The sequence below is a fragment of the Hyperoodon ampullatus genome, assembly GCF_949752795.1.
Source record: "Hyperoodon ampullatus genome assembly, chromosome: 13".
Classification (NCBI taxonomy): Eukaryota; Metazoa; Chordata; class Mammalia; order Artiodactyla; family Ziphiidae; genus Hyperoodon; species Hyperoodon ampullatus.
Window position 1 is genome coordinate 70677094 of NC_136926.1, and position 144179 is coordinate 70821272.

At 38.8% G+C, this 144179-nt stretch overlaps 2 protein-coding genes across 2 annotated transcripts; one reads left to right on the forward strand and one right to left on the reverse strand.

Annotated features, from left to right (window-relative positions):
• Positions 1–16045: 16045 nt before the first annotated feature.
• Positions 16046–36232, forward strand: RAB27B (RAB27B, member RAS oncogene family; the record flags this gene model as incomplete). Its single annotated transcript, XM_079718041.1, has 6 exons — positions 16046–16071; positions 25426–25597; positions 27477–27562; positions 32183–32286; positions 34820–34943; positions 36043–36232. 6 exons carry the CDS (start codon positions 16046–16048, stop codon positions 36230–36232), a joined length of 702 nt encoding a protein of 233 aa, XP_079574167.1.
• Positions 36233–48246: 12014 nt separating this feature from the next.
• On the reverse strand, positions 48247–98322 carry CCDC68 (coiled-coil domain containing 68). The gene is made up of 11 exons (XM_079717491.1): positions 98281–98322; positions 81201–81329; positions 79983–80069; positions 78278–78418; positions 76929–77054; positions 75252–75380; positions 69425–69507; positions 61478–61583; positions 60079–60162; positions 50770–50846; positions 48247–48346 (listed from the first exon to the last, which is right to left on the reverse strand). The coding sequence occupies exons 2-11, from the start codon at positions 81315–81317 to the stop codon at positions 48289–48291; spliced, it is 1008 nt and encodes a 335-aa protein (XP_079573617.1). The 5' UTR covers positions 81318–81329; positions 98281–98322; the 3' UTR covers positions 48247–48288.
• Between the last annotated feature and the right edge of the window lie 45857 nt (positions 98323–144179).

Below are 144179 nucleotides of genomic sequence, written 5' to 3' on the forward strand. Positions count from 1 at the left end.
TTTTTCTCTCTTTTTTTTGCACAAAATTAGCATACTATTTAGCTTTGCCAAATGAAATACATGACATCCAGTTAAATGTGCAATATTTGAGACACGCTTACACTAAAAAATTAACTGGTGTTGTATCTGAAATTCAAATTTAACAGTGTCCTGAATTTTATTTGCTAACTCTGGCATCCCTAAATCACTATTCACATTGTTTGGCATCTTGTTTGTCTACTTTTGTTTTTTTATTTTTTTCATGTTAGAATCATCTGGAATGGTTTTAAAACTTCCTGTATCCAAGTCATACACTTCAGACCAATTTCGTCAGAATCTCTAATGGTTGTACTTGGGCAACAGAATTTCTTTCAGTGATTGTCTTTAATTGAGTAATAATTTACACCCAAAAAAATGCACCCATTTTAAGTGTACAGTTCAATGAGCGTTGACAAATACACACACCTGTTTTTACTTAACAATATATTTTGGCAATCACCCAAAAATGATTTCTTAAAGTGTAAATGCTTTAGAGCAAGCATTGTATTTTATGCTACTTTTCTTCCTTAGCACTTGAGCATTCATACGTGTTTCAGATAAATGCAGGTTGATTAGCCACAAAGTCCTTTATTGCAATCATTATTTAGGTTTAATACACAAAATGAGAAATGTTATTAATGAGTGTTTGCAACGCTAATTACAAAGACACACAGAAATTGCAAAGAAATAGTTTCCCCGCAGTGCTTTATACAAAGAGATCAACTCCACCTGCTTGCTGTCTCCCCATTGGCTAAGTGGTGAGACAGGGGCTTTACGTATACTGTATGACGACGCCCCCCGCCCCGCCCCCACCCTTACACTGGCGGGGTCTGAGACCCAGGTTAAATAAAATAGAAGCCAGGTCGCTAGTAATTAGAGGAGCTGGGATTTGAGCCATGTCTGACCTCAAAGTCTTGCTCAGGTCACATCCCAATCTGGCCTAATTTTGAGATTCCAGCTCTCTTAACACTCTTCAAAAACTCCTATTTTTAATTTGGAAAAAGATCTAGAGCAGCAGTTTCTGTTTCTCAGTGGATGACTGTCTCAGCTAAAATACCTTCTTGAGAGAACCAGCCGGAGAGAAACCAAACAGGAAAAATTCCTTCAGGCTCAAGGCTCTTTCACGGCTATTAAATCCTTTAAGGTCGTTCTGGATTTTGTGCTTTTTGGTTCACCTGCCTTGTATCACCTGAGCGTGATGGACTTGTGAAAAAAGAGTTGAACAGACATAATGACAAGTTGTGAATTAGGGGGAAAGGAAGCAGTGTCTTTTGCTAATGAACCTTATCTTTCTGATCAAATTGGGTCTATGTCATATCCATGTCTGGATGTGTGACTAAATGAAGGAATTGAATTAAAACACTGGCAGTGTATATCTTGTCCTGCACATGGTGAGTGAGTTCTATTCCTGGCTTAGCTGCTTTCATCTGTCTCCATATTTACGGCACTTTTTTGTGGGAGGGGGGGAATGAATCTATTTATTTCAAAGGTTATAATAGTGTTGTGAGACGGAGGAGTTAAAAGATGAGGAAAACACGCCAAATAAGACTCATATGGAACTGATTATACAATGAACAGTTAGGTCATATCACACCACCAGTCTCTTCATTGGAGATTGATGGTGGGAAATTCCATCACAGTACAGATATTGGCACTTAATTTTCTTCATTTATTCCTTCATTTTTTAAAAATTATTTATTTTTGGCTGCATTGGGTCTTCGTTGCTGTGCGTGGGCTTTCTCTAGTTGCAGCGGGGGCGGGGGGGCGTCTCCTCTTCGTTGCGGTGCACGGGGTTCTCCTTGCGGTGGCTTCTCTTGTTGTGAAGCACGGGCTGTAGAGCACAGGCTCAGTCGTTGTGGCACACAGGCTTAGTTGCTCTGCAGGATGTGGGATCTTCCCGGAGCAGGGATCAAACCCGTGTCCCCTGCATTGGCAGGTGGATTCTTAACCACTGGGCCACCAAGCAAGTCCCCATTCTTTCCATTTTAATTGAAGCAAATCTTGCACACTATAATGTGAAGAGATCATGAATATACACAGATTAATGACTATTTCAATACATAAAAATGTAACCAATGTCCAAATCAAGATAGAAAAATCCTAATTCCCCAGAAGGTCCCCTCATGTATACTGTACAACCACCACTGCCTCCACCACTGCCCCACTCTCATTTCCTTCTTACTCCCCTCTCTTGTACAACCGTTCTGATCTCCATCGCTACAGATGAGTGTTGCCTGGTCTTCACCTTCACATAACGTAAACGATAGGAGGGTTCTGTGACAGGCCCCCTCTCCTCATGTGCCTTCATGAAGATTCACCCATTTTGTTGCCTGTAACAGTAGGTTTTTCTCCTCCCTAGTGTTTTAGTTTCCATTACATGAATAAACTACAATGTCTATATGTACTTCAATATCGGTGGACTTTTGTTATTTCCAGTTTGGATACAGTTTATTTGTGGGCTAGCACAAGGGCTTCTGTATTAACTCTTGTTCATTATCTCTTGAGGGGATGTAAATACTTACATCAGGAGGAGAGGAGGAGAAACTTTAAATACAGTTCTGAATTTCTGAAGACACGCAAAAAACACACAGGACAATACAGACACTTTCGAAAGTCTCTTGCATGTAGCTGATGTCCAGTAAATGTTTGCTGAACTGTCTTGACGTTCTTTCTTAAAACTGAAGGCATACTATGTTCTGGGTATTTTGATAATGTGGAGACAACAGTGGGGTGGAATCTGAAAGCATAGTTATGGAATCAGAGACCATAAAGCTGCAATGGGATCTTAAATTCTTTTAATTTTGACAACTTCAATTCACCTAGAAGCATCTTTAGAAGTTCAACTAAACTTGAAATCTTAACATTCAGCAAAGAGTAGATGAGAAAGAACTCTTTAAGGCCCAGTGAATTTCAGAGAAAACTTGATGCTTGGCAGTCTGTAGCAAGTGTGGATTTGCTTAAAAAAAAAAAAAAAAAGACATCCATGAAACCACAGTTTGAGTTATTCCAGTAGTTTGGAATTGGGTCTCAGCCCAGAATCCAAAGGATAATGCTGTGACAGCATCAAAAGAAATTGTAAGTAGTTTTCTCTAAAGACTATGAAAGAAGAAAAAAAAATGGAAACCAGATCAACTTCTTAATTTTTATTAATTCTCGTAGTGTTTTATTTTTTAATTTTATTATTTTTAAAAAGTTTTTATTTATTTATTTTGGCTGTGTGGGGTCTTCGTTGCTGTGCGTGGGCTTTCTCTAGTTGTTACTCTTTGTTGAGGTGCGCAGACTTCTCATGGCGGTGGCTTCTCTTGCTGAAAAGCACCGCTTCTAGGCACGTGGGCTTCAGTAGTTGCAGTATGTGTGCTCAGTAGTTGTAGCGCACGGGCTTAGTTGCTCTGCAGCATGTGGGATCTTCCCAGACCAGGGATCGAACCCGTGTCCCCTGCATTGGCAGGCGGATTCTCAACCACTGCGCCACCAGAGAAGCCCCTCTCTTAGTGTTTTATTAATTTTATGAAGTGGCCTGAAGTCTCCTGACTCTTTTTCAGAAGTATCACAATGGGTGCTTTGCCATACAGTGGGTTCTCTTCATGTGTATTACTGTTAGTGCACCTTCTTTTCGTTGAGGGACTAGCCTTTATAAGCTCAGAATGATATATAGCTCTTGCTGGAAGTTTATAAAATCTCTTTTGTACAGGCCAGGCCTATCATTATCTCACATCTAACATTTTCACCTCTCTTTCTTCAGGCCACTTACATTTGAATGTTTGGTAGCCTTTTGCCTGTGGCTTCTTTTGCTTCTGGAATCACATAATACACGTACGTCTTTATAAATTCTAGCTGTGAACGATTTGGTGTTTCCCTTTGACTCCTCTCCATTTTACTGCATCTTTTGTCAACACACAGCTTTAGACTTAGTATATTAGTAAAAGTTCAGATTATTATAGAGTTAATTAAATGCCACCAGTAAAGGGCAGAGTGGTTTTCCCAAGTTAATTATTTACAATAGCTTTTAGAATCTGAAGAGCTCAACAAATGTGGGCTGAGACCATTTACAGTACAGATATTTAGGATGTATTATGACATCTTTACGGCCAACTAGGAGCAAAATTCCAAGTGGGGAGTGATGGGGCCTTGGCTTTGTCCCCTGTCCCCCATCCTTTTTAGTGTCCCTCCATCTGCCCGTGGACCTTATTCTACTAAGTTTCTTCTCTACATTCCCATTCAGGAATTTCATTAATACAAATATGTCCTGTTCTGATCTTGTCCACCTTTTCATTATCCATTCAACAAAGTCCGTTACATCTCTTTTTACCAGGTACACTGCTAATGAAAACTTGCATTGGTGACAGTGGGAGGTAATGAGTTTAATGAGTTAACTTAGTCAACACTAAGAAGGGAGCTAGTTAATATATTACTTCCTTGGTGACTTCCTGCCCTAATACAGTTAACATTACTTCTTTTACTAGACTCATTATGAATGTCTGTTTCACCCTGATTTCATGAGGATTTCAGTCACTGTGGCTGGGCAGATGCTGGGGTCCAGGACAGTCTCAGTATACCTCAGAAAACAAGAACAAAAACAAAACTGTCCACAGAGGCCACTTGTAGAGAACAACTATGGGAAAAAGATATGGGAACGCACAAGATACAGTTTGCATTTGCATCGCACAAGGGAAGATCAACCGTAAACCTTATTTTAAAAATATGTGGAGGTTGAAAAATAAAACAGATAAATTAAGGAAAAAGTTTCCTAATCGTCCATAAGATGTCTATAATACAGGTTCTGAGGGTTTCAACGTAGCTGAAATTTGTCCACAGGCAGACCTGCCTCCAGAGTCTAGTCCCTTACTGAGCAATTAATTTATTCTCTTTCCAAGAATCAAGTCCAAAGTCAAAACGGTGGCTCAGTAGCAAACTTCATTCTTCAGTTTACATATAATATGAGTTATTTGCATGCTATGGTGATAATGTTTTCTTGAATTTTCCTGAAATACTAGCCATTTTTATACATTTAAAACATGGTCTTGGGCTTCCCTGGTGGTGCAGTGGTTGAGAGTCCGCCTGGCAATGCAGGGGACACGGGTTCGTGCCCCGGTCCGGGAGGATCCCACATGCCACAGAGCGGCTGGGCCTGTGAGCCATGGCCACTGAGCCTGCGCTCCACAACGGGAGAGGCCACAACAGTGAGAGACCCGCGTACCGCAAAAAAAAAAAAAAAAAAAAAAAAAGCATGGCCTTGCTTTTACTTGAAGTACAGACTACTTTTATCATATATCCTCAAACTTGGATATCCAAGGTAGTGTGTTGCTCCATTAAGAACCTTGCATATGGCATGGTAGAAATGAGGGCTTGAGCCAATGATTCTCTTGCATGAGATCCTGTGATATTGTGATTTGTAAGAAATGTATATATTTGGTCATTCAGATGATCAAAATATATTTCTCATATATATTTGATGTTCATCCACAGTTCCTGGCCCACAACTCCCCGAACCCTTGAAATTTCCTAAGTGATAAGAACAGTGGGACATCTTTTATTTTAATATTTGGTCTCTTGTCCTCAGTTCCTGTGCTTCAGAGCCATAAGGGCAAAATGGGTGTCTTGTTATTCATAACAAACTCCTTTCCACCACAACTGAGTTTATGTGAATGAGGTGACTTTTGGAAAGCACCTAAGGATGGTGCTGGTTACCAAGGGGACCAACCATGAATAGGGGGTTACAACTTTCAGTCTCTCCCTTGATTTGGGGGGAGGGGGTAGGGGCTGGAGGTGAATCAATCACCAATGGCCAATGCGTTAGTCATTCATGTCCAAGGAATGAAACCTCCTTAAAAACCCAAAAGGAGGAGGTTTGGAGAGCTTCCAGGATAGGGAATCGTAATGGGCCCACATGCCACCATGCCTGGCCCCAAGCTCCATGAAGACAGAAGCTCCTTTGTTCAGGACCTCACCATATGTATCTCTTAGTCTGGTTGTTGATTTTGTATCCTTTAATATTCTTTGTAATAAATCACTAATCTAGTGAATAAGTGGGTTTCTTGAGTTCTTTGAGCTACTCTAACAAGTTAACTGAACTCCAAGAGGGGACTGTGGGAACCTCTGATTTACAGCCAGTTGGTCAGAAGTTCAGGTAACAACCTAGGTGTGGGATTGGCATCCTGAGTAGGAGGGGGTCGCTGGAACCTCCGATTCGTAGCTGGTTGGTCAGAAGCAAAGGGCTTGTGACTGGCCTCTGAAGTGGAGGGCAGCCTTGTGGGACTCAGCCCTTTACCTGTGGAATCTGATGGGTAGATAGTGTCAGAATTGAGTTGAGTTGAGTTGATTTCTCAGACACCTGCTCATGTCTGAGAATTGCTTGTTGGTGTGGGGAAGGCTTCACGCACATAGACACACACGTTGGAATTAGGTCCAGGAACCCAAAGGAGATTCCCTCTTCCGTAATCTACCCTTGGAGCACTTAAATCAGACCTTTCTCAGCACCTCATCAAAATCCCCCATCACTTATTTTTTCTGGACATGGCTTTGAGAATCAAGGAAGCAGAGGTAGGTATTAAGCCTTTTACCCTCTTAAAAATAGGTATTAATAGAGTTGGAAACTATACATTCACCCATCAGAGTCTTTAGTTCTGTAGCTTTATACTCAACTTGTAAGTTTTAGATTGGTTTCTTCTTAAGATACAAGGTAACTTTGTTGGTAAAGATACATTTTCTTATACAGAGTATTCAGGTTTTTTAGTGCCCAACCTGAAGCTCTCCAAGACCAGCCGTCTTTATAACAGAGCTACACTAAATTAGATCTAACAGGGCATATATTAGTGCATCCAGCAAACATTTGTTGATGCCTATTTTTAGCTAGACCTCAAAGTGCACAAGGCCTGTAAGAATTACCCCACCCCACCCCCACCGCAAGAGCTTGGATTCTAGAGGGGAAAGTGAGTGATAATCAACAGGAAGACAGATATCTGTGGGGCAGAAGCGCTCTTCAACAAATTAAAATGGGATGATGCCATGGAAGGTGAATGGGAGCCTTCTACATTTGGGGGCCCTGCAAGATCTCTCTGACAAAGAAACATTTAAACTGAGAATTGAATGATAGTAAGGAGACAGCTTGTGAAAACCAGCAGGGGGAACAGCCAGTGCAAAGGTCCTAAGACAGGATGAAACTTGGCTCCTTCAAGGAAAAGAGAATCGGTAGAGAAGAGTCAGAGGCAGGTCACGCCGCGCTTTGTAAGGCAGAAGAAGGACTTTGGATTTTTCGATTCAGTTTGATGCAATGCCATTGGCAAATATTAAACAGAACAGTGACATGGCCTGTATTACATGTTTAAAAGATAACTCTGCCTGTTATGTAGAGGATGGATGGGGGCAGGGCAGAACTGGAGGCATGGACACAAGTTTGGAGGCTCTTATTAGTTTCAGAGATCATACAGTTTGTTCAGACTAATATCCTTCTGAGAGTGAAAGGGGAGACTATTAATAGAATAGCGGGGAAAAACTGGGCCCTGCTGAGCCTACCAGGACCTGTGGTTGCTGTAGCTCTTACAGTTGTCCTGGGAGGGTGAGAGTAGCAGAACCTGTTAAGTAACTTCATTTGATCCCCACAGAAAACTCTCTGTGCCCAGCACACAGTAGGTGCCCAAGAAATGTCTGTTGAGTGAGTGAGTAATTGACCGAATCTGGGAGAGATTAGTACCCTTTTCTTAAAAATGTTGCTGTGCTACAAGTATATTGTGAAGTCTAATTTTGATTATAAAAACCACACTCTTTTTTTCAATTTTTTTACATAATACCTCACTGTTGCTGCTCTTTAAATATTTCTAAACCGTCTCACACATACTTCCATTTTCTTCCTTCATCTCCTCCTCTCTCCTGGGTTTAGTGTCCTACATACAGAGGTTCTGTAAATGTATTTGCTGCAGTAGTTTTATCAAAGGCAGGAATCCGAGAGGCATGGACAGTCTAAGCATCCCCAGGCAACTTTTTGATCTTTTCTTTGAAGCATCCTGTGCCATTTTTAATGCCCAATCTCAGAAGGCCCCCACCTGGGCAGTCTGTCGGGGCTGGTTTACCAAGGCTGATGGTCCGTGGTGCCCTAACCTTCCACTCGCTCCTTTGACAGGGGACCCCGTCCTCCGTCCTATTCTGCTCCTCCAGGAAATTAGTGCCACCTTTTTCCCAGATAAAGAAACCTAGGAATCATGTCCATAAGACCACCTCCCACTCTTTACAGGTAGAGATACTTTTGCACGCTGTATAACTTGCACCAAATTCTCAACATGAAATATTATCTTGCTCTCGTACTTTGATTTATGGACATAGAAAAAATTCAAACTGCCTTATTTTATAAAATTTGTATTACAAATTGTATATGTTTCTGGCTTACTCCATTAATATTCAAAGCAGGCATGTCTTCTGACAAGGTCAAGTTAAATAGAAGACTGACTTTAGAGGGTGTATACACAGTTATAATGATTCCGTGCTTGATGTGCCTGCATGCATGCATGTGTGTGTGTGTGTGTGTGTATGCATGCTTGAGCATCTGTGTGCATATGTGTTCATTACAACCCTGCCAATCCTTTATAATCAATACCTCATGTAACCCAGTCAGTGCTGTCATGCTGGAGAAAAAATATTCCAGCTTGTATTCTTATACTCATTCCTCATATTTTATCCTACGTGTTTGAGATAGACTATATCATTTGCTGACATTTCTGATTATTCAATGATGACACCTTACCTCTAGCTGGATTTATAAAACTAGTTTCTGTTTCAGATCCTAGGGAAATTCAGCTCCTTCAGATGACGTTGGAAGATTTCAAGGTGTATACTATCATAGTCCCACCCTTTGCTTAATTAGGGGAAAGACAAGGAACTTAGTATTAACCTCTGTTCGTCATTATGTAACTATGAACTAGAAGGTTAGCCACTGAGTAACATTATCCGAGTAGAGAGCAGAGCCAACTTTATCCTAAAATATAAACCCCCAAATGGTCACCCACGGTGGTGTGTATATTCACCTTAATATATTCAACAGAAATATTTAGAAAGAACAAATGTGGCACTTCTCTCTTTTGCTATTCTATGTAACCAGAAGTGATACTCCTGAAATTTAATATGCAAGCGTTTAACTTTCATAATTTTGCCTCTTATTGTAATAATGGAATCTACCAAAATGGGCACAGATTTCAGCAGAAAAACCTTTAGTTTAACTGTAACAGAAGCCCCCGCTTGCAGTTAAAGCTACTGGAACCGTAAGAAACAAGACAGTGAAAGCAAGATATTTGAATTTTCCTTTTTAAAAACTTGATGGAAATGATACAGGAAGAACATCCTTTGATGTTGCAGAAATTGACTGATTGCCAAGGATTTCTTCAAGACACAGACCTTCTATAAACTAGAAAGTGTCAGATATAGCAAATGTAGTCTTCCTGTCAGATAGCTTACTGTGATGTTTTTCCACTAACATGCTAACATTTATCTTTCAGTATTTTGACTTACTGTAGTAGATTATGACATTTGTCCTTTTGGCCAAAAATACCGGAAAGTAGAATGTAAATCTTTAATGGAAAATATAATCATGTTTTTCCCTGGGCAGGAGTGGATATCAGGAAGGTGATTTTGCAGAAATGACATACAACATAAGCCAGTCTGTGTCCTCCCAGCCTCCCATGAGCTTTCCTCTCATTTTAGGTCAAATCTGGAAAATACAGACCAAGCTAATTTCATAAGAGCTGTTTTATCACAAATGCTAGGTTATTAAAAGTCCAACTCTCCGCCCTTATTTCTTTGCTAAAACCGTGATCCTTTTACTGTGAGAACAGTTACTATGGCTAGGAGCTACGGAGAGAGTAAGTTTCCACACGAAAATCCCTTTTTCGGTTTAAGGAAAAGTTAACCAAAGGTATAATGCAAAGTTCTGAGGAGCAACCTTTTCATAAGCGTCGTTTCAGCAAACCACTCACACTTTTGAACATTTCATACCTTTTCTCAGCCCCAAATTGTTATTAACCAAAAAATGTTCACCTACTGTAACGTTAAAGAATATTGTAGAAAGGAGAAGCACACGGCCTTGTTAGGACTCTGTTGTCAGAACCTTAGCGGGCTCTGAGCAAGGCACTAAATAAGCTGCCTTCTGCTCTATTCTGATTAGTCTTTAAAATGCACCAAACAGCAGGAAAAGGAGGGCATTGCTATAAATGTCTTTGTGCCCATGATGACTTTTCTTTTCACACCAGTAACAGCTGGGGGTGAAAGTTATCCAATTCAAAATTATAAATATTTGATATTGGAAAATGCTAAGTGAGTTTAAGACATGGTTAGTTGATTAGGTTACCGCCAAGAAGTAAACAATAGACTCATTAAAGTTGTAATTAGTCACTGTTGACATATTGTATTTTTAATCAGAGCTCCATCAGGGGATAAAGTGGCTGAAATAATCTAGTGCTTTGTTAAAGAGAAGTAAGACCGGCTTTTAAAAATGCAGCCATGCCTTTTCCTTGGGATTTCTACACCACCTTTGTTCTGAGAAATTTGGTGACTTCATGTTAGGCTATAAAGTGACCCATGTTAGTTGATTAATCGTTTTGTGTTTTGTTACATTGTGTCATCAATCAAAACATTTTTTAAGGTTCTCTGCTTCTTGGCAAGTCCAGAGTGAAGGGGAATTCATGGTGACTGAATGCATCAAGCCAGGTATTTTTACCTACTTACAGCTGCAGATAAAGACCCTAAGAATAAGGGGTTAAATAATTTGCCCGTGGCCACATGGTTGGCAAATAGCTAAAACTGAACTTGTAAACAAGGGCTATGGACTCCAACGCTTACCGTTATACCTCTTACAGTCAACACTTGATTCTGCACATCCCACCACATCAGCCAAGGCCCCCAGAAAGCTGCTTCTGCTTCCATCTGAGCCACGTTTCCTGTAGCCAAGGCTCCACGCTGCACATGCTGCTTCCAGGACCAGTGCGTGTTCTCCTCATCCCAATCACTCTCTCTCCCCTTTCCCCGTCAGACTCCAGCTCTCATCCCACCTCCTCTATGAAGCCCACCTGATTAATTCCGGCCCCACCTGCATATCCCTCTTAATGAGTTTTTCTCTCTCCTCCGAACACCTATCAGACTTCGAGCCCTAGATTTTCTGATGTAGACCTCATCTCAAATAACTTATCAGAGGAAAGGACTGAACATTTGTTCATTTTTCTCCCCAACCACATAAGTGTTAAGAACCACATGGAATAGCTTTTTAAAAATTTTCTGTTCAGCCTCCGATCACATCTATTGCAGAAATAAAATTCCGATTTAGAAATTTCAATTAACATACGCATCTACATAATGTGTAAAGAGCCCTTGTGAGACAAATAAGCACTTTCTTTGGACTACCTCCATTCTTTGTATATACAATCTCTCTTTTCCCCACATTTATTAAGCTAATAAAATGCATCTTGTTAAATATTGGCTCAAATAATGACCAGCCAACATTCTTTTACTAAAGAGGCCTTGGACTTTTTATCTGTCTTATTCTTGGAATTGTATGGCTCTGGGAGTTATCTAGAATTATGTTTAAGTGAGAAAATTGTAATAATATGGCCCTCATCTTATTTTCATAGATATTTGCCTGTGGACTCCTAGATGCTATCTAATTTGGCTTCCTCACATGTCAGAGAGGCAGACGTTGTGGGCAGATATTTTGATTAGTACGTCCTTTCTCAGATATTGAAGAAAAGCAGTAAAAGTGTGGCATGACTTTCTCAAAGCAGCAGCCAGCTGGAAAATGAACCCAATCTGCAAGATTATTAGGCCAAAGTCGGAAAACTTAGTAAAACATCTTATTCAACAAACATCTCTTTAACTTAAAATCATGTCTTTTGTAATGTGAAGACATGGTTTAAGAGTAGAGGGTTCAATTTACATATATACACTTAATGTCCTTTCATATATCACATAACTCTACAGAGAAAAGAGATGGATTGACCGCTAACATAGAGGATGACATGTCCTTGTCGTGATAAGGGAAAGGAACACTCCTGTGACTGGTGCTGGTTGGCCCATTGAGGAGAGGCCTATAGTGGGAAAGGACCATCTTTCCAACAAGCCACTATCTTAGGGAAAGAGACGTCTTTATGAACGTGGTCCACTCTGCTCTTCTATTAGCTATAGGATGGGGCTGAGGTTACTTCCAGATTAGAAATCACTCATTGGCAGTGAGGAGTCTCTGGACTAGGAGGTAGGGCAGTGGTTCTCAAAGGTGGCTGCATATTGGAACCATCTGGAGAGCATCAAAAACTACTAACACTTTTGTCTCACCATCAGGTTTCAGATTTACTTGGTTTGGGATGTGGCCTAGGCATCAGGGAATTTTAAATGCAGCCAAGTTTGAGAACCACTAAGTTGGAAAAACCTATTTTCTGGTCTTGCTGATAGATTTCAGGAAGGCATTGGCCTCTTTGGGTATACTTACTAATCTGATTTATTGCCTCACAAGATTTTCCAGCCTGGAAGAGATATATCAATAATATGTCAAAGATTCTTTCAATATAAGGCTTTGCAGAATTTTAGGGATTTACTTTTTTTTTCTTGCTCCTGGCTGAAGTTCTGGAGAAAAGAACCTAGGAAAGCATTTAAAAAAAAGTACGACTCTCTTAAAAAAACTAAGTCATGCAGTCCATTTATGAAGCCAAATAGAAAAGCTTTCCAGGTCAAATGTTAAATCTTGCAAAAAATTCTTGAAGCTTAATTTATTTAATCCAAATATTTATGTAACATCTCAGTGATATAGTGTATGTGTTTAGAGCAAGTAAAGTATTGATTTGGGGCTACTAATTTGTAGGGAAGCAAAATTTAGGATATGTGAGAGAACAAAAGTATGTAGCTGGGAAAGCATATTAAGAGCATTGTCATAATGGGTTTCAGCAAAAGAAGGAATCCACTATCTGTATGCTGAGCTTTGCTGATGACAATCAGCAAGAGGAAATTGCTCTAAACTGTAACAGGATCAAATTAGATAAACTGACTCCTTTCCTGACCATTGAGTTTTTCTATACTAGAATCAGTTGCTGAAAGGGGTTACAGAGTCTCAGGAATATACTTCCTTGAGTATATGCTACAGGCCCTTTCCCTTACGTTGTAAGAGGGTATTGTTTGAATACACAAGACACTTACTAGGAAGTGGCTCCATTGTAAACAAGTATTAATTAACACCTAGCTAGAGGAGCTAGGCCCAATCAATTATTTTTAATATAAAATATAGTATTCTTACACTGTTGGGTTTTTTAAATAGTAGCTTTATTGAGATATAATACATATACCATAAAATCCACCCTTTTAAAAGGTATAATTCGGGGCTTCCCTGGTGGAGCAGTGGTTGCGAGTCCGCCTGCCGATGCAGGGGACACGGGTTTGTGCCCCGGTCTGGGAAGATCCCACATGCCGCAGAGCGGCTGGGCCTGTGAGCCATGGCCGCTGAGCCTGCGCGTCCGGAGCCTGTGCTCCGCAACGGGAGAGGCCACAGCAGTGAGAGGCCCGCGTACCGCAAAAAAAATAAAAATAAAAAATAAAATAAAATGTATAATTCAGTGGGGTTTGATATATTCACAAAGTTGTGTCACCATTAATATCTAAATCCAGAACATTTTCATCATTTCTTCGAAGAAACCTCATGCCCATTAGCAGTCACTCCCCATTCTTCCTCTCTGCACCCCCTGGCACATGCTAATTTACATTCTGTCTCTACAGGTTTGCCTATTCTGGACACTTCATATAAATAAAATTATAAAATATGTAGCCTTTCGCTCCTGGCTTCTTTCACTTAGAATAATGTTTTCAAGGTCCATCTGTGTTGTAGCATGTATTTGTACTTCACTCCTCTTTATAGCTGAGTAATACTCCATTGTATGGATACATTCATCCACAGATGGACATTTGGGTTGTTTTCAGTTTTTTGTGTGGATGAATGTTTTCATTTCTTTTGGATATAGAGCTAGGAGTAGAATTGTTGGGTCTTAGGATCACTGTACATTTAACTATTTGAGAAAGTGCTAACCTGTTTTTCAATGTGGCTGTACCATTTCACATCCCCACCAGTAATATGGGAGGGCTCCATTTCTCCACACCTCCACTAGCACTTGATGGTGTCCCTATTTTTATTATAGCCACCTAGTGCTTAGGAAGTGGTATTTCATTGTGGTTTTGCCTTGTACTTTTCTAATGATTGATGCTACCTTAGCATCTTTTCACATGCTTATTGGCCATGTGTATAAAATCTTTGGAGAAATATATCTATTCAGATCCTCTGTCCATTTTTCTAAATTGGGTTATTAGTCTTTTTATTATTGAGTTGTAAGAATTCTTTATATAGTTTGGATTCAAGTCTCAAATATGACTTGCAATTATTTTCACCCCAACTGGGGGTTGTATTTTCACTTGTCTCATGGTGTCTTTTGAAGAAAAAGGTTTGAAATTGTGATGAAATCCATTTATCTATTTTTTGTTACTGGTACTTTTGGTGTTATACCTAATCACTGTCCAATTTAAGGTTATGAATATGTACTCCTATGTTTTGTTCTAGGAGTTTCATAGTTTTAGCTCTTACATTTAGGTCTATGATCCATTTTCTGTTAATTTTTATATATGGTATAAGGCAGCAGTCCAAATTCGTTCTATCGAATGTGGCTGTCTAGTTGCCACAGCACCATTTGTTGAAAAAACTATTCCTTCCCCGTTGAATTGTCTTGGTTCCCTTATCACAAATGACCATAAATGCATAAGTTTATTTCTAGACTCTCAATTTTATTCCATTGATCTATATGGCTACTCTGAGGCCAGTGCCACACTGTATTGATTACTATAACTTTGTAGTTAGTTTTGAAATTGAGAAGTATGAATCTTCCAACTTTGTTCTTCTTTGATCAAAATTATTTTGGCTATTCTATGAATTTTAGGGTCGGCTTGTATTTTCTGCCAAAAGGCAGCTAGATTTTGATAGAGATTGAGTTGAATCTGTGTGTTATTGGGTTATGTTAAAGATTAAATGTGTTAATCCTTAGTACTTAGTCCTTAGAATAAGTGCCTGATATATAAGAAGGCAATATAACTTGTTAGATATCACTATGTTATCATTTGAATTGTCTCAAGTAATCCTTTCTGTTTGATACTTTTGTATTTTATACTGCAATTTTCTTCTGTGTGGCATTTTTCTCTTCATAGTCACAAATTGCTTTCCTTGGTAAAAATTATTATATTTATATGAAAATTATGTTAATTGGTAAAATCTATTAGAATTGCCTGAGTGTAATTCTTACCTATCTGGAGAAGCAGTCATAAAATCCTACATTGTAACATTGTAGAGAAGCATCTGTGAAGTTTCTCATTACTATTTCTGAATTTCATGAAGTCTTAAACTTAAGAATAATATCTACAAATGCTCTTATTCCAATCCATAAAATAATTATTTTCCCATTGGCTTAATACTCTGTAAATTGGGCTAGAAGCCAACTTCTGCCTATGTTTTCCTCTAGGAGTTTTATAGTGTCTGGTCCCACATTTAGGTCTTTAATCAATTTTGAGCTTATTTTTGTGTATGGTGTTAAAGAATAATCTAATTTCTTTTTTTTTTTTTTTTTACATGTAGCTGTCCAGTTTTCCCAGGACCATTTGTTGAAGAGACTGTCTTTCCACCATTGTGTAGTCTTACCTCCTTTGTCATAGATTAATTGACCATAGGTGTGTGGGTTTATTTCTGGGCTTTCTATCCTGTGCCATTGATCTATATTTCTATTTCTGTGCCAGTAACATACTGTTTTGTTGAATATAGCTTTGTAGCATAGTCTGAAGTCAGGGAGCCTGATTCCTCCAGCTCCGTTTTTCTTTCTCAAGATTGCTTTGGCTAGAAGCCAACTTATTCCTTTAAATCACCAATGTGAGCTGAAGGCTAATGTGTACATTTAAAGTGAAGTTCGTCTTTGATTCACTTGCTCATTGATTACAGACATGTCAGCATCCACTGGGCTTCTTTTGGAGATTTTGGTGGGAAATGCCAAAACCATGTCTTAGAGTTGAGTAAGTTAACGTTAAAGCTAAAAACTATTTTGCGGTGGATATAGAAATACCATAGGACAGTGCACTGAAAGACCCTCTCAGCTGTTTATCAGGATATCTAAGCAATGCTTAATGTAGTAATTATGTGGCTCTCTTTCAAAACTAGAATTTATGAGTTTGAAGTAAGTTATACAGGAGATCTGATATGAAATAGGTATCCTTTCCATGCCACTATTTTGGTTATAACAATGTCCATTTAATTTTCTAAACCTTAAAAAATAAAGTGAGTGAGATTCTCAAGATTCTAGAATTTGGTATCAGTGAGGGTTTTATCAAAAAAGCAGAATCACTGTAAGTGATACAGAACATGTGATTTATTAATCAGATTGGATTTTTCACAATTGTGGGAGCTGACTTGGCAGTCTACGTAAGCCTATTGCTTTTCTGTGTTGTGTTGTACCTGAAGTCATCCGAACCAGGGTCAGGAGAGAAAGATGGACATAAAGTCAGAGCAAGGTCAAACAGGAAAATCTATGAGGACAAACTGGAATCCAGGAGGATGCCTGGAACTTGCCTGCATCTCATCACCTCTAACCTCAATGGTGCAGATGACCTGCCAGAATGTGTACCTTCTCTATGGAGCTGCACACACACCCAGCCTAGGATTCCGAGAAGCCAAACAAGGAGATCTTGTCAGAGCTAGAGAAACTGAATGCCCAGTTCTTTCCTGTGCCAACAAGGTGAAGTGACAGATCAGTGACAAATTATGTGAGCTTCAAGGCCTGTGCCCTCAGTATGACCCTGGACACACTTTGGGACTGCACACATTTAAGTTTCTAAGAAGACTGTGAAGTTTTCTTTTTTAAGAGGTATTTCAGTTTATCAGCATTTACAAATATAAGTACAAGCCTTGAGAGGTTTCTCTGAATCTGAAACAGCAACTTTGTAAAGTACTATTTTGTTCCTGTTGATAATTGACTCATCTGAAGCCAAAAGCCTGAATTGCTTTAACTACCCTGAGATTTGAGTCATGTCTGCTAAACAGTGTTTTTAAGCACACATCAGTTAGGGGTTTGCTTTCTCTCCAGGGGTACATGTGAGCTTCAGAGATAATGCTAGACCATTGCTCTCATGTCCTTTTCAGAATGATTCCATAGAACATCTGTCAATATCATGCTGCAACTGGGGACAAAATAGCTTTGTGTTTTGCTGCCTCCTGCTGAGTCATAATGATCCAATGTTAGGGAAACACATGAAAAGCATTGATTCTGAATGGATCTATATTAGTGAACCAAATGATTTAGAAGCTCTTTCAATTCAGGTAAAAATTTCTCAGATCAGGGAGCAGCCTTATCCTGACCCTGATTGTGAGAATTATTGGCAAGCTGCAGTGTTCTCAGTAAGAATACTCATCGAGCAAATTTGGGTTTTAGCAATTTCAAGTCCAGAATTTCAAGGTCTGCTAGATCTTGACCCCAGAGTATATGCCCCTTATGAATACAGAAAAACTGGAATAAAATTGGAGAAGTGTAAGAACTCACGGACAAGGAAAGTGTGGATATGATTTGAGTTTAGAAGGTAAAGAGTAGGGGTAGAGAGGACATTCTAAGGGAAAAATTAATGATAGTAAAGAATAGGATTACTGGACTATGGGCTATAATATGAAAATTAAAATAAACTCTTGAGATAATAAGACTGGTACTTTCATTGATTTTCTAAAGCCTTCCACAAATAAGTACAATAAAATTATACAGAATTAGAAATGTCAGGTGGAAAAATAAGTATCAAAACAGGGGATTTAAAAAATCATATGAGAGTAGTTTGTACAACTCTATAAAGTACATTTGAATTTCTAGATGAGATGATTAATGTCCTACAAAATTACAACTTTGCAAAACTGATCCTATTGGAGACAGGATTAAAGGGACCAATTACCAGAGAAGAAATAGAGAGCAATTTAATCCCCCCCAACAACACACACATATCACCTGGGCAAGATGGTTTCATATAGAAATTCTTTCGAACATTTAAAAATCAGATAACTTCCATAATACTTAAACTACTCTAGCGTACAGAAAAAGAAGGAAACTTTTCGTATCCATTCAATTAAGTGATTATAATGTAAAGCTCAAAACCAAAGATTGTTGCAAAAGCAAGACAAATCTTACTTATTAATACTGATGAAAAAATTAAATAAAATGTAAGTAACATAACCAATGGCACATTAAAAGATACTACATCATGAACAGGTGAAATTTATTTCAGAAATATAAAGGTGTTGCTATATAAGGAAATCTATTCATAAAATTAAGCTAAGGAGAAAAACCAGGAGATCATCTCAATAGAAGAAAAAAGAGTAATTGACAAATTTAATATCCACTCATGTTAAAAGCAGCCAGCATCTTCCTTAATGGAAAAACACTAGAGAATTTCCAACTAAAATCAGAAACAAGGCTGTCCACTGTCTCTACTACTCTTTAATTTTATACTAGAGGCATCAGCCATTGAAAGTAGACAAGAAAAAACAAGTAGAAGCATAAAAATTTGAAAGGAAGAAATAAAGTATACCTATTAATCAAGGATATAATTGTACATCTGGAAAATTCAAAATAATGAATTGAAAAATCACTAAAAAAATAAGAAAATTTGGCAAAGCACTGAGTAATAAAACCAATATACAGAAGTCAATAATCTTCACATAAACAACAAAACAATAATAGGCCAAAGTTGACAGATGAACCCCAAGTTACAAAAGCAAATAAAGAAAATCATATACTTAGTTGTGAACTTAACAAAAATATCCAAAATCTGTATGAGGAAACCATAAATTAATCCTGGAAGTCACAATAGATGACTTGAACACATGGAAGACATATGATTTTGGATTAGAAGACTCAATATTGTAAAGATGTTAAGAAAAGAACAATGAGGAGGGGATAACTTTTTCAGATATTAAACATTGTATACTTAACTAGTGCTGCATGAAGAGACAGTTAGACCAGGGGAACAGAAGAGAAGAATCCAGGAATAGACACAACCGTGTATGAAATTTTACTATATGATAGCGGTAGTATCTTAAATCAGTGATGAAAAGATGAATTTGTATGTAAGTTGTATTTGGACAGCTATCATGAGATAAGTTTGGATCAATTTTTCATAATATATTTATGGTAAATTCCAGGTGAGTTAGATTTTTAAATATAAGTTGAAACCATGTAAGTAGCAGAACAACACATAAGTGAATTACTTTATTATCTGGCATGGGAAAACCTTGTGATTCAGAATTTGATTTCTCCTCCCCCAGACATCAACAATAACAATAAAAGTCTTTGGGTGGCATAAATATCACAAGCAAAGAGACAAATGGGAAAACGTATTTGCAACTTAAATAACAAGGTTTTAATGTCCCTAATACACAAAGAACTTCTAAAAATAGGAGAGATAAACCATTTTTAAAAACTGAACAAGAGATATGAGCCTTCCAGTCACACAAAAAAGGAATACAAATAACCCTTAAACATATGAAAATATGCTTGACCTTGATCATGGTAAAGGAAACACAGGCTAAAACAGTATTAAGATATGGCTTCAGACCTATCAAATAGAAAGCCAGATGTTTGACAATCTTCTCTATAGGTAAGCACAATGTAAATGGTAAGTTGAGAAATCTTCAGAGATATATATTGAATTATTCATGAAAAAATGTTATGATGCCTGGTATTTGCTTCAAAATAATCTGGTAAAGGGAGAGTTTTGGATACATGAAACAAAGTTGCCCATGTATTGGTAATTTAGAAGCTAGGCCATCAGTATATGGGTGTACACTACTATTCCCTCAAATTTTGTATATGTTTGAAAGTGCTCATAATAAAAAGGAAAAGGAAAAAGGGGAAAATTCATACAGTTTCAAAGGATACCACAAAATTAAGCTAAAGAGAAATTTTTACCTTATAGAAAAAAGAATTTTAGAGAAATAAAATTATACGTTGGCTTAGAAGTTCACTTAATATGTGAGAATAATGATACATCAATGGAGAAAAACCAATTTAAAGCTGACTTGTGTTGGAATTTTTACCCTTTATTTTCGGGGTGAGTAAGCTCAATGAATTCTTGGTCTATCTCTATTATATTATATCCCTTGACCATAAATTGAAACAAAATGAACACATTTAAAAATAGATTTGATTGCTCCAGTAGACACATTGACCACTGTCAACAAATAAAAGTTCAGTTAAGTTGATGTTGATTTCTATTTGCAGTTTAGTTTGAATGTTCCATATAGGCTCACATCCATTAATTCTAAATAGCATTTAGGAAGTATCGAAATAAAAATTATCTTTGATAAACTTTGCTAACTGAACAAAATGCTATGGAATACACTGAAGAGAATTTTTTTTTTTTTAATTTACACCCTCCCCCCCCACTTCCCTCCTTCCAGAAAATGCCTTCTGTTCTGATGCACAGGCTACAGGCCCCTAGAGTACTTCAGCCGTCCATGATTTAACTGTAACCTCCTGGACATGAATGTGGTGGTAGGAAGCCGTATTTCAAGGTCAGTTAATGAGAACCACCTTTAGGCTATCGTTCAGATAATGAAGTGCTTGCTGTGAGAATCCCAGACCTCAAATGCTCTTACTGGAGCCCAACACAAGCCAATCAAATAAAGATAAATGAGGAAATATTAAACATCTGTCCATTTTATGCTTGATGGTTTTATTTTATTGAAACCATCTACACTGAATGCAAAGTAATATCAGTGATATTTTATTTGTCTACTATTTTAAGCTTTCTGAAGTACCTTAAGAATGGTTTTATGAATTTAATAAGTTCAAGTCACAAGGTCATAACTTGTCATGGCATCCTTAAGATTGTTACTTGGAGAACTAGCAAAATTTGCATGGGTTAGTCCCTCTGTGTAGTAGTCATCCACACATATCTGTAGCATTTGTTAAGCTCCCTACTAGACAAATCGGAGTGTATCCTCAGAGCCATGCAAAATGTCATGCAAAACAGAAGGTGCCAATGAGTGTTAGATGGACAAATGGATGCTTTCATAGGGGATCCCAGTTCTCTGAGCTCTGACCTATTCAACTGACAAGTTTATATGCTCTCTGCCAGCACAAATCTCACTTGCAAAAATTATAGTCCCTCTGTACTTTCTCTTTTCCCAGGTTATTTGAAATTGCTCTTCTGAAGATATAAATATTCTGCTTTGAGGAAGTTTTTACACTCTTGTGCAACTTAAAATAGAAAAATGAGCTCAGGAAGCCAGACCTGGAAAGTACCAAGGTCATTATTTAATCTAAACATTCACTTTGCAGATGAGGAAGGAAGGAGAATCCAAGCTCTGAACTTGGAGAGACACCACTTCCACCAACTGCCCAAAGACAAATTTCATTAATTATGACATTTGCATGGCTCTGAGAATCTTAAATATTAAATGTACACTAACACATATGTATTGAGCTCCTCCTATATGCCAACCACTATACTGGGCTCTGTGGATCCAGCAGTGGACAAGGAAATTAAATTCCTGAGCTAATGGAATTTATGTTGAACAAGAATGAAACAAAGCAGGGTAAAAAAAAAAAAAAAAAGAGAGGGACAGTATGGGCAACCTCATTTGAGATATTCTAACTATGAAAATCATGTTCCCAGAGAAATTCCCTTCCCTCATAGAATGAATATATTTCTACTTTCTACCTATCTAACCCAGTTTCCATTTCAAATCATAATGAACACCAGTCTTGGGGTTTCCTCTATTAGAAATGTCACCCCATAAATTAGGTAACTTCCCTGCACGTGATTTCTCATCTGTAAACTAAGGGCTAGGCCACATGATTACTTAGATTTCCTTCTACCTTTAAGATTCTTCATTAAACAGAGCCTCCTGGGCGTTGTGAATTCTTTTCCCTACTCTTTCCAGCCTCTTACCTTCCCACGAAAGGCTCTGAGGTCGATGCTGCGGTTTCTGTATCTAAAAGACCTTCTGGCTCTTGTGGTATAGTTTGTGACACAGTGATAATGGCAGAGAGTCAGACACATTTCCTGAAACATGGCAATCCTCTGGCTTTTTCTTCCCTTTTAGATTCATAGAACCAAGAACTAACAATCCCATCAATCATTGCGTGGGAATAAACAATACTGCTAAACTTGTCAGCTTTTTGATCCTTACCAGATCTTTTTTTTTAGCCCAGTTCTTGGAAAACAGCCTTTTTTACCAAGGCTTTTATTTTTCTTTGTGGTGGTGTATTTGCTGTGCCAAGGATAGACTATTGAGGTCACGTGATTTTAGGACTCAGAAAATCACATAGTAATAAAAGAGGAATGAAGCTAACTACAAAAGAAATTTCTTTAAAAATTACAAACTAAAAGCAAAAGAATTGTATATATAAAATAATTCATTTTTAAAAGAAACTTGGAGGCAAACTATCTCATACCCAGCTTAATATGTCAATTTCTTTAAATAGTCTATTGAAGACACTAAATAAATGGTTTCCACAGTGCCAAGCTTGCATTCATTTCAGGTGGAATTTATGTTCAATGCCACAAAATCTCCACCATCTTTCAGTTAAAGAAAAGACCCTGTGTGGGCTGCAGTAGAATTGATCCGTGTTAGCCAGGATTGTTGACTCCGGATTAGAGCCTGATTGGGAGGCAACCCCAGGAGGTTTGTGTACTGTGGATTGGCTACAGGTCAGAAATACATGGTAGGGCATGTAGTTGGCAAGTAGTGATAGTCTCATTCTGTAAGTGACAATTAATCTCCCATGCGATGGTCCTGAATCTCCTCTTGTACCTAATTCCTCCCTATGCTGTAAGGTTAAATGCAAGTTCATCTTCCTCTACAAAACCTGCTCTGACCATTGCAGTCCATGAAGATTATTGTTTTGTTTGAACTAAAAGCACAACTCTTTGACTCATTTATCAACTAATCATGTTCCATCTTGTAAAATTATGTTGTATTTTCTTTCATCCTTATTCAACTTTTAAGTGTATGCATGCCTTGACAGAAACTAGATTATGGATTACATTTTTGGAATTTTCATCTTGGGGCCTGATACTGTATATTGGAGGTATTTAACTAGATTTGCTCAAGACTTAGCCTTTTGTGACACTGTCACCAAAAATATTGCAAAAAGCATAGTTAACTGTAAGCAAAGTTTTTAAATGTGCTGATGTATCTTCTAGATTCTATTCTTTTCATTTTTCCAGAAAACCACAATATCCTCCAACTTTATCATGTAGTTAGGTAACCAGTAGCTTCAGTTTCTTCCCTCTGATTATCAAGGATTGTGTCCAGGGAAGAATTTTGCTTTAATTACTTAACTATCTTAGAATATTTAAATTTCATCTGTTTTGTTCACAAGAGAATTAACAGTTTTATCTGATTTTACTGGTGAAATGACAGACTTTATCACCCTTCAGAGGAGTTTCACATGAGCAAGTTTGGAAGGGAAAGAGAGATTAAGGTAGAGTGATGGTGGTGATGATAGACCTTAGATGGGGGAAACCTTACAACTTTGACAGCAATCTCCTCTAGCAACCCATTTGGCTCAAAGACTAGGAACAGCAACATCTTCAACCAAAAAGTCCTGGTAAGGTATTTGGCACCAACCCAAACGCAGAACTACTCACTGCCAGGGGGTTGATCAATGCAGACGTTTTCTAAGAAGAATTTCACATCAGTAGTGGAGATATCTGTATCCCTGCATTAAGGAAGGCTGGTTGTTGATGGTTGCTATGCACCTCTTCCTGAGCAATGGTTATACTTTGTATAGATCTTAAAAAAGAAAAAGAGTACATTCACAGTCAGCAAACATCTACCCTGAGAGTCTTACTCAGTGAAGAAAGGATGTTATAAGAGAGGAAAGCTTTCGTGCAAAAATATATATTGGCAGCTCTCAAAACACCTGACCTCAAAAACCATTCATTAATTAAAGAAATATACATCCATCAACCATAATACATTTAGGAGGATTTAGCATCAATAGGGTTCAAATTTTAGAAAATTCTAATGTAGAAACATTGTAAATCTTCCAAATGATGTAATAATACTGGCTGGCTAACTACCTAATCATCATCTTCATCATTATTTATCCAAAGACATGGAACCTTTTAGTTTAGACCCTGTACCAAAATGACAATGTAAAAAATAAAGTTTTGTTTAAGTTGATGAATATGTGCATCATTTTCTTACATGTAGAAAAATGATTAGAATTATGTAGCAGTTTTCAGATATGTCCATGGGGCAGCCTGTTGCTGACATTTAATTTTGATCACCGCAGAACTCCTGAAGAGTACAATGTTTTCCGGATTGTAGAGGTGAGGAAATATTCCTCCTTCTCCCTAATAGGAGAGACATATTTCTATTCTAGGGATGTCTTCATAAGCCTTCCCTTATCCATCGGTATAACCCACAAATCAGAAAGTTGTACCAAAAGGCAAATCATTTTGCTAACCTCAAGGGTGGAAAGTACATCAAGTATTTAGTGGGTGATGGTGTAATTCAAAGGTATGTGGTGGTAGTTTTCATGTCATCACTGTTTTTGGCATTAGCCCTTGGCATCACCCAGAAGAATTTAAAACCAACAAGAAATTAAAACCAAGGCAGGAGAGGTTAGGGCAGTGGGTGAAATGGCAAGAGATGTTCCTTCAGGAGAAATATTAGAAGAATTACCATAGTTATGCCTCTGAATAGCTCTTCCCTTTTTTCAAGGCCAAGAAAATATTCGGCAGATTTGCCAAATACAGCATATTTGCTGTTGGAGAACAGAGGGTTCACTATTTCAGAACGTAAGATTTTAAAACATTGCTTTTGAAATGATTTCAAATCAGTGTTTTTAAAGGTTGTCATTTCAGCTGTGAAATTTTTTAAATTAAAAAGGAATACTTTGTATGCATATAATAGAAAGCTCATCCTGCAGGATTACATGCAGAATATTATTCCCCTGGGTTTTTCTCTTCCATTACTCATATATAATTTCAGTCTCCCTCTAGCACACCTGCAATCATCTTGGACAGTTTTTTCTATTCCCTGTGACTCTTTTTCCTAGCACCACACTCCTGATTCCAACAGACACTGGCTTTAAAAAAAAAAGCTATAACTCTTTAAGTTCTACTATTGCTGTGGCCATGGTGGGTATCACATAGCTTTTTGTTCCATATTACCTGACATGATATAAAAAGATAGGTACTAAGTGAAATCATAGAAGAGTCCTTACTTCTGAAGCTGCTCTGAACTAGTTAACTCACTGAGTCACAGAATAGAGGCATTCCAATTTTTTACCCTTGAAAGCTAAATTTACATTGCTTTGCAGGAAGGCAAAGGAAAACCAATTTTAATTATAAGTACTTATTTTTCCTCCTACACAGGCCCACCAAGACCATCACTATGACCGATGGGGACTATGATTATCTGATCAAACTCCTGGCCCTTGGAGATTCGGGGGTGGGGAAGACGACATTTCTTTATCGCTACACAGACAATAAATTCAATCCCAAGTTCATCACAACAGTAGGGATAGACTTTCGGGAAAAACGTGTGGTGAGTTTTTAACCAAACTGTTAACTGGTTGCTGATCCTACTATATAAGATAAGGATTAAGAAGCTATGTTTATTGCATTGCAAGGTGACTGTCTTTTATCACATGAAATTCATAACCTGTCACTTTAATCCAATTTAAATATTATTTTTTACTGTCTCAATTATAAATAACATTTTGCTTAGAAAAAAATTGAGTGGCACTATCACTTGTCTCCAGAAGTACACAGGGCAACTAAAATCATTTATGGGTTTGTACAGTGTGTTTTCTATGAATTCTTAAGGAAACTTTCAAAACATGAATTAGTATCTAAAATCATTAACTCTTGATCTGAGTTCCTCAATAAAAACAAGTGTTCAGGGCTTCCCTGGTGGTGCAGTGGTTGAGAATCTGCCTGCTAATGCAGGGGACACAGGTTCGAGTCCTGGTCTGGGAAGATCCCACATGCCGTGGAGCGACCGGGCCCGTGAGCCACAACTACTGAGCCTGTGCGTCTGGAGGCTGTGCTCCGCAACGGGAGAGGCCGTGACAGTGAGAGGCCCACGCACCGCAATGAAGAGTGGCCTCCACTTGCCACAACTAGAGAAAGCCCTTGCACAGAAACAAAGACCCAACACAGCCAAAAAAAATAAATTAATTAATAATAATAATTTTAAAAAAGTGTTCATTTCCCTATGCTTATAAAAAAAGTTAAAAGAATGATTGGCAAATAGCTGGACCATGAGCTTTGTGAGTTCTTGCTGCATTTTTATTTATGTGTAGACTCCACCATCAATCACTAGCTTCTTATGAGCAGAATGTGAGACCAATCCACGCTATTTTTCAAGATAAGGGATTTTAAGTGAGAATCACAACCACTTCCTTCTCCTATGCTAGACGCTAATGACAGGAATAAGGCTATTGTGACATGTGAGACGTGTAACATAGGCACAGAAGCTTAGCCAGATTTACTGCCACCCAAGGTATTCTTGATTGCCAAGAGGGCAGTGGCTTCCAGTTGATATCACAAATCCAAAAAAAAAAACAAAGAAAATGATGTTGAGAAGTTAAATCATGGTTCCTTATAATGTCCTGTACCTTATCTGAAAGTCCAGTAGTATAGTCTTAGCAAACTTGCTCCCAACCCTTCCAGGGTTTTTCTGTGCCTTCTCCCCTCCCAATTCCCCGCCCCCACCCCCAATCTAGGTATAAATCTTTGCAAAGTTTTTCCTTTAAAACATCTTCACTAAGCCATAAGTAAAAGAACTGGATAAATATTAAAATTGCTATGCTTTGTTTAAATAAGAAGTCAAAAGGAATTTAAACTTTTCTAAAAAGAGCCTTTGAAGAGACAACTAGTAAGGAAATACTTGAAATATCCTGTGTAAACTTATTGAGAAATTCCATGTGTTTTTCATTTTGAAAGTCCAGTTCACAGTAGAGGATATTCAGGTATTTGTAAAGCATTTTACTGTTTTAAAAATGCCTTCACATCTGCTATTTCATTTAAGTTTGCAGTAATTCTGTAAAGTAGGAGGAAATGATGGGTCTCAATTTGCTAAAGGAAAATAAGATTCTGTGAAGTTAAATGAAGAGTCTATATTTGAACCTAGAACTTGGGTCCTAAATCTAATGTTTGCTGCCTCCATGAGGAAATGACAGAAGGTGTCTAATTTAAGTTTGCAGGATGCCTAAATTGTTTTGAAAACCATACTTATACTTGACATTTAAAAGTGAGAGTATATGTGATACTTCTGGGGAAGAAAAACAGAGCAAATATTTATTTTGCACTATGAACTTTGATTATAGTAATGAAGAAAAAATATGCTGAGTGAATGCAGAGAATTTGAATGCTGACAAAATCCAAAGCAGTATCAACTGATGACATTTGTATTTTTTCAGGTTTATAACACACAGGGACCAAATGGGTCAACAGGGAAAGCATTTAAGGTGCATCTTCAGCTTTGGGACACAGCAGGACAAGAGCGGTAACAGTGAATTACTTTGTTTCTAGCTACAAATATCTTAGGAAAACTTATTTTAATGTGAATGCTGTATGTGGTATGTGGACTTGTAAGGATATGCAACTCTCCTTCTGGTTTCAAAATAAACATTTGTATCAAAAAATAAAAATAAATTATTTGTAGTTAATCGACCATAACTAGCACTGTGTATTTGGTACAGATTTCAAAAATCAGATTTTCAGAAATCTCTGTGAAAATTCTTATGCATTGTCTTTGTACTTTGTAATAGGGAAAAAAAAAAAAACTTCTCCAGAATTTAATTAAATTGAGGTGGGAAATTGACATTGTTACAAGTACTACTTGAAGAGGAAGTTGAAGAAAAGGGTGTTAATAGCTTTCTCATCTCTTCCTGCCCTTACACACAGACTCTTATCCTCTGCCGTTTGACTGGCTTTACTCTGAGATTTTGGTCTCACCATCAACCTCCAGCTGGAATGTTTTACTCCCTTTCCACCTTCCCTGAGCCTCTCCTTTCACCAGGCCTGGCTCACATTACACCTGCTTGGCGGGGCTCTTCTGAACACCCCAAGTGAAACAAACTCCCTCTTTTCTTGAACTCCTACATCTATTCTTCCATCCCTTAAATTACTCAATTAATTATATACCACCTTGCAGTAAGGTGAATCTTTTATTTTTATCTCTAACTGCTGGTCTTTGATTCACTTGTGACCTTCTCACCCCAACACAATTGTGAGCTTTATAAGGACAGAGGCCATACTTGGTTTTTCAGCCTCGTCTCTGGTACAACGTCCAAGTCAAGAGACACTCAGTAGACAGTAGTGTGGATTGTTTAGAGCTGGAGGTGCTATGCCATTATTTGATGAAAATATATTTCTTTGAGATTCAAACTTCCGGAGTGCAAAAGACCCCAAGCTAGTGAAGCTTTTCAATATTAGATTAAACAAAAATTGGCAATAGATTGTCAGAGAAGATATTTAGAAGGCACATACCTCCCAATTCTACATCACATGTCTTACAATGTTTATGCTGGTAAACACTTCAGTCTTTGAAATGAATCCAAAACATTCTCACTTTCAGTGAGTGTAAACGCTAGGAGAGGTGCTGGGCCCTCTCTGTGAGCTTTTTTGACTGTGAATTCCATTTACACACATCCTTCAACACGGCTGGTTCTTCTGAAGTCATTCCTTACAAGAATCTCTGTTCATATGTCAGTTTTGTTGTCACAAAGATGTATGTTTTATAGACCGATTTAATTCATTTTTGAAGAAGGAATATGAGAAAATGTGGTTCCCATATGTCTTCGCACACGATATGTCAGCCTAGCATGATGGCAGGCTTCTCTCATCTGCCCCCTTAAGACAGCTGCTCCAGGAGTGAAATAGGAAATACTAAGGACAGTCTTAGTACATTAAAGTTATTCATTCCTTGAGAATTTTGCATTCTGTATACAAAAGATGCAGCTAAGCAGCAGGATAAACAATGCCTCACACCTCAACCCTACACCTGAGGATGGCTGGCAGTATAACCCATGTAAGATCATGATTATTGATAAAAGTCACATTATGGGAAGGAGGAAAAAAATCATACCACTTATGTAAACCTAAAGGATGCAGGGCACAGACTTAGTTCTCAGTGAGGGAGAAAGAGCTATAATGTGCCCTGGGATCTGTTTTCTCATGGGGTCCTAGCTTTCCCCACCCTGGGGACACAATGAGGTTGGTGGGTGAAGCTAGAAATCAATAAGCTTTCCCCTGGGGTAAACTCTGGAAAGTAAGGGGGTTAACAAGGGTACTGGGCTGAGTGGTCCAGGGTATGAAGCTGGTCCAGAGCAAGAGTATTTTACCCATGTTGCTGTGGATGCAGAAGTGTTTGCTCCAATGAGATCTTATCCAGCAAGTATGTTTTAAAGTAACCGTCATGTGCTGTGGACAATGAGAGGGGGATAAGGCACAGTCTTATCCTCAGATGAGACACACACACACACACACACACACACACACACACACACACTCTTCAGGAGAGGACAGAGAGCAGACTGTTGTGGCTGAGTTAGCCACACTCTTGTGGTTTGAGCAGGAGACAATTTTGGGAGTACAGCTAGTTCCCAAAGACAGAGAAAGAACCCTTCAATAAAAGCCCTGTAATCTCTGAGCTTTTAGTGACTGGTAGGAACAAATCCACAGGAAGAAAACTGAGTAAAACTTTTGGTATTTCATAATCATCATAAGTATGTCCTACCAAGGGAATCTTATTTTGGAAATAAAAAGTCATTAAAATATCTCTTCTCCCTGCTTTGGTATTGAAAGTATTGTTCTCTATTGAAGTCGTTTAACACTTTAATAATTTATATCCTTTGCTATTTTCTTTCTTTATTTCTTTATCTAAATTTGACAAGCATTTAGCGAGCCAAAAATATGCTCAAGGCCATAGAAACACAATGGGTAGCAAGTTAGAAACACAGTTCCTTGTTTCTTGGAGCTACCGGGGTAGAATTTGGACAAATAAACAACTGCAATAATAGCTTTAGGACAGTAACAGGAAGACAAAGAGTGGTTGCCAGGTGCACCAAGAGGACCCCATAAGCTACATGAGGGTGTTGGGAAGTCAGCGTGGGGAGGTGATACTGTTATCTGTAAATATACATACTCATACACAATGTATGAGTGAATCTTACCCAGGCTAAAAGGATAGAAGGTAAAGGAAGCATGAAGGCGAGGCTACCCACAGGAATAACAGCATGTGTGAAAGCCCAGGGGAGAGAGCGAACTTTCTAAGAACTAACAGAAGATCAGCATGCCTGTGGGTAGTCAAGAGATGAAGCTGGATAGATGAGCAAGAGTTAGTTCATGCAGAGCCTTGACGGATTGTTGAAAACTTCAGTCATTATCTTAAGCAAAGTACCATCATTTAAATATTTGTAGCAGAGGATTTATATAATCAGTGGGAAGAAATCAGGGAAGGGGAGGGTCCCACACAACACTGGAGACGGGAAGCCTGAAGCCTGTTGAGAAGGCTGTTGAAATTATCCAGGTGGAAGGTAATGGGTCCAAAACTACAGTAGTGGCAGGGTACGGGGACAGAAATGAGAAAGTCAGGAGATATTTGTTGATTGCTTGTGTATAGCAGGTGAAGTAGAAAGGCTGTGGTGACCAAGGAGGATGGTGATGTCATTGACAGAAAATCAGGAGGAGGGCCCAGTTTGGTTTTAAACACATGAAGTTGAGGGTACCTTCGTTTCCTCCAAGTGGAAATATCAAACAAGTAATTGGGCATATGGTGCGGAGGGCAGGAAAAATCTAGACCTATAAATTTGGGGTTCAACATATAGGTGATAATTGAGCCAGGGAAGTGAGTGAGATTAACCAGTGAATATATGTAGAGGAAGAAGGGGTCAAAAAGAGAACCCAGAGGAAACCCAAGAATCTACAAATAGGCCAAAATAGGAGATCAAAAGTTAGGAGGATGGGCTTCCCTGGTGGCGCAGTGGTTGAGAGTCCGCCTGCCGATGCAGGGGACACGGTTTCGTGCCCCGGTCTGGGAGGATCCCACATGCCGCGGAGTGGCTGGGCCCGTGAGCCATGGCCGCTGAGCCTGCGCGTCCGGAGCCTGTGCTCCGCAACGGGAGAGGCCACAACAGTGAGAGGCCCGCGTACCGCAAAAAAAAAAAAAAAAAAGAAAAATTAGGAGGACGTTTAGGATAGGAAGTGATACGCTTCTCTGTTTCAAAGTCATGTGCCTTTCTAAAAATCAATTGCCAAATTCACTTCTTTACCAGTATAACCCAAACCTTCTCTGGACCTTATGTGTGATCTCTTGTTTTCCCCATTGCTGACACTGAAGTGGATCTCAGAGCATCTTCAACTTCCCTGAGGATGTTGGGTAGAAGGGGTTGGAACAAGAGAAAGTCTTTACATCGCACGTGAAGGAGTGCATTCTTCAAAATCCTCCATTAAAGATGAGACTTCTTGCTTTCTCTCCTCAACTACCAAGTCTCTCTGCCCTTCCGTCATTCCCCTAACCAATGTCCTCTTTTTCCTTTCTTCACTGTCTTCCTTCTCCTTAAGAGACATGCATGCCAGCCTAAAGCTCAGTTTTACCCCTGAAGAGTGCTTATAAAAGGGTTTTCTCACCAATGTTGTTCTTCCTTACAAGAGAACCCTAGTTCCAGCTGCTAACAAGTTGTGATTTTCTGCATAATCACAGGCATTCATTTTCAGGCTACCATGTGCCAAGCTTCCTTCTGGGCACAGACAAGAAATTTGAAAAGTATAAGTTAAAGTCCCAACTCTAAAGTGGCTTCTATTTTAATTGTGGGCCACGAGATGCCCGTGAGCCAATGAGAGAAAGATTCCAAGGGGCTGTGTAAACGAGCGTGTGGTTGAAGTTTACAAACTCTTGCACACATACCTGCTATGGAACATGAAGCCGGGATGCGATCTTAAACAAATCTACAACCAGGTGTTCTCCCCGACCCTTCAGCAGTCTTTCTGCCCATTCGGCAGAATAATCCAGAGGGATGCCATGGAGAGTTCATATCTGAAAGGGAAATAGTGTTGTTTGTATTGTCATCAGAATTTGCATGTCTACTGACTTTCAGAACTATCCACTGTGCTTTTTTGGCAGATTCCGGAGCCTCACCACTGCGTTTTTCAGAGACGCCATGGGTTTCTTATTAATGTTTGACCTCACCAGTCAACAGAGCTTCTTAAATGTCAGAAATTGGATGAGTAAGTGGGACTGAGTAACTTCCGTTGGCCACGTTGCTTCTCTGCCTCACAAGATGAAACCAGATTGGGGACCACAGATTAACTCTGAAAAGTCACAGGTTTAGTGTTTCCTGTGTCACCTTCAAAGCGGTGGCTTTTACGTGGCTCATCCAAAGTGGCTTAAAATTGTGTTTTCCTTTGACACCTTAGAAGAATCACCACCTATACGTAAGGACTTTATTGTTGCAATTGGCAGGCCATTAATTCCACTTATCCAGTAAGTCTTGAAGGACTTCTTAAAACTAAATGAGTGGTTACATCTACTCCATCTAGCCTGGTGGGGACACAGAAAAACAGCAGCGTTTTCTGAGGGGGCAACTGGTACCTACAGTGTGTGCCCTTGCATGTGGGTTAACTAAAGTGTTAATTAACTAATGGGTTAATTAGGTGAGAAATTGTTTCAGAGAAGAGCAGCCACGTGAAAATACGGTAGTGTGTCAGTCAACAAGCTCATGTTGAAATTTTACTTCTTTTTTGAAAAGTGTTCAAATGTGAGGAAGACTGGTATAGAAAAATCTCCAGCCTTCATGGCAATTTAAACATAATATAAAGTTTCAAAGTAGCCTAATCAGTTATTAAAGCCAGATTGATATGTCAGCACAGAAGTGTGGTATTTGATTTTTCCTTTATTTTTTAACTGATGTAGCACTAAAGACAATATTTCATTTGCATGTTTTAAATTACAAATACCAGTTTTGATCCTAGTGGGACATACCAGCAGTCGCATGGGGCTGGTGCTACTTGTCATTTCTAGATTTGTCAGGGCTGTCTGTGGCCAGAGTGATATTTTTTAAAAGACTAGATCATATTATTCCTCTGCTCGAAGTCCTTTTGGGATTTCCCATCTCACTTGGAATTCCTCTTTAATTCACTTTTACTCTTCCCCAGCTCACTGGCCTCCAGCTAAAGGTCTCTCCCCTGAAAAGCACAATCCTGCCTTGGGGACTTTGATTTCTGTTCGCCTCTGCATTGATTTCTCTTTTCCCATTTATAGCGTGTGTTAGTTCTTTCATCTCCTTCAAGTTCTTGTTCAAACCTTATTTATCTCTTGGGAGAAGCTTTCCCTGACAGCCCCATCTAAAACAGTGCTCTTCATCACTCTATATGCCCTCAATACACTTTCTATTTCACTTGGTCACTGCCACCACCTGACATATATTATATTATATTATATTATATTATATTATATTATATTATATTATATTATATTATATTATATTATATTATATTATATTGTTTCTTTGTTTACTTATGGTTTTGGTTCTTTCTACCACTAGAATGTAAGCTCTATAAAGGTGCAGACTTGGTCTGCTTTGTTCCACTGCAATACCCCAGATCACCTGGCTGAGTGTCTGGCTGTGTAGATTCTCAAATATATACATATCTTATTATTACATATTATATATAATTAATAATATATATAAATGCTTTAAATGTAAGTTCACTAACAGTGGGGAAAAATACCAACAAATTCTGACTTAACTGCTTCTCCAAATGAGTGTTTATCCTAGGATCTGTCTCCGTTTTCTTTTGCTATTACATTTCTTTTTCCAAGTTTTGGTGTTATTATTAGATTCTGTGGAGATAAGGAGATAATAAGATTATTCAATTCTTTCAGAGACTGATTCGTTCATCATTATTCAAGGTAGATGAGATGCTCCCTTATTACTAAAATTTCCAGAAAGATACAGTTGGGATTTAAGATAATTAATTGCCATATCTAATAAGGCTTTAATTTCTAACATCCAAATAATTGGTGTTATAGAGTAAGCCTTTGTATTCTTCCTCTGACTTCAGCAAGGTTGCACATAGCTTGCCTTGAGGTAGACCGTAAAATAGTCCCGTAACCTTGAAAACATAGATTGACAAGTTTTTTATCGTTTCCTTCCTTCCTCCCTCCCTCCCTCCCTTCCGTCTTCTTCTCCTCCTTCTTCTTATCTCCTCCTCCTCCCCCCACCCCCCTTCTCTTTTAAACAGTGTCTCCTGGAGAAAAGAGAAAAACAAGTGACCTGTCTTAATATTGTTTCTACATGAATTGGTGGTGGTTCAAAAATGTTCTGCTCTTATGGGTCATCACCTTGAACTTCAGGAAAGGGAAATGTAGCAGCCTCCTAAAGGAAAGAGCAAACCTATGTACTTTAAGATCACGTTCTATTATCTCCACTTATATTTGAAGAACAGATGGAATGAAAAACAGTATGTTCATCTCAAAGGGCATTTCCCCAGATATAGAGGAGCACTGATAGGTATTCCTACAAGTGCTCCATATACACTCTTATTAATCTTCACAACCTGCAACCTGTGAGGAATTATCTCCATTTTCTAGATGAGGAAACTGTGGCTGGGAAGAGTTAAGCAACTTGGCTAATATAACATAACTCGTAAGCAGCCAAGCTGCTGATGAACAATTAGATTAGGACTCTGAAGTATGAGCAGTCATTTGACATCACTTGTTTATAACTAACTTGCTGTTTCCATCTGTTTTCTTTCCAAGGCCAACTGCAAGCAAATGCTTATTGTGAAAATCCAGATATAGTCTTAATTGGCAACAAGGCAGACCTGCCAGACCAGAGAGAAGTCAACGAACGGCAAGCCCGGGACCTGGCTGACAAATACGGGTAAGTCAGTCACGTGGAGGTGTCCTCTAAACTTGCACACTGCTGCTTAGTAATGGGGTAGGGTCACGAGATTGATATTAGAAGGGATACCTTTGATTCAGGAATGTCGCATGAATGAAAAAGACCTTCCAGAGGAATAGATGTGATGTTTTTAAAGAACTATTTCATAATAATAGCAGCTAACATTTACTGAATGCTTATTATGTGCTAGCAACTGTTCCTAGGCTTTAACTCATCTAACCCCTCATAATCATATATAGGAAATCTAGAGTTATCCCATTTTATATATGAGTAATTGAGACGCAGAGAGATTGAGTAACTGATGGAAGGCCACATAGACAGTAAGTAGTAGAGCTAGAATTCAACCCAGGCAGACTGAGATCAGAGTCCATGCTTTTCAACACTGTACTCTACTGCCTCTCAATCAATAACTACAAAACTCTAAGGAATAATACCTGACCTGGACATAATATTGCAATCGTTATCCTAGCTGAGCTTAAATGGCAGCTTTTCAAATTTTTTAAATATTCCGTGTAATTGTAAATTGACTCCCAAGGCAGAAATTGTCATTCTTTTTCAAATGTAAGCATCTTTGCCAAATCTGTCCATTTTTTACTGAAGGATTCTCCTTGAGAGCTTTATAAATGTACATCTTTTTGAAACTTTGGATTCCAAATAAATATAGACTGTATTCACATAAATATCCTATACAGTGCCTGCTTAAATTCTAAATCAGACTTCTAGATAATTGATTGGAGGGAAGTAATAGTTTTAATGATAACATTGATCACTAGTTTAGGCATTTTTACCCTCTTAATTTTTAAGAATCAGTGATGATGCTTTGGCTTCAAGTCCCTGATTACCTCCTGTATCAGTTTCCTTGCCCATAAAACTTCTTACACCCATACTAAAAAGAAACCCACCAGCTTTCACTCACTGAGGAAAAACAAGGATGTTTTCCAACTCAGCCAGCAAAATCGTGATTATTTCACAATCTCTCAGCCAGCCATTTTTTTGCATGTGTGACTCATTGGCACATCTTGTTGTATCTTTTCTGGTTCCTTCCTCTCAAAAATATTTGTCATCTCTTCCATGCTAGCATACCATATTTTGAAACAAGTGCAGCGACTGGCCAGAATGTGGAAAAGGCTGTAGAAACCCTTCTGGACTTAATAATGAAACGAATGGAACAGTGTGTAGAGAAGACCCAAGTCCCCGACACTGTCAATGGTTGTAGTTCTGGGAAGCTGGATGAGGACAAACCAGCAGAGAAGAAGTGTGCCTGCTAAACTTTACCCCACGAACTGATCATCCAGAACCCCACGCAAGCATCACTTCCAAAAAAGAGTGACAAACCACACAATTGTTGTTGAGTAGACCATGCATAATAGCATGTCTTTCTTTTTCTGCCAGAAAATCTATTTTAAGAAGTCAGAGTAGTCAACGGTGTTCAAAAGAGTTGACCAGTTGTCCCTGAGGCCCCTCCAAACAAGATCAAAGATTTTCCATTGTCATCATACCATCATGGATGCTCAATTTGTTTTCCTTATAAAGAAGATGAGTATATAAGAGAGTATACAAGAAGAAATATCAGGGAGTTTTCAGTCAGAACCAAAGGTACCTTGTCACATTGGGGACAAGAATAAGCTTCTAAAGGGATAACATAGAAAGATGACTTTTTTAAATAGTTGGATTTACTTCTTGTATAGAATCTGACTTGTACTTTTATAGGTTTGCATTGGGGGAAACATTAGCTAAAAATGCGTATACACAAAAAATAATTCTCAGTGGTTCATTAAGAGTGACATTACTATGTACATCTTATAAGCTGTGCTAGGATGACTACCTTACGAGAGGATGAATGTCAGACTTCTGAGAAAATGTAGGAGACTGTGTAATAATGCCATTTGTATATTCTTAATAAATGGCAGATAGACAAGAATAGGACTGTGAATGACAGAGGACAAGAGAAATGCCCAGGGAGAAAAATGAAGGTATGGGAACATGGCATTTGGGCAACTGAAATTAAATGTATCTGTTACAGATGTCTGGGAGAGATACTTAGCCAAATTTCACTCAAGCCAATTAGAAGCTGACATTGTCAGTTGGGATTAAGAGAGTCTCCAGAGGTTTGCATTTCCAACAAAATTTTAGAAATTGGTGTAGTGTTCAGCTTCACATTTCATATTTCTTAGCAATCGTGATAAAAAGTCACAAAGAGAAATTGAAGATTGCTGTTTATTAACTATCTCTTTATGCACTCAAGAAAAACTATTTAGCCTTAATTTTTTAGATAAAATATGTTGGTGATATGAAATAAAAAGTGACTATTAATTCTAGGTTTCTTTCTGATTTACAAAGTACTGGAAACTCTAAATCACATTACTCTCCTCCAACCCACACCCACCCCTGGCTTGGAATCAATTGTAAAAATAGAGGGATGTCACTTTGTAGATCAACAACTTCAGAATAATGATGGATCGATTTTATGGTCACTCTGAATTTTCATGTCATTTATCACATAAAAATTGATGATACATCATGCCATATTAAGTGTATTTAGCATCTGTTTTTATTTTACCTAAGGCAAAACACCTATGCTTGAACTATATTGGGGGGTTGACAGAGATGGAACTGTATTTTATCCAAGCAAAAATTTTGTTAATGGCTTTATTTTTCACATAATGCTGTCTTTTCTTTCTAAAAGTGATCACAAAGGTATTTTCCATTGGCCTATTAGTATTGCATCTAAACATTGGCTTTTGATTTAGTTTCTGGTAAGCGTAAGCCACTCCTATTACTATTATTTATGTATTTCAGTCAATTTTGTCAATAACAAAGTCATCATACTTTAGGTTTTCTCTTTTTATTGTGAATATATGATTTTTCTACAGGATAGTTCCTCTTTGTAGAAAAATTTGCCAATTAAACTTCACTTTTCTAGACTCTCTGTATATTTTTTGTTAAGTTACAAACATAGGAAACTCTAAATCCCAGTCTCCCACCTTTAACCTCCATCTACCAACCTCCACTGGGTGTCAATCAGTTTTAGGAACACAGATCCAAGGGACTGTCTAGTTACAAGGCCCAGAAATGTGCCATAAATCCAGGTAATTTGGAAGCTTTAATGGAGTTAGTCCTTAACAGATTAACAAATTCTCACTGTCAGCTGCCCAGGTCCTCTGATTTCTGCAGCACGATGCCAACTTCTAAGGTTGGTCATGAGTGGGTATTCGCTCCCAGGATGCTTTTCTCTATGATGCTATTCATGACCTCAGTGCCTGTGCCAGGAGGATAGAAAGCTATTAGCTATCGTCAAAGATGTTTCTTCTGAAACGAATATGAGCAAAAACAATGTAACCATTGGTGTGGCAAAATTTAGTGAACTTTTTGGTCATTAGGTCGATTTCTCCTTTGGATTCAAATTATGATGCCCCCTGCATTTCCACAACAGGGAATACTTAGCCTTTCTAAAATCCAAAAAGCATTTTATTTTGGATATGCCTTTTTGTTTCTATTTATTTTCCAGTTACATGATTGATTTACTTATCCAAGATTCTGTCACTGTCAGTTATTTAACAAACCTTTATTCAGGGTCTATTTTAAGATCATTATTTGATAGCCATAGCATGAAGCAGAGGGTGATGATGCTTATAATTAAAGAACTATTCCTATAAAAATAACAATTATTGGGTAATAATCTCAAGAGGAATGAAATTTAAAACAGACAAGAAAATTAATTTAAAATAGTATTCTACTTATAAATAAACACTTAATCTAAAAAAAATGTTTTCTCTGTCAAGTTTGAGGTAAGACCCTGAAGTCTATGTAACCATTACTAGTAACCATTACTCTTTCATTATTTCAGAATTAATTATTCTGTATAATTCATTTTACAATTTCAGATTGACTTGGGGTCACGAGGTATACAGACTGCTTTTAAAGAATTGCATACACCCTTTAATACACAGCAATATGTATTACTTATTTTGTCCCAAATTCTTTAGTTAACCATATCATATTTTGGAGAATTATTTAAAATGTACATGAAGTTCCTTTCTGATATAGAAACCATTTTGGAAGTGTTTACACTGGTTTAATGTTTACATTGCTCTAACACAGTGCCTCAGAGACCTCCTTGACCAAATTTGTCTCCAGCCCCATAGCTTATTTCCTATAATACCATGTTGTAGGAAGGCCTCACAGAGACACTAGTGCAGCTAAAGATATTCTGAGGTCTTCAGCAAAGGGTATAAGAATCTTATTCGAATCTGGAGATTATTACCACCATCTCCTGGTCACTTTTTGGGGAGTGGGCATTATTTGAGACTCTGTGATTAGGTACAAGGTTACCTTTTAATGTAAAAAAAAAAAAAGTCCTTTGAAAAATGTATCAAATATAGTTGAGAGAACATGTTTGTCTTGGTGTGATGAGGGTAGCAAGTCACAAATTGGCAGGAAAAAAATGCTAAATGCTGGGAATTGAGCTTGTGGGTCTCTACATAAGAATTTCAAAACTCTGGCCAGTCCCACTCGAGCCAAGTTGCTATCATTTCCATATTATCAGCTAGCACGCTGCAAAAAAATTGAAAGCATTTAATAAAGTAAATATTTTACCTGTTGTTTTTAACCAGATGGGACATTCTATGTATCAGTGGGTGTCTTTGTTATGCTTCTAGTATGTTATTCTCTGCCAATCTGTACAGATAAGAGGAACGGGGCAAGAGTTTTTATCAGGCGTTTCTTGTCTTCCTTATAAGAGAGAGAAACTTGACCATAGAGCAGGACTCACTACATTAAAAGATAGTTTAATAACAGCTGAAATATTCTTTAAAGTGTAAATTTTGTCCACTGGGAATCAACAAATTTGATGAAGCTCATATACATTCTCACCAATGGAGTGGGTGCATCGGTTGGAAGGAGAAGCAATATGTGTAAAGAGATACAGTGTATAACTAGGGGTAGTATATAACCTGGAACTAAAAATTTGAGGGAGAATCCTCATCCATAAGGAATTTTTGAGATTAAAATTCTAATTGTAAAGAGATAATGTTGAAGTTTCTGGTGTCCTAAGATACTTAATAACTCTTTAAAAGGAAGATCTGGGAGCTACATTAGCCAAAGTGATAGAAAAGTTGTCTTTCACCTTCTACTCCCAAGCTTTAAAGCGTTAAAAGAAGTCTAGTGTATGTGAATATTTTAGGGAAAGCTTTATCATTTTTAAAGATTCCAAGATACTGTCTATATTTGAAAAGCTTGCCTAAGAATTCACCAAAAGCTGTATTTTCTTCTTGATCTTTGACCAAAGTGGTATAAGTTTATTTCTGGGGAGAGTGCTGGGCTCTTAAATATGGAAAGTAGATAGAGAGTATTCTCTGAGATGAGTGTTGTCTCAATGCTTTATAAATCTATGGAGATACTTGTCTCATAAAGTAGAACTGATAAAAATAAAACATTGTTAGCTGAATAGGGAATTTTATAAACTTATTGCCTTGGAGTTTTGGGGTAGAGACTCAACCACATTGACATTGTTGAGCAAGAACTATAGAGATTAAAGATTAAAGTTGTCTAAATAGAGTTTCTAACTATGGCAGAACATGGAGAAGACCATACTTACAAGGTTGATTTTTAGGCAGGAAAAAAAAAAGACTGACAGAACAATGTTTGTAACCAGATCTATGGCAAATATTTATCCATTATTTTTATCTACCAACTAGAGGTTTATGCCCTTAGAACTAAGCTAATAAAGATATTTAAACACTAAATATTTCATGATTGGCATCAAAATTGGGGAAATTAGAAACATTTACTCTATCTGAATCAAATTTTCTCATAAATTGCACTTTAACTTTTTAAGAAGTAGCATCACAAAGATGCCTTTCTGCAGAGCTCTTTTTACCAATAGCCTATGATTGAGATATTTTCTAAATTCATATTTAGAGAGAATAACAAGCAAACAAACAAAACCATAAGTACCAAAATAATGGGGTTATTTTAAAAGGTGTTATCTTTTGAAGAAAAAGAGTACAAAGAAATTGTCTTTGAATTGAGTTATTTAAATCTGTTTCCGAGTTCATTTTCTTTCCAACTGGTCGTGGAAGTCATGGCTATTATCCCTCAGTCGACTTAGTCATTAGCAAGTTCTGTGGGAGCCGCATGTCTGTTCTTAACCTAATAGATCCCTTATTTAACCAATGGCTGTTGTCCTTATGTCTGTTGGCACGTCAAAATAGTATCTGTCCCTAGCAAAGTAATAACATATGCTTATCCTTACTCTTCTCCAGGTTATTTTTTCAAATGTTCTTTGAGAGGAAGCCTAGTATTATAGAAAGGAAAGTGGCCAAAAGAACAATTTGGGGGCCATGGGTATGTCATTAAATACGGCTTCTCCAAGTAGGAGGCTTCTAAATCCTACATGCCTCACAGGGTTCATGTTGGGCCCAAATGAGAACATATATAGAAGCTGGTTTGTAAATTATGTTCCATTTCATAAACTGACACTATTATCCCAAGCTAAGAATAATAGAATATCACAGTCATACTTTCACAACCATACTTTCACAAGTGTTATAGCAGGGACAAAACACTAATTTTAGTAGAGATATTGGAAACTTGAAATGGGTAGTCGGCTCACTGTCGTTGTATTTGATTGAAAATGTTTAATATATCTCAAGTTATTGAAAAAATATGAGTTCTATTTCATTTTGTAGGTCACCTTGTATTTCTTTCAAGGAATCCAATTACATTCTAGATAGTATATTACAATCTGGCCAAAATCCTCCTTGTATAAATAGGGCTTCTGTGTCCACAGCCTTATAAAAGATACTGACTGTATCTGAAATTATTTGAGGAAAATAAGTTATCCCACTTAATGTGTTAAAAGTAGACAGCGTTCTGGCATAATACTGAAGTGCTGCACTGTACCCCAATGGTCTACATTTAAGTGATATTATCCTCATTTTTAGGCTAAGCACGTTCGATTGTTTTGTCTGTCATTTACTCAGATCTCTGTTTTGTCTAGTGCCATGAATGTAAATTAAAACCTTAAACATGGAGTTTTTATTCTCTGTGCCCCTGAATAGACTGTGGTGCCTGACAGACACTGTGAGGTCAGTATTTTGTTGTACCAAAGTTCTAGTAGCTTCAGAAATCAGAGCATCCAATGATTTTGTGGTGTGTGGGTTTCAAAACTATGGTTGAAAACTGTATTCAGTGATTGTTTCTGCACACTTTTCAAATAAAAATGCATTTTTATCAATTATTTTGTATATTCAAAGCAATCTTATTTCTGTGCTGAAGTTGAATGAATGGTGGATGGGGAACATTAAATCAGTATCAGTATGGGAATTGTATCCCATTAAAAATGATATCCATCAAGAACTAGGAAAGAAGTGATTTGGATTTGGCCAAGTGGTTTTTATCCATCTCTCTAAACTTTCTAATTTATTATTTGTCTAAAGGCTGGAATTTTCAAGGGACCTTTTCTAATAATTTTAAATGATACATTTATAAAGTTAGCAGTTAGCATGTTACAGTATTCCATGGTATGTCAACACCTCAATGTATTATAACCTATTTCTTCACCATAATAAAATGCTGAGGGGGTGGTAATATCTCCTTTAGTTACAGACTGGTGACAGGACCAATGTTCAAGGCCAACTCAAGACCACAACCATACAGCTTCCTCTTAAATGTTCATTTGCAAAGGCTGCCTTGTTCCCAGAGTTGTTCTCCCTCCATATGTTACTTAGATAGGCTTTGCCAAGATAATGATGAGTTTTTAATTTAAAGATAAACAACTCTCCCACTGCAAGCAAATAAATCCTTGGCACCATTCTCTCAACTTTACTCCATGGTAGCAGTAATGCTGTTTCACACAGGCAGAATCTTTTGCCTCCTGGATTAATCTTAAATAATTCAAGTCAGTAGAGACTTGCTTTTCCTAATGGTTTATAGGGTGTAAAAATAGTCATAACATGCCCCCTATTGAGGAAAAAATAAGGCCATCTTGTAATGGTAGGATTTCTCTTTTTAAAACTGGATGTAAGGTATTTGTATGATCACAGTTCTCTATACCAAGGAAAATTTCATTTCTAATATGGATTACTACTTGTGGAGAAAGAATAGCTGTAATAAGAGTGTGAGCATTGCTCTTCTGTTAGAAACCCATTTAGGGGACTTGCATTATGGTTTAGGAGGCCAACACACTAATTATAATTTGACTGAGGCTATATTGTAAGTAATAGAAAAAATTTGTGATAGGAACCAGATTGTTGAAATTATCATCACTTTGGACCATTTCTGTAGGTCTCTGAGAGAATGACTCTCTTAAAAAAGACTCTCTTTTTTAAACCTTTAACCAGAAGGTTAAAAAAAAAAAAAGCAGATTTCAGTCTCTTTCATTGATTCCCTAGAGAAACTTACATCATGGGTTCATTCACTCTCATGAAAAAATGAACCAGAAGGAGCAACTGGGCATCATGTTAGTCAACACACTGGATTATGAAGCCATATCACCCAGCCTCACGGGACCCCTTCTCCTCCCCTGACTCCCAGAGCAGTTCTGCGTGAGTCCTCTAGGCCAACAGGGTAGGTCAAAACAAGACTTCTTAAATGAACCTTTTAAGGGCAGTTTTCTCTTCACTGCCCCTTCCACAGAACATGAGCTTGCTCAGTATGTCAGGGAAACATGGACAAAGGAGGGGATAGAGATACAGATTCCTGAAAATCATTAGCTTACCACCACTAGGAAGTCAAAAAAGAACTTGAAGGATAACTTACTAAACAAATACAAGGGATGAGTTATACAATGGAAATGTGAAGGAATACGCTGCATGGAAAATAATTTAGACAGTACTGGGGCTTATTCTTTACATGCCCGTCCAGCTGATGTCCTGGCAATTCTGGAATACACCTGGCCTGCCTGCCCCTAGGGACTCATGCCCTTGTGCTTCCCTCTGCCTGGACCCCTCTTCCAAAACCTCTCCTTCCAGTCACTTCCCTAGCAGTCTTCCTATCCTTGCTTAAATATTACCTTCAAAGAGAGAGGTCTTATTTAAAATCAGTATCCTATTTAACTGACCAATCTATACACAGTTTAGTTTCAATTATCAGTCAGATAAAAGTTGCTGCCACAGCCTTTCACCCCTGGTAACTCCCTTTCCCTATGTTCTGCTTCACTTTTCTTCATAGTCCATAGGACTTTCCTGAGTTTATCTGTTCCTCATCATTGGAAGATATTTCCATGAAGGTAGAGATTTCCCCTTTTCTTTCTTCCCTGCCAGATGCACCTCTTCCCTCTCCCCACTGCTGTCGCCTTGGCATCTAGAACAGTGCCTGGCAAATAGAGAGCCCCAATAAATATTTGGTGAAAGAAGAAATGAATGAATCTTGTGTGAGAAACGAACTGGGTGGATTGTAGAATAACATAGTGTTAACTTAAATTTTTTTCACTACTTTATTGAAGTAAATGTTTAAATTGTACAATTTATTGATTTTTTGTCATAAAACATACCCACGAAAATATGACCATTATCAACACACTGAACATGCTATTACTTCCCAATGTTTCCCTGTACTCCTTCACACTCTCTCCCTTTACTCTGGTCCCCAAATACTGATTTGCTCTCTGTCCCCATAAAATAATACGGTATATCCTCTGTTTTTCTTTTGGATTTTTTTCAAGTGTAATAATTTGATATTTATCCATTGTTGTAATATTTGTGGTTTATTTTTATTGTTGAGTTATATTTCAAAATGAAGGAAGGAAGGAAGAGATGTAGGAAAGGAATTATAATGTTTATGATATTTGTTTAAAGAATTTTTAGTTATTGATAGATTGGATTCCTACTCTGATATTGATAAAGATTCTATAATTATCTTCAGATCAGAAGATTTCAGGTCAGGTAAGAATTTTCAAAGTGAAGCAGTATGAAAGAATTCGATAAAGTGTGTGTTCTTAATTTTATAATGCTACCATTTTTTTCAAATTTAGAATAAAAACATAATAGATTACTTTCGCTGTTAATTTGGATTCACAGAAAATTTGGAGAAAAATTCAAGGAGTTATCTAAATATCTGCTCACTGACAAAAACAATCTATTATGGGTTATATTGTCATTAACAGTCAAATAACAACTACTTAATTCATTTATGCATAATAATTTTAATGTAAAAAGAAACAAAACCCGCAAAATATGGCATCAATTTTCTTTATTTTAAGGCATATCATAAGCAATTATTAAAATGGTATATATTATACCAATTGTTTAAACATTTCTTAATAATTTGTAACAATATATGTAATCAAAGTGAAACTAAGTTTCTTTTCATCTCCCACCTCCATGTAGTTACTTCATAGCCCTCAGACCTTCTTATCCAATATTTTGATTAGTATAATTATAAGTACAAATACTTTGACTACAATTGAGGTTTTTGTTTTTGTATTTTCTGTGTGGTACTACTTTTAGACTCATAAATTTCATTCTCCATTGTAGTGATTTTTTTATCACTGAGAAATGTTTATTTAAAGAAAGAATTCAAATGACGAAGCCGAAACGATGAGGAGATAGGAAATAATCCATACGTGACATATAAATTATCTACTGATGTTAGTAAAACAATACTTTTGTATTTGAAGAGTTCAGATCTTTTTAGGCTTCTGAAGCTGCTTATTCTTATTCTCAAGAGATCCAAACACCATCCCAAAGTGAAGCTGGAGACCACATGAGCAGGTCCTACCTGTATTACATCGAACTGTACTTCTGTGTTCAAGAATGAATATAGTGAAACCCAAATAAAATTCAACAGTGTCCTTCCATTTTTGATTTGAAAATACATTATTCTAATGGAAATCATCCAGGTTGTTAGGTCAGTTAGATGGGTCCATTCCAAAAGCTCACATTTATTACAACCCAGCATGATGGTTGGGGTATAAGAGGAACCTAAGTAATCTCTAAGTGAAAGGTGAACTCTCCTACCACACTGCAGATGCTTAAAGCAGAATTCATGATCCCAACACCCCTACAGATGTGCCAGGAAATGCATTACCAAAAATCTTCAATGTGGCATAAAGGCATGAATAATAAAGGTAAAATCAGCAGATTTTTAGCAGGAAGCTTTTCTGTACTAAGTACTCACGAGGGTAGACCAACAGTGAAAGGCCAACTCATCTCAGCAAAATATTTACCTGATTAGTAAGTGTTGTTTCTGACTGTCATCCACAGTGTGGTGCAGAAAGCCAACAAAAAAGCTGTGTTTGTTAAAGTAGCAAAAAGAGAGACATTTCTATAGCTGGGAGGTGTCTCAGACCACCAGGTAGGAGTATCAATAGCCAAGTCAAAGGTTCAAATGTTCTCTCCATAGTTAGCAGTTAGGAAAATTACTTAATCAATGACAGTATCCTCCTCTGGAGAATAGGGATAATAATATGACCTATTTCTGAGGGTTGTTGGGAGGATTAAAGCAATTAATACAGGTGAAGTACTTAGAATTGTTCCTGGCATAGGGTGACTGTGTCCTAAATATTATTAGATAACTACACCTTAAAAACTACAAAGCAATAGAAACAAGAAGTATGAAACTCACACACATAGTTACACAACATTGCAAGGATTACAGTACTCTGCTGAATTTAGAAAGATATTACTTCATCTCATTTGTAAATACCTTTAAATATTTCATAGATCATACAGATGTTTCACATTCCACCTTGAAAGGCATGAAGCATCTTTCCTGAGAAAATGTTTAGAGTTATACACCAAAGAGAATGATCAAAAAGCCTACAGGTAATTCACCTTTTAGGATGACAAAGGTCTCCCATTATGCCTTTAGCTGAAGTGTGTTCTGCTTTCCTGAGTGTCAGTATGTTTGTATTTCTACAAGTTAGAGTTTTCTTTTACTTATAGCAATCACAAATTCCACCTGTAATTAATGCATTTATCAAAATTTAAGTCACTTTCATAAAATCACTAGACATATAATTCCAAGTTCATGAATTCAGATTCCTCCTGGCTGCAGACAGCAGCCACTGTTCCTTTGAACCCATAATGAATACCTTTTTATGGAGGTATGAGCTAACAGCACTGTGTTCTATACTTTCCCCTAAACATTCTACTTAGATAATATTAATAAAGATCGAAAAGAAAATCAGTCACAAAGGCAGAATCACAAAGTGTATTTCTTTGTGCTGATGTGTGGGTTGCCTCTAGCAACCGAAGTTCAATCCCAGCTGAAGAACAGCAGCCTCCTAAGGTGTTGTGAAGCAGCCAGAATTCTCGACTTTGGAGGGTTGTTTGGTTTGGGGAATTAGCTAAAAAGAATCTACTCCTTTTTCTGCCCTTAATTCAGTAGAGAATAACTCTCCCACTAACCATGGGTTAGGAGATGAATTTATATCATGGTAAGATATTTCTTATTATCCAAAAGTCAACTTTAAAATATATAATTTATTCACACACACACAGATATCGCAGGTTCAGTACCAGAGCACCAATCTAAAGAGAATATCACAATAAAGTGAGTCACATGAAATTTATGGTTTCCCAGTGAATCTAAAAGTCATGTTTACACTATATTGTAGCCTGTTAAGTGTGCAATAGTATTATATCTAAAAATATATATACATACCTTAATTTAAAAACACTTTATTGCCAGAACATGCTAACCATCATCTGACAATGCAAGGTTGCCACAAACCTTCAATTTGTAAAAAAAAAAACCACAGAGTCTGTGAAGCACAGTAAAAGGAAGCATGCCTGTATATTCTTCCTTATATTTATGTACAGTCAGCCCTCTGTACCTGCAGGTTCCACACTGACGATTGATTGAATCCATGGATGTGGAAACCATGGATACAGAGGGCCAACTGCACTCTGCCATTTTATATATGGGACTGAGCATCTGAATGGGTTTTGGTACCCGAGGGGGGCTCTTGGAACCAATCTCCTGTGGATACCTAGGGATGACTGTACATAAAAACCACTATCAAAAGATCAGAGTTGACAACCTTAACCAGTTCCTTCAGCAAAAATCTGCCAAAAAAAAAAATTCAGTTTTTTTTTTAAAGTTTAAAGAAAAATTCATCTTCCATCATGGGAAACCATCTGGTTTCTTCATCCATTAGTAAGTTTTGAAGAAAGAGTTCCTTTCTTTGAACATATATTGGTTTGATTTTCTGAAATGTCATCTTCCTGAAAAGTTATTGATGTATAAATTAAATATAATACAATATATTCCATTAAATACTGGCATTGAGCAGTTTTAATATGTAAATTTAGACTGTGTTTCAAGGAGTAAATAAGATGCAGGTAGTGATCTTTCTCACTCAGATCTTCAGCCAGGCGGCTCATTTCCGTAGCCTAACCAACATCAAATATGGGGTCACGCCTTCAGTCTTCAATTCACTGTAGAAAAGACCACACAATTATCAAAATCGAGCACATAAAGCTTTACTGACATAACTGCTGTACCACCTTCATTACCATCTCCACTACTGCTGTACTACCAAGTCTGAACGAATTGCTTTAACTGAATTGATGATGGTTAATCGATTGATTCTAATTCCCCATGAGGCACAGTAGAAGCACGTTATGGCTGCATTAACCTTAGGTAAATGCATCTGGTTGTAAGAGGACAGGAGTGAGGAAGAGTGAGAGTGTGTCTGCCCTTCTACTCAGTGAAGACATGCACCAGAGTGACTTGGAGATGGGACACACAAATCGACTGTTCCGTCAGGATGTTTTAGTTCTGTGGGTTTCTCATAGCCTAAACTTCTCTCCTCACTGTGTGAGTCTAGTTAAAAAAATATGTATACACACACACACACACAAATATACACACACACACATCAATATGTGTGTGCACACATATATGTATATATGTGTGTTTTATTGTTGCTGTTTTCTAACAACCTGATCCTTAATATCCAGCAAACCATTTCTCTGGTGTTCAACATAAGAAACATCTATACGTTCTAATGCTTGGGGAAAAAAAAACTTTTTTTTTTTTTGCACTGACTGAGAGAATTCTATTTTATGAGTGATTTAAGAGATTTGCCAAGATTAATTTTTAAATATATGTGATGCTTGTTTTTCTTTGCATTAACAGCTACTTTTACATTCTAATTCCTCCCGGGAGTTATAATTCCATTCTACGTTGGTGAATCTAGACTTACCAAACCATACTACCACTTACATTCTCACATGGCCAATTGGTCAGATTTCATTTTGCAAACATGAGACCTACCATTATAGATATATCATTACTATTGGAATTTCTACCAAAATCATAAAACAAAGGGCATATTCATTCCAGTTACCCTATTTCAGTTAGGAAAATTTCCCATTTGACCTTTCCTCAGTCATAGGGAGAAAAAAAGTCTTTAAAACTACCTTTATTAATGAACTGCAGCTAAAGAACTGGCCATAGAAGTCATTCTCTCAAACTCATCCCCTCTGTACCAGCCTGAGTCTCATCACGCAATACTGGAGTCAGTACAATATGGAGACCACGTGTTGCTCCTTCCTCTCCTCCACTCTGGCTCCATTCCCTCCAGGGTCAAAACAGCTGAGGTTGGCCATGATACCTCACTACCCCAAGAGGATGTAGCTGGTAAAGGAGCTAAAATCGACCATCCTCCCTTTCCTTGGAAAGTCATGCTTCCCTTTCTATTCTAAACGCTTCATCTCTTCCTGCTGTGAAGTGTCTGCTTCTCTTACTGCTTCTGAAATGTGGGCATTTCACTTCCTCTTTTAATACTTCTCGGGCTTAATTTTTCTTTATTAGACATTGCAGGGCTATTGGCCAAAAAGTTAATGACTTAGCCTCTGGGGGCCCAAAGATTTTAGAAAACTTGATGCATAATGCTTCATGTCTAGTCTCTAATTACATACATCATTAGCAAAGTGAAGCATGGTTGCAGGGTGTCTTGAAGAGGGAGAAAGATCTACTTGAATCCCTAGACTGGGGCTAATCATAGGGGACCTGATTCTCCACGTCAGGCACTGTGCAGAAGAGAGTTTCAGAAAATGGGTTTCGGCCCTAGAGAGACTAGGCTGGAAATTTAAAAGTTGCTAGAACAGGAATTTTTTAATCACTTTCTAAATGATTCATGTAATTACAGACTATGTTTTCTTTTAAGTGATAATTTCATGGAATTTTATGGAAATGAGACTTGAGCCCAGAAGTCTTTTTTTTTTTTTTTTTTTAACAAACCTGTCACTTCTGATTCTGTCAACATTAGAAAGTGATTTGATGGTTTCAACTATTATTTCCATTGCTTTAGGGGTCATTATCATTGCTTCATTAATTCGTTATTAGGTAGTTGTTGAAGACACTTGTCCTTAACAATGCAGGAAATAAAGTGAAAAACAAGGAACTATTCCTGCCTCCTTGACATTTACAATTGACTTGAGAGACAGACATGGAAACTTAAATAAATACACATGATTTATGATTAAAATGCCCATCGGTAACACAGAAAATATGAGCAATGGAGGAACAAGGATGGTGGAGGAGATAATCTGTACTGTTTGGATTAAGCGTTGAAGCCAAGACTGGGCTTGTTTTATGCCAAAGAAGAGGAAAAAAAATATCTAAATTTGTTCATTCATTTACTCATAAGGTAAGAATTCATATATCAGGCTTCAAGGATTCAGTGGTTAACAAGATTAATAGAGTTCCCACTCTCAAAGAACTGGGAGACAGACCGTAAACACGTGATTACGTAAGTATTAATTGAATGGATAATTTCTCAGGTGGTATAAATGTCAATCATGCTCAACAGGGGTCGTGAAGGCAGACGGTGGTGGGGGAAGAGAGGCCTTACCTTGTAGAGACGGCCTTGGATACCTTCGGCCTAGGAATTTCAGACCAAAGTGCCACCTTGGTTTTTAGTTCTTTGTTCTGAAATAGAAAACAAAAATTGTGCAGAGATCACATGTGTGTTAGCACATTTGCTAGCCATGTGCTTAGTGTTTCTGGATGACCCACCATCTACATCCCTCTTTAGCAGTAAGTCTGTTGTTCCAGTCACTGTATTAGAACACAGAATGTAGCCAGTTGCGAGTCCCCAAATATTACTTCTGAAAATACAAACACTCCTTGAAAAATGCATAATTTACCAAGGGATTCAAATTTAGTATTCTGACTTAGCCTCTGAAATTCAACAGCTGAACTCTCTGTTTCAATGTACAGTTTCTTTTATATGGACAGATGCGAAGAACTTCATGAAAGAACTCTATTAAAGAACCTTTTGAAAGACATGCACGATATTTATTACACATTTGTCTTTCTTGTGCAATCTCTTGATTAGAAACTCCATGAAAATAGGCACCATCTGTTCTTTTGGTTCACGGCATCCTTAGCCTCAATTTTCTCATCGAAGCCTCAGTTTCTTTGTCTCTAGTAGTAGTGGTCCTGACTACCATATATAAGGTGGAAGAAACAGATATCATATGACCATAATATTTTAAATCTGGAAGCACCTTGGAATTCTGGCAGATAATGCAATGGCTAATAACAGGAAGGGAAAGCGTTTAAGTTTTCAGGTACAAATCCTAGCACAACCACTTGCTACCTGTGTGACCTCATTTAGTTTACTTATCCTCTGTGCCTAATTTCCACATCTGTATTAACAGATATGATCATAGTCCCTTCTTCACAGGTTGTGAAATGAAATAAAAGTATGTAAACTACTCAGCTCGGTGTCTGGCACAGATTTTAAGACTGAAAGGCAGTTGGTTATGACTTTCTAGTCCAAGGACCAATATTATATCTAAAAACTGAGGTCCAAAGAGTTTAAGTGCCCAACATCTCGTTCAGGGCAGAACTCAAGATTCAAAGTCAGGTCCTCCGATAAATGGGAAGGAAATCCAAAAAAGAGGGGATATATGTATAGTATAGCTGATTCAGTTTGCCATACAGTAGAAACTAACACAACATTGTAAAGCAACTCTAGTCCAATAAAAATTAAGAAAAAGAAAAAGTGAAAGAAAAAAACCTCACAAAGTCAGGGCCTCCCAGTCCAGAGACAATACTTTCTCTACAATGCAGCCAAGCCAAACAATTTCTTTTTACAGATCTGGAAAGTGAGACTTTCCAGCGAAGACTCATGCCCAAGTTTGACTTGCCAGTTGGCTGCATGGGCAGGCCAGAAGTCTTTCAAGGATACATCTGCACAGAAAGTTCTGGGCCTGAAAGGTAACCGTGGGAGGAAGGCAGAAGAGGAGCCATGGCTTTCAAAGAACAGCAACTCACCAGCTCCCTTCCCTTGTAGGAAACGAAGGACTTAAAAAGTCATATAATTGAAGTTTGAAAGTTATTTTGTAAGACTCCATCTGCTGGTTTGGAGTCAGCCAGCACCAGAATGCATGGTTTTGGGAAATAGACACCAGAATTTTGATGGAAGAAAAAGAGTTAATAATTCTGAGTACCTAGCAAATGTCAAGACTTTTGCCTGGTGTTTTCCAGACATTCTTTTCTTCGATAAAACTCATCTCTGAGGAGTAACTTTCATTATTATGTGTGTGAAAGAAATAAGGCTGGCAAAACTCAAATTGACAAGGAACCTTGCCTCCAATGACCCACAGGTAGTGTATGCAGCATGGGTCTGCAAATGTGCAGGCTTTATGCAGGCCTGTCTGACTCCAAAGCTCATGCTCTTTTCCCTGCAAGATGTTATTTTTCTGTGACCAGAGGAATTCGCCCAGCCTCCTTATATTACAAATAAGCAATCGGTGGACCCCAGGAGATAAAGAGATTCAGTGATTTCTGAAAGGGTTCCAGGTATGATATATAGGAAAGAGAAGACAGCAAACTGTCAGGGAATTAATCAACAATGAATCTACCCCAAACATCCAGCCGCCCGCAATACACCCAGTTACTCAGTCCCTGCCATGTCTGCAGCACCATACTAGGAGCAGAGGGAATGTGACACAGCACAAGAAAGGATAGTATCTTCCCTTTTAGTACACGGGATGCACCGTATGGTGGAGGTGATAAACATGTGACCATTCAAAAATTAAAAATAAATAAATTAAATGCAATTCAAGAGATGCCATAAGGCAGCCAGTAATTCAAAGGTATAAACAGAAATCAGTGTGACTAGAATAATTTTCCTACACAAGGACGTTTCACCTGGACCTTGAAGACAAGGTGAAATGGGTTAGGTGGAAAATAGGGAGAGAAAAAAGATGACGGCACAGTTCTTAAAGTGTAGTCCTGGAATCAACAACGGGAACATCCCCTGGGAACTCATTAGAACTACAAATCCTCAATTCCCAACCAAGCCATTGGACCAGAAACCCAGGGTGGCCGGGTGATGTGTTTTAAGATGTTCATCAGATGATTCTGATGTCTGCTCACATCGGAGAGCCACTGGACCAGAGTAGTTTTAAATGTTGGTTGTATATTGGAATGACCTGGGAGATTTACAATCTAGTGATGCCTGGGTCCTACCCCCAAAGTTTCCATTTAATTTGGTTGTAATCTAGGTTCAGGAGGTTTCAAAACTCCACAGGTGATACTAATGTACAGTTAAGATGAAGAACTACTGAACTAAGGAAAGCAGAGACAAGATGTGAATTTTGTACCTTCTTATCCCTCAGCATCTACACGGAATAATAACTAAAAGATGGAGCAAAAATCTTCACACATGAATCATTTCACTGTGATATTTCAAGAGTTAAGCACTTAAGTCTCACTCAGGAAATGTACTTCAGATTTGACAAATGGATGATATAGTTGTTCCTTGTATAATGGAGATATATCGAATATACACTCCAAACAAGTGCAGGCATATATCAGGGCCAAGTACATGGCTAAGAAAAACTCCCCTCTGTACAGTACTTTACAAGTTATGAAGCACAACTTGAAACACAATATCATGATGACAACAAGCATTGGAATAAAAGTATTTTTGTGGCTGGACAAGTATGTAGAAGCTATTTGGAGTTTTTCCAAAATAAACTCCTACTTTCTCAAGTTGTTGCCTTCCAAACAATGCAGAAGCATAAGAGTTATCAGTTTAGACTGTCTTTATTTTCATATATTTCAACTTCTGTGATGATTTATTTCATCTACTGGATTTAGGTCTTTATTTATTTATTATTTTTTTTGCAGTACGCGGGCCTCTCACCGTTGTGGCCTCTCCCGTTGCGGAACACAGGCTCCAGACGCGCAGGCTCAGCAGCCATGGCTCACGGGCCCAGCCGCTCCACGGCATGTGGGGTCGTCCCGGACAGGGGCATGAACCCATGTCCCCTGCATCGGCAGGCAGACTCTCAACCACTGCACCACCAGGGAAGCCCTAGGTCTTTATTTTTGATTCATGGGCTTTCATATGCTTTTCTTTAACTAGAACAACCAAATGCATGAGTTTTCATCATTAGTTTACAAAATTACAAATCAATGACCAGACTAAGTCCACCATTATTATGATTCTATCCAAGGATAGTTCACTGACACAGTTTTCCAAAAGAACCTACTTTTTGCATACTTAAACTTCAAGCAACATGCTCTTGGAAGTATATTAAATTTTAGGGATGATGGTGATTACATAAAGTAGGATACTCTTCAAAGTCTAGAAAATGGAGTCATTTCTGAAGATGCATTTTCATATGAGCATGTCATTAGTGAAGAAGTTAGAAATGTGTGAAATGTGAGATGAATTTCAGAGCTGTAAATTAAGATGATGAAAGATATGCCAAAGTAGAAAGAAAAGTAAATAATTTTGGCAGAGTTAAGCAGAAATTTTCTGGTGATACTTAAAAGAGGTTTAAAATCCTGAAAGATTGAAAAGAAAAAAAAAAGGACAGAGTTAGATGAGTGAATTTTATCCCCTTATGTGTGTGTAGTGGGGGGAAGTCCTTGGTAGGATAGAAAAGAATACACAGAAAGAAGTATTCATTTCCATGAGTCAAAAAACTGGAAAACAGAAAAACATTTAATGTAGTAACTGTGACAATGGCTAAAATATATACAAATGATCCTGCAAATTTAACATTATATCTGTTCATTTCTAAATATATATCTTTTTTTTTTTTTTTTTTGCGGTACGCGGGCCTCTCACTGTTGTGGCCTCTCCCGTTGCGGAGCACAGGCTCTGGACACGCAGGTTCAGTGGCCATGGCTCACGGGCCTAGTTGCTCTGCGGCATGTGGGATCTTCCCGGACCGGGGCACGAACCCGTGTCCCCTGCATCGGCAGGTGGACTCTCAACCACTGCGCCACCAGGGAAGCCCGAAATATATATCATTTTTAAATACAACTGTGTGTATATTGACACACATGCATATCTGCACATGCACACACTTATTTGATCACCCAGATAAGTAGATATTGGGGGATGAAAAGCATGTGCTTCAAAGTCAGGAAGACTCAAATGCAGCCGAGTGATTTTGAACAAGTGTCTTAACTTCTCTGAATCTCAGTTTAATCCCTGAGGGAATAAATAATAACTTTCTCCCAGAGTAGCTTTGAAGATTAAACAAAATGAAGTATGTAGCATGCCTTAAAAGAGATGAGTTGTTTATTATGGATGAGAAAACTATGCTGTCTGTATGGTTTAGAAAGTTGATGTCTTTAAAAGGGTTGTTCAGCTCTGGTGACCAATTTTTCACAACCTGAATCGGCTCACACTGTTATTTCAAAATAGGATAGTCCTAAGTTTGTGTGCAAGATAGTACACCCCTGCATATGTCCTCCCAGTTTAAGATCTTCATAACGAAGCATCGACTAGGGCTAGACTAGAAACAGGTTCACTCCAGCTCAAGCACTTACTAAATTCAGGTACCTGGTCCAAGATCACAGGCTCAGAGATGCTCTCCCTGACTCCCATCACTTTATAACTGTCACATTGTTTTACTCTTCTCGGAGCAGTTATCCCTCCCTAATTAAGTTGTGTACTTACTTGTTTATGTATTTACTGTATGTATCTTCAATTAAAATAAAGCTAGATGAAGTCAGGACAGTGTGTCCTGTTCCTACCATGTACCTACCACTTAGAACATTTCCTGGTACATCATAAACACACAAAACTATTTGCTGAATAAATAAACTAATGTGGCTTGGCCGGGCTTTTTAAAGCTGAAAAGGGCATTGTAACATTCCCTGCAATGAAGGAAATGATTTATCTATTGAAGACAATAAATTTTGAGGTCATAAAAGTCATTCATCAATACTGCTATTATCTGAAGACTTTTTTAAATAAAAGAGAATGTTAGAAAATAGTAGTTTGAATCAACTTCATACAGAGAATCTTAGGCAGTACTGAGAGATGCTGTCCCATCAATGTGGGCAGACTGCATCCAACCAAGAAGTTCCATGAGGGGAACACAATCTATTGCTTTCTCCTATCACACTGAGTGGCTAGTCTGCAATTATTTGCTAAATTGGGGGATATAGAAGCAGTGCAATGGAAGCAATACATTATTCTGGTCTAGCTATTACACCAAAAGGCCAATTGGATAATGTAGTGTATAGGTTAAGTTGCCAGTTTACTTAGGACAATAAAATTACCTTTGGGGATGATATAAATAGAGACACAACTAAAAATATAAGATTGAATTAGAAGCAGTAGCACCATTGATGCCCTGACTCTGTGATGAGGGCTAACACTTAATTAGACATGACCAGAGCCTAGGACCATAACGAAAGATCAGAGAAAGACAACAACCTCTCCAATTAAAATGTATTACAGATGTATGATAATTAAAGCAGTAGGGCATTGGAGCCAAATAGGCAGATACACCATTGGAACAGATTTCCAGCATAAAAATTTAGTCTAGGATATATCGGCATTTCAAATTCATGAAGGAAGGCCAGACTGCTCAATAAAGTGAGACAGCTAAAAAGTTAGGCCCCTACCTTACACCGGACTGCCTTGAATTACAGATAAACTTGGATCTAAATGAGAATTCCGCCTCAAAATAGGAATCTGAGCACGTGTGTTTTTCATCTCTACTTTCTTAGATTTCATTAGAACGATACCAGAGGATTTTTTTTTTTTTTTGCTGTACGCGGGCCTCTCACCGTTGTGGCCTATCCCGTTGCGGAGCACAGGCTCTGGACACGCAGGCTCAGCGGCCATGGCTCAAGGGCCTAGCCGCTCCACGGCATGTGGGATCCTCCCAGACCGGGGCACGAACCCGTGTCCCCTGCATCAACAGGCGGACTCTCAACCACTGTGCCAACAGGGAAGCCCCCTCAAAGGATTTTTAAATATTGAAATCCCTTAATAATAAAGAGGAAAAAAGAGGGCTATTAGCAGATCAGAAATGTCAGAACTGAAAGACTGAAAGTGAGTAAAGAGTTAACTGCAAGAGCAGAGGCAGCTGCAGGTGAAGCTGTGGCAGCTGAGGGAGATGTCTGATCCAGCAGACATGGAAATTCAGAGAACACAGATCAACAATCTTAAAAATGGATAGTCTTCCAGTTACCAATTCAACTTCTAAAAATGTATCTTAAGGGAGGAAGTAATTATACAAATAATCAGTAATGTTTGTAAAAGTCTGTTGAATTCATTGCTGTTTACAAAAGCTCTACTGGAAAACAATCCAACAGCAGGGATTAAGTTAACTAAATTATTTCATAGCAATACAGTGGAAACCTTGGTGGCTCTTTAAAAAGATAATGTAAATTTAATTTGCCTGGTAAACAAAGACTTTCTCGTTATACTGTTCTATAGAGAAAAAGAGCCCTTAGCATGGCCTAAAGGCTTTTTATGATCTAGCACCTTCCTACATTTCCAATGTCATCCTACGCTATTTACAGCTCTTTTAGATTAGAAGCACCCACAATGGCCTGTTGTCTGGCTACCTGACATGCCCTATGACCCAGTTTTCCACAAAGGTCATATTGAAATTCATTTTCTTAGAGAGATTGTTCCCACCCAACAATCTAAATGGTCCATATACATTTCTCCATCCAGGTATTATTGCCCAGAGTATTTTGTCCTTTTCCTGCAGAATCTTTCCAAGATATTATTAGTTACATATTAATATATTTGTATCTGTCTCCCTCACCAGTTAGTAAATTCCAGAGAGCAGGGCTCATGTCTATTTTGTTCAACATCGTTTATCCAAACTTAGTGCCTACACCATAGTAGCCACTCAATAAGTATTTACAGACTTAACGTAACTAGTGATATGAGAAAATTGTTGAAACAAATAAAAGTTTAAAAACACAATAAAATGATGCCATATATAGTCTGTATCTCTAATATATACACACAAGTATGTAACAGGCACAAAATTCCCACAGAAATAGAGATATACACAACTGTGCTGAATAATTGCCCTTGGATGGTATGTTTGAGTGGTTTTCTTGTTATATTTGTTCATCCATATTTCCTAATTTGTATGGGATGAATGACCATGTTAGTTATGTAAAAAAATAAAAAATAGTTATTAAAATATTATAAGAAAAATATTTATAAGAAAAAATATTTTAGCAAGTAACATTTGTCAAAAGGCCACTACATAAGAAAAGTTGGGAGGAAATGCCTTTAAAGACATTTCTTAAGAGGAGGGGGCTTTAATGCGACATAAATCACATCACCTGATGTAAACTAACCAATTTACATCTTACTTAGGTGAGAATCTAAGGAAAACGCAAGATGCGACGAGCTTACCCTCTAAAATAAAGAGAACAGTGGTCCCAGGAAGGTAGAAACGGCAAAACTGGGGGATGGTTACACAACTTAAGTTGCAAAATATTTACAACCTCTTTATGTTATTATGATTTTTTTCTTCTGATGGAGGAAAGCAGAAAGAATGTGGTGGTGGAAAGACTGGTGAGGCATGTGCTGGGAGTCCGATCGTGGAGCTCCGCTCTGGTCTGTCCTGGGGAAGAGAACAGCTCCAAAAGATGAGCAGGTTTCCATGGAAGACAGAGCATCTCTGTACTCCACAGGACAGGACAACGTGACACACAGGGAAGTCACAATGCTGAGGGATGAAGTAGAAAAGGTGACCAGGTCTAGGCAGTCCGTGATGAGCTACTCAACAGAGACAGAAGGGGTGACACTGAGCGCAAAGCAGCACTGGGCTGGAGACACCTGGGGGTCATCAGGTGCTCCAATAACCACAGGGCTTCTCTGTACTTCCTGTGAGGCAGGGGTACCACCAGCCTAGGACTGCAGCTCAAGGCCTGAAAAGGGCTTCCCCAGTCAAGGCGGGGATGAGTAGGCACAAGTAAAGCACATCTTACCACAGTGTATTATAAAGGTTGATGATAAGTTTTACAACACTGAAGCATAAGAAAATCTCAATTGGCTTCTTTTTCTTTTTTTTTTTTTTTTTTTTTTTTGCGGTACGCGGGCCTCTCACTGTTGTGGCTTCTCCCGTTGTGGAGCACAGGCTCCGGACGCGCAGGCTCAGCGGCCATGGCTCACGGGCCCAGCCGCTCCGCGGCACGTGGGATCTTCCCAGACCGGGGCACGAACCCGCATCCCCTGCAGGCAGACCCTCAACCACTGCGCCACCAGGGAAGCCCTCAATTGGCTTCTTGAAGTAGGTAAGCCCTGAGGCAAAGCTTGGAGGCCCTGATGGGTATGGATGGAGAAAGAGGAGGAATAGGACGCCTCAGGACGTGGGAAAGAAACAAAGACAGGAGACAGCAAACCCGGCTATCTGGCTAGAGCTGAGTTCACGCAAGAGGGGCCTTGACCAAGCTTCTAACTCAAGTCCACATCGAGAGGTAGTATCACTGGTCTCCCCAGTAGAGAAAGTATTCTGGAACATTTGAATAAACTTTCAACAATTGTTTAATAATATTTAATATTAATAATTTAATAATATAAAATTATGTTTAATACTTAATATTTTAATAATTATTAAGAGGACCTCCCCCACAGAGCTATAATTCTTATACATAGAAGATGCACACACACACTCACAAAAAGACAGTCATACCCACATAGAGACACATGCATGTCCTCACACATACACATAGACACAGTCACACACAGGCACACACATTCACATACAGACATACTTGGACACAGTGTCACACTGGCACACCATCGCACACAAGCACTCACACACACACAGGACACATTCATACACAGGTTCACAGATATACTGAACATACACACTCTCACATTCATACTGAAATATAGAACAGATTCCATCCTTACCTGGGCTTCAAGTATGTTAACTTTTTCTTTCAGATCTTCAATTCTTTTATCTTGCTCTTTTAAATTATTTTTTAAGCCTTCCATCTAAGATTTAAGAAACACAAATGCAAAAATCTTGTCAGGCAACAGAGAATAGTTCCTTAAGTCAGAAATTGTACAGGTTTCTGTGGTCAAGTAATGCTTATCAAATCAACAAAATTAAATCCCAAGCATTAGCGGACTCAGCAGGCTACAGAAAATAACAGGACAAATTGGCACCTGGGGACGAGAGCACACAGACAGTGCAATTAAACACTTTAATCTTTAGAAAACCTGTTTAAACCAAACTCAGCAGGAGTGCATCCTGTGGGAGGCAACACTGGTCCTTGTTCTGTGTCTCAGCCACCTAACATTTTCATCCTGCACAGACAGAGGCCAGGGGACATGATGCAAGGCCGTGGTCTGGCATGGGGAAGCTCCCTGCGGCAGAGATCTGGTCAACCAGCAGTATATTAAGGTGAGCCCACTTTGCTTTGGAAGAAAAGCATGTGTTAAGAGACAACGTGGAACTGTGGGGTGATATCCAGGACGGTGCCAGAAGAGAAGAAACACCTGGATTCCAAGGCTAGCTCTATCATTTAACTGCTGTGGGCCTCGGTTTTCTCATCTGTAAAATGAGGACACGGGATTCCCCCTGTCCTCCCTGACTCTCAAGGGCTATGACTCAATCCTCTGGCTGTTTGGTGAGGTCCTACCGCAGCAAGCATGAATGTTACATTTATGTCAAGAAGGCATTTGAGTTAGTTGGGAGGACTCCTTTTAGAAACAAATATTAGGTAGTTTAAAAAAAAAAAAACGAATGGATGAAGTTCTGGTTTTGAGTCTAAAGCAGATTCCCAAACCAGATCAATACAAATCTTGACGTAAACTGTATGAGTATGCAATTCACCATCCATCTGGCTGCCATCGCGATGACCTCTTCTCTTTCACCTGCCAAGACGTTCCCAGCAAAGAAGGGCCAGGTTACAGCCCTGTGTTAACACACCCTCTACGTAAATTAACCACTTATGAGGTTATGAAAACAGATCATTTCTTCTTCAAGAAAGGGCTGAATCTCCTAATCTACAAAATCTGCTAAAGAACAGTGTGCAGTATCTGGCTCAGAACACTTAAAAAAAAAACACCAAAACATCTAAAGAGCAAACACAATTTCCCAAATATCTTCGTTGAGAACATCACAGGTGTCGGCATGGAGACAAAAGAAGACACTGAAAACAGAGCCTTGTCACATGGGGATAAAAAGGAAATGTCAATGGGGAGAAGAATCTCAGTGCTCGTAGAGTCCAGGCAAGCCACGCGTGTTTGGTCTTCTCACTGTAAACATACTAGCTACCAGAGAAACACACTTGATTAATCTGACCTCCTGGATGACACTGCGCAGGTTCTGATGCTGGGAGTGAATCACAAACTGCAGATGAGAGATCTGCTCCTGGAGGAGGGAAATCTCCTTTTGAAGATCCTGGCAACTGGAAATGCAAAGGAAAAAAGAGAGAAAGATTTGCTAAAGCATTATACAGCTATTTTTACAGCTGTGCTACCAGGATCTCCTCACACATGACTCTGCTACTGGGCAACATGTGGGTAAGATGCCCAGGGTCCCTTATGCCAAACAAGACACACTGAAGATAAACAGTCATGAAGCATGCTCTGATTAGCTCAGACATGAACTTGAATGAGAGGATCAATTCATGTCAAAAGCTCCTCTCTGGCCACCCATGACTCCCTCCCTCCAGCAAGTAGTTGAGTCAAGTTGCATTGAATCAGGTGATGCACTTATATATCTAGTCTGTCTCACCTAAGAGCATCCACAGACCTAGCATCCATCAGAACACACACATATGGGATAGTAGGGTTAGAACATGGGGCCAGGAATGGAGACTTAACACACATATCAGAAACCAACTTCCAAGGATACAGGGGTTAGTATAGGTTGTGAATTGCCTGTTTTGTCTTTTTTTTTTTTTTTTGGCTTCCTATTTTTGTTAATTCTACTACATGTAAATAAGGCAAGGAAAGAAAAATTAAATTCCAGCTAATATTTTGAGTCCACATTAACCATGGTGAAGAAAGATGAGTGAAGTTTGAATTTAGATTATTCATCCTTTCCCAAAGCTCCATTTAAGTAACTGGCATTGATTACATGGCTTTTGACTATTTCTCTTCTTGCCAATATTATTAGAGTTTGAGGCAAAATGCCTTGAGACAAGACCACTAAACTTGGGAGCATTGTAATTTTGGAGTCACATAACCTTTCTAAGCCTCAGTATAACAGGTATAACAATCCCTACCTTTACAGCATTAAAAGATTATACTGTACACTTAAAGAGATAAAGTGAATGTGTTTTCGGAAAATGAGCGTTTTATAAAGTAATATATTATTTTAGCTTATTAAGGTTTCACATTAGTAGCCAACATCCAATTCAATCGCAATTCTGATTTTCACAGTCTCTACAAATATTACAAAGGTCATAGAAATTCATGTGACACTACAGCGGAACTTGTTCTCATTTTTTTAAAAAGAGTCTCCATTTTGTTTTACATCATGTACTAAAACATTGCTTCTCAAACTTAATATGCATTGGAGGATCTTGTTAAATTGTCAGGGATCTTGTTAAGATGCACATTCTAATCCAATAGGCTTGGGAAGGGCTTGAGAGTCTGCATCTCCAACATGCTCCAGGTGTTCTAGTGATTTTGCTGGTCCATGAGCCAGGCTTTGAGTGCTTTGAGTAGCACAGCACTAATCCACTACAGTTGTCTCAATAATGTTTAATATAAAGTCACTCAAAGCCGAGTAACTTTCAGGCAATTTGCAATATTTAAGACAGTCTTGATTTTTTCCCTTGTTCAGTTTTGTATGAGAGAGCTTTAAAAAAGAGTTTGGGGCTTCCCTGGTGGCGCAGTGGTTGAGAGTCCGCCTGCCGATGCAGGGGACACGGGTTCGTGCCTCAGTCCGGAAAGATTCCACATGCCGCGGAGTGGCTGGGCCCGTGAGCCATGGCCGCTGAGCCTGAGCGTCCAGAGCCTATGCTCCGCAACGGGAGAGGCCGCAACAGTGAGAGGCACGCGTACCGCAAAAAAAAAAAAAAAAAAAAAAAAAGATGAGTTGTGGACATAAGGATCAAAGTGACACAGAAGGCAAACAGAAATCTGGCCCACAGCTGGTGCTAAGATTCAAAATTGCTCCAGAGAGAAGGGAAAAAAAGAGAAAAGAAAAGGAGGAAAGAGCAGTCAGACTCAGGACTTTCCTGGGGAATAATGAGAAAGAACTTGGGATGCTTTGCAGAGCCAGGTCAGCTTTGAAAATTCATAAAATATGAAAATACTGTATGTTATTAAAGGTGAGTATTCAAAATGGTCCCATCGTGTCTTATGATGACCCAGAACTCGGGGACTGAAAGGAAAAAAAGTCTTTAGAAGGATGGGAGTGGGTAGATATGTTCTCCAAAATAGAAAACTCAGGAAATTTCCCCATGTATTTCATGAGAATATTACCATCAAGCTCACCGTAAATAAATAAAAATCTGAAACAGGTCTTAAGATGAAAGAAAAGTATTTCTGGAAGCACTCTGGAAAGCGTAGGGGTTTCAGACTTATCTGCATTATACACTGGAACAGTGATTTAAGGAAGTTGCAAAAAAAAATTCTCTTAAGTTTGTTCAATAAACAGAAAACCTAGCCATCCATTTAAGGTCTTTGAACGTGAGAATATAGCTAAATAAGCTGCATTTGAGCTCCCTTTAATCTCTGTTATTTATCTTTCAGTTGAAGCACTCAGTGCTTTCAGTTGAAGCACTCAGTCTTAATGTACTAAAGCAAAACAGTAAGAAGAAACATAATGAAGGCCAGGCCTAAGAAAGGAGGCCAAACGTCTGTATCTAGGACTTATGCTCTGCTTCCCAATGCCTCAATATAAATACAAAGTCAATGTTGAAATTAAAATAGAATTGAAAACTGCTGCTTCCAGAAAGATGTAGAAGATGTGTTTTCCCCTATTCTTCCTATTAAGTCAACCCAAAACCTGAACATTATACGTCAACAAACACAAGAAGACTCTGAAAGGTGGAAAGAAGAAGGAACACTAGCTCGGGAACCTGGGATCCAGGGAACAACACAATGGTGACTTCCCTGGGTTTTCTTTTTGCTTTTTAGATGCTAGGCTTGGCGCTGAGAAAGTCCACAGCCTAGAAACGGCAATGGGAGCACAGAAAAAGCCCAAACGAAAAGAGAGGAAAACCTTGGCTCCACCCTTTTGAGAAAGGGAACTGAAGATGCTCTCTCAAATCACTACGGATGGAGAGTGAACAGAGTACCATTTCTGGTCTTCTTCATGTTAGATTTCCTAGTGCTCAAGAGAGGAAGTCAATCTTATCTTTAACTTGCAGAAATGTGAAAGCAAATGGTTTGTCTTTAGTAACACAGGATAACGGTAGAATAAGTACTAGGCGAGAAGCACATCCTCAATCTCTCTGCTGGCCAATGTCTGCCAAAGACTTGGTCAAAGGAAATCAAGATCATGGAGGACTGTCTCTCCATCCAATTGTCAGGATACTTTAAAATCTATTTGGGGGTTAACTTCCACCACCCGAGGTAGCATTATTGAGTCCTGCCACACTGCCCTCTGCTGCTCACTGTTCAAATGGCTTTGACTGAATTGTTCTTTGGCGGCATGGTATCCTTTTTGTTTGTTTGTTTGTTTGTTTTTTGCGGTACGCGGGCCTCTCACTGTTGTGGCCTCTCCCCTTGCGGAGCACAGGCTCCGGACGCGCAGGCTCAGCGGCCATGGCTCACGGGCCCAGCCGCTCCGCGGCATGTGGGATCTTCCTGGACCGGGGCACGAACCCGTGTCCCCTGCATTGGCAGGCGGACTCTCAACCACTGCGCCACCAGGGAAGCCCATGGTATCCTTTTTAAAAGTATTTTCTGAGGGGCTTCCCTGGTGCTGCAGTGGTTGAGAGTCCGCCTGCCGATGCAGGGGACACGGGTTCGTGCCCCGGTCCGGGAAGTATCCCACCTGCCGCGGAGCGGCTGGGCCCGTGAGCCATGGCTGCTCAGCCTGCGCATCTAGAGCCTGTGCTCTGAAACGGGAGAGGCCACGACAGTGAGAGGCCCGTGTACCGCAAAAAAAAAGTTTTTTCTGAGGTACAGCTTCTGTGTTTACTATAATGATTTTGTTGAAGACATCGTTCACGGTACTTTTTACGAACATATCCTGGAAATTTTTCTCTCTGGTCTTATAGATACATTAAAAAGAACTGGACGTTTCCTAAAGAACTGGTTGGGTTTAGTCATTTGGACACTGTGAATCACAAAACTAATCATAATTTTCTCTTTGGGTTGGCTGCTAGAAAATTTAAAATTGAATCAGTGGTCCACTGTGAGCACGTGTATACATTTTGTGGGCCAGCCTCATTATATTACCTGTTCTTGTATCTCCTTGGCCTTCTCACCTAATCTATTTCCAGTTAAAGGATTATGTTACTTTTATGTAGTTTTTGTAAATGATCTTACATTTTCTTAGAACTCAGGGTACATAAATACATAATTGCAAAGGGTATGAAGAACATGAGGATGGCCATATTTGCACAATCCCAGAACATAACCCTTTTAAGTCTTTATAAATTGTACTTATTATCAGGGATTAATGCATTATGCTGTTTATAGGAATGAAAATTCCAGAAGAAATAAAAAGAACTAGATACTGAGAGACAAAATGAATGCAATAAAAGTGGCAACTGAAACTATGTTGCATGTACCAGATGCTGCTACTTCTGGGCACACTACTCATAGCCAGGCATTGGGCATATGAATAACTCCATATGGAATTCCCACTTGAGAGAGAAGATAGTGAGATTGGTGGCATCCTGGAGCTTCTTTGAAGCTATGAAAATATCATACTAGAGTCTACAAGGACTCAGGTTTCCTGCTATTTAGGATTTGATGTTTCTTTGGACCTTTATGGTGGCCATTACTAAATGTGAGTCCCCAGTGGAAGAGAGGGAAACTGATGATCACAACCATAAGAATAGGAGATGCCAGGTCCTTACCTTTCCCAGGCCAGACCAAGGTGAAAGAATAAACAAGACGTAGGTATAGCTCTGTTCACATTTCAACCAAAACTCAGGAATATGTATTATTATTGCCAGTCAAAATCTTCCCCATTGTTTTTTCAGTGGTAGCACTAAATGGGCGGGGGATGGGGAGGTTTAAGACAGCCCTCAAAACTACCAAAGATAAGTGTACAATGTAAGTAACAACAGTATGCTTTGACATGCAACCACATCTTCAAGATACCCTGTTTCTTCCTCTAAGGAATGTACCATCCCTAAGCAGCTTCTACAGGTACGCTGAAGCTAACACACTACTTGTCTTTACAAAGCTCAAATGTGTTCCCCAAGGGATAACTCTAAAACGGGCCTGTGTGTTTGTCTGTGACATCACAGGGCAGAGAGAGAAGTTGGAAAACTGCCTTCTGCTTGTAGCCACACAGGGGACTGAGGAAACCAGTCAGAGAAAAGGTCTCTGGAGTTTCCAGAAATAAGAGAAAAAAAAGTCAAGTCTCCTCTATAGAAGAACAAGCACAGGCTTTGCTACGGCAATACTAGAGCCCAAACTCCCAGCCCTACAACTTCTGGAAAGCTGAGTGATCTTGACAAGTCATTTAACCAATTAGAAGCTCTGTTTCCTTCCTGGAAGGTCGATGGAAAGATTAAATTAGATAAGGTACCTCAGGTTATTTATAAACTGAAAGGCACTGTGCATGTGTCAGCTAGTACTGGTGGTGGTAGAAATATGGGTCAACCTTGTTTTTAAAAAAGATGCTTCTGCCTAACCTTTTTACTCCCATTAACAGTAATTGTGAGTTTCTGCTGTATAACAAAGTGAATCAGCTATACATATACATACACACCATTGTAAAGCAATTATACTCCAATAAAGATGTTAAAAAAAAAAGTAATTGTGAGGATTAGCTTAACATAATGGTACATACATATCCATATGCAAGAAGAAACTCTTTCTTCTGAATTATAAAAACTTAAAAGTTATCATCCTCAGAGATGTTTTCTAATATTAGAAATGCCAAGTTACAACATATTGAATTTTTTATCTCTTTATCAGAATTGTAGAATGAAACTCACTGCAACTCAAGAAAGTCATGGCACCTATCAAACTATCTATGTTTAAGGGAAATTAAATCACCCATAGCCCCCTGCTCAGGGAAGAAGCCCTAGGCTATTTTTTGAGTAAGGGGAGACCACCCACAAGGATGGGAGGGGACGCCTGCCAAAGGCTATTGGTTGGATGTCAATGCAGGGGTTGGTCAAGATGATCTATCTGTCCAATACAGGAAGTAGTATTAGGCCAGTCAGACTCTTTCCTCTGGAATCTGAAAGGAAAATACAGAGAATACAAACCAGCTGGTGAAAAATGGTGGGAAAAGGTAATGAATCATCCAGGAAGAACAAAGAACAAGAAAAGAGTGAAACTGCATAAACACGCATCACTAAGTGGATCAGCAAAATAATCTGGTTTTTCAAATCACATTAGGTGCTAAAGGGTTGTCCTCCTGTCTTCCCATGAGTACATCTTCTTTATGGCCATATCTATTCAGTCTTAACCTAACAGAAATCCTATTTATGGTAGCTTAACCAAGTCTCTATTGCTTTAACTAAAAGAATCTGACTCATACTGATTTCATTTTCTTGTCACTTAGCAAAGTGAATACCTCTACACATGGCTCAAAATAACAAGTAAAATAAATAATTGTGATACCTACAGTTTATGAAAAGTGCACAAGCCAGGATGTTCAAAACCTTTCTGGAAACACAGAAGCTCCATTTCCCTCAAGATATTTCTAAAACCTCCTCAAGAGTTTTTTGAGAATTCTTTATCCTGACTGCTCATATATAGTAGAACTGAAAGAATAGATCAGTTTGGTTTTTAAAACCATTACATTTTTGGCTCAAAGACTGACAAAACCTCTATTATCAATAAAAAATCATGTTTTAAAGAATAAATCAAACTCATTGTCTGGACTCTTAATGCAAGGCACAGTGTACCAGCTGTAGTTCTGCTGCATGGAAAAGCTCTCTTTAGGGAAAAAAAAAAAGAGGTAAGCCAAAAATTTACTTAGAGTTAAATTATGAGTATATACACATAATTCCAAAGACTTATGGATATTTTCCATAGTATTTCCTTTATTCTCTACAGAGATGTACTGTGCTATGAAACTCAGAAATCCACCTTCTGGGGCTATATGTGTGTTCACAGGGAAGCATATGAGGAAATTAATATCAGTGGTATCCCAGTGTGTTTCAAATATGTTGGTACAATTGCCAGGGTCAGCCCAGTTCTGGACTTTGGCTTATGAGGTCCAATGAAGAGAAAGAGAGATAATGGGAAAGGAAAAGGAGATAGGAAAAAATCAAAAGACCAAGAGAAAGTGATGTCTGAGCATATGTTATTCAATAAATGAGAAGAAGAATGTGTACATTTTGAGATTCATAATAGTGCCTAGAGCAATAGCTCTAGATGGATGAACTAAGATCTTGAAATAGATTTGACTTTGAATGTTATATCAGAATATATAATGATTGTGGTAGGCTTAGAATTAAAAGAAAAGAAAAAAAAAGAAAGGAAAGGAAAAGAAAAGAAAAGAAAAAGTTCATGAAATTTCATATGATATGAGTTATTCTATGATATTCCAGAGAATTTTTCTAACAGCAGCTGAGTAGTCAAGCCATTCGATATCCATAAACCCATAAATCCATCCCTACCCCAGCACACAAGGACCAGGACTGCTTGTGAATTACGAGTATTTGTAAGTAAGTTCCAAGAACTAAGGATGCTTTTCACAGTATTTCCTTCATTCTCTACAAAGTTGGGAGCACGACAAAACTATCTTACTATTCCACTTGCGGGCTAGCTAATTTAAGGCCAGATGTAGCAGAGATCCATCAACAAAATCAGAAGCATCAGGGGAATGGAGACCTCAACAGCATCCTCTTCAGCACCAAGGGTAAACAGGGAGGGGACAGGCTCATTCACTCTTCAAAAGGATTAAGGAGCCACCACACACATATACACACACCAGTTTCCCTGTACCCCCAGTGACCTCTGCCCTGTCCAGATTCCCCAGTGGGTAGGGAGGGAGAGGCACATGGCTGTTAATGCTAAGAAATCTCCCTTTCTCCTGCACTTTCAGGCCTCCTTTCCCTTGGGGGATAGTTGCTTTCCATCCACTGGTCAGTGGACTGGAAGAGAGGAAAGATACCAGGAACTGCTTTTACTTAGGAGATTTGCAAACCTTTTAGCATATGTAGTGTTGGATTTGAGATGCAGCAGCTTGTTTTCCAAAGACAGTTTTTTTTCTAGCAGTGTCCTCTTTTCCTAGGAGAAAATAAAATACAATTTTTGCTCATTTCTTTTCCTTTATTTCTCTCTCTCTGTCTTTCTCTCTCTCATTCTCTTTCTATGTGCGTGTGTGTTCAGCAAGGAATTCTTGCAAACTGTTCGCAAAAGATGCTTCTTGTAATACTAGAAACATGTTTTGAGCTAAAGAACTAATTTCATATGGAGCTGTTACAACCCACCCCAGTGAAGTCCGGGGCAGGCATTCTCCAGCATGGTTTACAAGCGTAGCCAAATCTGACTCCATGTTGGATCTGTTTCTTTTACCTTAACCTTTGCTTCCCATTGCTTTGGTTCACTGAAAGGATACTGTCTATACATAACGGCCTGCCTCGGGGAACCCTGCCCCTCTGCCTGACTGTTAAACCAAAGTGCCTTTGTTCAGGGAAACATCCAGACCCTGTTCCACCCGTGGATGGCTGCAAGAAAGAAGAAATGAACACATCCCCTCCCCGAGGCTGGCCATTCCAGGTGATATTTGCAAAACTATGGCCTTTTTACTTTACTTCCTCATCTCCTCCCCCTCTGTGCTATAAAAGAAACTGGCATCCAAACCCCGATGAGATGGTTATTTTGAGACTTTAGTCCGCCATCTTCTCCGTCTGCCGGCTTTGCCTCAACACCTCGTCTCCGATTTATTAGCCTGTCGTGCGGCGAGCAGAGCGGTTTTGGACTTGGTAACATAAGTCGCTCAAGGACAGGTCAAGACTAGTTGTCTTCACTGCCCTCGTTTGTCTGGAGAGCTTCGCTTTGGCCCCTCCCCCAGTCCACTGCTCAGTCAAACTTCTCTTCTGTCTCCCCATCCCGCCCTAAATGCTAACTGCCTGCCCATCTCTCTCTAGACACTGGCTCTCCCATCATTCCACCTGCTTCTCCTCCGGTAGTTTGAGTTGTTGGTATCCAAGGGTATTATTGCACTTGTCTTGATACCTACCTGCTTACATGGCATCTGTCAGAGGTAGAAAAGTAGTAAATGTATATTTAGTGAAGGATCAAGGCAATAAGTGATAAAGTCACTTCCTAATTAGGATATAACAGAAATGTTGACATTGTGAAAGAATCCCTAAAGAAATGCCTTATTGTCATCCAACAGGAAAATAGACAAGTCCATGAAAAACCAAGCTGGGATGATTGTGTTCTTTTTTATATCTGATGGAAATAGATGTTTTGACAGTATTTACAATGCTGTTTAAAATCATTCCTTCGGTAGTATTTATATGGGTAAAATACAAGACAGCGCCATTATAGCAAAAACCTCAGAATGTCTTTGGACATGGACAGGACTGGTTCTGAAACTTGGTGACTGTGTTAACTTTTGCCAAGGTTTTAACCCCTCTAGACCTTATCACTGTTAAGAAAAATTAGCCAAAACTTGTAAATCAAAATATATTATTTTAATGTCATATTGGGTCATTGTTTAATAACCTGACACAAGGGTTTTTTAATTCTCTTGGAGAATTTCTTTGTGTGTGACTTTATTATTTATTATTTGATTAGAGCCCTGACTTTGTGAAGTTGCATGATAATTTGTGGGTTTCTGCCTGGTAGAAAAGGTAATCCCAAAGGTTATGGTTTATTGCCTTAAAGAATATTAACTACCTTTGTATCTAACCTAGGAATCCTATTCTATATTCCTTTTTTCAAAATGCACGTAAATAGACAATTTCAAAAAATATTTTATTTAAACCAGCTTTACAATCTTACTGGTTCCTTCATTAATTAATGAGTTGACTAAAACATCTGACATGTATTCATTCTATATTTGTTTGAGTCATGTTTTGACTTTTTTTTTGTTTGTTTTTGTGGTACACAGGCCTCTCACTGTTGTGGCCTCTCCTGTTGCGGAGAACAGGCTACGGACGCGCAGGCTCAGCGGCCATGGCTCACGGGCCTAGCCGCTCCGTGGCATGTGGGATCTTCCTGGACCGGGGCACGAACCTGTGTCCCCTGCATCGGCAGGCGGACTCTCAACCACTGCGCCACCAGGGAAGCCCTGTTTTTGACTTTTTGAACATCCCTAAGATGGGGATAATACTATCTATACTGAAATGTTGGGATGATTGGAGATGTATGAGAAAGGTCTACATGCTTCTCTGAAACATATTAGGACCTCAATATATAATAATTTGAAGGTGCCAAATACTTCTTATCTTATGTGCTCTGTTATTTTTAAAATTTATACTTTTTCAAAAATTTCCTGCAGCATTCTTGTCACATATATTAGATATTGTTCTGCTATTGTGTAGCCTTAGTTGATCTGAGGGATCAAGATACTCTTTGCAAGCTTCTTATGACACTTGGGTCATCAAAGAAACACATCACTGATAATATATTTTGAATTTATAGGAGGCAAAATGGTGTTTAACAAACACTCTTTCTAATGGACTTACTCTCAATTCATGAATCTTTATCACCAGGGTTCAAGGAGACCAGACAGCTGGACAAGTAAACCTTCTGCCTTGGTCAAGCCTCCAGTATTTAGCTTGGACTCTTTTTTTAATTTAATTTTTATTTTATATTGGAGTATAGTTGATTTACAATGTTGTGTTAGTTTCAGGTGTACAGCAAAGTGGTTCATGTACACATACATGTATATCCATTCTTTTTCATATTCTTTCCTATATAGGTTATTACAGAATATAGAGTAGAGTTCCCCGTGCTCTACAGTAGGTCCCTGTAGCTTGGACTCTTAATGCTCCTTCTCTGACAGCACGGAAAATCACACTACATCAGCTAGCACTTCTCAGGGACAGTGTCTTCTGGGAAGGGAAAAGCGTTCACAGCACCACCGAGTGGGCAATCCACTCTTGCCAAAACCACACCTCTGAAGAGCGTAAGAGTTCCCTCACCTTATTGATCAAGGTGGAGTGGACACCAACTTAAATCATTGCCATATGTTAACATCTAAATGATTGAGGAACCAATGGTATCCTTTTTATCCCACATCAGAGAAGATGTGGGCATAATGGAAAGGATTGTGAACTGCTAATTGGAGGACTGTGGAATAGTCCCTCATTCGCACTGTCCTCGTTTATAAAATGATGATGAGGAATTAGGTGGTCTCAAAAGAGCCTTTGAGCTCTAAAATTCTAATAGAGCTAAATCAATGACACTGGGAAAAAAATATGATGCAACAGAAGTGCACTGCCAGCCAAAGGAACATATGCCATATTAAAATGCTCTTATTGGGCGGTTTTGCTGGCTTATCACTGTGTTTATGGAATTCATTCTCACTGCATTCCTGATTAAAGTGGGACAGATGGTGAAGGTTTTAAGTAATGCGTTCGTTACCAGACCTCATACCACTAATGGCTATTTACCGGAGCAGTGACTTGTGCAAGTGAGTAGAAAATGAATCCTTCTCCAGGGGGTACCCACCACCAGGGCAGTATTTATCAACCTTTGTTGTGGATGTTTATTTTTAATTTTCATTTCCTTTTTGAACTCATGGCCTTTTCTTATTAATACAAAGGTCTCAGCACCCCCTCCTCTCATTCCGATACACACTTCCCTCCTGAGAAACCCTTCATCACAGCCTTTATCCTCAGTATCTCCTTAGACCAAGATGTTACCAAGCTTTGCTTCTTATAGTTTTATTTATTTGCGTGATCGTTTTACAAATGTAATGTATCTTTAAATTAAATATGTTTTAAAAATTTTTTTAAAACTCCTGCACATTTTCCTTCCACTGCATCCCCACCTACCTCCACCTCCCAGAGATTCCAAAAGACTCCACTCTAGGAAGTCACTGAACTAGAATGTTCTGGAAGGTTCCTGTATGGCCTTGCTGAACCATGGGCATTCTGTCCACTTACTATGTCACAGAGCTCTAGAGACAGCTCTCCATATGGGTCAGTATCAAGACAAATGCTAGGCCATCACTTCTCAAAAATGTCTGCCAGTCTCTAAGCCACTTAACCTTATTCTGGGGTCCATTCCTACCTTCAGTTGGATGTCAGCTTCCCTAAGGACCCCTGGGAGAATGAATGAAAGGAGATCTGGGCAGTTCCTTGAGTCTCACACAACCCAGATATATTACATTGCAATCTCCACAAAGAGACTGTATCTGGTTCATTCACAAATAGATATCTAGCTTGGAGCTCTGCCTGGTACACGGTAGGAGCTCAAATATTTGTTGAATAAATAGTCCAGTGACTATACCCCGGAATTCTGAGATGAACTCACATCCAGTACAGATTTCCTGGGGGTTCTAGAAGATAGAAATTACATTACACTATTTTTTTGTTAATTTTCAGGGACTGACAGCTGACCAGTAAACATGACCCAGTGTTACTGGGTTTGAGGTGATCGCAAATCTAAATTTAAATGTCAAGCTGGTTAATCAAGTAGTTTGATTAAACAACCCTATGTGCATTCCAGAATTGTCTTCCTTTCTGAAATGCAAATGTTCCTTGTGCTATCTTAGTATGCTAAACTATTTATTACAGGATAAATATTCTAACATTGCAAAGTATTCATCCAAATGTTACAGTTTGTCCAAAACATCATAATTATAAACTGTTACACGAGGGCAAACCAGCTACTTGAGGACATTCTAGCCCTGTGATTTTGGCTAAAGTAAAACACTCAGCATCACCCACCGTACAACACAGATGTAGCTGTATATCATTATTATTAGATTCAGTTAAGGTTGGGCTTATTTAATTTTCGTGATTTCCTCATAGGACCTTCATTAAGATCACAAATTCAGCCGAACTCACAGTGTTATAAATTAAATTCTTGGGAAATAGTAAAAAATTAATCAAGGTTTCTCAGGCAAATATCCTGAATGTTGAAATGTGATGCTTTTGAAGTGATATTTCTGAAATAGCCTCAATTCAAGGAGACTCATTAAAAAAAAGTAAGACTGAGAAGAGTGGAGGAAAATCAGTGAATTCATGTAATAAATATAAAAATGTACTGGGCAATATTTACTAGAAGTTAAAGTCTGTATTCTTATCTACTCCAACTCAGTTTCAAAGATGCCAGTTTTCTATTGGTTTGTTTTATTATTAAAAAATATTGCTTGGTTTATCTGAATTCTGAATTCTAAGGCATGCAAAACGAAATTTATGTGCTCACCTTTTATGTGTATTTGGAGGGGCAGCTACTTAAGGGAACACTGCATGAAACTTTTAACAATTTTTGTTCTATTATTACTCTTCCCTAAATTTGGCCGTGCCGTGCGGCATGCCCCCTGCACTGGGAGCGTGGAGTCTTAGCCACTGGACTGCCAGGGAAGTCCCAAGAATGTCTTTTCTTAATTGTGAACTATACCTGTCCTAGGGCAGCCATAGGTTCTTATAAATCTAAAGGGGACTTGGGTGGCTAAAAATAAACACTTCACTGACTCCAATACATAAAAATGCTGCAATTACAGGGATTCACTATATTATTACTAGCAGTAGGTAGACTTTGTGATCTTTTCTATTATTTCTATTCATAGCCTCACATGTTTCCCCTTTCTAAGCCATACATTTACGAGAAAAAAAAAGTGACAGATAATGATTCAACTGCAGTGTTTGTAAAGAGGTAAATCAGTAACTACAATACACATCATATCAAATGTGTAAGGGAAGAAATGAACATTATTGAGTACATCCTAAGATCTTAGGAGTTGCAAAGAGCACTTTCACTTAATGTTATTTATTTTCATGTTATATTCTTTAATTCTCACCCTAACCCTGTCAGGAAGAAATCCCTTTAATTCTCCAGAGGCCTACCTTTTCCATTCTCTGTACAAGATTCTCCAGTTCTGTGATTTGATTATGTTTTTCTTCAAGCTTTTCAGCAATTTGATTCAGATGTTCAACATGTTGCTTCAATTTCTGTTCTTTTTCAAGTGTGTTAACCTTTTGTCAGAAAAACAGTTATCAGACTATTGTTTTCATTAAACCTATACAGCTATTATCTCCCTCTAAAATTTTCTGAGTCGCCAAAAAATTTAATAATTCACACTTGTTTAGAATTACTTCCTTGAATTCAGTCTTTCTTCAAAATAAACCTGATGGACTACAGCAACACTAAATCAATGGAGAATTAATGACATATAAATATTATTTCTAGAATGTTGACATTTGCTACCATAAAGCATACTCTGTGAACTGGTATAAGAAAGAGAGACAAAAATTTAAGAAAAGCAAAACTTTTGACTTTTTCTCAACAAAACTTATCTAGAACAAAAATAAAAACTTATACTTTCAAGTAAAAAGTGTTTTCTTTTTAACCAGAAAGTGTCATAAAAGCAGAATAATTATCCCCACTGTGTCAGGGGGTTATCTCCTAGGCGTATAGCAGGAGTTATACTAAAAGACATAGGAGAGGAGTCTTCAGCGGGCAGCCCATAGGCCACACTTGGGAGTGTTTCAACTGACTTGTAACTGACATGCGCACCCACATCTGCTTGTGTGTTTAATAGAACTCAAGATGTTACGGTTAGAAAAAAAAAAAAGTGTCTGACTTCCCTTGAATATACCAGGTGGGCATTCCTGCCCAGACACTCCCTTTGCTGGGACATGGGCACTCCCGTTCACACACACCTGCTCACTCTTTCATGTAGGTACTTTATCTGTACCCTGCATGCCTAGGAGTTTGTGACCATCATCAACCCAACCTGAAGCTTGAGGGCGCGTCGCCTATGCAGTGGATTCCTACTGGGCTTCCCTGGGGACCCTCCTAGGGCCTGAGCTGGCAGAGACCCAGGCGCCCTACCCACGCCTGAATGAGCTTCCCTGTTTTGAGTTTTGGCAAACACACACATACACACGTTTCCCTCTTCCAGTCCTAGAATACATTCTCCAGATAAAGTTTTACTGGCCCTAGGACACATATTTCAGATTCAAAAACAAACAAAGTGTAGGTGTGTGTCTATGATATAGAGACACCCATATACACACACATGTATATTTGTATGATTTTATATTTTAATTTATATATTAAATATAAAATATAATTTTATATGAAATATATATATGTACATATACATACATGGTTTTGTTCATTTACTCTGAAGAATGTATTCCAGGACCCAAAAAATTTTGAAACCATTTATGTAGCCCAACTTTTTCATTTTAGAGTCAAGTCAGAGAGACAGAGTGATTCAAACTGGGTCACCTAGTTAGTCAAAGGCAGAACCAGAAGAGAAGCCACTGGCCAGTGTCATGAGGCCAGCCCTGATTTCTAGGCTGGGTGACAGGGCTCTGGGTAAGGGGGGTGTAATATCTGGGTACCAGCCTAAACAGGGGTGGGGGGAGATCAGGGCAGAAGACGGGCAGCCTGCCCTTCCAGGGACTTGCCAAGTCACGTGGCCATTGCTTGTTTCACATCTAACTCCTTCCCAAAAGAGAGACTTGAACAGCTTGGAGGTTAGTCCACCAGTATGCAAGCTGCTAGCTCGGTACCTGGAGTAAGTGTCTACTGTCCTCATGCTTCTTTCTAACTTCTTTAGACTGTGTTTGATAGTTTTCAAATAATCTCTGGGCCACATGTCTCAGAGCCACTGCTCCTGCTTCTCTGGAGGCTTCGAGCTAGAAACAAAAGGTCACTGTGCATGTTTTGACTTTTACAATAAAAAGGGTTAAAGACAGAACAGTTTGATGGGCAACCAAAGACACAGAGGCTGTAACCGTACCATATGCACCTTCATAGACAATGGGTAAGAGGAAAGATGCTGTTATCTGGTAAGAAGAAAACATAAAATGAGAACCCCCTATTTATTGGGGCTGTCATGCAGGTGATTTGCACTGGCCAGGCCAAAGCGAGCTCTATGAATATCAGTGCCCTGCATATATAGACCACACCCCTGCAAAGTGTTCCCTAGTGCCCCATCAGCTTATACACATATGTGCAAGCGTTTTCGTATCATTGGCCACAACAGTACTAAAAGACATATTTCCTGACATAGAAGGAGGACAAGATTGAAGTATTAGGGGCAATATCGACAAAGTGTCACGAATCTTTCAAAGATTTAACCTAAAGAAATAATCAAGGATGGCTGCAAAGATATACCTACTAAATCACTGTAGGACTGTATATAAAATAAGCGAAAAAAGGAAAATAAAAGGCACCCAACAATAGATTAGCTAAATAAAACAATGAGACATTTGACTGAGTGCTCTAATTAATATGCAATTTTTAATATCTAATTATTACATATATAAAAACTTTTAAATTTTACTGTAGTAAAAACACTTAACATGAGACCTGACCCATTAACAGATTTTTAAGTGTACAGTACAGTATTAAATATAAGCACAATACTGTACAGTGAATCTCTAGAACTTATTCATCTTGTACAACTGAAACTATACCCATTGAACTTTTGTAAAATCTTTTTTTTTTTTTTTTTTTTTTTTGCGGTACGCAGGCCTCTCACTGTTGTGGCCTCTCCTGTTATGGAGCACAGGCTCCGGACGCGCAGGCCCAGCAGCCATGGCTCACAGGCCCAGCCGCTCCGCAGCATGTGGGATCTTCCCGGACCGGGGCACGAACCTGTGTCTGTTGCATCGGCAGGCGGACTCTCAACCACTGCGCCACCAGGGAAGCCCTGTAAAATCTTTTTAATAATAAAAATCGCCTTCAAAATAAAACAGTGAGATTTAATTGATCAAATATAAAAGTGCTTCTCTAAGTATGTGAACACATGTGTGGATTTATGGATGTGTGTGGATGTCTATCTAATTTCACAGATCCACAAATCTATCCTATTGGCACAAAGTACAAAATTAGAAATTTCTCCTACTGCTCATACCTTTATTTTCAACACTTCATTCTCTTTGTTCATTTCTAAGAGCTGTAGGTCTTTTCCTTTTATCCTTTCCATGAGCAGATCCAAACTGCAGCAAGAGGGATCCATTTCAGAGTCAAAGCCATTTTGAACGTGTCGACAGTGCTGAAAAGAACAAACAAGAAAATCATTCACCTGACTTTTCCTTTTCTCTACTAACTTTGATAACAGTAATTATCACTCAGTATTACATATGTCAAGGAAGATTCAGATCAACACAAATAAATCTTTTGAATCTCAAATATCAGTGGGAAGTTCCAGATGAAACGCAGCTGGCCTCTGTATTTGCTCAAATTTGAATAGATTCTTATATTAAAAGGAAGGTGGAAGTACATCTTTCATGCCTTTTATATTCCCTACAGTTTAAAATATACTATTAAGACCTTTTAAGGAGATTAAATGATATCCATAAAGCCAGTTGTTTGTGTTTTTTAATCTAACTTGTCTGCTGACCTTCTGTAGTTTGAGATGGCCGAGGCAGACATACTGGCAGCACAATTCATCTGCATTCCCAGGAAGCTATTCCTATTAGGGTCTCCAAAAATCTCCCCATTGTTATAGCCAATGGTCGATAACTAGCCCTCAATTTACTTAACCCACGGACACCATCTGACACAGCGGTCCCTCCTCACTTTCTGAAACCCATTTTTTTCCTTGTCTTCAGTAGCTCCATTCTCTCCTGTTGATCCCCCTAATTCACTAGCCTCACTTCTCAGCCTGCTGTGATGGATTCTTCTTCTTCCCAACATCTAAATAGCATAAATCTCAGGACTAAATGCTTAGATTTTCTCTCCTTTCTATCCACACTGATATGTTTGGTGATCTCCTCCAGTTTCAGAACTTTAAATGCCATCCTTACTCCCCAGATCTCTACCCCATAGCCTGGACCTTCTATACCAGACTTCTACCCTCAACTCTAGAATCAGATATCCAACCTCCATCAGAAACCTCCACTCTGATAGGCAGCTCAACATAGTCAGAACTGAATGTTTGATCTTTCTTATCATTCACAAACATTAACCTTTTTTTTCAGTTTCAGAGCACTTAAGAAAATAATTGGAGTGAGTTGTGTTAGTGTAGGAGCTGAGGATGTGTTACACATCTTACGCTATGTTCTAGTGTTCTCTGTGGCCATCCTGCAGAGTGGATAACACTGACATTGATGAGATGCATGTGGCTCAGGTGAGGTCTAACCTGGCATAATCCAGACAAGGCTAAGTGCACATTGATTGACCTTAAGAATAAAAGGCTGGTCACAGGGGAAGGGGTGCATTTAAGCTTATTGACTGATCACGCAGCCTAATGGCTTCAACTGGGTGTCCATTGGTGTGGCCCAGGTGAACCTAAAAGCTTGTACCTTTGTCTGTTATTGGAACATGTTGCTGCCATGTATCCCGGCTGAGCCAATATCTTCCCATACAATTTAGATAAGTAAGCCAAGTTTAAAATATTCAAGTAAGACCTGGCCATTCCAATCTGATCCTACTAATGACATCTGTAGTTAAATATACATATGCCCATTAACATCTTTAGATACCAAGAAAATATTTAATACTCATCATTCAAAGAATAATTTAATAATATCAAAAAGTTATTTAAAGGAAGTCTATATGGCTTTATGTTCATTTACTGAAGGAATAAAAGTGGTACATTTTGATAAATTCATTACCTTTGCATCTTGTTTGTGATTTGTACTATTATGTCTTACATCATCTTTAAATATTTGATTTCGGATCTTTTCCAGAGTAGTTCGAATCTAAAAGAAAAGAAAAATATTTTTTTCAAAGGCATTTAATACCAAATACTTTTTTTTTCTATACCAGTTACAGGGTACCAAATTTATCTAGAAAGTATTACATATATGTCAATCTCAGATTTAAATAACCGCCATCAACCTAATTTGTATTTAGGCCATTATTGTTTAGATTGCAGAAAATGAGCATTTGGTCTTTACAACTGTTTCTTAGGCAAACCTAAAATATAACCCAAATGAATATTATACCACAAAATAATTACTATTTAGTAATTAGTATTTAATACTAGTTAGTCCTGTTTTTTTCTATATAGTAATTTAGTACTAATTTGCTATTTGGTAATTACTATAAAACAATTACTATTTGGTAATCACTATAAAATAATTACTATCCAGTAATTACTGAAAAATAATTACTATCTAGTAATTACTAGAGAATAACTACTATTTAATAATTACTAGAGAATAATTACTCAGAGGAGATCATACAAACTTAGGCATGAAATACAAGCCCCGTGTCTTGGTGACCTATGGAATTGCAAGACACTCAAAGATGAATTAATCGCTCTAAGTCACAAACTAGCTATGTCCAAATTTTTCCATCTGTTCTAAAAAGTAGTTCATGAGAATATATACCTTTGTCAGACATTATCATTGGATTCTCATAAGATTTCACATTTTTAATGAAGTAACATGCCAACATGTACAAGTCATTGGCGATAGTCGCTCTGAACTGCTTGAGAAGGAACAAGGTAAGGAGAGACAGAAACTCAGCAGGCATCATAAATATCTACTTGGCAACAAAGTATCAATACTTATGAAAGAACTGAGAAATGATGTAAAACAGTAGGATGCAGTGGTGAATAGTGTGGGACAAATTAAGTGTTGATAGGTGTTCTGAACCCTCCTGGCCCTTTATTCAGTTTTAGTCCAAATGTAGGAACAGAGGTTCATACCCTCAAGAGAAACAACAACACATGTGTTTAAATTTCAGCTATCAAGGTTGTCCTTTGGCAAATTAGGTTTGTTCTTCATCACATGTTCTAGGAAGGGAGAAACAAAGCCCAGTAATTCATATCAGACTTTATTGTAAAAAATCATACCATGGTAACATGATTTCCAGTGCCCACATACCTCTTTCACATATTCGGTTTCTTCAATAATGTGAGCTGATGTGGACTCATACGAGGCAGAATTATCTTCTATCTTCCCCTTCAGGGGAACTGTCGTGGTCACTGTCACTGCTGTCATTGTGAAGCCCAGCTTTAGGAAAACATAAATCAGTTGGACAAAACTAACCTCCTTGATGTTATAATTATGTCGTTTGTAAACTGAAAGGAGTTCTGTATTAGCAGTGTAATCAAATATAGTAAAAAATATTATAAATTATGGAAATCTGTATATATCCAAAATCCAGGAATTACTTTAATATTAAAACGACACCAGTTGAAACAGTCATTGATTAGAAACTTAAAAATTAAACTGAGAATGAAAAATGGGAAAATTTTCTTTTCATTCAGTATCAATTAGACTATAAAACCTCAAGAGTAGAGACTATGCCTTATTCATATTCATATTCTAGCACACTGTAAGTGCTTAATAAACGTCTGTAGGGCTAATAATATAACAAAATCATATATATATATATATATATATAACTTATATACATGTATGTATATCACTTTATACTTTACAGAGACCTCTAATGTACTGCATTTTCTTTAATTCTCAGTAGCCTGTAAAGGCCATTTACTGAAGAACTATTTGTAGTAGTAAAAGATTTGGAAAAGCCCAAATGCCCACTAAAAGAGGACTGACTGAATGAACTACCTACTTCTATAGAGTTTTCTCTAAGATATATTTATTCACTGAAAAAGCATGGTGCAGAAAAGGACACATATAATTTCTCTAAGAAGAGAGAGTAGGATAGAAGGGGAAAATCTGTACTTTACAGTGTTGACACTCAAAAATGTAATTATTTTACCTAATTATAAAATAAAACTAAATTAAAAAGAAAAAAATAAAATCCTCAAAAATAAAAACAAATAAAACAAATGAATATATCTGCATACAAACTTGGTGGCATATCCTCATGAATTACTTGAAGTGACTTTAAAACATGCACCAGGGACTATTTTTCCCAGATGTGATATGTCCTAAGAACAAAAAGAATCCCAAAACAATCTTAAACCGTACTCACTAATAATACTTTTAGTGGAAATATTGCTATTGTTACTTTGAAACTATTATATGTGTGTGCACACATTCACGTGACTCACATACATGAATGCATGATGTAGAATAAAGTCAAGAAGTCATTGTCTTAATGTCTTAAGAACCAAGATTTTTAGCATAAGAGAAAAAGAAATCCAAATTAGAACCAAAAATATTACGTAAAAACCTTATAATCCAAACTGGAACTGTGAGTAGAAAATAATGATTTATTTTCCTTTAAAAATGTATATTCCAAGTCTATCCACTGAAACTTTAGAAACAGAAGCAACGAACACTCCCAGTGCCCAGACTATGGTCTCGGTACACTATTTTCTACTAAAATGCAACCAGGGCTTCTTGAGTGATTTAGATCTGGAGCAAGACGTATATAAGGTGAGCCTGAGATATCTTGTCATACCAGAAAGCAAAAAAGTAACCAAATACTACTTGAATAAGACACAAAAGCCAACCTGAAGAGGAATGACTGTGTTGGATTAGAACATATCAAAACTTTTTTAATTCCTGAAATTATGTTGACAAGAGAAAAACCACCACCAACAACAACAATCCTCAAATTCAATGGAGACAGGTCACGATTATACTAAAAATTAGCCCAGAAAAAGGGGTGAGAGGGACACCAACAAGCATTGGTCTTGCCTTTATGATATGAACTTACCATGTATTTCTTGGTAACCAAACAGTTGATTAGGAAAATTTTGCTACAGCATTTCTGCTAATAAACCCCAAAGGACTGATAGAATTAGAAAACCTACATTTTGCAACCCCTTGTGAAGTAATGGATCTAAGCCACAGTCATCAACGAGCTCTAAAAACATTAGGTGAGAGGTTGATGAAGAATGCCTCAACTCGAGGGACTCCACTAATCAACCTTAACAGAAAACTAAAAAAGAGACAACCAGACACTATGTTCTCTAGATGTGGTACAATCACAAGTAGAAAGCATCACCTATGAAGTGTGCAGTCCCTCTCTCTACTGACGGTAAACATCTGAGAAAGAGGAAACTGTTCAATGACTCTACAAAGGTGAAGGTTGCAAACAGCCAAATCCAGATTATGTAAAATTTTACAGGGCAAATAATTATTCTTTCCACAAATTAGTTATATGAAGAAAGATGGGGAGAAGAGAAGAGAAATTGCCAGAAATTATGAGACTTAAGAAACATATGACCAAATGCAATATGTGAATTTTCTTTGGCTCCTGATTCAAATACACCAGCTATGTAAAGACATTTTTGAAACAAGTAGGGGAATTTTAACACTGACTGGATAACGGATGACCTTAAAGAATTATTGCAATTTTGCAAAGCATTATTTGTAATTATTGTAATTTTAGGTGTGATAATGGAATTGATATTCCCTGGAAAGATCTTCTCTGTTAGTTATACATACTGAAATATTTGCAGGTGAGATAATATTACATTTGAAATTTTAAAGAAAGTATTTCACTCTAGTATTTAAAGAGAGGAAAAAGTGGGGTGAGGTAAAAATGAAAGAAGTTTGATAAAATGCATGGAATTGTAGAAGCTGGGTGAGGGCACATGGGATCCCTACAGTCCTCTACTATTTTGTTTCTCTTTGAAATTTTCATAATAAATAGTAAAGGACTAAAAAAATAAGATAAAATAAAAGTCCTGTGAGGTAGGATTATTTATCTCATTTTACTGATAAGGAAGCCAAGAATCTAGTAGGTGCTATTAATTTACCCAAGATCACAGTAAAACTAACAGAGCTGAAACTCAAACCTTCGTCTTTTGGACACCAAGATCAAGAGTGTTTCTATCACATTAAGGTCAGATTCCCTAGTGAGAAAAAAATTAAAATTTAGCAATGACCTATGCTGTTAAAACACACAAAGAATTTTCATATTTGCTAGCATCACTTTAAAACTAAATAGCTTCTGGGGATGACTCAAAGTCCTGCATTTATCCTTTAATCTTCAATGAAATTGACAGAGTATGCCAAGAATTTTCCATTTTATGTTAAATCCTCTTAGACAGCCACCGTGGCTTCTATTTGTTTCAGGGGAACTTGATTTGGCCGTAGCAGCTCTGCAAGTCTGTTTTTTGCAGAATGTGAGCGGAACTACTTCTGTTACTTGGTCCTCTGAAGTCTCTTCCGGGATTAAGTTCTTAGTCCAAAACAACATTTAAATGCTGGAAGTAAAAGAAATGCCCACAGAGACCAGAAACGATGTGTTTGGAAATGAGAGAGGGGTGGTCAGGCTGGAGTGGTGGTCATCAAACCACGGCGGGGAGCCCAGTCTGGCTTCCAGCCTGTTAGGACAGCTTATGAATGGTCCTTACATCTTTTAATGGTTCAAAAAAAAAAAAATCAAAAGAAGAATAACATTTTGGGACACATGAAAATTATATGAAGTTCAAATTTAGTGTTCACAGATTAAGTTTTACTCTAAAATAACCATGGCCGTGCACTTACGTATTGTTTATGCTGCTTTTGCACTATAACAGCTCAGTTGAGTAGATTCAACACAGAAAATACATGGCAAACAATGTCTAAAATATTTTCTATCTAACAGGTCCTTTACAGAAAAAGTTTTCCCTCCCCTGGGGTAGAGTATGGCAACAGGTGGGAGCAAAAGCAGGGGGAAAATAGAGGCAAGCAAAGCAATTGACTTGGTCTGACTTGTTTTCTTGTTCTTCAATTCAATCGCCCTTGACCTATAGTCGCATTTGTGTGATTTACCTTCTCTTTTCTTTTTAGTGTGTTATATAATTGTGTACATTACCAAATGATAAGGGGCATTTCATCATAGGAATTAATCACTCTTTAGAATGGATCCCACTGCATTCTTAGTCTTTCATAATTTGAAAATTGCATCAGGCCTCACATTATACATCCTAAAATATATTCTCTTACGTGACTTTTATTCTTGATATCAAAAACTTCTGCTGCGCAAATGAACCTATTTATGGAACAGAAATAGACTCACAGACATAGAAAACAAACTTATGGTTAGGGGGTAGTGGTAAGAGTAGGGGGAGATAAATTAGGAGTTTGGGGTTAACATATACACACTACTGTATATAAAATAGATAAACAACAAGGACCTACTGTATAGCACGGGGGGAACTACACTCAATATCTTGCAATAACCTTTTCTTTTCAGAAAAGAATCTGAAAAAGAATATCTATATCTATATGTATAACTAAATCACTTTTCTGTACACTTGAAACTAACACAACATTGTAAATTAACTATACTTCAATTAAAAAAAAATTCTGCTCCTTAGCCACTGATATTTCTCAAAACATCCTCCCTCCTCCCCTCACTGGTTGGGCCAACTTAAACAAGTTACATAAAACCTGAGCCCCAACTTACATATCTGTAAAATAGGGGTGATAACACCTAGAGTTGTAAAAAATGAAGAGTTTTTGAAATCCCTGATTGCAGAAGGCACTCAATGGACAGTAACTCTTAAAATTCTTGCTCCGATTATTTTATATTATGAATAACCACAGAAAATAAGCAGTCCGTAACAGAGAGGGTAGATCCTGCCTATCTGGTTGCAAAGTTTATATGCAACTCTATTTATAGGAAATCAAATCCCATTTCTCTTTTGGTTCAGGAAACTTTCACGATCACAGTCCTTCATTTGTATAAAGAAACCGAAGGGGAACTTAAGCCAGGAAAGTCCAAATTACCATATGGCGTTACTGTCCTGGGGCAAATCTATCTTAACATTTATTTCTGCCAGAAGTAGTTTAAGCAGATAAAATTTTCAAAATAAAACACAATCAGTTAATTAAAGTGAGAAAAGAATTTTATTTGTTTTATGCTAGAGTGGATTGAAGACAGCTTACAAGTGGCATCAAGCCAAGAGGTATTATTTCCTAGATCAGGGCTTTTCAAACAGGGCTCCCCAGGGAAAGGGAGGCACTGCCCAGACAGGGCTTTGCCGTCTGGACTTGAACCAAAGCAGCTCTGCTTTGTTCTGTCACACACTGAATTTTTCCATGAGACTTTCTGTGAACAAAGAATGTTCTACAGCTAAAAGGTTTGGAGGCAGACTGCCTAGTTTCATGGCCTGACTCTGCCACTCAGTAGCTGTGTGACCTTCAGCAATTCCTTAACTTCTCTGTGCTTCAGTTTCTTTATCGGTAAAATTCAGATAATATTATTATTAATAATAATAATATAAATGATAAACATGGGTTGTTTGCGAGTTAATATTTGTCAAGCACTTATAATAGTGCTTAGCACATAATAAATGATTAGCACATGTTTGTCAAATAAGTAAATAAAACATAAAGCCATTATCTACAATTACTGCTGACAAGTAGTCTGACTGGTAAAAAAAAGTCCGGTAATACTTTAAACAGTCTGCAGATCGAGCTGGGCTGTAAAGGAAAATCCATTTGGGGGGATTTTAAGACTAGTAAATCCATAGTATTGATTCTTTCTTGATAATGCATCCATAATTTGTCAACATCCCCAGCTGATTATACTAACATCCAATGAATAGTTTACCATTTACAAAGCAATTCATACACATTATTGTGAATTATTATCCATGTGGTAAACCAGCACAGCACTGGGCACCCAGGATTATGGAACCAAACCTACTTTTCTGATTAATGACATAAGCATGGCTCAACCATTATACAATAAACACAAAGAAGGTGCCTGTTGTGGGTTGAATTTTGTCCCCCCTTCCATTCACATGTTGAAGCCCTAACCCCCAGTACCTCAGAATGTGACCTTACATAGAAACAGGGTTGTTGCAGATGTAATTAGTTAAGATGAGGTTACACTGGAGTATGGTGGACCCTAATCCAATATGACTGATGTCTTTATAAATAGGGAAAATTTGGGCTCCGATGCACAAGGAAAACTCCATGTAAAGTTGAAGGCAGAGATCAAGGTGATGATTCTACACACCAAGGAATGCCAGAAATTGCCAGGAAATCACCAGAAGGTGAAGGAGAGCCTGGAACAAATTCTTCCTTACAGTGTTCAGAAGAAACCAACCCTGCCAACACCTTGATCTTGAACGTTCAGCCTCCTGAACTGTGAGACAAGAAAGTACTACGTTTAAGCCATTCAGTTTGTGGTACTTATAGTCTAGAGATTTTAACAAAGGAGTTCCCTTCCTTTATTTAACCCTTGATTCATTCATTCATGTATTAAATATTTATTGAATACAGCTGTGTTAGGAGCTGTGGCTACAGACATGAGTCAGAGACCCGGCTTTCACGGGACTTTCAGTACAGGGGGGAAACAGACATGAAACAAAACAATAAATATATAGGGAACATAATCAGAGGTGGTGTCATGAAGAAAAGCAGAGGCAGGGTAACAGAATAAAATTTGGTACTGTTTTGGATGGGTGCTGAGAGAAGGCTGATCTGAAGAGGTGGCATTTAAGCAAAAGACATGAATAAAGGAGGTGAAGCCGTGTGGCCACCTGGGAGAAGAGGATTCCAGGCAAAGGGCAGAGCAAGAGCGGAGGCTGGAACTTGCTTGAAGTCATGTTCTAAGAACAAGGTATGCAGTGTCACCTACCTTTTTTTTTTTTCTTTTTCTTTTAATGGGAAGGAATTTTTCTTTTAATAGACCGAAACTTGTTAAGACTTTCAATTTGCCTAAGGAGTTTTCTCCTTGGCCACTTAAAACAGGTCTAGCCCTGGCTGGTAAGGCTCCCTCAGGGTTGAAGGAAAGACAGGGACAGCAAAGTCTGGGATGCTGTCAGGTGCCACAGGGCACATGCAACTGAGTCCAGCTCCATGGAAGGAGTAGCAAAGGGCAGCTGACCACACGGCAGCATTCTCAACTCACTTCTGTGGGTGCTGATTGAAAAGCACCGTGGTGGATGCCTGGCTTGAATCTCCCTCCCAGGTATGTAGGGTCACCATCTGCAGGAGTCTTTGCAGGAAAGATCCCTTACTTCTTCTTCACTCCCTGGGGCTGGAGCACAGGAACAACTCCTAGACTCAGCCAACTGAGCGCTCCCTCCTGGAAAGGCCAGCAAAGGATTGTCCCTCAGGCTTGTTAAGCTGGAGGCAGTGAAAATCCCATCATTAATCTGGGCAGGAAGGAGTCTGGCACAGAGAGTGCGTTGCGTCCAGCGGCAGGGACACCAGCGTGGTATCTAGTGACCAGTGGCAATGCCAGAAGAAGTCTATCCCCCTCTTGTTACAGACAGATCTTTGCTGAGGTACTGGGACTGGATTCTCCCATTTCCATACCTAGTTTTCCCATCGATTCTGGAAGCTGAATTTACTTCCAGTAAATTCCTTTCCTACTTAGGTTAGCCAGGGTCAGTGACTCTGCTTAGTGACCGGGAGCCCCGTTTTCACACAGTTTCTGAGTTTTCACCTCCTCAGTTCTGAGCTAACAATATTGACAATTGTCTCATCATTCTTGGTCACTATGATAGAGAGCTTTGATATTAGAAACTGAAAGAGTAATTTACAATAAAAGTGCTACAAGGGTAATTAGGTTATGTGAGGGGGGAGAAAAGCTAATATATCTCCAGACCCTTGAAGAGACTGGTCATGTACTGAATGCTGAATAGCACACCTGTTCTGCAGTGACATTACACAGCACAATGGTGACATCCAGTGTCAGCTGGCTAAATCTCAAGTGACTGTGCAGTTTACCTGAAAATGATGTACAGTATATCAAACGACATGCATGTTAACACGGAGCCCAAGTAATTGCAATGCTGTTTGCAAGAAATAATCTAAGATTTTTAAAGTAGAATTAATTTTTATTCATTTCTAAATGCTACTCATTTGTATTCACAAATATATGTATATCATAGCCAGTGCTATAGCAAGCTCTTAGATATGAAATAAAAGCTATTTAGTTTGGGGGGAAAAAAGGATTGAAATCCTAGTACAAACATAATGTAAAATATATACTATTGACAAAGCACTGTGCCATTTACCAAAAATTATTTTCCATATATTGTCAGAATTAATCATCCCAACACACTGTGCTATAATTATTACCTATATATCTATATTTGTCTATATGTAGGTATAAGGCAACCAAGTCACAGAAAAGTGACATGTTTTTCAAGATCATAAGTTAATCTTATCACCTGAACCCAGATAGACTGACCCCCAAATCCAAGTGTCTTTGTAATGAGAAAATCTATCTTCATAGTTCACTGGTATAATTTGAAACTTTGAAAAACAGCTGAAGGTTTCACCCAATGACCAGTATAGCAGCTCAACTGCAGAGAGGTGCAAATCACTTGAATCCCTTCCCATCTGAGGAAGAGTGAGGGGACTGGGCTCTGATGACAGCCCACCACATGCAGGCTGGGGTATGCTGGCTTTAATAATCCTCATGAACACCTGAGGCGGTTAAGTGTTATTGTTCCCATTTTACAGATGAGAGAATGAGCTCCCCAAGGTCAAGCGAAGACAGCTCGTTAATGATGGTCATGGACCCCAACCCACGGGCCTTGGGCTCTTTCCAAATTTCCACTTTGTCTCCTGCTGCATTCTAAATGGACTTCCAAGCCTAGTTTCTTGGGTCCAAGCTCATTTAGTAATGGGGGTTTTCCAAAGTAAGTGACTAAGTAACAGTCAAGTGACTCCTGCCATGAGCCCCCAGGTGCATCCTTCAGGAGCCTAAGCAGATGTTGTTGCAATAGATTTATTCCACAAACAGAGGCAGTGTGACTTCATGGTTTAAAGATGAGGGCTTCGGACTCAGTCGGTACTGCCCACAAGACTATTTTACTTCCCCACTAGCTGAGCAGCCTTGGAAAAGTTTTTTTCTTTCAATTCCTTTATCACCATTTATTGAAATTATTAATTTTTACACATTGAATTAAATTTTATCTTTATCAAAAATCAACTGACTGTTTGTTTTGGGGTAAATTTCTGGATTCTCTTCTAATCTATTTCGGTATATGTCTGTTCTTTGTTTTTCATCTTTTTTTATATTTAATTTTTATTTTATATTGGAGTATAGTTGATTTACAATGTTGTGTTAGTTTCAGGTGTACAGCAAAGTGATTCAGTTATGCATATACATCTATCCTTTTTCAGATTCTTTTCCCATACAGGTTCTGACAGAGTATTGAGCAGCATTCCTTGTGCTGTACAGTAGGTCCTTGTTGATTATCTATTTTATATATAGTAGTGTGTATCTGTTAATCCCAAACTCCTCCTTGGAAAAGTTTTTAAACTCCCTTAGGCTTTAGCTTCCTCAACTGAAAAATCCAGATGAAAATGTTAACTTCCTCATAGAGTTATATGACAACTAAATGGGATACAGCATCAAAAGTGCTTATGGCGTATCTGACCATAATACGCATTCAGAGAATATTAAGTAATTATCTTTATGTTCACAACTTACTGTAGACATTTACTTACAGGGCATCATTTGAAAGTGTCGACACCTAAGCCCAGTTGTCCCCCCTCTTCTCATCCCCCCCACCCCCATCAGTCAATTACTCCTCTTGCTTTGACCTTCTCAGTTAACAATCAACTTAAAAGCCACTTATGACTCATCAGTGAAAAACACATGAGAAGAAGCAGTTGTCACTGACATATATCTCAGTCATTTGTAACATTTATAAGGAAGGTGCCCTTTTGGAAAATTTTTGTGGCTTTATTAAATATTTTAAGAGCAAAAGGCTCAGGCATTTACAAAATATCTGTAGCTTCCTAAGCTGGTCTTGGGATATCTGAGCTTCAACATCATCTACTTCATTTTAAAAATTATCCGGTGAAGGAGGGAAAAACAGATGATACAACGTGTGGGTGAGGATGGAGAGTAGCTGAAACTCCTGTATGTTGCTGGTGGGAAAGCAAAATGTGCAGCCACGTAGGACGGTAGCACTTAGGCAGTTTCCTATAAAACTAAGCACAGACTGTACAACCCAGCAACCTCTCTCCTAGGGGATTTTTATGTCCCATAAAACACAAATGTTTATAATTGCCAAACACTGGAAAAAATTCAAATATTCATCAACAGGTGAATCCTACTCATCAATACAAAAGAATGACCTACTGATACCCACAACGTTATAGATGAATCTCAAATGCATTATGCTGACTGAAAACAGCCAAATCCAAAAGGATGCATATTCCATATTTCCATTTATATGACATTCTAGAAAATTTGAAACTATAGGGCCAGAAATCTGAACTAGGGATTAAGAGTGGGGGAGGGATTGACTACAAAGGAGACACTGGGGAATATTTTGGGGGGTTAGAGAGTGGTGATGGAACTGTTCTAAATCTTGATGGTGATGTAGGTTCCATGACTGTAACCATTTGTCAAAACTTACAGAACTCTACACTAAAAAAGATGGATTTATATGCTTTTATTTTTATTTTTTTTGCGGTACGTGGGCCTCTCACTGTTGTGGCCTCTCCCGCTGTGGAGCACCGGCTCCGGACGCGGGCCTAGCCGCTCCGCGGCAATGTGGGATCCTCCCAGACCGGGGCACGAACCCGTGTCCCCTTCATTGGCAGGCGGACTCTCAACCACTGCGCCACCAGGGATGCCCTATGCTTTTATTTTTTTAAACAGTAATTCAACAGTACCCTAGAAAATTCAAAGTGCAATGGAGATTTCAAAATCCAAGGAACTTCACTGATTATACCAGAACTAACTGGAAGCCACAATTAGCTGAATTTGTTTTCCTTAATTCAAATTGTTAACCCCTCCAGAAGTGTAAATGGCAAAAAAAAAATAGTGACGGAATCAGAATTGTTAAAAAGCAAGTAACTGAGTTGCTGACAGGTAGCTAGTGCTGTTGCTCCTAGAAGAATAGTCCATGAAGTCTGACATTCAATATTGTGACAAAAACAAGGGAAATCTTAAACATCTTAAGAAAGTTAATCATGATTATTATTTACTAAGGTGGAAAAGTAGGAGGAAATATATAAAAATATATAAGAAGTATACAAGGATATTTGCAACAAGAAGATTTAAATCTAATTCATGAACCTAGAACTCCTTATCTCATCTACCCATTCCTTTTCTGATCATCGTCTAGATGCATGTTTTCATTCTTCACAGTAGAGCATAAACACATAGACCATTGAGGCAGTGACTACAAAGTCTATTAAGGCTGACCACCCCATGAAGCGGCCCGGACCCTGTGCTTCACTGCCCCCTCTGCCCATCCTCCTATATCAGGAAGAGGTCAGACTGATCCCAGTGTGGCATCCTACCAACGTCCAGGGGCTAATAGAAAGATACAAGGCTGAGAAGCAGCTCCGGGCTCTGGGTGAAACCAAGTTCCTTATACCAGATCACGTGACCATTAGTGATGCGTGAGTGAACTCACCAAAATAATTAGAAGAAGTTTAGAGCTCAGTGCTTGAGCGAGCCTTCTTGCTGTTGGTGAACAGACACAACACAGGGAGCATGTCCACTCCAATTTCCAAAAGGTGAGAAGGATGAAGATGGATTCCTGTAATTGACATTTGACTCTCAAGAGACAATTGGAATGACATTGTCAGTGTAAGGCTAGAAAAATATATTTGTTATAGAAAATTTTAAATTCTTACCAAGTTGAGAGAGAGAGAGAAAGAGAGAGAGAGAGACGTTGCCAACAGAGACTTAATTCATCTAACCACAGATCAGCAAAACATTAGTGTTATGAGGCAAGAGTTCAGCAAGTTGTTTTGATATTACCAGCAGACAAACTGAGCTACAAATGAGCACATCCAGCTTTGGAAAACTATACTATTTAACCTAGGCTACCTTATTTTCAAACTTTAGGAGCATAAAATTTAAATCCTTGCATTCCAAGTTGTCCATAAAATAGACCTTCAAGTTATCTGAATGCTCTTTTTTCCCCCATAGGATCCTGCCATTTTAGCAGTAACTTACAGGCATTCAGAGACATAGTGTCTTCTCTTTAGTTTCACAGAATCTGCCAACATTTTACAGAAGTTTCCACTCAATTGGAGAAATCTATGTTAGAGCATAAGTTGTCAAACGTAACTCACTAAAAATGCATTTGTCTTAAGAGTTAGCACAAAGCAGGGTGAATGGGGGTAATTAAGAAAACAGCTCTGACTGAACTGCTGTTCAAGGTCCTGGATTCCTAAGAGATGTATAACCAAAAGCCAATGTTTGTGTAGTGTTAGAGAGTTCTTATTTCATTTGTTCTGTAGACTACTCATAGAAGAAGCACCACCATGTAATAGGAACCTGGAATAATTTATTACTTTGGTCTAGCTCCTCTAAAGGTCCTGGAGGAACAAGGAGTGGCATTTCTTCTGTTTTAGATTTTAAGAGTTCAAACTAGTGCCTGATTTGGTAAATCAACAAACAGCTATATCAGGTTCATCTTTTAGCACAATCATAGAAACTACAGAATAATAAAATGAAAAGCATGTAAATCCAGATGCACTCCCTTCTACTTTTTGGCTTAAGGCTATAGATGACTCATGCTTTATGTTAAGTGTGCCACTAAAATATGTTATTAAGAAGTGCTCATATTTTTAAGAGTAGTTCAGTTATCACTGTTGGACCAAACACTCATCAAAATCCCCCACATTTAAATGCATATCATTTGTGAAGAAAACGTAGCAAAGGAGACATAGGCTCTCTGCGAAAGTTAACGTCAAGAGTTAAACGTCTTTCCATACAGATGGGCAAGAAACACATGAAAAGATGCTCAACATCACTAATTATTAGAGAAATGCAAATCAAAACTACAATGAGGTATCACCTCACACCAGTCAGAGTGGCCATCATCAAAAAATCTACAAACAATAAGTGCTGGAGAGAAAAGGGAACCCTCATGCATTGTTGGTGGGAATGTAAGTTGATACAGCCACTATGGAGAACAGTATGGAGATTCCTTAAAAAACTAAAAATAGAACCACCATATGACCCAGCAACCTCACTACTGGGCATATACCCTTAGAAAACCATAACTCAAAAAGAGTCATGTACCACAGTGTTCATTGCAGCACTATTTACAATAGCCAGGACATGGAAGCAACCTAAATGTCCATCAACAGAGGAATGGATAAAGATGTGGTAGATATATACAATGGAATATTACTCAGCCATAGAAAGGAACGAAATTAGGTCATTTGTAGAGACATGGATGGACTTAGAGACTGTCATACAAAGTGAAGTAAGTCAGAAAGAGAAAAACAAATATTGTATATTAACGCATAGATGTGGAATCTGAAAAAATTGGTATAGACGATCTCATTTACAAAGCAGAAATAGAGACACAGTATGGATACCAAGGGGAAGAGGGGTGGTGGGATGAACTGGGAGATTGGGATTGACATATATACACTATTGATACTATGTATAAAATAGACAACTAATGAGAACCTACTGTATAGCACAGGGAACTCTACTCAATGCTCTGTGATGACCTAAATGAGAATGAAATCCAAAAAAGAGGGGATACATGTATATGTATAGCTGATTCACTTTGCTGTACAGTAGGAAGTAACACAATATTGTAAAGCAACTATACTCCAATAAAAAAAAATTAAAAATTAAAAAAATAAAATAAAATAAAATTGAAGGTAGACCTCTCAAAGAAACAATGGAAGTCAGGAGATGGTGACATTACATGTGCTGAAGGGAAAAAAATGTCAACTAAGAATTTTATATCCAACAAAATTATCTATCAAAAATAAAGGCAAAATAAATTCTCACATTAAAAAAAAAAAAAAAAGTTAAACATCTTCCAAGTCCAACCTAGAATATGAAATGACTGATGCTTCCTGCCACTGGCACAGGATTTATGATTTACTATTTTCATGGAATATCACAGAAAGATCACAGTTATGACATTTGGTAAATATCAGTAATCCATATCAGGAATATATTTTTCATAAATATAAATACAAGTTTGGCTCCTATCAGTTATTTTCAAATTACGCTACCATGGAAGCTGGACCAAAATATCTGTCGTACCACTGCAATGTGATTGCAGAAATGCCCATCACCTGGTAAGCAAAATGTGGCATAGCCATCCAATGGAATGAACATTAGTTAGCAATAAAAAGGAACCACTAGTGATTCATGCCACAACCTGAATGCACCTTGGAAACATTATTCTAGGTGAAAGAAGTCAGATGCTAAACACTGTATATTGTATGATCTCATTGTATGAAGTGTCCAGAAAAGTCAAATCTAAAGAAACAGAAAGTAGATTAGTGGTTGCCTGGCGCTGGGGGTGAGAATGGTGAGTGACTGAAAACAGGCCCTTGAGATTTGGGGAGGATGGGGATGATGAACATATTCTAAAATTGGATTGTGATAATGGTTGTACACTTCCATAAATTTACTAAAAATCACTGAATTGGACACCTGGATGTATTTTATGGTATGTAAATTATACCTCCAATAGAGCTGTTTTTAAAAATAGCAAAATGAAAAAAAAAAAAGCAAGAATGCCTTACATAAAGTCACTCTTTTCCTCTGAGGTTAAAAAATAATTATAGTCATGTTTTTCTAATTTACAGGAAAAAAATAACTTGATGGATAGAATTTTCTCGATTTGAATTTTTCACCCCCAAATGATTGCATCTGCTACTACAAGTTTAGTTTTTATTGAATTTGCATGAAATTGATATTTAGCTATTTCAGGTTTAAGATCTCAATATTTCATAATATTAAACCCAGAACACAGGATCCCTGAATTCTTTCCCAACCTAAACAGAAGAGAAAACTGACTTGAATAACATATAAGTTCCTTTACAATTTTTTAATCTATTTCAATCAGTGTAAAAGAGTCTGTGACTTGAAACTAATCTAGTTTCTAGTTTCGGTCACTGTCAAAAAGTGATGGATGGTGATTGCTGTGGTTCCTAATCTATGGCCTCGGGGTGTCCCAGAGGAGTCCAAAGTTGTGTAAATTCCATGAGGACAGGAATGTGTCTTATTTACACAAAACTGTATCCCCCTGTGTCTCCTAGAAAGAACATAGTGCCCTACACAATAAATATTCATTCAGTGAATATATGACTAGGCCCGAAAATCCACAGATGCACCAAATATTTTCTAAAGTCGAGTGTACACACACACACACACACACACACACACACGTGCTTTTGTTTTCCAAATTCAGTGGGTGGTTGTTTTAACACTTGGTAAAATGTAAATTTACTTAAACATGCTATTAAGTTGATAGTAACGTGTTGCCATTTTGAAATGCTTTTCTATCAATAAATGGCCATTTAATTTTTTTTTTTCCTGCGGTACGCGGGCCTCTCACTGCTGTGGCCTCTCCCGTTGTGGAGCACAGGCTCCGGATGCACAGGCTCAGCGGCCATGGCTCACGGGCCCAGCCGCTCCGCGGCATGTGGGATCCTCCCAGACCGGGTCACGAACCTGTGTCCCCTGCATGGACAGGCAGACTCTCAACCACTGCGCCACCAGGGAAGCCCCTGGCCATTTAATTTTGATGTAAAACTCTCAAAGAGTCAAAGCCACTACTTTAAAAGACTTTGACATTCCCTTCAGAAATCTTCCGTTGTTCCCTTTTACAGTCATTATTCTAAACAAATAAATGTACACCTCACTTTTCAGTTTTGGCCAAATCTAGCTTAGATTTTCCAGCTTTGTCTAGGTTTTGGATTACAGCTCAAGCCCACTGTCCAGCACGTTATAAATCAATACACTAACCAATAACATGCCTGTCATTCATTCTCAGAATCAGAAAGGTGAATAGTACAACTGAAATAGTGTCTGTATTCATTTCAAAAATCTCTTTTTAGTTAGTGCAGGTTTAGTTCCTAAATTTATTTAGCAAATCACAAAGGTAAAAAAACTTGTGAAGTTTCCCTAGGTCACAGGAAGTGTAAGCCGTTTTCATTTTTTCTGTAAGTAGTTGAGAAGCCTCTGCTTAGGTGCAAATTCCTCTGTGTCAGGGCCCTTCACTCTCAAATTATCAGGGTAGGGCGAGAGCGAGCGGGGAGGGCCCAGCGGGAAGAAACAACAGCACCAATTGTGTGTGCTAGGGTACCTGAAACTCCAGCTCAGATCAGATTTCTGAAAAGCCAGACTTCTGCAGAACTGAATATTTAATAGCATTAGGTAAAAAAGACAGATTATCTTTTCCCTATTGCAAATGAGAAGTAATTCCCTTTTGGACACTTCATCTAGTCTATATATACCAAGAAGTAAAAAAGGTTTTGAGTCTTAAATCAAACAACTATAGTGAAAATGGTAAACAGACACAGCTTCAGCTACATTTGGAGCTAACTGCTTCTTCTGATCATATGTGTATATATATATATATATATATGTATGTATGTATATATATATATATACACACACACATATATGTATATATATGTATATATAAATTTATTTTCCCTTTCGAAGAAGGTTGAAAAGTTACAGCCATGTCACCATCCAGTTTTGCACTGTCCTGTACTGTTCTTTCTGTAAGATGACACCGCCCCTTTGCAAAATTGCCTGGGGCTGAGTAACTTTCAGCTCTAAAATCCCATGACACTAGAAAACTGTCGACCAATAGGCTGTTCTCTTTTCGCTGCACCTACAGCTACAGAAGCCAGCGCGAATAAATGAAGGGTAAGACAACCACCTTCACTCGTTCATTTGTTTATGCTCTTAAAAATTTCGGGCACAGTAAGCTGTCAAAGTTGCCACGCGGGGGTTCACGGGTGACAGCAAGTTTTCCAGAGGGCTTTCTCCACCGCCTGTGAATCGCGGGGACCCCTGAACCAAGGGACTGCGTAACAGCAATCTAAATAAATAATCAGGTGTGCGCAGGGCTATAGAGGGGGTAGGCTTCCTCGGGGAAGGCAACTCTGTTCCTGGAAGAGCACAAACTTCTCGCCCAGGGAATCCGAGCCCAGAAAAGAGGTTTACAGGGAGAATATGCTCCTTACCAAGGATCCGTTTACAGGAAAATGCCCTTGGTACACTGGGAGGCGCTGGGGGGGCGACCAGCTCCAAGGGCACCTGGACACCCACCCACCTGGGGGGCGGGAGGGTTGACCTGCCCGCAGATCGCCGGGGCTCGCTTACCTTGGAGGGCGCTCAGCGAGCGCAGGGTCCAGGCGCTGCTCCACCCCGCTGCTTGGACCTCGGGCCGGGACGGCCAGGCCGGGCTTGGTGGCTCCGCCCCGCAGGGCGCGCCCAGGGCAGAGTCCGGCGCCCCAGAGGCTCCGGGGAGGAGCCTGGACCCCCGCAGCGCCCGGACGCGCACGCCCGGCCCCAGGCGCCCCGGGGTGCCTTCTCTGCATCCCAACACCCGAGTTCCCAGCACTGCACACCCCTCAGTAACTGAGTTATGTAAAGGGGAATAGTTGCTGCTGCTTTTTTAAAAAGGTTGTGTTTGCAGTCCAGGTTCATAAATTTTTGCTTTTGTTGTTTATAATAAGCCTTTTTATTTTGGAGTAATTTTAGATTTACAAAAAAGTTGCAGAGATAGTACAGAGTTGCTTAAACCCTCTCTGCCGGTGTCCCCTAATATTCACATCTTACATCACCATGGTACACTTGTCAAAAATAAGAAATGAACACCGATCCGTTACTGTTGCCTAAACTAGACTTTACATAGATGTCACTAGTTTTCCGCTAAGATCTTTCTGTTCCAGGATCGCGTTCAGGACCCAACGCTCCATTTAGTGTTATGTCTCTTTAATCTCCTCTTGTCTGTGACAGTTTCTTGGTCTTCCCTTGTTTTTCTTAACTTTGACTGTTTTGAAAAATTCTGCTAAGCTATTTTGTGGATATCCATCATTTGGTTTTTTCTGATGTTTTCCTCATGATTAGGCTGTGGTTATGGGTTTGGGGGAGGAAGACCACACAGGTAAAATGTCCTTCTCGTTACCACATCCTATCAGGGGCTACACGACAGCAACAGGACTTGTTACTGGTGATGTTGACCTTAATCGCTTAAAGTAGTGTCTTCCCGGCAGTTGCTACTTCTCTTTCCATACTTTTTTCTTTGGATGAGTGGCACCAAATTCAGCTCACACTCCAGAGAGGAGGGTTGGGGAAATGAAGCTCCACCTCCTGGAGCGGGGAGTATCTACTTTATTGTTTGGAATTATTCTGTAAGGAAGATGTGTTCCTTCCCTCTTAAATGTTTATCTATTCAATCATTTATTTATAGCAGTGTGGACTCATATGTATTTAGTTTATAATTTGAGCTATAATTCAATATTACATTATTTATTTTGTTGCTCAAATTTTTACAGCTTTGGCTGGAACTCTTTCAGGTTGGCTCCTGTATCCCTTTGAAAGTTCATAAACTTTTAGACCTGGGGAGACAAGAAAACTCACTAATGATTTGCTCCACCCCCTCCCATGTAACAGATTTGGAGAACTGCAGCCCAAATCCCCCCCAATCCGAGGGCTTTTCAGTGTCTTCCTGGGAACCCTACAATTACTGATTCCCACTTCAGTAATAGGAAGTAAAAAGATTTTTTTTTTCCCCAACAGATAAACTTGTGCGTCGGGACCCAATTAGAGAAGTGAAAGTTGATAGTTCTTAGGTAAGTTTTGGTTAACCAATCCTTGTGGTTCTATTAAATAGATATATGTATATGTAGAGATAAATCATGTTCCAAAGATAGTCAGGGATGTTTATTACTACTTTAAACATCAAAGAAATCCAGCTGTTGAGGATCCTTTGTTACATTGCTTTGGCTGACTCATGTTTGCATTTGCAGGTTGGTCCCATAAATATCACATTTCCTCCCTCTGAGCTTGCATCTGGCTCAGCATTTGAGGCTGTCCTGCTTTTTGAGAGCCTCTCACCTCTCTTCCTGTCCTTAACTCTCCTTGGAGAACAAAATCTACTCCATTAGTCCAAGTTTTGCCTGCTAAACACAGGATGGATGGCCCAGTGCCTGGCACCACAGAGCTAAGTGATTTTCTGTCTTTCATGTATTTTTGACAAAGTTACTAGAAATAATAATAGTTAAGGGAAAATATTTTGTATTTAAGGCCCACTCTATCCCAGAAGAAACTGAAAAGATTGGAGGAGAAGGTGAGATTTTTGTGCACTTTTCTGGGAGGAGACTTCAACTGAAAGTACCAATTCTAATCAGTATGAAACACTGACTGTATTTCATAGTTCTGCAAATGTACTATTCCCTAGGTAATTTTAATAAATCTGTGTGGAGGGCAACGGGGAACCACTCATTCACAAGAATGTGGAATTAGAAAATATTGGCAACCTACATAATGCAGCTCAGTAGGATCTATAAACCACCCATAAATATAAAATGCCAGGGGTGTGTCTTAGAGGTCGGAAACTGGGAAAGGAGGGATAGATACTTATGGATTTCTTTTATGGCTATAGCCGTTGGCTGCTATTTTGATGACAGAATATGTACAGATCATTTTAAATAGCCAAATATTCTAAAGCTTCTTTTCTTCACACCCTACCTGAGATTATTTAGTTTTCTTTTTTGGAGAGGGGGAGGGGTGTCAACTGGCTTCACTTTAAATTTATTATCATTAACTTCAAGTGGGCCTTAACGCTGCCCAGTGATCATATGATACAGCCCCAGACCTGTTTCTCTCCTATTCCCCTACATGACTGTTTCAAGTTTCCTCCTCTCGTTCCAGATTTCCAGCAACAACTCCTCTGCAGCAAGCTCAGCTGATGACCTTGTTCTCTGCTTACCTGATAAGATCAATGAATCTGAAGATAAACTTTATCTGCTCTAACCTATTTGGAGTTCATTCCTCCAACTCCAAAATTCTAAGTTTCTTTCCAGATTTGTTTTTCTCCATCACACTAGTTACCATCTGCACATTAGTTAAAAAAAGAGAGAGAAAGAGAAAGAGAGAGAGAGAGAGAGAGAAATTTGTCTTTTTCACTTTTGTACCTCCATTGCCTGGAGCAGTTTTAGACACATGGTATTTGCAATGAGGGCAATGAGTGGTATTTTACTGATGATGGTCCAAGAATCCTTAGGGGCTTGATGAGGGTGCCATGGACGGGGGGGTGGGGAGAAAGCTGAGCAGGAGACAGTATGGCCTCCACACCCGCTCCAAGCAGAGCAGCTTCAAACCTATCTGCTTTATAAGATTATCCATATGTTTATAAAGGTATTAGTCTTATGTATTTTGGGGGAATAGCTTGGGTTGGTCCGATGGAGACTGTGTAGGGACTAAAGCATCTCCAAACCACCATCAGCACCCTCACTGGATAAATCCTCTGACAATGCCCCTGTGAAGGGGGACCACTAAAGAGGAGGGATTTAGGGGCAGGAGAAAGTGCCTCGTGCAGTCTCCCCTCCTGGAGCACAGTGCACGTTGTCGCCCAGGTGGGAAGAAGGGTCTGACTGCAAATCAAGTGCCCACATTCAGAGCCTGTGCCTCGTGACACAGCCACTGGGGTTTATATTTGAAATAACTGTTGTTTATTTCTGTTTGGAAGTTATTTGCTAAAAGGAAGAATTACATATATACATATACATTATATGTATATACTATATATTATATATGCATATATATGTGCACATATATGTACATATATGTGTGTGTATATGTATGTGTGTGTATATATATGTGTATGTATATATACAATATATGTAAGATATATGTAAGATATATTTTTTAGTGCAAATCTTTACCATGTCATTCCAACCCCCCAGTACACATACATACACACATACACACCATCATTCATTCAAAGACTTCATTGTCTCCTCATGCGCCCCTGTTTAAAGCCTAAGCCCCTCCCCAGGGCAGAGAAGTCCTCTCCACACTCTCACCCCATCCCTCCTGCTTCATCTCTTGCCATGTTGCTTGCTAGCAAGGTTGGATGGCTTGTAGTGTTCCAAACTCACTCTCATTTCTCACCTTGTTCCTTTTTGCTCATGTTTCTTCCACACACATCCTGACCCCACACACTATAATGCCCTTTCCCCTCCTCTTTGCCCTGAAAATTCCTTCTCCCTTTATTTGCTGCATACAGGGAAACCTTCCCTCAACTTTCCAGCTTACATGGGGCATCCCACTTAGGTCTTCCCATAAAATGCTTGATATGCTGCATTTGTTATTGTATCAGTTTCTTTGGCTGCTGTAACCAATTACCACACACTTGATTGCTTAAAAAATACATATTTATTATCTTCTAGTTCTGTAAATTAGAAGTCTGACGTGGTCCTCACTGGGCTAAAATCAATGTATCAACAGGGTTGTGTTCCTTTCCAGAAGTTCTTGGGGACAATCTGTTCCTTGGACTTTTCCATCCTTTTCTAAAGGCTGCCTGCATTTCTTGGCTCGTGACCCCTTTCTCCATCTTCAAAAGCAGCCCCATCTCTTTCTCTCAGTCTGAATCTCCCTCTTTCACCTACATTCGGCCCAATTGGGTATTTTAAGATAATCCCCCCGTTTTAAGATCCTTAACTTAATCACACCTACAAAGTAAGATAACAGGTTTACAAGTCCCTGAGATTAGGACGTGGACATTTTTTTGAGGTCATGATTCTGCTAACCACAGCTGTGCTCCTAAATCACTTTATAATTCAAACATCAATTAGACTTTGTTATTAAATATTTCATTTTTTAAAGGCATAAGATCAAGAAGGCTTGGCTAGATTATGTAGGAGGCGTGCTCCCATCTCCTTTTCAGTGATGCCTCTGCTTGCCTTTCTCTTCTTTCCACTCCCTTTCGCACAGCCCTCCCACCATACCGCCCTAAGGAGGGCCTGGTGTTGGCAGATTTTCTAAGCTTTTCCTCTTACCCCATACCTACAGTCTTCCTGGGCTTTCTGGGACTTGTTGGATGGAGAAAGGAATGCAAACATGGCAATGAAGGCATTTGATGTTGACAAAATCAAACTCTGTGGATCCTCCCTGAGTCTTGCAGACTGAACTCTGAGCTTGGGAAAATGAGTATTTAAATGTCTCTCACCAGCTTGGGAAAGCAATCCTTCTGCTCCATGCAAGCTGCTGTGCTGAGTGTTGGGGTCAATTTTTATCATTTAAAATTTTAATGAGTTTGTACTATAGGCGGATAAGTCACCCATGCACATGGAAAATAACTATAAATACAATTACATAATAAGTTAAAAGTGTCCCACACAAATCATCACTGGGTAGTAAGAGAGCTAAAAAGTACTAGAAGACTAAGAGAGAAAATTGACTTTAGTGAGCAATCAAGGGAAACCCTCAAGAGGAGGCAGGATTGGATCTGGGTCTTGAGTGTAAGTACCATGTTATACTGGAGAGAGGAGGAGTCTTTTGAAATCAGACAAAGGCAGAGGCACAAAAGCAAGTCAATGTTCAGGCAGATTTGGGAGCGACCCAGTAGACCAGTCCAGCTGGACCATGGGAGACTATGGGAGATAAATCAGAGAGGTGGAAACACATTGTGAGTAACAAACAAAAGCTCCAGATAATATATTTTTCTTGTTCATCCCTGCTAGGAGAGGAAAGAAAAAGTCACTGTAGGAAATGAAACTCTGGTTGCTTTGAGTTCATTAGTAAAACACTTAGCAAATATTTATGAACAATATACGAGTGGCTACTTGTATCTACATATCTGTCTAAACAGGTAGATCTTTTTCTAAGATTCCTTTCATATAAAGGATACAAAAACCATGACATAACCAAGCTTGACATTCCAAATATGTGCCTACTGGTTGAGCGATGGCACCAACCAATCAGAAAAGCTGCCGGCCATGATGAACTGGTACAGATGAACCGATGTAGACCAGCTGGAGGTCAGCCCTAGACATCACTACTTAAAACTACTGCTGCTCGCTTAGCAAGACTAGGTGTTCTTTCATTTTCTTTCAGAGTACACAGTTGGGTATATTCTTTTGGACTTAACAAGCTGTGATTTTTATAACCTTTCTTTCCATAATGAGCATAGTTCACTCTGCCTTAGCAGTAGGTGGAATAATCAATGTCACTTCCCTCTGTATTGTAAGGACAAGAAGACCACCCAGATCTCTAGAAAAGACCAATTGAACTTCAGGACATGTTTTCATATGCTGGGATGATAATCTAGGCCCCTGCTTCAGAGTCTAATGCAAGAACAGATGGCCAGTTTGTTTTTGGTAATCACTGGGGCTGCAGTTGGCTGATGTATCTTTCCCAGATATTTAAATGCTACTCCACAGCCATTGTGATATCAGGGGTTTGAATAACTCATTCTGCAACAAAAAGAGCAGGAAACAGTAACCCTCCTTCAGCGACAGGCAACACACTCTGGACAAGCTCCTGATCAGTAAAATCATGGCAGTGGGAAAGAGCTGCATATCCTAGATCTGTACCCTGTGGCCTAACATTTTTAATATTTACTTTTGGCCAAAAGAGGAGACTAAGAAAGAGAAATTCAGACCCTGTCAGCCAAGAGACAGCATGGTACTATCAACTGGCCTTGATATTGCTAGGCAATAGTCTGGCACTCACAGCTAGACCATCAGAGAATATAACAAGACCACTACAAGAAAGGAAGATGAAAGCCAATGTCCTTCATGACCATATACGTAAAGTGCTCAGACAAATATTATCAAATTGAATCCAGCAAAGTATAAAAAGTGTACTATACCCTAACCAAGTCAGGCTTATTCCAGGGTTGCAAGATTGGCTTCATTGTTAAAATCAATCAACATAATTCTCTACGTTAAGAAAGCAGAAAAATATCTGATAATTTTAAAAAATGGAGAAAAATAATTTGTTAAAGTTCAACACCTGTACATGATTTAAAAACAAACAAAACTCATAGAAAACTAAGAAGGAATCTTCCTTAATTTGATCAAAGAATATCCACAAAATTTATAGAAAATGTCATACTTTTGGTGAGAAAGTGAAAGCATCTGATCTAAGATCAGGAAGTAAGGTAAGGATGCTTTCATCACAGTTTTTATGCAATATCATATTGGAGATACTAGACAGTGAACTAAGGCAAAAAAAGGAAATAAATTATATGAAGATTGAAAAGGAAAAAATATGTCCTTATTTAAAGATAATGTGATGGTATATGAGGAATGTCCACAAGAATCTACACATAAGCTATTAGAACTAAGAAGTGAATTCATCAGTGTTGCTAGATACATGGCTAATACATGAAGAAAATCAATCAATTCTATTTCTACATAAAAGCAACATTCATAATAGAAAATGATGATTTTTAGAAAGATACCATTTACAGTAGCACCAGTGAACATAAAATAAATAAAACAAAAATGCAAGATCTCTACACAGAAAACTACAAAACAGACTGAGCCAAACTGAAGAAGGTTTGGAGGAAAAGGAGAGCCGTAATATGTTCATAGTTTGGGAGCCTAATTAGTAAAGTGGAAGATATACTAGAAAGATGTTAGCTGTTCTCATATTGATCTTTCTAGTTTTAAAGAAATCACAATCAAAATGATATTTTTAAATTTAAGTTGACAAGTTATTCATAAATTTATACAGAAATGTAAACGTCCAAAAATAGTAAAGATAAACTTGAACAAAATGAACTGTGTTGGAGGACTTACACAGTCAGATATCAAGACTGGGTAAAAAGCTATAGTTATTAGCTTTGCAAGTGGTCCAAAGATAAACAGTAACACAGACTGAATAGATTAGAAAGTCCAGAGACACATCACATATATCCAGTCACATAATTTATGAAATGAAAAAATTGGAAAAAATGTTTTTTAATAACAATTATCAATGATGAATCTTGTACTCTAACCTCACACCTCACATAAAATTAATCCAGGTGGATTTTAGATCGAAATTTAAAAGACAAAGTAAACAAATCTCTAGAATTTAACACAGGAGAATATCTTTATAACTTTGGCATGGGCAAACTTTCTTACACAGAACACAAAATCACACACCCTAAAGAATAAGATTGATAAATGTCGCTACATTAAAATTAATAAATTATTTTCATTAAATTACATCATTAAGAGAGTGAAAAGCAAATCACAGAGTGATATGATACACAATTAAATACTGTACAGAAGTGAGAATAAATGCCCTCCTCCTGCATGAATAAATCTCACAAACATAAAGAAGGAAGCCCATCACAAAAGTGTGCACACTAAATGATTCCACTTATATAAAATTCAAAAACTGGAAAAATAAATTTGTGGAATCAGAAGTCAATGAAATCATTACTCTTGGGTGCCTAGTATCTGGATTGGGGTACAAGGGCAGCTTCTGGGATGCTGGCATTATTATATTTTCTGGTTTAGCTAGTGTTCACTTTATAAAAATAATTCACAATCTACGCTTAGAAGTTTTGCACATTCTATGTGTTTTTGTACTTCAATTGAAATATTTAATAAAAACAAAGAAAAACATTGGCTTGATTCCATTTCCTCTGCCTGTTAGATTTCCATGCCTTTGGACCAACATATAGACGAACCCTTAAAAAGAGATATTCTCTCCAGTGTCTCTTTTCTAATCTCTTAAACCGATTCCCAATGCTGAACTCCCTCACCAGTTTCAAGTCTTTGCTCAAATGCCACCTTCTCGGTGACATCTCCCTCACCACCTTATTTAATGATGCTGGCCTCTTTCCAATGCACCCCGATCTAATTTTCTTTTTTCTTTATTTACAAAGCATTTATTTCCCTATGACACACTAGGTAATTTATTTAGGTGTTTTATTTGCTGCCTCTTTTCCACCCTTTCCATTTTTTGGTCCCTGATGAGTCTTGAGCAATATCTGGCATATAAGACGTACTCCATAATACTTGTTGAATAGCTAATTTGTGAGATTGGAGTAATAGAAGAAAGAACAAGCCTTAGAGAAAATGGAATGTTTTGTTCGAAATTTTATGACTAAAATGCCTATTAGATACCCAGTGAGGACAGATAACGCTGAAGTAGTTGAATATATGAGTCTGGAATTCAAAATTGGATATAAATATATATGAATTATTATAGCCATGGGAAAAATATAGAACTGGATGAAGGAACTGAGGAAATGAGAACAGAGAGTAAATATTGAGATGACAGGAATAGGAGGAAGTAGCAAAAACTGAGGAAAAACAGCCAATGAATTGGGAGAAAAACTGGATTTACGTAGCTTTGAAGTCTCAGATTTCTTTGTAAATTTCATGATGCCATGAAAAGAGAAGGATTCAATCACAAGTCCAATTAACGAATCAAAATGCCTAGTATGTAACCATTGAAAGCTTGTATGTGTATGTTATCATGATGACGAACTGGGAAATTTAAATTTTATTAAAAATAAAAAAGGAAGCTATTTAGGACCGCTCAAACAGGTGAATAAGTTTAAAATCTGGAAATTTTGCATCTTATTCCTGAAAACAGAGAGTGGCCAAAGGTCACAGCTTATCTTTACTAGCAAATAAATGTCCCCTCTGTGTGCACACGATTTGTACATATGGTGTGAAACAGTCACAGACACCTGGGGAGGAGCATGGCTTTAGTAAAGCAGGCATTTGGGCCCCAAGTGTCCACAGATGATCCTGAAATTCTCCCTCTGGTACCTCACCTCCCCCTGCCCACATCACTGATTCTCCCTGGGCTTTTAGACTCAGACACTCCCACAGTTCAGTCCTAAGAAGACACTGCTCCCCATTCTATGACCTTAAAGAGACCCTAAAGGAGTGATATTTACTTTAAAATGTAGCTAAACCAAATAACTACTATTTGGTTTACTAACTTTTTGGCCAAGCCAATATACTGCTTGGAGAGAACTACCCTGCAAACTAAAGTAAAATATGGCTCCTGCAGATGTGAAGTGCCAGCATCATGGGTTTTAAGTGTGACAGGAGGTTCCATTAGTCCTAGAAACTGTTTCTTTTTGTTTGTTTGTTTGTTTAAGTTTTTTTTCCTTGTGGTAAAACCTACAGAAAACTTACGTATCTTAACCGCTCTTAAGGGTACAGTTGAGTACGTTCACATTGTGATAGAAACGTCACCACCCTCCATCTTCAGAACTCTTTTCAACTTGCATAACTGAAGTTCTGTACCCATTAAACAGCAACACCCCATTCTCTCCTCACTCCCAGCCCCTGAAAACTACCATTCTAATTTCTGTCTCTATGATTATGATTGTCCTAAGTACCTCATATAAGTGGAATCATATAGTATCTGTCTTTCTCTTTTTTTTTTTTTTTTTTTTTTTGTGGTACACGGGCCTCTCACTGTTGTGGCCTCTCACGTTGTGGAGCACAGGCTCCGGACACGCAGGCTCAGTGGCCATGGCTCACAGGCCCAGCCACTCTGCGGCATGTGGGATCTTCCCGGACCAGGGCACGAACCCGTGTCCCCTGCATCAGCAGGCGGACTCCCAACCACTGCACCACCAGGGAAGCCCCCAGTATCTGTCTTTTTGTGACTGGCTTATTTCACTCAGCATAATGTCCTCAAGGGTCATCCATGTTGAAGCAGGTGTGAGAATTTCTTTCTTTTTTAAGGCTGAATAATATTCCACTGCAGTGGATAGACCACATTTTGCTTATCCTTTCACCTGCTGGTGGACATTTGGGTCACTTTCTATGTTTTAACTATTGTGAATAATGTTGCTACAAAACATTATAAATGTCTCTTTGAAATCCTGCTTTCAATTCTTTTGAGTATATGCCCAGAAGTGGAGTTTCTGGATCATATGATAATTCTATTCTTAATTTTTTGAAGAATCTCACCATACTGTTTTGCACAGCAGTTATATCATTTTACATTCCCACCAACAGTGTTCAGGCTGGAACCTGTTTCCTGACCATCGCTTCCCATAATCCTCTCTGGCCCTTTCAGAGCAGAGTCATTTCCTGTCTGCTTTCTTCACTCTGCCCTTCCAGAGCCCTCAAGCTTTGCTCTAGCCCTTGGTTTAGCAAAAGGAAAAAGAAGATCCCTATCCCCTCACCCCTGAGTCCTCCCTGGGCTTCTAGTAGGTTCCACATTCCCTCTACAAGAATGTTCTGGAGCACCTTTTCCTCCAGAGGGCCAGCCCCGCCCCTCACCTTGTGCCATCTCCCTCTGCATCTCTGCCCTGCACCGCTGGTCAATGCCACATTCACTGCCATCTTCCTCAGGGAAGCGAGCATCTTTATTTGTTCTGACCCCAACTTTGGATGGTCCAAGTGACCACCTTGCAGTTCAGTGCTCATCTTAAGCTACTTGGCAGGCATTGCCCCTCTTTCTCAGCTAGAGGGAGAATCCCAGCCCTTCCACTTTCCAACCTCTGAGCAATCTTTGGCTTCTCCCAGCACATTACTTTTCCAGGCTGAAGAAAATCTCCCATTCTTGTTTTACTTGCAGAATGAAGATTACTGCTAAGTCATTTGCCAAGGCAATTATCTCCTTTCTGTGGAGTCCCTGAGACTCACTCCAATATTTAAGGAAATAATTCTCTAGGCTTTCACAATGGCAAAATGATTTAAATGTGCACTGAGCACAACATTGAGATAATTCCTACCAAAGGCAGGGCTGGGGCAGGGGAGATATTTTCCCACCATTTCTATATACCTCTTTGCTTTTAGCAATGTAGTTTAACATCCTGACAAGTACAAAAATAGAAATATGCTTTTGAAATTGAAGCTAGAATTTTAAAATATATTTATTTACACTTCACAGCTTTCCAAAAATAGCTATCATAAATATTCCCAATTACCTTAATAGTTGGAAGCACATAACATTTACTAGGAACTGGGAATTTAAAGTGAGCTAAATATCTGAGTGAAATTATAACTCAGAGAAGGGGCTCCAAGTATTCAAATATTGATTTTCACTGCGAGGAAATACTGTTCCTTGCCTTACAAAATTAATTAAGCTCTGTGTTAATTAATCACTACGCCTCTATAATGAGAGGCTGCCAATCACCCTGTCAGATTGTTTACAGCTGAAATCCTAGCCGAAAATTCATCTAGTTAATCATCCAAGTTAAATTTAACCCATGTCTCAGGACCTCACACATAATTCTAGATCACAGCAGTGATCCTAGCTTTTGAATCCCCTGTCTGCCTCTTTGCTTCTCCATGAAAGTAGCCAAGTTCCACATCTCACAGAACCTCGGACTGAAACTTATCTGAACCTTCCAGGGCTATGAAAGTAGAACTAACATACAGAAAATCTGTGCATCTGTCTGTTCAGGCTCATAGAGAAATAGTTTGATACATAATTTCTTTTTGACTTGTAACTATAAAATGACTAAACTCTTTGACAACTTTGCAACTTAGAGTTTCAAATATGCGATCAATATGCCACTGATCTGTGAAAAAAATATAAACGATAGTCTCAGTTATAACACTCTGTTTATGTTTTATTCAGAACTTAAGACTTTTGGTCTATCACCTTTTCATGATTTTTCTTCTCTTTCACTTGTGCTATTTTTTTTTTTTTTTTTTTTTTTGCGGTACGTGGGTCTCTCACTGTTGTGGCCTCTCCCATTGCAGAGCACAGGCTCTGGATGCGCAGGCTCAGCGGCCACGGCTCACGGACCCAGCCGCTCCGCGGCATGTGGGATCTTCCCGGACCGGGGCACGAACCCGTGTCCCCTGCATCGGCAGGCAGACTCTCAACCACTGCGCCACCAGGGAAGCCCTCACTTGTATTATTTATATGGAGCCAACTTCCTTGAACAGGAAAGCTATAGGAGTCAAGCCATCCCAGGGAAATGTTAGTCTCTCTGGCACTTATGATTTTAAAACCAGATTAACAAGGGCTTCTTGGACTGAGACTCTGGTTAAGCCTCCTGGGTGATGGGTAAACCTTTCCAAAGCAAAGAAGCAATGGTCTCACGCAACATTTCAGCCACTTAGTGTGACACTGGATGGGCAACAAGGTCCCTTTAAGCCCCATTAGTTATTTTTGACATTGGAATTTTCATTCATGTGGTTTCCTCTCAAGCAAAGTCTCAGGAGTGAGGAGGGGAAGGGAAAGGGTAGGAATTTGGAAAAAGGAAAAATCACAGAATACAACTGGCCTGGAAACCAGCCCAAGTCTGTGGTCAGAGAAGAATGTGGTGGTTGGACCAGGTGATCAGTCCAAGGTCAGGTTGTGTCCTCAAGTTCAGAGTCAGGCAGTAGCTTCAAGCAGGACTGTTCAATAAGGCAGCCACGAGCTGCATATGGCCATTGAGCATTTGGGATGTGGCAGCTGGTCTTAACTGAGATGCAATTTAAGCATATACACCAGATTTCAAAGACTTACTATGAAAAAGAAGAATGTCAACGATCTTATTAATTGTTGATAATGATTACAGATTAAGGTGAAGGAAATACTGGGTTAAATAAAATCTATTATTAAAATTAGTTTCATATGTTCTTTTAATTATTTTCATGTAACTACTAAAATTTTAAAAATTATATCTGTGGCTCACATTGTATTTCTATGGGATAGCTCTGGTTTAGAGCCATCTTCTTAGAGAGAAGTCAAGCTTCCCATTGCCCTGGAGGGAGGGGCACACATAGGGACCCTGTTGGAACTTAAAGAGTCCAATAGGGAATGGATTTTCTTACCCACACATCTGACCTTTATATAATCCTCATCTCCATTATAAGGTTTTTTCATGTTCAGCATTGCTGATGAAGATAACCATGGTATCTACCCAGAGGTTTTCTTCCAGTCACCGATTTGTATACATATAAGGAATCCATTCAGACAAATCTAATGCTAGATCAATGGTTCTTAAATGCGGTTCCCAGATCAACAGCTTCCCCCAGGAAACTTGTTAGAAATACAAATTCTTCTTCCTCATCCCTAATCCACTGAATCAGAAACTCTGAGGATGGGGGCCTAGGACCCGATAAATCTCTCCAAGCGCTTCTGTTGCACTCTCATGTTTGAAAATCACTCGCTGCTCTGGAATAAACATTAGAGGAGGGCTGCCAGATAAAATTTAGGATGCTCCATTAAATTTGAATTTCAAATCAAGAGCAAAGAATTTTTTAGTGTAAGTATGTCCCATGCAATATTTGGGACAGACTTATCCTAAAAGAAATCTTTACTTTTGTTCTAAAATCCTAATGTAACTGTGTTGCTGTATTTTTATTTGCTAAATCTGGCAATTCTGTTTTAGAATGGTGGGTGTCAACCCAGACTGTAAATTGATTCATCTGGTGTGGTCCCCAGGCATTGGGATAGATTTTTTATTTTTAATCCCCAAGGTATTCTAATGCACAGCTGCATACTTTTGCATTAAAGTAAAGCTTTTCAAACTTTAATATGCATTTAAGTTACCTAGAGATCTTGGTAAAACACAGATACTGATACAGTATTTCTGGGGCGGGGCCTGAGATTTAGCGTTTCTGACAAACTCCCAAGTGATGTCATTGCTCCCGGTCTGGGGACCACATTTTGAGAAGCAGAGCTGCGGGAGTGCAGAGACAAGCGCTTTAACTTCTGGTAAATGCCACGCAGGGGGCCACCTGGAAGACAACCACAAGGCAGGAAAGAATACGATGCAAATTTCTAGTACCATGAGAGAAGTTCAAAGTTCCAGTACGGTGAGAGTTTCAAAAAGGGAGAAACCACATCTGGTACAGGAGGAAAGGCTTCATGGAAGAAGTGGCATTTTTAAAATGTTGTAATACATTAAAAAATATGACTTGCAATTTTGCAAGAGATAGAAACTGGTCATGCAGATGTTGCCACAAAAGTAAACAAAAATATGTGGCTTTGACTTTGTGTCCAGGCAGCAGGCAGAGGCTGGAGCAGCAGCAAGGGGATTGTTGGTGGAATATAAAAAATTAATACTTAGAAAATTAAAAAAATACATCTAATGAACTTATGACTCTGATTAAGGAGATGGGAACATTTTTGTCTCAGTTTTCTATTGCTCTGTAACAAGCTATCCTAACATTTAGTAGTTTAAAATAATCATCATTTATCAAATCTCACAACTGGATTCTGTGGTTTGCTCACTCATGAGTCTTCAGCAGGAGGATGCTGGGTGCTGGAACTGCCTGCTCTTTCACCCTCAAAAAGGCTAGACTGGATTTTGTCACCTGGTGGCAGCAATGTTTTAAGAGGACAAAACCCCAATGCACAAGGGCTTTCTTTGAAAGCCTCTGCTTCTGTGCATTTATTAATGTCCCATTGGCCAAAGCCAGTCACATGATCAAGCCCAGTGCCAATGCAGGAGGGACTCTGCAAAGGCATGGATACCCGGGGTTGTGATTCACTGTCAATCTTTATTATGACAGTTATCCCAGATGGCTAAGCTAATGTCAGGTAATTTATTGACTAGAGAGCAGAATGTAAATAGGAAAAATAGTAGGAAATAAAACTTGAGAAGTAGACCATTATTTTATTTGGGGAGGCCTGAAACTTCATGGAGAGGAATGTACACTTAATATGCCAGATCCTGGGGAACCATTGAATGTTTGGACAGAAAAGCCCCATAGGCATAGGCCAGGACAGTCCTTTAAGCTGAAGAATGTCAGTGCCTTCAGCAGCCTGCAACAGAAATTGGGCCCCTGATTAAATTATTTAATTGGAAGGAGGTCACAGAATCAAGGGAAAAGCTGAACAACCAAGTCTCAGGAAAAAGAGAAACCCATATAGCTCTACTAGGCCAGGATTCAAGGGGCAGGACCCAGTAGGAAGTCCTTCCAAGACACTTCTGTTAGAGTGAGTCAACGCCCAAGATTCTGTCCACCCAAGCTTCAAATTTCCAAGACAGAGAATCTTATTGGTCTGTATGAGTCATTGCTCATTATTTGGCCAAAGTTAGGAAGAGAATCTTGGTCAACAGTCCCAACAAGAATGCAGGCAGTGGAGACAGATAGTTTTGCAAGGAATTTCTAAGGATAGGTATATAACTAAAAAGGCATCGCAGGGCTTCCCTGGTGGCGCAGTGGTTGGCAGTCCGCCTGCCGATGCAGGGGACATGGGTTCGTGCCCCAGTCCGGGAAGATCCCACATGCCGCAGAGCGGCTGGGCCCGTGAGCCATGGCCGCTGAGCCTGCGCGTCCGGAGCCTGTGCTCCGCAGCGGGAGGGGCCCCAGCAGTGAGAGGCCCGCGTACCGCAAAAAAAAAAAAAAAAAAAAAGGCATCGCAGCTCTTAAACTCAACCCCAACCCTGAGATTGCTCAACAGCTCAAATATCAGGTAGCTCGGAGGAAGCCAACCCCACACTCCTTCTTACTTCAACGGCTTCCTGTTACTCAGACCACATTCAATATCTATTCCACGTTCCAGTTCCCCAATCCTATTTCCCTTTGTGGTTTCCCCCCTCAGTGTAACCCTTCAGCGCTCACATTTGACACAGTTTTCCTGGCTCTCCCTCAACCACAGTTTGGATTTGTTTCTGTGAACTCCGCTGACTTGTTCTACGTGGTTCATTCAACTTGCCTCTGGAACCCCTGCATGCATCCCCATTCCCCTCCGCCTCTCCCATGCCCACCTCGCTTTATCAGACCTATTCCTGCCCAGCCCCACAGACCTTTCAGGTAGGACTTGGGCAACCTGAACAGAGCTGTATTTTAGGAAGATTAATCTGGCATCCATGTAGAGTGCCGGCTGGAGGGAGCGGGCTAGCTGGGAGTCTTCTACAAAATCTGAGCATCTGAATGTGGAATGAACAGGAAATGGAGAGAGAATGAAACTGAAATGAAAGACACAGGCCCCTGGCTCTGGTGTTGGGCTGTCAGGGGACCCATTTAAGATCACTGAAAACTTGATTCAAGGGTTTAAGGGGGAAGAAAGGTAAAGAAATGGAAGCAGGGGCTGTCTAACTATACTTTAAAGAGTTTTTTGATTAAAAAAAAATTGCAGTGGGATCCAAATAGTTGGTTAAAGTGGTAGAATCATAAAAAATGGTATGTAAATACTTTAAACATTTCACTTTAACTTCAAACGTAAGTGTACCTTTATTCATCAATATTTTGAGGCAGGGCCCAAGTCTTTGAGTAAGTGGCTGACTTCTGTTGAATCATCTTTGGGCATCTTGATTCTAAATGCATACACCCAAAAGGGCATGTACTACAATGTCCAAATTCAGTTTCTTTAAAAAAGCAGAGACTTAAACACACTTATGAAGCCATCTAAGGGTACGCCCCTTCTAGATTTTTACTGTTTCTCCTAATCCGTTAATTTTCTTACCTATACCTATTTCAAAAGCAAAAATTTTTTTTAGCAATCTGTCTTTAAGCCTTCAAAGCATTCAACTTGTTTTCATAAAAACAACTACTCCTTTTCACACTATTTTATCAGTTTACATAATATTTAAGTAAATTAAAAAACTAAAATGTAGAGTAAAACCGGCATAAACAGGTCTGAGGAAAAATGTAATTGATACTTAATAAGCATACAGTTCACTTGTGTGAGCAGAAGTATCTGGGGGCTCTAGAGACATACCTTACCAGCTGCCCATATCCAGGGACAGTGAGTATCACTCACAGATTTTATCAATGGAATGGACACTGTTAGTTAAGTCCAGTGAGTCAGTGAGGTGGGGATCAGATAGAGTTTTGTAGATTCTGTGCTAGCTTGAAGGATCGCAGGGTACCAACGAAGTGGTAGTGTAACATGTCTACTGATTATTTGAAAGATCATTAATTAGTTACATTAAACAACATGGGGTTTTGTGGGGGTTTTTTGTTTTACATGTACAAATCACTGATTTAGTAGACTTAATTTCCAATATGCAGTCTAGGCAAACTTTCTTCTTTTATTTCAAATTTCCACTAGCCTGCTTTCCCATCATTGCTATATGTAATACAAATGTTTACTTATTGTCTGTTTCCTATTGAAATCTATGAGTAATTGTGAGGGCAGAGACTATGTCTATTTGGATCACCACTGAATTCCTGAGGTCTAAATCAAGGAGTCAGTAAATATTTGTTTAAGGAACAATGGTATACTTCTTTCTTGCTAAGGCTAAGTTTCCAGCACTCAGCAACTACAACTTGCAATAATTCTAAACCATTCATGTATACCATTCATGTGCTTTTTGCAATACAAACAGGTGAAACAGCATTATACGACACTGGCGGATATTCATGTTTTACCATCTAAAGGCCTACATCATGAAGTCAACAAATATTTGTTTGATGAACAATGATATACTTTATTCTTGCTCAGGCTAAGTTTCCAGCTCTCAGCAACTACAACTCTCAATAATTCTAAACCATTCAGATACTGACAGGGTATTCTTTACAAAACAAACAGATAAAACCCTACTATACAACATTTGCAACTATTTATATATTACCACAGGGTGACTTTCAATATAATTGGAAGTTTATGCTGGATGATCCTTCCTCAATAATACATATTGTAATCAATAAGCCTCCTTTTCCACTACGGGCCCCAGTACCATCACTAATAACAGCAAAAGTAATTCTAAAATGTTGCTTAAAAATTTGAGTTTGAGAATGAGAATTTTATAATAGTCCAACATATTCATTTTCAAGCAATAATTTGATCATGAATGACTTTTAATTAAAAAGTAAAGACTTAGCATGTGTATTGATCAAGAATATATTATTGTTTTATTCTAAGCAATGGGATTTCAGAAGCAATGCTTATAGAGAGCCCTTGTTCTGGAACTTCATTCATTAATATCAACTATTCCCCATCCATTTAATGCTTTACAGTAAAAGTAAGTAAGCAATTAATTGTGTCATGGCACTTTCAAAGCACTCTCAATAATGTACTCAAATATGTATTATGTAAAGTAACAAAGTTTCATCATACAAATATTTTCCAATTCATCTCCTTATAATGGTTTTGTTATATAATTGCGCTTTCCCTATAAACCTAAACCCTTCCTCAGGATGTAAATCTTTAATGTCTATTGGAATCACTAGGAATGTTTTCTACCTCATCCACACATTTTTTAATTTACTCCTTGTTCTCTCGTTGATAGCTGTTTCCCAAAGCTTCATGTCAGATTCATCAACTTCTTCTCCCTCGTGCCTTTTCTATGCCTCTCCAAAATAAACACGCTATAAAGGGAATAGCAGAAGAACGTAAAATAGAAGTTCACTTTGGAGAGATTACTTTGATATTTGTGAAAAAATGCCACCCTTTTTTTATCACACAATCAGCCGCATGTGCTGCTCCTTACTTTTTTCATCTGCATCGATACTTTGATCAAAGAACACAAAATCCCTGAGAAAACTTTTTTATCCTTTGTCTCTCTAAGTTGTTAATATCATGGCAAATGAAAAGAAGGGCAAGCAATGAAATTTTTTGAATCATGGATATGAACATCTAAATTATTCATCCTTCATCAGGAAACCAGCAAGTCAGAACATTCAAAATTCAAATAAAGAAGAGCCCAAGAATAGGAAATAGACGAATCCTAGAGCGTAATAGTTAGCATTACATTGTTCTTACGATACAAGGATAACCAATTCAAACATGTGAATAAAAAATGTTATTTTTTAAACAAGAAGCCACTAGTTGAATCACTTCCTTTCTTCAAATGATGAAAGTAGCCAGTGCATTTTTGTTTGAGATAACAAAATTCTTAATTATCAGTTGAGGGGAATGTAGTCTCTCAGGATTCTTGCTACAAATTTAGACAGTGAGGACAGTAAATATGACAATATGTTGCCACCTAGTGGACATTTCAGAAAATGTCTAGACATCCAGTTTCCTGATACTGTGTTTATACTTAGGATCATAAACCCCAGGACTTTGGGGTACCTTCCACACTGGCCTATACAGCCCTCTTGTTTCACATGGTCATCATAGGCTCTAGAATCATCAACATCTGCATTGCAAAATCAAGGATCAAGACCAGAAGACAGAAATGAGAAAGGCCTAACATTTATTGAGCATCTACTTTGTGCCAAGGTTTACCTGGATTATCTTATATGATTGATATATCTCTGATGTATATATCTCCCTATTTTACAGATCAAGAAACCATGGCATAGGACAATTAAGTGACTCACTCAAGTCACTTTGTCCCAAGCTGTGCAGCTGAGGTTTGAATGCAGAGTCCAGGCTCTTAAGTGAACAGACATCACTCAGTCCCTCAGTTTATCTTGTGCAAAAGATCAAGAACGGACATCATCTTATAAAATATGGCATTGGCTGGGGAGGCTGGTGACTTCATGTTTTTGTGTTGCGTGTATACCATACTTGATACTTGGAGTAGCTCTAGGCTTCCAAGAAAGAAAGCAAGAGGGCCTCAAGTAATGTGTCCCCTGGGCTGAAATAGAGTAGGCAGTGCCACTGGAGTAGGATCGCAGTAGGTACATCCTCCTTACTCTTACATGACAAAGCATCTCCAGAATTCAAACTTGAGTGGTCACATTTTTTTTAAATTTTTTAAAATTTATTTATTTATTTTTGGCTGCGTTGGGTCTTCGGTGCTGCGCGCGGGCTTTCTCTAGTTGCAGCGAGTGGGGGCTACTCTTCATTGCGGTGCACGGGCTTCTAGGCACGCGGGCTTCAGTAGTTGTGACACAAGGGCTCAGTAGTTGTGGCTCGCAGGCTCTAGAGCGCAGCCTCAGTAGTTGTGACGCACGGGCTTAGTTGCTCCGTGGCATGTGGGATCTTCCCGGACTAGGGCTCAAACCCGTGTCCCCCGCATTAGCAGAGGGATTCTTAACCATTGTGCCACCATGGAAGTCCCTTGAGTGGTCACTTTTTAGGGGATAAAAGATTGTTATCTGGGAAGGTAACCCAGAATCTCTGAATATTTGATCGAATTAACTTTGCCTGTTGTTTCTGAACTCGACCAGCCCCTCTTGCTGGGGTAGAAAGGAGGAAGGGTTGAGTCTAAGAACTAAAAAGTCAAGGAATTGTCCGCATACTAGGGATGGAATTTGCATGTGGAATGGAGAGACAGTGTTTTCCTCTAGTGCACCCACACAATTTGTTCCAACTTTTTCTTTACAGCACTTGCTTCTGTTATAATGAATATTTCAGTCTACTCATTGACTCCTTATCACCTCCATCACCTGCACCTCTGCCTCATACAGAATCCTAAATGCAAAAAAAAAAAAAAAAAAAAAAGGAATTAAAAAAATCTCTGCACCCTCTGGTATCTAGCACAATGCCAGACTTTTGGTATTTATTTAATGTTTTTTGTGTGAATAAAATAAATTTAGGTATATCTAAAATTAAAACACTAAATATGCAGTTGGACGGTATGCTGGTTTTCTCAGCTCTGGTGTTACATTGCACTGGAAATGATGTAAGGGATGGTTTGAGAGATTTTTTGTGATATTGATTGGTAATTTACGTCACCAAACAAAATTCATAATCTGGAAATAACATAACTGGGTCTGTCCTGATAAGGAATAATTAAATTGTGTGTGCAAAGGTTTAGGTCAAGTTATTTAGAAGGAAACTAAAGCAAACAGATATTAATAATCACCACCCTGCTAGAAAGTCAGGAATTTATGGCTTTCTGGTTTTGCTTGTATGATTTTAAAAGGAAAATGTAGTTTTTCCAATGAATCCAAAAAGTAATATCCTAGTTTTACTTCCTATAGGATGTCTCTGTTTAAATGTCTAGCAAATAGCTCACCGTTAACATGTCTAAGACAGAAATCCTAGTCTCTCCTCTAAACCCTTTTCCTCCCACTGTCTTCCCATCTCAGTGAAGCACAACTCCATTCTTCCAGTTTCTCAAAGCCTGTAGTCATCCTTGACTTCTCTCTTTTTCTCATACCCCTCATCCCACCCATCAACAAATTCTTTCCCCTCTATCTTGCATATATACCAAGAATCCACCCCCTTCTCACCACATTCTCCGCCAGCACTGTGTCAAGCCACTGCATGTCACCTGGATTTCTGTAGTGGCCTCTTAACTGATCTCCACCATACCCCAGGGCAGTGTAGCCTCACCCAGCAGGCAGTTGAGTCAGATTATGACCATATCCGTGCTTAAAATCCTCCACAGGCTCCCATTTTCTCTCCGAGTACAAAGTAAAGTTCTCTTAACCGTCTTCGAGGTTTTAGAACACGTTGTTTCCTGCTCCCTCTCTGAGATTTTTTTTTTTTTTTTTTTTTTTTTTTTTGCGGTACGCGGGCCTCTCACTGCTGTGGCCTCTCCCGTTGCGGAGCACAGCCTCCGGACGCGCAGGCTCAGTGGCCATGGCTCACGGGCCCAGCTGCTCCGCGGCACCTGGGATCTTCCTGGACCGGGGCATGAACCCGTGTCCCTTGCATCGGCAGGCGGACTCTCAACCACTGCCCCACCAGGGAAGCCCTGAGCTTTCTTATTACTGCTCCATTCCCGTTTGTTATTCAGCCTCACCAGCTTCCTGCTTTGCTTTAACCATGAGGCCAGATCCAGCTTCAGGGCCTTTACTCCACCAGTTCCTTCCCTCTGGAGCCTCTTCCTCAGACCTCCACACACCTCACTTTTCTCCCCTCAAATCTCTGCTTAAGTGTCACCTTTAAATTGTAACTGCCCTGAACCCTCCCTTGTGGCACTCCCAATGCCTCTTACTTTATTTTTTTTCTCTTTCCAATAGCCTATCTCACCTTTCAGCATATTATATGATTTACTTACTATGTTTATTGATTATTCTCTCTCTCCCTTCACTAGACCAGAAGCTCCACAAGTAGAGGAAGTTTTTATGATTTGTTCACCGATGTAGCTCCAATATCCAAAATCGTGTCTGGCATATGCAAGTTGCTGAATAAATATTTGTTGCATGAATGGCTAGATCAGTCTACCTATTCTGGACATTTTAATAGATCCAAATGTCACCATATCTCAGATAGGAATTGTACTACATTTAGTTGTTTTCTTTTTGTTCTATTTCTCCTAAGTTACCTGGAAATATAGTCTAACTGGCATGTCCTTCTTACAAAAGATGCTCATATCTCTTTTATATCACTTGAGTCTCCAAAAGAAGCCCCCTTTTTAGCAGGAAGTACAGCATCACCACCTGGAAGACTTTTGTGCCCTCCAATTGCCCAAGAACATCTCTGACTGTGTCCAAAAGAGACCAGTTCTGCTTCCAAATAAGAGACAGGACCAACAAGTCAGGAATATAAAGTCCAACAGCTCCTCCGTCACTAGAGCTGCAGCTGGACACCAGTCCCAAGTCTGTGGCTGCCCTCTGTATCAGTTATCTATCGCCACAGTAAAGCTGCAGAACATACAACTTCAAAACCTTAGTGGCAGATAACGATAAACATTTTGGGGGTTCACATGATTTCAAGGTTCAGTCAACACAGGCTGGGCTCAGGTGACCTTGGCTGGGTTTACACATGCGTTTGGGGTTTTACGTTTAGTTTATCTTTGGCTGGGATGGTGGGGCTCTGCTCCTACATCACAGCTTCCAGCAGCCTCCCCCAGGTGTGTTCTCATGGCCACCGCAGAGGAACAAGAACAGAGCAAGGGTGAACATGCCTGGGCCCCTGAGGCCTGGACTTGGAACTGTCACACTGTGATTTCTGCTGTATTTAATTGACCAAAGCAAGTTACAAGTCGGGCCAAAACGCAAGGGGAGGGGAACAGAGTTCACCTCTTGACTAAAACTGCAAAATCACAGGGCAGAGGGCACAAGTTCAGGAAGGAATGAGGACCGTTGGAGACCATTGACTCAGTCTACTACACCCCTCCTGACCCATATTCTACACAGAGCCTAAACATAAGCCATAGTCTAGCTCAAGTCCCCTAAGCCATCATGTCCCAAATTTCTACACTGTTCAGGCAGGTCTAGGTTCAATGGAGCCTCTAGCCTCAGCCAATTGTTACACCAGAATGAACCATGCCCTGAAATTTGACTCTAATTTAGTAAAGCAGAGAACATTCTGATTATCTAAGGAAAATTAACTATAAGGCATAAATAAACAGATGAAGAAACTGATGTCTTACAAAGCATCACTCTATGCCCAGCTCCATACTGGAGTCTGGGAGAGGGATACAGACACGGTTATCACTAGACTACAATTCTCTAATGACCTCAGCATGGGGTACCAATTTACATAGAGTGGAGGAAGGATTTTAAAAGACAACAAACAGGGTAGAAGAGAGTAGACCTAAACACAAACAAGATACACCAAATAACCAAAAAACCGTGAGGCTCATATTCTTCAGCCCATGACCACAAAGGAATGATGTGCATACAGGCATATATATGTACTTTTGTGGTATGTATGTACCACACAAGTATCTGCCATCACCATCCCCTCCTCTGCAGGCTCCTCGGTTTTTCTTTAATAATTTCTTTTCCTTTGAAGCCTGTCTTTATTACACACTTTAAATTATTTCAATTCTATAAAAAGAGTTTAGAAAGGGTTGTGACTTAAAGAGCATAGGATTTACTTTGGTGTTGAACCAAGGAATCCATGAATCTGGATACAGAAATGTAGAGCAGAGGCCTGGCTTTCAAAAGCCTTACAAGAGAGTTGGACTAGCATGCATGAGTCCACAGTAAGCAGGACAAGATAGAATGGATTTAGAGCTAAATCCAATGGTGTAGACAAGAAGCTCTCAGGAGAAAATGTACAACAATTAGGAAGACACAGTTCCTGCCTGGAAAATTAGCCACTGCCCCAGTGGATTTTGTAATTACAATGCTAATAAGTCATGTCTAAGACCCAGATGAAACGACCATTTCTCCATGAAACTTGACTTGCTTCTGCAACCTCAGAAATGACTGTGCACCCAAATCTTAGAATACTCAGAATCTGTACCACATAACTGAACACCTAATTGTATTTTTTTCTAGTAATGCTTACTGTTTTTTCAGGATGGTTAGTCTTCCACTCCTACCAGATTGCAAACCCGCTAAGGCCTGGGAACATATGTGTCTGCATAGAATTGAATGAGACCTTCGAGATCTTTCTGTATAATCTTTTGATTTCTATGGCTGGGAAAATCAAGGACTAACAAGTTGTGACTGGCCCAAGCTCATACAGCCCCTTCGTGTTTAGAAGACTCCTTAAAATTCTGTTTGTTTTCTCTTCCTTTGATTGGTTAGGAAAGAAGAGTGGGTGAAGCTTTTTCCAGGGACTTTGTTACATAATATAATGTTTTGTTTAGGATTTTGTCACCTTAAGAAGTAGATAGAGAGGTTAGGCTGTAGATTTTTTTTTTTTTTTAAGAATGTTGATTAGCTATCACTCTGTGCAAGACTTGAATGTAGCAATGATGGGATTCTACACACTGCTTAAATTCTTTCTCCCCATGCAGGGTAAGGAACTAGAACATATAGCTTTTCTATAAGTGAGTCAGCTGATGAGCTAAGCCCTGACTATGGGTAAGAAGGAGCAGTTAAAACTGGCCTGGGTTGGTAGGACCAGAGACAGAAAGGGAGCATTGTAATCAGCTGAATCTGGGTCTGGAAGTGGGAGTGCTGTGCTTTCTCTTCAAAGACCTAAAATGAGAGATGCTTTCTTTCCAGCTGGAGCCTTGAATGGTCCAAGGTGGCTAGCCATCACCAGTCCCATCCATTCTTGAGCTGAAGATGCCTGGAAGCTCAGTGTCTTCAGCCCTGATAGCAGAACTGGGGAAAACTCAGATAGATCATTGTACATTTGCCTTTTTCTCCACTATTGCCAATAAATAGCCCATTTTAATTTTTTCTTAAAAAATGATCAATATAGTTAGATCTGTTAGCTGAGTTAGACAGGATTACCATAGTTCATCTTTAGCCTCCTCTCTGTTTAGAAACCATGCTTGAACACTAATACTCTTTCCTTGCATGAAACTGAACTATCCATCCAGTTGGATTCTCTCCAGAGGATTGAATCATTCTGTAAAGCTGCTGATTTTTTTTTTTTTTTGGTATTGTAACAACCTATGGAGGTATAACTAATATCCAGTAAGCTGAAAATATTTAAAATATACAACTTGCTACATCTTGACATACGAACACACCTGTGAAACACCAAAATTTCCTTGTCATTTTTCATAATCTCTTTCTCTTATTCCTGCCCCATGGTCCCCAGGCAACCATGGATCTGCTTCTGTCACTCTAGATGGGTTTGCATTTTCTAGAATTTTATGTAAATGGAATCATACATTATATACTCTCCTTGCCTTGTTTCTTTCACTCAGCAAAATCATTTTAAAATTCCTTCACGTTCATCATGTAGTTCATTTCTTTTTGTTACTAACCAGTATTCCACTGTGTGGATACACCATAAGTGAATGTTTATCCACTCGCTTTTTTATGGACATTTTGGTTGTTTGCAGTATTTGGCTAGATAAATAAAGCTGCTTTACATGTACAAGGCTTTGTATGGATATTCACTTTTATTTCTCTTAGGTAAATACCTAGGAGCCAAATGGCTGAATCATATGATGGCTGTATGTTTAACTTTTTAAGAAACTACCAAATAGTTGCACCATCTTATATTCCCACCAAGAAGTCACATCTGGTTTCCCCCTACTCTTGGTATGGTGAGACTTTTTCCTTTTAGTCACTCCATTTGATGTGTAGTGGTATCTTATTATGGTTTCAATTTGAATTTCCTTAATGACTTAGGATGTTGAGCATCTTTCTATGAGTTTATTTTCCATTCGTATGTCTTATTTGGTAAAAAGTGTGTTCAAATCTTTTGCCCATTTTTAAACTGAGGGTTTGTTTCCTATAATTAAGTTTTAAGAGTTCTTTATATAATTTGGGATAAAAATCCCTTATAAAACATCAGATATACAAATATTTTATCACAGACTCTAGCTTGGTTTTCATTCTCTTAACAGTGTCTTCCCAGAGCAGAACTTTTTAAGTTTGATGATGCCCAATTTATCAACTTGTTCCTTTATGGATCATGCTTTTGGACATATATATATAAATTTTTGCCTTCCCCAAATTCACAGAGGTTTTCTCCTATCATTTTTTTCTAGTAGTTGTATAGTTCTGAGTTTTGTATTTAAGTCCATGATCCATTTAGAGTTAGATTTACATATGTATCTCTTATTATGATCATACGGTTTATCTTGTTTGGTCTGATAATATGGTTGATTACTATGATTGGCTTTTTATGTATTTTTTTATGAAAAAATGTGGCACCATTATAGGAAAAGATTCTGAAACCTCATTCAGCCTCAGCAGGAAACACTAGGGCAATTGATGAGTGATGCCTGATCTGAGTACAGGAAGTGGATGGCTGCTCCCGTGACATGAAGTTGCCATTTCGTCCCTCAGTGGTGGCATATTCACTAAGTGATGCTTTCACCTGTCTCCTTGCAGGCAGCTTGCTGGTCACCTCTGCTGATGAAATGCTTAGATCCAAATGCAACGGTGATCGGAAGGTAGCTTCTGAGACCCCAGTATTGTGGAGGTTGAATGTCATTACATTTTCAAGGTATTCAAAAAAAATGTTTACCCTCTTCTCAGCGGAAAAAAAAAAAAAAAGAAAGAATCTGATAGACAAACACCAGGCCAATGAGTATACTGAAGAATAGAGCTCCCATTTCTTCTGGATACATTTATCCTTTTTTCCCTCCGTTTGGATCCGCCTGGGGTGTGAGTTATCTGGAGAAATGTGTTTCCTTTTGAAGCTGTGGAGTGTTAACAAGATATTGGCATAGGGATTATTTTCGCCTGTGTCACGCAATCCACCCTAACCTCACATGCCAGTTCTTCTGTCCCCTGCAGAGAAACCACCGAACGGGGAGAGATGTGTTTCTGGTATGTGTTACTGGAATTCAGAATGAATTTCTTATCATCACTGGTGGCTACGTGCCATTAAAATATTGCTGAAAGTGCTTTATACTGTTGCATTATGGTTTAAATTATTTTTTGTTTTTCTTGGACTCTACCCTTTAATGCTACCACTGTTTCTCTAGGGAGATGTGTAACATGCTTTAAATGGTTGATAAAAAGGTTTTTAGAACTTAACCCATTTGTAAATTGGAGACAGTCTGAATATTGTCCTATTCCATATCGTTAAAACATGTATGTCTTATGTGTGTTGAGCAATACGTGAAAGCATTTGAGAAGGCATTGTAAAAGGAAACTTAGTTTTCTTGTGCAACAAAATGAAAATTGTAGGAAAAAGTTCTCAGACTGCTACTGAACTCTCTGAGACAGCTAAAGTTGAAATTGATTCTGGCAAGGCCATTACGGGGGTAATTGTCCAAGAGAATGTTTTCTTACACAAGAAATTAGAGACTGGGAAAACATTATTAAAAGCAAAAATTTGTAGATTTTTGAGTCTGCCAGCATGTGTAGCAGCTATTGTATCCCCTTATGGGATTAACAACTGAATTGAATTTTAGTTAGACTCAGATTTTGAGCTGAATTCCAACTTTGAAGAAGCTTCGAGGAGGAGGGGAAAAAAAGGCAGAGGGATTCAAGATGTTTTTTGACACAGTGAAACTCACCCTTACAGCCCCCCACCCAAATCACATGTTTTACAAAGTTACACAACAAGGTCAAGCAAGGGGGTTTATTGCTTATATTAAATGAAAGATCAAAATGTTTTGATTTGTGCTTTAGAAAAAAATCTGCTCGTGATTCTGTACCAAAATTCACCATATGTACGTGATTCTACAAGTTAGATATGACAAGATATGAAAAATATCTGTCACTAAATCTTATGATTAAACTCGACAGCAAAATGGAGAATTGGTTGACTAATCCAGGAATATGGATGTGTGTTTGTGACCAAGTGTGTGTGTTTGTTGTGTGTGCTTGTGTGTTATGTGTTGTACATGTTGGGTGAGTGTATGTATTTTGAAGGGGGAAGGAGTGGCAAGATTAAAAATGTTAATTTGAACATAAAAGTTCTTGAATATCTAAATCACAGTAATGATTCATATTAACTAATTTTGCCAAGTAGTCAATTTACTTTTTGTTTGGCTTATATATCTATAGTTCTCTGGATTTTCGTTTAAAAATGCACCTGTATTGATAAACAGCTTCTACCACTCTGCATTGATTTAAAGGAATAGTGATTATATTCTGTCATGTAGATAGACATTTTTGGACCAGACATGATGTGCATTCATTAACAGCTCATTTAGTTACCATTATAAGTTTGGCATAAGTGAATTTTCCAGATAACCAACATTAAACCCACAAAGTTTTTATTTTAACCATTTTAATAGAAAAGTCTTAACTTTCCTTTTTTTTTTTTTTTTTTTTTTTGGCTGCGTGGCTTGCAGGATCTTGGTTCCCCAGCCAGGGATTGAACCTGGGCCATGGCAGTGAAAGCGCTGAGTCCTAACCACTGACTGGACTGCCAGGGAATTCCCATCCTTATTTCTTAAATAAACCATTCTGATGAGGATTCCAACTGAGTACCAGATAACTGTGAGAAGGAAATCCTGTTACCTGGTGAAGAGGAATTAGAATACAATGTATAATTTAAAAGATACTTTTGCATGATATTTAATGATATGGAAAAATCTCCCTCTGTAAAGTTGAATGGCAAAAAAAGAAGTAAAGCTATATTCTGTATTATCTCAATAATGAGCTACAGATAGAGTATGTACAGGGAAAAGTAGATCTTTTGATCTACTTTTAAAAAATGATCTACCTGTAGAATATGGGCAGGAAGATAGGAAACACCACAAATTGGTACATGGTTCTCTTTGGGCAATTAAAGAGGATTTTAATTTTCTTCCTCATTCTTTTTTTTATTCTTCAGATTTTCAACACTGAATGGTTTTTTATAATCAGGTTTTCTTAACGTTGTTGGGAAGTTGGAACTTCCTTTCTTAATGCTGTTCTTAACGTTGTTTCTTAACATTCTTAACGTTTTTTAAATTGTATGACAGGTACACTATTTACCCCCCCTCAACAGTGCCTGTAACATATTAAGATGTAATATTTTATGTAATAGATGCTCAGAGAACATTCACTTATTCATTTTTACATAAAGACACTCTCACAAAAATTCTGAGGGCATTTCCATACACAAGCTGCTCTCGAACTATTTCACGTAAGAGAAAGATTTTTTTTAGCTTTCTTATATAGACTAAGATTTTTTTTTAAATATGCACTCATTTATTACAGAGGCTAAGTGATATAATCAGAAGTTATAATATGGGTAATCCCTCACCTTGAACCTATGCTCTATGAAGCAAAGTAAGGATATGTTGTTTACGGGCTTCAGTCAGTGTAAACCTTTAAGGATGTGCTACTCCATCCCCAAATTTTTGCCAAGCTAAAAGTTGTCTGACTTGCTGCTGCCATTAATCATGTGAATGGAAATATAAGCAATGATGTCAGTGCACCATAGAATAAAGATGTTCTCCACCAACAGTTAAATCTCCCCTTCTATTCTCTGGGGATAATCAAAAGGCAACAAGAAAAAGAGAAGGAAGTTACCATGGCTAAAATGCTTTAGAGTGGTTTCTGAGGTAATGATACTCAACCTTTAATATCATTGAGGGATGGGCGATCCCCAATGGCGCTGTTGTTATTTCTTTGGTTACAGCTGGTTAAAACACACTCAACGAGCCATTTTCACCGTGGTACCATTGGGCTTATAGTCCTCACACCTAGAATCACCTGAACAGTGGTAACTAGTGTGGGCTCTGGAGGCTGACCACTTGGGTATCTTTCAACCAATCTTGAGCAAGATACTCAACCTCCCTGTGCCTCAATATCCTCATCTTTAAAATAAGACTCATGTTAGAATTGACCTCATAAGGCCATGGAGCAAATTAAATGAGATAATTCATGTGCCATGCTTAACACAGTGCCTAGGACACATTAAGTATTCAAGAAATGTTGTTGTTCTTCTTCTTATTATTACCTTTTTAACGGTTAACAATTAACATATCTGTGCCCGTAAATATTTATAAATTCTTAATGTGCCAAAAATGTGATAGGATACCAGCAAGTCTGACTTGGCAGGTGACAGTCCAGAACAGAGGCGGGCAAACTGTTGACCCAGAGGCTAAATCCAGTCTTCTGTCTCTTCTTATAAATAAAATATTATTGGACCACGGTTACAGCCATTTGTTTAAATATCGTCTGTGGTGCTTTTGTGCTGCAGCGACAGAGCTGAGTAGTTGCTACGGAGACAGCATAGTCAGCAAAGCCTAAAATATTTACTATCTGGCCCTCGACAGAAAAAGTTTGCCATCTCCCTATCCAGACCAAAAACTGAATACAAGAAATCTGGGAAGAATATTTTGGAGCTAAAGGAAATCCAATACTTAGAGAAATATCAAAGGAAGAGACTCCGAGAATGACCCTGGTTCACTAATTAGCAAGTAAAACAATAATAGTAACCATGGTAGAAGCAAGTGATGACGTGAGCAGAGCAACATCACGGAATAAATGGAAGTCAGTTTATTTGAGGACAACAGTAAAGATCCCCTTGAAGGGAGAGGGACTGGATGAGGAAGAGGGAGTAAAATAAAGTTTCGTGGGCTTCCCTGGTGGCGCAGTGGTTGAGAGTCCACCTGCCGATGCAGGGGACACGGGTTTGTGCCCCGGACCGGGAAGATCCCACATGCCGCGGAGCGGCTGGGCCCGTGAGCCATGGCCGCTGAGCCTGCACGTCCGGAGCCTGTGCTCTGCAATGGGAGAGGCCACAACAGTGAGAGGCCTGTGTACCGCAAAAAAAATAATAATAATTAAAATAAATAAATAAAATAAAGTTTCATGTATCAATGAAGGAGAACAAGGAATACCATCTTCATGCTAAATAGCTCTGTATACCAAGGCAATAATAAAACACAGAGATGAATCAGTGATGTATACAATTCCTAAAAATGTATGTGTGTGCACATCAACAACATTGACACTAACTATAACACGACTAAGGCAGAGAAAATAGAACCTAGAGAATTCTGCAAAATCCAGTTCTCTGATTCACTAAAAGTAGGTGTCAACCTCTTGGGAAATATGTGAAGATAACACACGAGCATCCAGCCTATCCAAAAATAACAACAGGATGATGTTCTGCATTGAGTTACATAGTCTTTGGAAAGATTAAGGCAACAGTGCCTTCCTGAGACAATAAGTCATAGAAAACAGCAGACCAGAACTACTTTCCTGACGAAGGAAGCACTGACTCTGGGAAAAAGTAGCCAAAGCTAGAAAACCTCCCATGATTCCTCTCACACAGAGCTGGCCCCTCATGCATGAAGGCACCAAATGCTAATACTCAAACATACATAATTTGAGTCTGTAATGTTTAGGTCTGTAAACCACATCAGTGGTAATTAATATCAAATCTCCATTCTCAGATTTAGAATAACTTCTCTTGTGCTTCCACTGGAGACAAGAGAATAAGGGTCAGCCTGCTGGGTGACTGATTGTCGCAGCTGAACTTCCAAGGTCTCCTGAGTCCACATTCAAGCAGCCACACAGCAGTTCAATTGGGGTAAGCATGGACATGCACAGTCAGATGCAAAGTCCACTCCTACAGAACCTGAATTTCCCACAGAATGATCAACATTTCCCTTCACTTGGACTATGTCGACTGTTTTCTCATCAATCTTTGGTAAAAGACTAAGCAGTGCAGGGAGCAACTTACACTTTAAGCTAATGGAATCAAAACAGACCTATTACTGGCTAATGTCTTCAGGGAAAAAAATTCTTACCGTGTATTATGTTCCAATTTTGGAACCAATGGATACCTCCTGAGACATTAAGTTCATTAGATTTATTCTACACTGACACTCTGAATGGTGCGATTTCTTCATTGATGCTGCTTTCATGGTTCCATCATCATTATGATGCACTTGGGGGAGAGACTTGGGAACAGTATATGGAGGCTCTGCTCTGTGGCACATATGGTTGGATACATCAAAAGCAGTGAGGGATGCAAGGTTGAAATTAACTCAGTGTAGACTAAAACATCATTTCTGTGGGACTCAGAGCAAGATGCATGAACTAAAGGTTCCTGAAGCATTTTGTTGCTTCTTTTCAGTCTGGGACAAAATAATAAGAATGTATCAATAATTATTAAACTCAGGATATTTTAGTGGTTTGCAAAAATGTTGCTTTAAACCCGTAAGTGGTTATAAGGGGGAAAAAAGACTGGAAGGAAGGAAATTCACTAAAATGTTAAGATTTGTTTTCTTTGGGTGGTTAAAAATAATGATTTTTCCCCTCTATTTTTCTTTATTTCAAAGTTTTCTAACAAGTATATTATTCTTAGACAGTGGAGAAAATATATAATAAATTACATTACGTTAGCTTATCTAATTTTTTCTAGCATATTTGAAAAAGAAAAAAAACAGAAAATTAGCCTATTTCCTGATATGACAGATGGGTGTCTGGGAACTACACTTTTAAAATGATTTTAATAAATGAGAGTCGGCAAAATAATTACATTTTTCTGGCATTTAAGCCTAATATAAATGAGTAAAAAAGGCACAACCCTACCTTAATGAAATATTTCTGCCAAAAAATCATTCATTTTTATTCGTCATGTGGCTAAATAACTATTATTTCCCCAAACTCCCACCATTCTATTTCTGTTTTCTTCCTTTCTATTTTTCTTTCTCCCTATTTCCACCTTTATTGTTCAGATCTAGCAACAAGCCGAATTGTTCAAATACATAAAATAAAGGTGTTTGTCTTTTGAGGTAATGGACTTAGCATTTTGTACATTTATTTTCCATCTTGCTTCCTGCTTATAAATTACATATGTGTGAATTGCTTTATATTGGTCATTAAAATGAGGTAGGTATTATTCTAATTCAAGAAATAGAGAGTAACTGATTTATATTTGCAATTAATGAGAATGTTTGATATGTCTAAATCACAAGTCAACATTTAAAAAGACATTTCTCAGCACATATAGACTAAAATGTGTATTTTAAGCTGTTATAAGAACTCTAAGTAAAAAAATTGCTCACGTCTGAAACAATTTGTACTTTTGCATTTGCAATTTTCTTGGTCTACTATAAACAAACGTGCATTTTGTAGAGCACATTTAAATGCATTATTTCCATGCTCAAAAATGTACTCTTTAAAAAAGAGCATTAAAAGAAATGTTAATGTAGCCATTTTACTAATTTCACGCGGGCAAAAGGTGAATCAGTTGAAGGTCGGGAATTCAGATCAAATATCCTGTGTTGGCAAGATATGTGATCCTGTACTTTCAGTTCAGTGGTGAATCCATCAGGCTGAGCCTGATCCTACATGTAACAAACATCACCAGACCAAGGAGCCATTCTACAGCATCTAGTACTGTAAGCTTCCAAGTCAGAGAAATCTGTGTGCAAGTTCTACCACTTACACTGGTAAAGAGAACCCATCTCAAAGGGCTCCTGTAAATGAAACAATGCTTGTGAAACATTTCACGTAATGTGTGTCCTGTAGTAAATACTCAAGCAAGGTCATCCGCGGCAGTTTTACTGTTGGCACTGCCCTCCATCATTCTACGACCCACTCATAGAGTCCAATTTTAAAAACACACACACACACATACTACCAGGCATTGAAATTAGTAAAATATTAATAAAATTAGTAAAATTTTCAATTTTAACTCCTTAAAAGTATCAGAACTTGACCATATTATTATTATATGTATTTTCCCTTGCCCAGCTGGACACTCTCCTTTCTCTCTCTGTCTGTCTGTCTCTCTCTGTCTGTCTGTCTCTCTCCCCTGCAGACATAGCACTCTGGAGGTAGAAGACCAATCCTATCTTTAGTAGGATGAAGAGAAGGAGTCAGAACCCCAGACATGCAGAGTGGGGCCTCACGTGGATCCCTCTGAGGAGCTGCCCTGTCCATGCTCAGCAGTGGGGCTGCTACCATCTTTGGGAACCAACTCTCAAGGGAATCTGCCTTGTTTCCCTGAGCCCAGGTCCGTGCTTCAGTGACCTTTCCAGGTCTCCTTCAGAAGGAGGTGGAGGGACCTGTGGCTTATTCCTGCCAGTACCCAGGGATGGAGGACTGCACTGAGTTCCCCTCAGAAACTCTCCTTTACCGTAACTCACTTTCTAAACTCTCTCACCCTGATGCCAGGCCCAGCCGTCTGGAATCCCCCTGCAGCGTCCACTCCCTGATGCCTGGGATGCTGCCACCCTCTCCTTGCCACTCCACTCTCTGGGCACAGAATTGCCGTAACTGGCTGCATGACTTTTGTCATCAGCATGTGTGTGTCACCCCAATCACCATGCCCCCGTCTCTACCAGTGTGCCCCTTTCCCTGGTCTCAGTCACTCAGTCTGCCTCTTCCCAGTGTCTGCTGGCTTCTGGCTCCTTCTCTGACGTGGAGGATGCAAGAACGCACTTTCGGTTATGGCTTTTGAGCCCTGGAGAGCCACAATTGAAGAACAGGTAGAAATCTTATGGCTCTCATTGTAAAGGCTTCAAGTAATGTGTATTGTTTTTCCCCTCCATTAATTTTGTTCTGACTCTGTAAATGCCATCTGGGATTCTTTAAAAGTTTTCTCAATCAGTGTTTGTTGTTTGAAAAATACTCCAACTTGCTTCATCGCTGGCTGTTGAGAGAATTGGCGCTCTTGTCCTTTGTTCTGCTGTGCTTCTCTGTTGACTAATGCCCCGAGAGCAGTATTTTTAACAGATGAAGGGATTGGGAAAGTAGCCTTGAAGCAGACCAAAATCAAACAGAAAAAGGATAGTATTAAGGCTGCTCGAGATGGAAATGTTCACTTTCCCTCAATACAAATCATATTTATATATATGATCAGGGAAGATATATATAGGGAGATATATATCTATATATTTGTATCTGCCAGGATTTGTAAGTGAGCCATGTCTACCTTCCCATAAGGAAGGGAGCTGGAGCCTCAGCAGGGGTAAATGAGCTTCCTGTAGGTTTAAGAAGCTGTTCCCCGATCCAAACTGTGGTGCTTGAACAGTTTCGATAATGAAATGAAATGAATTTTCAACTGCTACAGAAATGCCGTTCAGCTGGCCTAGACAGGAATCTCCGTCGGTGCTCACACAGAAAATGAGTTTATCACAGATGTTCCATCTCTTAAAAGTCTTCCTCCTCTTTTATTAAGTAACTCATTCTCTGACTGGGTTCTTCACAAGGTTATCCACCTCTGAGCAGCAGAAAGAGCGCCTAACCCGTACCTTTCCGTAAAGCAATTGCAGCAAATGCATTTTTAACCTGGCCACCCTAACAGAGGCAGAGGAGTGAGACTGGACCAGCACCAGCCAGCAGCCACCTGCATACACAAATATACCCATTCCCATTCACAAACTATTTTAGGAATGTCCTGATTAGAAAGATTTATTTACTTATGCATTTACATTTGTAATTCTTTCCAAGTCCCTGAGATTTGAACATATGAGGATATTACATTTCTGCGACTGAAAATGACCATAAGAAAGCCAAATATCGAACCGAGAAAAATCTTTACAATAAATGACAAAGGTTTATTATTCTTTTACAGAAATAGTTCTTACTAACCAATAAGGAATAAATAAAACCTCCCATTCCCACTTCCCACCAAACTATATAAAGGAAAAGACCAGGCAATTTGCAGAAGATAATATATAGTTGGTCAAAAAACACATGGAAAAATTTTAAATCTGCAGTAATCAAATAAATATTTTCTAAAAATGGAAGACATACCAATTTTTATTTGTTTAAAATGAACTGAAATGAAGTATTTAGTGCTTGTAGGTTTAAAAATGATGAATATTCTTCAACACAGGTGGAACTATAGATTGGTTCTCTTGCTTTAGCAGTCAGTTTATTTAGACTGTATGTTGATTGATGCAAGTGGTAAAAAGTATTTAAATAATATGTTAAAATGTTCACTTTATTATGTTAGTCATGCCAGCACTTAAAAATATATAACATAGTTGCTAAATATATATATAGTACTAATCAATAAATTTGTAAGAAAAAGACTAGAAAATAATAGATCAAAGTATTAGTGGTTATGTTTAAATTATAGACTTTTGGGTGCCTTTTTTTATTTTTGCTTTCCTATATTTTCTAAAATGTCATCTTTTTTATGTTATGTAAAAGAAATTAAAAACATTGTACACATGTTTTTTTTTGTTTTTTTGTTTTGCAGTACGCGGGCCTCTCACTGTTGTGGCCTCTCCCGTTGCGGAGCACAGGCTCCGGATGCGCAGGCTCAGCGGCCATGGCTCACGGGCCCAGCTGCTCCGTGGCATGTGGGATCCTCCCGGACCGGGGCACAAACCCGTGTCCCCTGCATCAGCAGGCGGACTCTCAACCACTGCGCCACCAGGGAAGCCCTGTACACATGTTTTTTTAAAAATACCTACCTAATAATTTTCTTGCTAAGAACTTTTAGCATCTAGTTCTTTGAACAGTTTTACAAACCCCCTTATATTTAACCAGTGCATAGTCAAGGAAGACTTTCTGGCAGCGGAAAGGCAAGTCTATGTGAATTATGGAGAGTGAGAACCACAGGTGGCCTGTCAGCCTCATTACTCTGTAATTTTATGTAATGCTGTAAATCCTAGCTGTCAGTTTTCTCCTGGTATAGGTTTCTGTGTAAAAAGAAATCACTAGCACATCTTATTGTACAACCGCTGTCAGTCTACTTTTTTAGAAAATTAACTGAATTTTGGTTTTGTTTTTAGTTTTCTGGCTCTGAGGTTAATGATATCCTGGGCACTGGTTGCACTTCACTGCAGAGTCCAAGTGTAGTTTAAGCGGGGTCTTTGCTTATGCCTGCATTTTATAGAACCCTGCAATCTACAGTCCACTGTGTAACTCCAAGGTTGAGGGGTTGCACCTGGCCCAGATGAGCTGGCCTGGCAGGACGCAGGCTAACAAATGCAGAAAGCTCCTGTGTGTAGGAGGATGGACTCAGAGACAGCCTGATGTGTTTCCAGAAAGTCTGATATGACCCTCACTCATCCAAACCTTAATGCCTACACCCGTGACCACTGCTGCTGCTTTGGGGACCAGCAAACGGTACGTTGTCAGTACTGGAGAAAGTAACTATATTTTGCCATGAATCTTGACTCCAGTGAAGTTCTGTATCAATTTGCTACTATAATAAAATAACTGTATCATTTACACAAGGGATTGTCTGACCTGGTTTTGGTGTGTAAATCTCTGATTTTCCTATGTCAATAGGGCGGTCATTCAGTTTTGTGTGCATTTCGTATGTGTGTGTGTGTATGACTGAATATTTTATAAACGTTATTTTTGTTAATTTTTTTAAAAGCCTCTGAATTTATAACTATCCCATTATATTAAAAGGGGAAACTAAGTCTTACAAGGGGTTAAACAACTGCACATTACCACAGAGCTAGAAAAGGAAAGGGTAAGTGTACAAGCCTCAGAGACAGACAAAAGTGGGTCCTAATCCCAATTCCACCATTGACTAGCCATCTGACATTGAGATTTTACCTAACCTCTCTCTCTCTCCCCTCATGGTCTATCTCTCCAGACATCTACTTGGATTCTTTACTTGGTAATGCCTTGTGAGAGACAAAGGTGAAAGCTATCAGACTCTTCAGGTCTCAGACTCCCTTGCAGTTAGAAATAACCTCCTATCATGGTTCTGGACAAGAAAATGCCTGCAAGAATCCTTGGGGAAGGAGAAACTGACAAACATAAAGGGCAAAACCTCTGTAGGAGAAGTTCAGCTTTTCCCCCTCGTTCTAACGCCCCTTTCCCCTTTTCCCTGCCCAAACCACATATGTGATATTTCTAACAGCAACCACCATCTTGTGACCATGAGGTGACAGCGGTGAGGACAAAGGCTACATAGTAAGGATGGCAAAACAGAAACATGGAATGATCTCGGTTTTCGATGGCACTGGACTGCCCTGTACTTCATTAAACAGAAAAACCCCTGTATGTTTTCTCTTGCTGTTATATTTGCTGTTTTGATGGCCCAACCCATTCCAATGGATGAAAAAGGGAATCCTTGTCATCTGAACCCCAATTCATATTTACTATACTCACACTGCTCCGTTTCACTTTTATTCAGTACTCCATTCACTCAACAAATATTGAATGTTATATGGTAGGAACTCTTCCAGATGCTGGTAATACAGTGATAAACTAGATCAAGTACCTGAACAACTGGGAATGATATTCCAACTCCTGGAAACTCAGACTCTGCTGCAAGACACTCTTCCAAATAATCCTATTCTTCATTCAAGATGCATGTTTTTGGGAAATCCACTGATTCCCAACCTAAAGAGGAGCTTAACTAGGGAGTGATTATCTTGTTTCACCAACTAAACTGTAGGATTCTCAAGGTAAGAGACTGTGATTTGTGCTTCTTTCATGCCTTCATTTTTTTCCACTTGACATTTTATCATAAAGTCCTGTTGGTTGACTCAATTCTTGGCCAAAGGGGAGAAATTGCAAATTTTGCCAAAAATACCTTTCCAGCAGCCTCTACCTCCCTTTCATCTGCCACATGTCCTTCCAGGCAGGTTAGAAACCTGGACCAGGTCACTGCCATTTCTGTTCCTCTCTGCTATCTCTCTGGTTTATATAGTCTGTGCAAGTTAGATTTATTTACATTGTTCTTGGTTGAAATGTAGTTCCTACAATTTCTCCTTTGGGTAGGTTCCTGCAAAATTCCTCATGCTTCATGCCATTCCTTTAAGCTATGTTTCAGCACAAAGCTTTCTTTGTTCACAGGAATCCTGAGAGTCTCTCACCACAGCTACACACAACCTATGCAGAAATGTTTCCACCACTGCTTCAGGAAGGGAGATACATGCATGGTTTCCGAAGCACAGTGGGACAATGGAAGTGTAGCGGAAAGCTGACGTAAAAAAGATTTTCATTCTCTAATGCCAAGACAGTTGTAAGCTTGAAACAGAAAAAAAAATGCAAGTCTGAAATGGAATGCACTTGCTTTGAGCAGACAACGTGTGTCAGCTCAGTGTAGGAAAGTATCCTGTTCCACATTACATTACAATAGGCTAATAGTTGACTATTAGTGTATTGTAACTGAACATCATAGTGCAGAGATTCTTCATGTAAATGGTTTGGAAAACTCTGTAGGCAATTACTGTTAATATCAAGCAATTGACAGGATACAGGGATCCCAAAGCCTGTTACAAACTAGTAAATAGCATCGTTTCAAGCTCACCATTATGAAAAGGAAGCTCAGAGAGGTTAAATGGCTTGCAAAGACCCCATGGCCAGTCACAGGGAACAGTGAAGCTACAAGAATACAGGAGTCAACGGAATTCATCCCTGAAGCACCATTTTCCCCCAAGTCCCTTGCACCATAGCAATCCCACTGACACTGTGGTCCTCTTCTCTCTTGCATTCCCATCTCACCCATTCATCAGATTTTTCTGTATGGTCCATTTAGCTTTCAACGAGTTGAGCAAATAGAGTCAAAGACATCACCATGGATATATGGACACAGTGGAGTTTGAACGCCTGCATGGAAATAATTAATAGACAAAAGAAAACTGACAGAAACAAATTATTCCCCAAGTAACAGATTATTTTAATCAGTGTATAGGTGACTAGATATTGTTCATTTGGGCCCCAATGATTCTTCTCCTTTACTCTCCCTGTCAGAGATTTTTTTGTATAATGAGTCCCAAGTTAGAGAAACAATCATAGCGGAAGTAAAAATTAAAAATAACTTTAAATCCACAGAAACCAAGAAAAGATGTTCCTGTTACCTTTCAGAGAAAATGAAAATATCCTGCAAGGCAGATACATCTGTGGAGGATACATGAGGGTCTGCAGGACCTATAGTATCTTTTTCAAGACACAGGGTGAGCTTTAAGATTGACAAGACTGACGGTTATAGAAGTGGATGCTGAGTAATATTTATTTGAGGGAGAGAGAAAAAATAGCTGTGTGTGAGTTTTTCCACCATTCTGCACAAAGGGATATATTCGTTGGATTCTAGCTCTGGTTTAAGCTTGTCTGTCGAATGCTGTGGCCTCACAAAGTAGAGTTTGAAGATCCTCTTACATAATTTCTTCTAACTTTCTTGCTTGCTCTTGTGCCAACTTTTTTTGCGGTGAGGCTGCTTGCACCACTTAAATGGAGGAAAGTCTTTTGAGCTTACATAGCCAGCAGGTGAGAAAGTTCTAAAGCCCACTGTGCTCCTTGAAGCTCTCTTTGACTACTCAAGCCAACCAGTAGAATCCAATGCAGCTCAACAAAACTCTATAGTAGGTTTTGAGGGTGAGCAAAGGAATGAGAAATTGTCTCATCCCCCAGGAGGATGCAACATCCCTCTGCTAAATATCCATTGTCTAAAATATCTGTATCATGCATGTGACATTTAAATATATATGGCCTTTATTTTTACCTAACTTTTCAAGAGAGGCTGTCTTATCTCTCCAATTATGTTGTCAACTCTTAAAAGCCAGAAATTTTCCCCTTTGTGCTTTCCAAAGCACCCAGTAAAATTCAAGGCCTATAGTAATTGCTACTCTATAGATAGTTTTGGTCAATCAATCAATAAAAGAATATTAATTGCACCTTTATAGGAAGGATTATATTAGGCTCCTGACTCTTCACTTTAGAACTTCATCTTAAGAGTTTCCATTTAAAGGAGCAAATGTGAAATTCACAAGAGATCAAAATTTCATAACCATATTCTGGAAATTAGAAATTACCCCTATATGTATATGGAATTAGCTAGGAATTTCCCAGAACTTTCTACCAGTCTTTCCATCTCACTAAAATTATCTGACCTCTAACACAATGAACATAATATGGCTGCAGTCAAACAATAAACAGAAGTCACAGATATTTGATAATACAAAAATCACCCGTGATATATAAAACCTTGATCAGAAGCTCCTTTTTCAAAAGTGTTGTGCAGGGTGTTAATAGTTTACCAGAGAGAGAAATAAGGGTAAATAAGAATTCTTACATCACAGGATGTCTCAGAGTCTTCACTTGATTAGAGTGAATTGCGAATCTTGATAAGGAACATATATTCTGCAACATTTCCAACATACACGTGAAAATGGGACTCATGTTTTCAAAATACCTTGTAGGACTGGGGTTCCAATGGAACATAAATTGGCCAGTCTATGAGGTCTGTAGGACACTGGATCCATCCTTCAGAGAGTATGCAGAGCATGACTCAAGTTCTTTGTCAATCTGAACATATTTAGAAAATATGTGTAGGTAGAAATTTGCTATAACTTTCAGCTCTACATTGATTTAAAAAATCTTATTCTTTTTACAAACTGACATGTGACATTGTTCTTCTCTAAACATACTCTTAAATGATCATTCTGACCTGATTCTACAACAGTGTGTGAATAGCACGCTTTCTTGCATCTATGCTTCCAGAGTATCTAGCCATGGTAGCCTGTATATGCCACTCTTGAGATAACGATCAAGAATTAGTTAGATTAATTTCCCTGATACGAAAGAGCACATTTGGACACTAAGGTCTAGGCCTTGCATATCCTCAAACACAGTATATTGCAGAATAAGTAATAACAGCAAATGTAGAAAAAAATCCTGGTGGCCTCCCTAGGGAGAGTTCTTTGTTTTCATGGTTTGTATTGCTTTTGTAACCGCCTTGATCTTCATCATGACTAAGTCCTTATTTTTGCGGAAGAATTCACATCAAAGCAAAATATCTGACAGGGTTTTTGTGTCTAACAAATTTTTTAATTAGACCCAAGAGTTCCTTTTCTTTCTCACATTGAAGATTTATGTGCTCACCCAAAGGTTCCATATGCCCCTGAGTTTTTGGATCCTCAAAACCACCAGCCCTGATCTTTATTGTTTTAAAAATGGAATACACCCACACCTGAAATAACTACAAAGGTTCACTCCTCTGGCCGTTCACCAATCAGACGACACCTGGTCTAGTCCACCACTAATTGATCCCATGCGCAATACACACAGAAATATGAACATTGCTGTACTGAGTCCCCTAATGACTTCCAGATCCCAGAATGTCATGAATCACAGCAGAGCGTGTGTCAAAGTTTTAACTGGGAGGTTGTGTTACATAAGATTTTAATAAGAACTCCTCAGAAAGGAGTATTTTCTGAGATCTTTGCTACACAAAGAGCAGCCCTCAGACCAACAGCGTTGGCTTCTTGTGGGATCTTGTTAGAAATTAAAAACTAAGGCTCCAGTCAAACCAACTGAATCCAAATCTCCAATTGAACAAGAACCTCAGGTGATCCCTGCACACATTAAATTTGAGAAGCACTGAAATCTGGGAGAAGTTTGGTCAAATTTCCATTTCTAGACTTAAACCTCACTCACACTCATTGTATGGCTAACGATTTCTTTCCTCTCTTACAGAAATAAAATATAATTAACAAATCGTGGTATATTACAAAGTGATACTAAAAGATTCGATAGTTTTCCCAAAGATAAAAATCAGATGTTGCAACAAGCAGGGTGTGTAATGATTTCAAAGTTCCTTTAAGAAATCTTTCCTAACCAAAATTTTGCTTATTAACTGTAATGTTGCCGCTAAGTTATAGAGGGGCCTGTTAGTCTCATGTCATATAAGGTAATGGGTTTATGATTGGCTTTCACAAAAGTTGATCATGTCTGCCTTGGGGAGGTAATAAAAAAGGTCAGCAAAACACCTCCATTTAAAGCAGTTTGCCTTGTATCGTCTTCCCCACTAAGTGCCTTGGATTTTTGGAAAAAGATTATTTTAAGCCAAGGACTTGAACCAGAGTGGTATTTAACACACTTGGGATAGAGCAAAACAGCAGGGTAAAAAAGTGCCCTGGTTTCCATCTCTTGGTGTGCTATTTCTGCTTTGCTGCTAATTTTAAAAAGTCCCGAAATTAGGTCTAGCCCAGGAAAGAGAGTCATCCACTGATCTGAAAAAGCAAAGAGCTAAACGGAACAAAGCACAACCCTAAGGAAAAGCTGTCAATTTTTAACAAACTTCAGATTTTGTATATTCAGGTTTGTTTGATCTCCTTCAAATTAAACACTCCAGGACAGCAGGCCCCAACCTTTTTCGCACCAGGGACCGGTTTCACGGAAGACAATTTTTCCACGGCGGGGAGGGGGAGATGGGTCAGGCGGTGATGTCTGTGACGGGGAGCCTCAGACGAAGCTCTGCTCGCCAGCCTGCCACTCACCTCCTGCTGTGCGGCCCGGTTCCTCGAACCCCCGTTCTTGGAGGCTCCCATACTTTCATTCCCAAGGTGTTGCCATCACCAGAAGCATATTCTTCTAACTCATCTTTGAAGACTGACCTCAAAGTAATCTAGTGAGCATCACAGAAAAATGACATGATTTTGTCCTCACTGGTTATTTTTAATTTTAAATGTTTCTATCCAGCCTGGCCTGCCACCTTATCTCCCAAAGTTACCTCCTAGGGATCTCGAAAAATTTCTCTAAAATGGAGAAACTAACTCTAAAATATATCTTGCACTCTTTGATTAATTAAAAGTTTGTGTCCCAGTTTTGTTATTCCAATAAAGAATTCTAGGACTTCCCTGGTGGCACAGTGGTTAAGAATCTGCCTGCCAATGCAGGGGACACATGTTAGAGCCCTGGTCCAGGAAGATCCCACGTGCCGCGGAGCAACTAAGCCCGTGCGCCACAACTACTGAACCTGCGCTCTAGAGCCCTCGAGCCACAACTACTGAGCCTACGAGCCACAACTACTGAAGCCCTCGTGCCTAGAGCCCGTGCTCTGCAGCAAGAGAAGCCACTGTAATGAGAAGCCCATGCACCGCAACGAAGAGCAGCCCCTGCTCGCCGCAACGAGAGAAAGCCCACGTGCAGCAATGAAGACGCAACACAGCCAAAAATAAATAACTAAATTTATTTATCTTTTTTAAAAAAAGAATTCTAAAGTAGTTTTGGGCAACAGCAAAATGATGGCAGCACCAACTCCCCCAGTTTCTCTTTGTGAAGACAGAAATTACTCAGATGAAGATAAAATGTTCAAAGAGTATTTGTAGACCACAAGGAGTATTATAGTCCCACAAACTCAGGGATGTCTGTAGGCATTCTGGTAGGTTTTTGCAGATATCATTCAATTCAGTCTACTGGCATGTCTCATCATGTATAATGGCCATCTAATTACATATATGTGAATTACACAACTAGTAAACTCTTGAAAGATTTCTCCATCTCTCAAGGCCCTTAACCCCAACTCCTCTGCCTTAGCTCCCTTGAGAGTAAACCAGAAATAGAGGGAGTGAGATGTCACAGAGGGATCTAGTATGTGCATAAGCTGTGTGCATATGTATGTGTCTGTGTGCGTATGTATGTGTCTGTGTGCATATGTATGTGTCTGTGTGTGTATGTGTGTGTAGCTGTGTTTCTAAATGCACATTCATAATCCTGTCACATCACTTTGAGTCTATTTTTCCTGCACACCCAAGTCAGTTGTAATATTTTCAGTGAATATGTGTGCTCCCCTTAATAGCATGGATATTTGAGACATAATATTGATAATACTGCATTTGAGGTCCCTATCCATGGGGGGAATCATGATAGAACAGTCTGTCTCCATCATGGGGATCAGGGCAGGCATTGCCACATGGTCACTATTGAGAGAGCATTTTGCAGAGCCAGGGCCAGGGCAGGAATTGTGAGTTGCAGCCGTGCAGGGCACCATGTGCTGGAGGGCTGAGTTGTCCCAGAGTGTTGGGGAAAACACAGTCCTGCTCTAGGGATGCCCAGCACTACCTTCCAGTTCCAAGGGCCAAAGGTTGAGTCAAGTTTAAGTGACAGAGTCCAGTGTTTGAAATCCATCAGCACATAGAGATGTTCAGGAGATATCGCAGATGACTTGTCATTCCCAATGAAGCCCCACAGTCATCCGCAGACAGAACTCTTGAGAATCTTTGGAGGCACCTGTGCGCTACTTTATAAGAGCCTCGGTGGTCTGGAGGAAAGACTGGTGACTACTCACAGGAAGTCTGGAATCAGACAACCTGGATTAAAAGTACTGTTCTGTCATTTGCAAACTGTATGATCTTATGATTACCACTCACTGTACATAAAAAAAGATAAATATTTTCATGAATTACTTATCCAACAAGTATTTAAGTTTCAGGGGACACAGCAATAAAAAAAGTCACTATCTTTCATAATTTCACTAAAATGATGACAGCATTCATTTATCAGGTTCTTGCTCTAGAGCTGGATCGATTAAGGTGCTTTACACACATCATCATAATTAATTCTTCAAACAGTCCTAAGAAACAGGTATTAATTACATCTACTTTACAGTTGAGGAAATTGGGGCTTAGGAAGTTAAATTACTGAAGTTTACAAAGAAAACTTTGTAGATTGGGAGTTTGAACCCAGTTG

Bases quoted from the DNA above. Each gene is read 5' to 3' on its own strand.
- CCDC68 (XM_079717491.1), bottom strand. From the start codon at position 81,317: ATGACAGCAGTGACAGTGACCACGACAGTTCCCCTGAAGGGGAAGATA. The intron at 75,381-76,928 runs GTACCGAGCTAG...TTCTGACAAAAG, and splicing joins ACAGTAGACACTTACTCCAG to GTTAACACACTTGAAAAAGA. The intron at 60,163-61,477 runs GTCAGATTAATC...CTTAAATCTTAG, and splicing joins TGCGCAGTGTCATCCAGGAG to ATGGAAGGCTTAAAAAATAA.